Consider the following 144,179-nt stretch of genomic DNA (forward strand, 5'->3'; position numbering starts at 1 on the left):
TTCCATGTCAGAATCATGTGATAGACTCGTTACATCAAAATTTTCCATCCATACACCTCATTTACATCAAGATATTTTACACTGAAGATCCAAAGAAATTGGTCCGCCTGCCTAATATCGGGTAGGGCCCCAGCGAGCACGCAGAAGTGCCGCTACACGACGTGGCATGGACTCAACTAATATCTGAAGCAGTGCTGCAGGAAATTGACACCATGAATCCTGTAGGTTCAAATGGTTCAAATGGCTCTGAGCACTATGCGACTTAATTTCTGAGGTCATCAGTCGCCTAGAACTTAGAACTAATTAAACCTAACTAACCTAAGGACATCACACACATCCATGCCCGAGGTAGGATTCGAACCTGCGACCGTAGCGGTCACGCGGTTCCAGACTGAAGCGCCTTTAACCGCATGGCCACACCGGCCGGCAATCGTGTAGGACTATCCATAAATCTGTAAGAGTACGAGAGCATGGGGATCTCTTCTGAACAGCACGTTGCAAGGCATCGCAGATATGCTCAGTAGTGTTCATTTCTGGGGAGTTTGGTGGCCAGCGGAAGTGTTTAAATCCAGAAGAATATTTCTGGAGCCACTCTGTAGCAATTCTGCATGTGTGGGGTGTCGCACTGTCCTGCCGGAATGGCCCAAGTCCGTCGATTGCGCAATGGACACGAATGGATGCAGGTGATCAGACAGGATTCTTACGTACGTGTCATCTGTTATAGTCCTATCTAGACGCATCAGGGTCCCATACCACTCCAACCGCACGCGCTCTGCACCATTACAGAGCCTCCACCAGCTTGAACAATCCTCTGGTGACATGTAGGGTCCTTGGATTCATGAGGTTGTTTCCATACCCTTAAACTATGATCCGCTTTATACAATCTGTAACAAGACTCGTCCGACCAGGCAACATGTTTCCAGTCAACAACTGTCCAATGTCTGTGTTGAAGGGCCCAGGCGAGGCGTAAAGCTTTGTGCAGTTGTCAAGGGTTCGAAAGCTCATATCGATGATGTTTTCTTGAATGGTTCGCACATTGACACTTGATGGCCCAGCATTGAAACTTGCAGCAATTTCGGAAGGGTTGCACTTCTGTCACGTTGAACGATTCTCTTCAGTCGTCGCTGGTTCCATTCTTGCAGTATCTTCTTCCGGTCCCAGCGATGTCGAAGATTTGCTGTTTTACTGGATTCCTGATATTCTCGGTACACTCGTGAAATGATCGTACGGAAAAATCCCCACTTCATCGCAAGATGCCGTGTCTCATCGCTCGTGTTCCGACTGTAATACCACGTTCAAACTCACCTGACTCTTGAAAACCTGCCATTGTAGTAGCAGTAACCGATCTGACAACTGTGCCAAACACTTGTCTCATATAGGCGTTGCCAACCGCAAGCGCCGTATTCTGCCTGCTTACATATCTTTATATGTCAATACGCATGCCTATAACACTTTCATTTGCGCTTCAGTGTGTATGAGCTTCATCAATAATTTTATTGCAATCAAATATGAACATATTGTTTGCAACAGTGCGTCTAAATAACAGAGAATGACAGCAGCTGTGACGCTTTTTTAAACAAATTGTAAATGTTCTACGTCTGTAATGAGTTGTAATTTCACATTAATAGTTTTCAGCAAAGCATCATGTCTTAAACCAGGCAAAGTTGCTTAATGAGTAATATCTACATTGACTGACTGTTCACTCAGTTCTTGTTAGAATATTTTGTACATTATGAATGGAATCACCCAGTACGCTGAAATAATATTCTACAATTATTATTTATTCCTCAAACCGGTTTTCGACTGTTACCATCATCAGGTACCTTACGAAAACTTGTTTGTGAAATAAGTAGTGGATATTATAGAATATTACACCAGTGTAGTGTGTGTTTTCCCCGTAATGTGTTATACCTAGTTTGTGATGAACACGCCAGTTATTGAAGGAACCTACATATCGAAATTTAATGGCGCACCTCTTCTGTACATGTATTACTGCAATAGCTCTAGTAAACATTGTTCGTCGGAATCGCAGAAAAATGATCTTTATGTATTTTCCCACCTTTATCATCCTCTGTTTTAATTTTTTACATACGTTCATAGTTATAAAATAAGCATTTTAATTTGTTACATTGCAAAATACTGCTGTCACTGTAAATTAGGTCATTATTTAAGTTGCAACTGCCACATATAGGTCTTCAAAACGCCAACGAAATATCGATGTTATGTGTGTTTCACAGCACGTCCCTCGAAACGTTCGTTCCAGATGTAAGTAACCTCGGCACCTCGAAGTGCTCCTTTCTCTCTGAGCTCGTTTTCTAGCTGCAGAAGTTCCACACGACGTTGAAATCAGGTATTACAAATTAGACTTAAAAGTGGAGTGATGTTTACGTATAACGTATTAAAATCCATGCGATTCATTCAATACATGACTTTAGAAGTGAATTAATGACAGTAGTATAAAAAAAGTCGAGAAGTTAGTTGCCGCGAAGCGTGTGGGGTTGTGACAGGAATACTTATTATAAACCTGTTGTTGCTCCGTTGCTTATTTGTGATCACTCAAGGAACCCATGTAAGAAATAAAACTGAAAAATTTCAAAACTGCACAATTTGTGTCGAGTTCATCTGATCAGTGGAAAAACACTTCATATCTGCTCAACAATCGTCAATGGGACTTCCAAAAAGAGAGTTTGATAACAAGATGGAGAAAACAGTTTTTTATTGTGGAAAACTTTAGTCCAAATGATCAAAAATCTGTCATCACTCAAGTCGGTAAAAACATATAGCGCTCGTTCATTTTCATACCTCACCCTATGTACTGGCCAAGCAGCGTCGAATTAATTTTATAATAACAGGCTCATAAAGCACGCGGGCTTGCAATGACTTCAGGTACTTACTCCTTCCTACTAACCCATTCTAATCCCCCACTTTATTCATACAGGTCAGGGTAATGCGATACAGGTACATTTCGCGGTATTTCCTCCCAACCCTTACCCCAGTTGTGGAAATGAAAATAGCCGAAATTGTTGATGTTGTCTCATCACAACTATGGCTGTAAGAAATAATTCGTTGAAAGGGATTTAAGTTCAACAACCTTAAGTGTCCCGATGTAGCATCCGCTAGTGAAATAGGATTGAGCCAATGAATGCTATTACGAAATATGCCACACTCGGATGTACTTAACGCATCGTGTGAACTCAGGCGCTGTATACTAACCGGTACGAAGCAGATGATGATTGTTAGATTCCATTATCTGCCAAGATAACAGTTTGCAGACAGACGTGTAATGCTCAAGGAAGTTCGTAGAAGCAAGAACGTAGCACATGAACTGCCCTTCGCCTCTTTTATGTACGTTGGAAAAACGCGCTGCTTCACTTGAACGTGTGGATTCGGTGACATGATGAATGTGGGATACTCTCAACGTTTTCGTCACCTTGCTACTTCGGATCAACAGTATTGTCGGCACATCATGCTCTTGCTTACGCATTTAACACTCAATAACACAGATTTTAGTTTTCTTGACTTGACAGCTCTTGTGAAGAATGTACTTCAGTCTGCGATCTTCTGAGAGAGTGAGGTTGAATACGCTACCAATACAGACATCACACAATACACGCATTCCCTCCTGCTATTCTTGCTTCTTTTAACACCGTAAGAGTTTGTGGCGTAAATTCAAGCTGCCGATGACATTTCTGTTAACAAAGTGTTCCACGAAAGACATAACATGCTCATTTAACGTTGCTATGTGAAGTGAGGTACTCATAAGAATTTAACTCAGCATACACAGATATTTTTCTTATTCGAGGACTTCGCTCCGACTTGGAGACAAGTTATTAATCCTGTTACGACACTATGATTGTAGTCACCTTACCACTCTCCATTTATATTTATTGTATTGTGATATCTGATCTAGAGTATGTTAAATACGACTATTCTTCAAAATTATCCAGACTTACAAGATATGGGAAAAAAACATTTTACTGTACTATGGCGACGTTAAAGGATGAGAGTACTATTTATTAAAATGGTCAAATGAGGTGTATGTGTAGAACACAGAAAGAAGTGTACAGTGACAGTTATCAGTAAATATTTTCATTAGTTACTCATTTTTGTTTCTTGCAGTGTTAAGAGTCTTATTTTCAGTAAGCTCCCATGTAAGTTTTATCTTTTCCCGGATAATGGACCCCTGATCGGAAAAGCGTAAATCACAGATCAGTTCCATAATGAAACTCACCTCTTCTTTCTTGCATTTCAACTGGGAAATAATCACATTCTTTAGTGCCTTCTGGCATCTGACGTGAGCGCCATGGGCCCAGTTCCCACGAATCCCACTGTCTTAAGGAGTCGGTTTTGTAATCAAGAATAACGTTGCTTCCCCAACGCTTTCGATGTCTCTAGAGATCAGCCCAAGACCCGTGGACTCCTTGTGCACTTTGAATCGTGTGTAGGACACTGGGATGGCACGCTAGATTGCCAGCCCCTACACTCGAGAAAAGATCTGCACTAGACTTCTCGAAGTTGTTCACATAGACCATTTTTAGAACTGAATTCACACTAACCGAAAAGTTATTATTTTTGTAGGATACAAGGTAGAGTGCACATTGATGACAAAATGTGCTTCTGTGATGATGCTTTTTAAGATCTTATCACAAAGGAAATATTTATATTTAGAAGCAAAGGATTATCAGGAACGCAGTATGAGGACAATGTGAAATGTTCTCTTCAAGACACAAAATGGTAACAAAAATCAGTGACGTTTGGTTTTGTTATCTGCAAAGAAGTTACACAACAACGCAAGTGAAGTGTGACCATGATCTGTGGAATGGTCGTGATAATGTGATTTTTAAAGTAGCGCTGTTGTGTATGTTTCTTTGAGATGAGTAAAATGGAATGCTGTGCCAGTACAACTTCCTTTGTTTGATAACGTTTACCATTCATTTAAAGGAGCATGGTCTCCCGTTCAAAATCTATTGCTACACACTAACAGTCACCTATTACGTCCTTTATGGCAAACTGTCCATCCTATGTAACAATCAACAACAAACTCTATTGAATTTTCTATCCAACTCCGAGTGTAACCCAAGGATTTGTCCTGTCATCGGCCATTTATCTCCTGTACGCTATCGTAAACGTCACCTATTTTTTACTCCTTAAATCTTTTGTATCAGAATTTCAAATGATAAATCGAACGACTGATAAATTGGGATTTGGGCGCAGCCATTCTACTTCGGCAGTTTTTAGTTTAATTACTTGATAAACAAAACCAAAAAAAACTCAATGTGTAGGCAATATTTATAAGACAAGCCAGCACCAGCTTCCACTGCCGTTGTCTCTATCTCATCATTTACAACCTTTCTGTTCAGTTAACCAGTACACTAAAGCAACTCAGACTAATCCTCGATTACAAACTAAGCTGGAAATCGGACCTGCTGATCACTCAGCATACACTTCACAACAGAATAAAAGTTGTTATGCCCGAACATGGGGACTGCAGCCCTGCAACACACTTCAAACGTGCAAAACGTTTATCAAACCAAACCTTTAGCTACTGCCTCCAAACCCTCAAACGCCACTCACTCCATCTTGCCCTCCGTATCAGTCAACCCTCCCCCCCCCCCCCCTCCTTCCTTCCACACACACACACACACACACACACACACACACACACTCGGATCTTGTATGACCGAATTTCAACTCTCTCGTCTACCATACTGCACACTATATTTTCTGTTTGTTATTTTTCCACAAGCCTGACACCAGTCATACTATTACCTCGTCCCTGTCAACCACTGCACTATGCTATGCTTTACCGTTCTTAGCCCCCCAATCTCTCACCTACTAACTTGCTGTATCCTACCCTGTGGAAACCTTAACCGTCCTTCCCTATCTGACAAAGAAGTCAAGGCAGTGATCGACCCATCCTTCCACCTCAAAGAATATAGCGCTCAACATTTTCTATACTGTTTTTCCAAAAGCTTGGTTAGACGTCCTCCCCGAACCTCCTATCGCACATCGTCCCTTCAGCAACCCCCCTCACGTACTGCTCACTATCTGTAACGCAGTCAAGTGAAGTTTACTGTTCTGTATACATCTGTGAAAACTATTAACAATTTTCTGAATTGTAAAATTCAACAAAGCTTTACTTAAAATCTTTAATATACAGCTCAACCAACTGTTTCCGTGCTTTTAAGAGCGTGTAGATTTTTAAAATTTTTCTGGGCACTGTGTTTGTGTATCTTACAAATGCTCCCAGCATAAGAGTGGAAATGTATGATTGACCACTCTTACAATGACAGGCGAGTGATTGAAATAACAGCAAAGGGAAACAAGGCACTGAAAGCAGAGGCTGTTTGTACACGTATAGTAGCACATGTTACGAGGTCCGCGATCTAGGAGCTACGCACTACAACGAAATTTTTTGCAGAAGAATTAACTGTAACCAGATTTGAATTCAAAATATCAACACAGTTTAGGATTATGTACACCTGATTGTGTAGTATTTTTGGAGCACCGGAAGTAACAAATCGTTACAATAAAATTGTACTTCGAACTCTTGAAGAGTACATGGAACGTATTTAATTTTACTAAACCACACTTAACGTATTACAGTTGGTACAAGATCCTTATGTGTCTCACTATAGTCAGCTGTCGACAGTTACCATTTTGTTGACAAAGATTAATTGTTTTACATCGCTAACAGAAAACGCCTACAAATGTTTGGTGTACATACCTTCACACAAAACAGGTGCTATTGAGCTGATCGTTCGGACAACCAAAATACCGCCAAAGCTTGGAAGATATTCATTTGAAAGAAGTTTACTGTTAGTTTTGAGCACTTAGTGTTGCTTCAGCTATCCTGTTTCACATTCTTTCACTAATTACGAAATTAGAGAAAGTTTATCTTTACTATATGTATCGTTATCATGTTTGCGCTCATTTCCGTGAAGTTTTCATGCATGGTTTAATGTTCAACATATCCCTATATGCTAGTGTACTCTCTTCCATAAATATCTCACTTTTAGGTCTACAGCTTATCGCATTAACGACATTGTAGATCAGAATCAGTGTTAAAATATCGGTTGAACCACCCATTTAGTGCCTAAATACACTTAAATTTATGCGTTTTGAAGGTTGAGCCTTCATCAGAACTATAATACAAAAATCTCTAAAAGTGACGAACATAACATAAATAAAAAAATAAATTATGTGGTTCCTTTACTTGCAAGTGTGCCTTCTTAATGTATACACCAACACCATTGTCAACTGACATAATAGGGTAAAGTGGAATGCCGTATGTTCTGAGTAGGCGTCAAAATAACATCGATTTTGTGCACGGTCTGTACATCTCTATGAAACCCACACCCAGAAGACAAACGAAGAGGTGACTAGAATGAGCACTTCGTGATTGTAAATACATAAGCAAAGAGATACGAAATAAACAGTACTGACGCGTATACTTGCCCGGATGCTGAGAAATTCAAAGCCTGTCAGGAACAGAATGCTAATGGTGCAACAGTAATTAAAGTCACTGAACGGAGAAGGATGTTAAAAAAGAACTACAAAGTTTTTGAAGAAGTTGTCTGTGGCACCTGTAAGCTCTTTGTCTAATGTATTTCGGTTTTTCACGCTGTGTACAATAATCTCCAGTTGTTGTCTTACATTTATCTAGTACCTGCAAATCTGCGAGATCCTCATTATTTCTCAACTTAGGGCTGTCTTTTTCATGAATATGCATGCCTATGGCCGACTTTTCGAAATTATTAAGCTGAAAAGTGTTCCTGTGTTCCTTGCAGCTCAGTTTAAAGGATCTGCCGTCTGGCCAATGTACAATCGTGGACAAAACGAGCGAGACCCCCTCGCCTTTTCGTTATGCTGATCCGCACAGCTTTAAAGGCTGCTACATAGCATAACAGGCAAGGTGACGAAGTGCTACCAACATACTATGCACAGGTGTGAAATTGAAAAACTATCCGAACTTTGTCAGACTGTTTTCAATCATGTGTAAGACTACAAAAATGCTGATTAGTTCAAATGGTTCTGAGAACTATGGGACTTAACATCTGAGGTCATCTGTCCCCTAGAACTTAGAACTACTTAAACCTAACTAACCTAAGGACATCACACACATCCATGCCCAGGGAAGGATTCGAACCTGCGACCGTAACAGTCGCTCGGTTCCGGACTGAAGCGCCTAGAACCGCTCGGCCACGGTGGCCGGCAGTGCTGAGTAGTGTGTTAAGCACAGCACGTAAATATAAGATATATGTGAAAGAAGAAACGCTAATTAGTATGAACTGTATAAATAAAAATGAATTTCAGCTTTTCAAGATAACTTAATTGTTTTAGTAAGACAAAATACTCCAGATCGTTACGAATTAGCAAAATATTGTGCGCATTCGGCCGCGGAACCGTCTGTGTCAACGTTCAGAAAGTCATGCTGGATTACTGTAGCTGACCTAACATAAAAGTGTGCAAATTTATCAATGCGTGAAGATTCATAACGAAATTCAGTTAAAAATATTTCTGTGCCACTCTTTAAGTCAATTCGACTATTGACAGAAGCGGAAAAAGTAGGCAGTAACAAGTATGAAATTCTAGAAGAGCTTCATATTGACATCAACAGCTTGTACAGAATAAAGGTAACAATAAAACGTATTGGGGGCGCGAGAATTTCTTAAAATTGCTTTACTGATACTCTATCTTCCTCCATCGAGATCAGAACAGAAAACAAACCAGACCTCCCTTGCAGTAGCAAATACCTTTCACTACACTAGCAGACAAACCAGGCAAATAGCCCTCTATTATTACACCAGACATGCAGAAGCCAGCCATTTCGCAATGAAAATGGCAAAATGATTTGCAGTTTCTGTTGCATAGAGCTTTCTGCACTGAAAAACATGAATTTTCTACCTTTATGTCACCGCTCATGTGACAATCATTCGGAATGTTTATCGAAATAACAAAATACCGTTACTAGCGAGTAAATTTAGTAGGATAATTCTGCACCATCCCAGGAAATAAACGGTGACATAAGTGCCAAACGCGTTCTACAATGTTTCGAATTCTCCATTAGACTCGCCACAGCGAGAAAACGTTCATTAGCCTGTTTCTTAAGCTAGCTAGCAATGGGAATGCTCGCACTTCTAAAACGCATTGGCATTAATACTGGGATCTGAATTATCACGTATATAGGCAAATGGACTTTATTTGCATTCCTGTAAACGGGTTTTGGTTCGAAAGCGTAGCTACGATTAATATGCTGATGTATGGACTGTAACTAGAACATTTCGAATAAAGAGTAGTGGAATTATTTATGCGGCCCTCATCTTTAGTAACTGTCGTAGCTATTTTCTTTGTTAGCATTTCGTCACCTAAATCGATAAAAATGGAGCCCTACTAGTCTCACTTTCCGACCGTCTGTCTGTCTACCCAACACTTAAAATCCGTTTACCTCGAGTAGACGAAATAATCGGAAATGTATCGCACTTCCTGCGGTATACGGTCCCTTGGTGGTGTAAAAAGTGAGCTTCTATGTTAGGATCCAGTATGACTGGTCTTAACAATGACACAGAGTGTTTCGCTGCCGAATGCGCATAATATTTTGCTAATTCGTAACGATATGGGGTACTTTGTCTTACAAAAACAGTTATGTTATCTCGATAAGCTTACATTCGTTTTTATTAATACAGTTCATACTAATTAGCGTTTCATCTTTCATTTATAACTTATAATTACGTGTTGTGTTTAACACATCAATCAGCATTAGTATAATCTTACAGATGACTGAAAACAGTGGTTGGTTTGTGAGATTGAAGGGACCAGACTGCTACGGTCATCGGTCCGACTGAAAACAGTCTGACCAACTTCGGACACTTCTCAATTTCACGCCTGTGCGTAGTATGTTGGTAGCACTTCGTCGGCTTGCCTGTTATAGTGTGTAGCATACTTTAAAGCTGTGCGTATCAACATAAAGAAAAGGCGAGGCGTCTCGCTCGTTTTGTCCACGACTGTACATTTTATCAGCTTACACACACAGTACTTAGGTGCATTTTGTTTTACGGCAAAAGAACACAAAATGTATGCACATTGATTGTACTTCAGCAAATAAAATCACTCACTGAGAAGGTCACACCGTATCATCAACCTCGTGGGCCGCCTGAATAACTGATGATTGTATGCAGAGCGAACGAGGTAACATAAAAGCGACACGTAGACGGAAACCCCAGTGGAACAAAAATCTGGATGAATTCCTGTACTTTCTATTTTATCGCGTATATCCCGTCGTACGATGCCCACTGTTTACATACTTTGGCAAATTTAAATTGTTTTAACTTTGAGGCCAGTTCGTGTGCACTGTCTGTTATTCATGTAAGCCTTATTCTCTGTGTCTACGCATGCCCACTGTTTACATACTTTGGCAAATTTAATAACTTTGAGGCCGGTTTGTGTGCGCCATCTGTTATTCGTGTAAGCCTTATTCTCTGTGTCTACACATGCCAACTGTTGACATGCTTTGCCAAATTAAATTTAACTTTGAGGCTGGTTCGTGCGTGCTGTCTGTATTCGTGTAAGCCTTATTCTCTGTGTCTACACATGCCAACTGTTGACATGCTTTGCCAAATTAAATTTATTTTAACTTTGAGGCTGGTTCGTGCGTGCTGTCTGTATTCGTGTAAGCATTACTCTCTGTGTCTATGCATGCCCACTGTTTACATGCTTTGGCAAATTTAATTTATTTTAACTTTGAGGCCGGATCGTGTGTGCTGTCTGTTATTCGTGTAAGCATTACTCTCTGTGTCTACGCATCAAGTTTTTTCGCCTGAGAACAAATCAGCATGTACCTAAACGACCATGGGAAACCGTCTAAAATCAAAACTCCGACCAGCTGTTGTACGAGATCGGCGGTCATTAATCTGTCGCGGGGATTCGATCTGGATCAAGCTCATCCTCCTGTCTCGCAAGATAGAGCACTGCACTTTACCACATGTGAATAGACCTGCAGAATTCCTTTACTACTGTGAGGTGACAAAAGTCATGCGAAACCTCCTAAGATCGTGTTGGACCTCTTTTCCCAGTCGCAGTCTAGCAACTAGACGTGGGGTGGACTCAACGAGTCGTTGAAAGTCCTCTGCGGCAATATTGAGGCACACTGCTTCTATAGCCGGCAATACTTGTAAAAGTGTTGCTGGGGCAAGATTCTGTGCAAGAACTGAGCTCTCGATTATGTCCTGTAAATGTTCGGTGGGACTCATGTCGTGCGGCCTGAGTGGACAGATGATTCCCTCGAATTGTCCAGAATGTCCAACGTTGTCTAGGAACATGAAGTCCACGAATGGCTGCCAATGGTCTTCAAGTAGGCGATCATAACCATTTCCAGTCAATGATCGGTTTCCGTTCCATGTAAACACAGCCCACTCCATTATGGAGCTACTTGGGTCCGTGGCTTTGTGAGGTCTGCGCCGCACTCAAGCGCTACCATCAGCTCTTACCAACCGAAATCGGGAGTGATCTGACCAGGCCACGGTTTTCCAGTCGTCCAGGGTCCAACCGATATGATCACGAAGCCAGGAGAGGCGCTGCAGGTGATGTCGAGCTGTGAGCAAAGGCACTCGCCTCGGTCGTCTGCTGCCGTAGCCCATTAACGCCCAGATTTCGTCGCACTGACCTAACGGACATGTTCATCGTATACCCCACATCGATTTCTACGCTTATTTCAAGCACTGCTGCTTATTTGCCAGCACAGACAACTCCACCCAAACGTCGCTGCTCTCGGTCGTTAACTTAAGGCCCTCGTACACTGCGTAGTGCGTGGTAAGAGGTAATCCCTGAGATTTGGTATCCTCGCCACTGTCTTGACACTGTGGATCTCGGTATATTGAAGTCCCTAACGATTCCCGAAATGAAATGTCCCAATCATATAGCTCTAACTACCATTCCGCTTTCAAAGTCTGTCAATTCGCGTCGTGCGGCCATAACCACGTCGGGACCTTTTCACATGAATCACCTAGGTACAAATGGCAGCACGGCCGATGGACTGCTATTTTATACCTTATTTACGCTATGCTACCGCCATCTGTATACGTGCCTACTGCTGTTCCACGGCTTTCGTTACTCAATGAATAACCACTAAAGACTCTCAATCTGATCTGCTACCCACATACAACCCCCGTTGTCCTTACAATAACATATGTTACTGCTCACTCAACCTTTGCACAATTTTAGCCAAATCTAGCAATTCCTCACTGTGACCGTGTAGGTAAGGGGTGCTCACTCGAAGACAGAACAAGGAAAACTGGTAGGAAGGGAGTGAAAATCAAGCACAGAGATATTAATATCGATACTAATTTTGATTTTACGCTGACACGCTCCCTGTATATAAGCATAGGCCGATACCCGCACGTACCTCCGGAAATAGAACATATTCCCTGAATAAAATGGTCATAAAATCAAAATGAATGCTGTTGTTAATATTAAACGTCAGGCCTACTAATTCGAGGCTATTATTATCAATCTCACTACTGAGCCAACTGAAATATTGGAGCTGTTATCGACACGCCAACAGCAAATGGATTGCTGTGGAATGATTTTTAAGGGTAAGAATGCTACGTTAAACCTCAGTTTTCTGAATGTGCGGCTAGGGATAAAGAGTTCAAAGTATTGTCTTAAATTTATCACCAAATCTGAGTTGTCTGTTGAGTCAAAGACTGTTGTGGGTCACAGTAGTACCTGTGCCATTCTACTGTTAAACTGTCAACGTACTGACTATGCTATACACGAAATATGGAATCAAATTGACTGTGCTGAAGTGGCAGTTGTGATAGTGAAATATCTTTGGTGTTCTGCGACGTTATTTTTGGTGTTTTCTGTACATCCATGTGTTGGGGTCAGTCCAATGAAAACTAGGCAAATGAAAAAGAAGTAAGCAAACTTTCATCATTTCAAGAGCAATCGCCAAAACTGTCAATACATTTGTCCCATGCGAGGCAAGGCAGTTAGTGTCTTCATCGAAAAACGGTTGCTGTTGAGTATGGAGCCACTGTTGTACCCGAAGCAATTCGGTGGCCATGAATGACTCTCTTCAAGACTTCAAAATTAAGGAAATCACGCCGGGAGAGATCTGGACTATATGGATGATGTGTAACGACTTCCCAGTAAACCTTTTTCAGCGTAATCGAAACAAACTTGGCAACATGTTATTGAACAACAATTTATTTTGATAAATGATATTTATTCTTTCTTTAAAGTGCGGTATAGACCTCGAACTGAGCTCAATGGCTAGCCCGTAAGTAATAAAATCAGTGCCAATAAACGAGCAGCGTATGTTATGGTAAGTAAAATGGACTTTGTACCTTCCAGAGTGTGGTACAGATGTTGAGCATTAGTCGTCAAGAAGTGGGCTTAGTCTGTAAATTGTATCAGTACTGGTATTATGTAAACCATGAGATTTTATTAAAATCTTACAGAACAATAAAGTTGCGAATGTAGTGTCATGTGGGATTTTTACTGAAAATCGACAATATTTTTCTAAATAGTTTTATTCTGGTGCAAGATCGGAGTTTAGTTTCCAGTCAGAGATCGGCATTTATGCTTTATTATTATGATAATTAACCTGCATGTCTTGTGGTAAGTAATTTTATTTTGCAGCAGAGATCATAGTTCCGAGATATCGAACTTTTGTCTCTGTGTGGAAGCTTTTTCAATCATTGCTTTTGACCATGTTGTGTTATGGAGACATGTCGTGTCTTTACATCATGTATCTGGCCTATAATGAAAATCTCCTTGTGTGGAAAATATCTGCAAGTAAGTGAAAGTAATTAAAAAAGCTATTGCAATTAGGAAATAAAGTCCATTATATTTTTCCGTTGCGCAGTATGATGCGTACTTCTTCCCCACAAAAAGGTGCTTAATGAGGTGAAGTATCACTGAAAAATTTTTAAAAACGCCAAATAATGAAACTTAAATGTACCACGAATGACTTGGTCTCATATCCATATGCCAGTATCTTTACGTATTATGATAATTGTTACAAACACTTAAAAGCTTTTGTATCATCGTTGAAATAGATAAATGTCGCAGGTTTCCTCGAAATTTCGTTATTTAGGAGTGAAATCAACTGTCAACTGCCTGCTTAACATGATACCGTATGTATGGATACAATTGTATTGTGCTGTTGTAGAAAGTCACATATAGAGAAAGATAAAATTGTAGGTGAGGTATTACGGTATTTGAAATAAAAATATTTTGTATCGTGCAAAACAAGCAATGAAATTTACTAATGAATTAGGACAGACTTTCACAGAAACATTTTATGTGACGTATAACAAAGAGAGATGAAATTTAATGATTCGGCAGAGCTATAGGTGGTTATATGTTTTTGATAGACAGTGCAGATGTGGAAATACTGTAAACTACACCAGTTATGTATTTTTGATGCAGATGTGAGATGTTAGGTACAGTATTTGACCTAAATTTTCTTACATATTTTTGATAGATAGTACAAGTCACTTAGGTACCTTTCAACATGCTGCACAATTCAGATGTTTTAGATACTTTTGATAGCGACGCCATTTACGTTTCACGTGGAGCTTCCTTATTTTTGAATTGGAAATACTGCAGTAATGAATCTTTACGTATTTTGTTTGTGTGTATGTGTGTGTGTGTGGGTGTGTGTGTGTGAGAGAGAGAGAGAGAGAGAGATGAATTTGTTGTATGGCGCCAGTTTATGCAGTTCAGGGGAAGCTTTCATATTTTCTTTTGTCGTAGTGGAAAATGTGTAGTGTTGGGAATATGTTTTTTGAACATGGCGCCATATTATTCAATTCTGGTGATGCATACGTAATTTGTTTGAATAATACTTGTCAATCTGATTGCCCATTGTCATTGTTTAGTGATTGCTTGTTTCATCAGTATTTTTTGAATTTAGGGTCAATATGACATCATAGGAAAATGGATGTGGTTTGTGAAATCATGAACATGATGCCACTGAGATGGGATGCTTCTGTATGATGTCATATATATGACGGCCATGGGTTGTGACATAATGGCTAGGATACTGACCATCACACATGATCACAAATACGAGTGTAACAGAAGGAGCATTGCCCCTCTACTTACAAACATATTCATTTAAATATCTATTGAACCTGAAACCAGTACATCGGTGCCACAGTCATATTCAGGTTGTAATTTCGACGGCAATTGTGTCGGTCTTCACCAGTCCACTGCAGGATGTTTGAAATTGTTAAAGCGTAGTTATTAATCACAAATGACATGGTTATGTGACATTATTTACACGCCATAGCTATGTATCCCCCCCATGAACCATGGACCTTGCCGTTGGTGGGGAGGCTTGCGTGCCTCAGCGATACACATAGCCGTATCGTAGGTGCAACCACAACGGAGGGGTATCTGTTGAGAGGCCAGACAAACGTGTGGTTCCTGAAGAGGGGCAGCAGCCTTTTCAGTAGTCTGGATGATTGACTGATCTGGCCTTGTAACACTAACCAAAACGGCCTTGCTGTGCTGGTACTGCGAACGGCTGAAAGCAAGGGGAAACTACAGCCGTAATTTTTCCCGAGGGCATGCAGCTTTACTGTATGGTTAAATGATGATGGCGTCCTCTTGGGTAAAATATTCCGGGGGTAAAACAGTCCCCCATTCGGATCTCCGGGCGGGGACTACTCAGGAGGACGTCGTTATCAGGAGAAAGAAAACTGGCGCTCTACGGATCGTAGCGTGAAATGTCAGATCTCTTAATCGGGCAGGTAGCTTAGATAATTTAAAAAGGGAAATGGATAGGTTAAAGTTAGATGTAGTGGGAATTAGTGAAGTTCGGTGGCAGGAGGAACAAGACTTTTGGTCAGGCGAATACAGGGTTATAAATACAAAATCAAAACGAGGGAACGCAGGAGTAGGTTTAATAATAAATAAAAAAAATAGGAGTGCGGATAAGCTACTACAAACAGCATAGTAAACGCATTATTGTGGCCAAGATAGACACTAAGCCCACGCCTGCCACAGTAGTACAAGTGTATATGCCAACTAGCTCTGCAGATGACGAAAAAATTGAAGAAATGTATGATGAAATAAAAGAAATTATTCAGATAGTGAAGGGAGACGAAAATTTAATAGTCATGAGTGACTGGAATTCAGTAGTAGGAAAAGGAAGAGAAGGAAACGTAGTAGGTGAATATGGATTGGGGCTAAGAAATGAAAGAGGAAGCCATCTGGTAGAATTTTGCACAGAGCACAACTTAATGATAGCTAACACTTGGTTCAAGAATCGTAAAAGAAGGTTGTATACATGGAAGAAGCCTGGAGATACTGACAGGTTTTAGATAGATTATATAATGGTAAGACAGAGATTTAGGAACCAGGTTTTAAATTGTAAGACGTTTCCAGGGGCAGATGTGGACCCTGACGACAATCTATTGGTTATGAACTGTAGATTAAAACTGAAGAAACTGCAAAAAGGTGGGAATTTAAGGAGATGGGTCCTGGAAAAACTGAAAGAACCAGAGGTTGTACAGAGTTTCAAGGAGAGCATAAGGGAACAATTGACAGGAATGGGGGAAAGAAATACAGTAGAAGAAGAATGGGTAGCTTTGAGGGATGAAGTAGTGAAGGCAGCAGAGGATAAAGCAGGTAAAAAGACGAGGGCTAAAGGAGAAAATATAAAAATGCGGTAAATGATGCAGGCAAAAAGGAATACAAACGTCTCAAAAATGAGATCGACAGGAAATGCAAAATGGCTAAGCAAGGATGGCTAGAGGACAAATGTAAGGATGTAGAGGCTTGTCTCACCAGGGGTAAGATAGATACTGCCTACAGGAAAATTAAAGAGACCTTTGGAGAAAAGGGAGCCACTTGTATGAATATCAAGAGCTCAGATGGAAACCCAGTTCTAAGCAAAGAAGTGAAAGCAGAAAGGTGGAAGGAGTATATAGAGGGTCTATACAAGGGCGATGTACTTGAGAACAATATTATGGAAATGGAAGAGGATGTAGATGAAGATGAAATGGGAGATATGATACTGCGTGATGAGTTTGACAGAGCACTGAGAGACCTGATTCGAAACAAGGCCCCGGGAGTAGACAACATTCCATATAAACTACTGACAGCCTTGGGAGAGCCAGTCCTGACAAAACTCTACCATGTGGTGAGCAAGATATATGAGACAGGCAAAATACCCTCAGTCTTCAAGAAGAATATAATAATTCCAATCCCAAAGAAAGCAGGTGTTGATAGATGTGAAAATTACCGAACTATCAGTTTAATAAGTCACGGCTGCAAAATACTAACACGAATTCTTTACAGACGAATGGAAAAACTGGTAGCAGCCGACCTCGGGGAAGATCAGTTTGGATTCTGTAGAAATGTCGGAACACGTGAGACAATATTGACCCAACGACTTATCTTAGAAGCTAGACTAAGGAAAGGCAAACCTACGTTTCTAGCATTTGTAGACTTAGAGAAAGCTTTTGACAATGTTGACTGGAATGCTCTCTTTCAAATTTTGAAGTTGGCAGGGGTAAAATACAGAGAGCGAAAGGCTATTTACAACTTGTACAGAAACCAGATGGCAGTTATAAGAGTCGAGGGACATGAAAGGGAAGCAGTGGTTGGGAAGGGAGTGAGACAGGGTTGTAGCCTCTCCCCGATGTTATTCAATCTGTATATTGAGCAAGCAGTGAAGGAAACAAAAGAAAAATTCGGAGTAGGTATTAAAATCCATGGAGAAGAAATAAAAACTTTGAGGTTTGCCGATGACATTGTAATTCTGTCAGAGACAGCAAAGGACTTGGAAGAGTAGTTGAACGGAATGGATAGTGTCTTGAAAGGAGGATATAAGATGAACAGCAACAAAAGTAAAACGAGGATAATGGAATGTAGTCGAATTTAGTCGGGTAATGCTGAGGGAATTAGATTAGGAATTGAGACACTTAAAGTAGGAAAGGAGTTTTGCTATTTGGGGAGCAAAATAACTGATGATGTTCGAAGTAGAGACGATATAAAATGTAGACTGGCAATGGGAAGGAAAGCGTTTCTGAAGAAGAGAAATTTGTTTACATCGAGTATAGATTTAAATGTCAGGAAGTCGTTTCTGAAAGTATTTGTATGGAGTGTAACCATGTATGGAAATGAAACATGGACGATAAATAGTTTGGACAAGAAGAGAATAGAAGCTTTTGAAATGTGGTGCTACAGAAGAATGCTGAAGATTAGATGGGTAGATCACATAACTAATGAGGAGGTATTGAATAGGATTGGGGAGACGAGAAATTTGTGGCACAATTTGACTAGTAGAAGGGATCGGTTGGTAGGACATGTTCTGAGGCATCAAGGGATCACCAATTTAGTATTGGAGGGCAGCGTGGAGGGTAAAAATCGTAGAGGGAGACCAAGAGATGAATACACTAAGCAGATTCAGAAAGATGTAGGTTGCAGTAGTTACTGGGAGATGAAGTAGCTTGCACAGGATAGAGTATCATGGAGAGCTGCATCAGACCGGTCTCAGGACTGAAGACCACAACAACAACAACAACATCTATATATCCTACCTAACAAGTTTATTTTCGTGATTATGAATATCACTGAGAGTTATTTGAAATTTTATTTAGAGGGAGGACAGGGGTCAGTGCCACAATGCTACATCACTCAGTGGTCGCATGAAAAGCAAGAAGTATATTTTATCCCACAGTATAGCAACCTCACAACAAATCAAATGTGCAATAGAGAAACTAAGTTAAATTTTAGTGCACATTTTTCAATAATAGTATAATATACTACTACGTAATACGTTCAGAAACTGACTTGGGAGAATATTGTCAGAATAGTTCTGTGATTACCTTTACATGCATAGCCAGGGAGCTGCAATCCGTTTGCTTTCCTATATGTATCTATTAATGGGGAAATAATTAGAAGATGGGGAGAGAAAGCTGCTAATATAGGAAAGTTGGGCGAATTTTGCTAGATGACAAATATCTCACGAACTCTACAATAGCTGTTGGGATATTGGAAGCATGTCAACGCAGAATTGGTTAAGTGATTATGTGTTCGCATTCTGCCGTCAAAGATCGTCGCAAAAATCTTGAACAAAAAATTCGTCACGTGGAACGTTCATCTGAGAACATTCAAGAGCTAGGACATGGGACAATGAAAGAGGTTTGCTATCACAACGTTATAACAGCTCAACACAATGCAGTCTGAATTGAAGGTCAAAGGGTAACAGTTGTCATGACCCGTGAGACACAGTTTAACTTGCAAAGTGGGAGCTAGCATAGATGTATGTGACAGAATGTAAGAAAAGACCTTGGAACCATCAGCCAACACAGTTTTATTTGAAATAATGGAAGAAAAAATCGTTTAGAAGCATTCTGTTAATCAACAGATGATAGAGATTTTGCCCAGCCTCGACAGGACAATGACTGGAAAGAAATTAGCTGTGTTCTTTCAAACATACTATTCTGCCATTTGCCTTAACTGTCGTATGGGAAACATGGGAAAGAAATTATATATGTGACTGGAGGGGCATTTAGACGGAAGCTAGTTTTGACTTATGCTTAATAACCGAGCCACATCTACGTTTGGTAAAAATGGAAATGTCATTCACCTTCATTTGATCAACAGTTGTTCATATCTTTCCACTTCCAACAGTGATTGCCACTTCCAACTATGATCGTTTGATATCTATATACATCCTTATGTATCTTTTCTCCAACAAGATGACAATGTATGTCACCAATGAGTTAGTATGTCAAGAAATATCGTCAAATGTACAAAATTAAATTTGAAGTACCGAATTGAAGCCTGCATACCATGAATGGATTGGTCCATGGAGATGTGTTATCGTACGTAAGCTTCCTCTACATCTACATCTACATCCATACTCCGCAAGCCACCTGACGGTGTGTGGTGCAGGGTACCCTGAGTACCTCTATCGGTTCTCCCTTCTATTCCAGTCCCGTATTGTTCGTAGAAAGAAGGATTGTCGGTATGCTTCTGTGTGGGCTCTTATCTCTCTGATTTTATCCTCATGGTCTCTTCGCGAGATATACGTAGGAGGGAGCAATATACTGCTTGACTCTTCGGTGAAGGTATGTTCTCGAAACTTTAACAAAAGCCCGTACCGAGCTACTGAGCGTCTCTCCTGCAGAGTCTTCCACTGGAGTTTATCTATCATCTCCGTAACGTTTTCGCGGTTACTAAATGATCCTGTAACGAAGCGCGCTGCTCTCCGTTGGATCTTCCTCTATCCCTTCTATCAACCATATCTGGTACGGATCCCACACTGCTGAGCAGTATTCAAGCAGTGGGCGAACAAGCGTACTGTAACCTACTTCCTTTGTTTTCGGATTGCATTTCCTTAGGATTCTTCCAATGAATCTCAGTCTGGCATCTGCTTTACCGACGATCAACTTCATATGATCATTCCATTTTAAATCACTCCTAATGCGTACTCCCAGATAATTTATGGTATTAACTGCTTCCAGTTGCTGACCTGCTATTTTGTAGCTAAATGATAAGGGATCTATCTTTCTATGCACACGCAGCACATTACACTTGTCTACATTGAGATTGAACTGCCATTCCCTGCACCATGCGTCAATTCGTTGCAGATCCTCCTGCATTTCACTACAATTTTCCATTGTTACAACCTCTCGATACACCACAGCATCATCTGCAAAAAGCCTCAGTGAACTTCCGATGTTATCCACAAGGTCATTTATGTATATTGTGAATAGCAACGGTCCTATGACACTCCCCTGCGGCACACCTGAAATCACTCTTACTTCGGATGACTTCTCTCCATTGAGAATGACATGCTGCGTTCTGTTATCTAACTCATCAATCCAATCACACAATTGGTCTGGTAGTCCATATGCTCTTTGTTCATTAAACGACTGTGGGGAACTGTATCGAACGCCTTGCGGAAAGTCATTATACTCGAACATAATACGTGTTCCAAAATTCTACAACTGATCGACTTTAGAGACATAGGTCTATAGTTCTCCACATCTGTTCGACGTCCCTGCTTGAAAACGGGGATGACCTGTGCCCTTTTCCAATCCTTTGGAACGCTACGCTCTTCTAGAGAGCTACGGTACACCGCTACAAGAAGGGGGGCAAGTTCCTTCGCGTACTCTGTGTAAAATCTAAATGGTATCCCATCAGGTCCAGCGGCCTTTCCTCTTTTGAGCGATTTTAATTGTTTCTCTATCCCTCTGTGGTCTATTTCGATATCTATTAGTTTGTCATCTGTGCGACAATCTAGAGAAGGAACCACAGTGCAGTCTTCTTCTGTGAAACAGCTTTGGAAAAAGACATTTAGTATTTCGGCCTATAGTCTGTCATCCTCTTTTTCAGTACCATTTTGGTCACAGAGTGTCTGGACATTTTGTTTTGATCCACCTACCTCTTGACATAAGACCAAAATTTCTTAGGATTTTCTGCCAAGTCAGTACATAGAACTTTACTTTCGAATTCATTGAACGCCTCTCGCATAGCCCTCCTCACACTACATTTCGCTTCGCGTAATTTTTGTTCGTCTTCAAGGCTTTGACTATGTTTATGTTTGCTGTGAAGTTCCCCTTGCTTCCGCAGCAGTTTTCTAACTCTGTTGATGAACCACGGTGGCTCTTTTCCATCTCTTTCGATCTTGCTTGGCACATACTCATCTAACGCATATTGTACGTTGGTTTTGAACTTTGTCCACTGATCCTCAACACTATCTGTACTTGATACAAAACTTTTGTGTTGAGCCGTCAGGTACTCTGTAATCTGCTTTTTGTCACTTTTGCTAAACAGAAAAATCTTCCTACCTTTTTTAATATTTCTATTTACGGCTGAAATCATCGATGCCGTAACCGCTTTATGATCGCTGATTCCCTGTTCTGCGTTAACTGTTTCAAATAGTTTTGGTCTGTTTGTCACTAGAAGGTCTAATATGTTATCGCCACGAGTCGGTTCTCTGTTTAACTGCTCAAGGTAGTTTTCAGATAATGCACTCAAAAAAATTTCACTGGATTCTTTGACCCTGCCACCCGTTATGAACGTTTGAGTCTCCCAGTCTATATACGGCAAATTAAAATCTCCACCCAGAACTATAACGTGGTGGGGAAATCTACTCGAAATATTTTCCAAATAATCCTTCAGGCGCTCAGCCACAACAGCTGCTGAGCCAGGGGGCCTATAGAGACATCCAATTACCATGTCTGTGCCTGCTTTAACTGTGACCTTCAACCAAATTATTTCACATTTCGAATCTCCGTCAGTTTCCTCCTCACCAAATAATTATCATATTCTTATTAGGTTTGCAGCTTGCATTGTGACATCATGCAGATGTATGGGGCAATTTGTTATAACTTTGCTTTAACATGTCGATGTATGGGGCAATTTGTTCCTGTTTTTTGCAATGATATTATGATGTATGGTACATTTTTAATGATGATTATTTGTAACTAAAAATACTATTTGCGATCCAGTAGCTGCCATCCACTGTCAAGTTATGGTATACAAACTGTCAGCTTCTGGCGTTGCATCACAATTGTAAGATCCAATAGTTGACACTTCACCACACACACATACTGTCAGCTACTGGCGTTACTATACTGTTTCAAGACCCAATATTTGACACCAGCTGCACATACACATTTTCAGTTTCTGGCATTCACTATAGTATTAATGTCCAGTATCTGACATCAACTCCACATACACGCTGTCAGTTACTAGTATTTCAATTACAGCAGTATTAAAGCTGATCTCTAGTAAATTTGTGTGGGAATGATTCACATTTGTGTGGGATTTTTAGGAGTATTCCAGCGCCTGACGAACCCAGGGTTAACACAGCTGTTAACAATGTAAAGAAAGAGCGGGGTAAATTGTTTTTGACTGAAAAAGTCCAGCGCCTGACGAACACAGGGTTAACACAGCTGTTAACCATGTAAAGAAAGAGCGGGGTAAATTGTTTTTGACTGAAAAAGTCCAGCGCCTGACGAACCCAGGGTTAACACAGCTGTTAACCATGTAAAGAAAGAGCCGAGAAGGTTGTTTTTGACTGAAAAAGTCGCATACCTGCGCTATAACTGTTGCCGAACTTGAAAGATGTGAAAAGGTAAACAGTGGCCTGCACCTGAGTAGCAGGGGCAAGGACAAATTAGCTGAACACGTTGCAGAAAGTGTAAGGGGAAGCACAAGCACAAAAGGAAAAATTCTTGCAGTTACTGGGGACAGGGAGGCTCATTATATAGAGACAGTCTTGAAAGAAGGTAGAACAGAACAAGACCATAATACTGTATATGTAACAGTTTCCAAAAAAATAGTTTGTTTCACCAAAACTTTACAGGGTTTAAAAACAAGGCACAAGTGCTTTTTGTATCTCTGGAAGATTTGAAAAATCCACAAGTTACTGATATTCTGTGCCTCTATGAACACCATATAAACACAGGGATAGAAATGTTAAATGTAAGGGATTACGAACTAACATTGTTTTCGTGTAGGGAGTGACCATGGAAAAAGACGAGTTGTAACATAAATAATAGTTGTTCATAAACTAAAAATGTTGATAGAGGTACTCCTTCTGTAAATCAGAGTCTACAAGCATGCGCATGTGAGCTGTTACTGCAGAATACTTCTCTTAATGGTAATAGTCTTCACATCCTCTCCAAGTACACTTTCACCTGTTTATGAGAAGTACTTATTAGACAAGAAGAAACAGTTGATAGTTTTGCAGAGATTTCAGTGAACATTTTTTAAATCATAAAGCCAAGATAAACTGGAATCCTAATATGGTTATTAAATCTAGTTTCAGTGGTGAATTTTCCAAATTGTGTCTAGCAAGAGAGTAGAACCCTGATGATAACAGTTTCATAGACAGTGCTAAAATTGAAACAATTAATGTGTTTGATACACGGCAATTAATGCAGTTAACTGAGTATCTCATCACGACGCACAATAATGGAAATAAGCAATACACCTTACAGCACTGATGCAGGTAATGCAAGAAATTTAGATGTGGAAATATTCAGGATCCACTGTGCTTTGCAAAGTGTGGTACAGTTACGAATCATTAGTCATTGACAAGTGTAGCTTAACCAGTAAGTTTTATCAGTAGTGTCACTATGTAAGCCACGTATGATTTTTTAAATCTTATACAACAATGTGCTGAGTATGCCACTAAAAATGGCACTATGTGAGCCACTGAGGAATGTGTCTGGCTCAGACGAGGAACAACCATCGGTTTTTTTTGTTTTTTAACAGGAATTTTGTAGGGTAGAGTAAATTTTTAAGGTTGATAGAGGACGATATGTGTACCATGTATATCAGTAATCAAGGATGGGTGCCATGTAGAATTTAAAGACCTAGGTACCGAACCTGTCTGGAAAATTAAAACACGTGATGTGGGAATAATGTGACCTCCTAGAAAACGGTTAACAGATAATATGACCTTAATCCATGATAAAATACTAAAGAATTATAACAACAATAAGCTAACACCACAGTATTATTTAGCGTAGTCTTACTTTCTTTACGTCACGTGGCATTTCCTCAAAAAAAGCAAAGAGCTCAGATGCTACCCGGATGCGAGATGGTCGTTAGGTGTTGAGGTGTAGCTCCTTACATGGTGCCTGTTGAGGTTGAACGTAACAGCAGTGAACGAGGGTGCAGCATGAATCACGGGCAGGATAGGTGGCATCAGTGCTCGAGTATATGAGGTTTCTATGCGATCTGGTAGATGTCACTAGCTGACGGACACTGTTCGAGCTGCAGTCAAAATGCTGTCATTTTTATTTGCAGTTATGTTTTTTCAAGTTTCTAATTATTCATTAATTACTATTATAATTGTGCTTAGGCATGAGGGTGAATGAAGATGTCAGTGTGAAATAACATTTTACGTAAAGTTTTTCTACTATACATTGATGTAACTGGTCTGTCAGGAATGTTCGAAAATGACGTGTGTATTATTCATACCAGGAAATTTGTTACAAACTATTTCGTAAGTCTATGGTATTGGTGAAATGAGACTATGACGTTGGTAAAGTAGTTTTGTGAATAGGGAGTTAATTTTAATTTGTGGGTTTTACTGTTCTGATTCAGTGACAAATTTTGATTGGTTCTGTATACATGCTCAGATTTAGCGGGTTTAATGCTGCTTTCCAATTGGCTGTGATGTTTCTCTGTCAAACAGAAATTAGCATATTCGCACGTATTTTGGGAACTACAAACTGCTCTTGTGTAGAGAGATGAGTAGAGTCGGGGCTTCGATCTCATAGTGATCAGCCTCGTTGATAGATGCTCCGGTGAAAGCTATTGATATTGTGATAATTCGATACCAAAATGTCTAAGAAGTGCAGTAACATGTGTAAAAGAGTTCCATTTAATGTACGGTGTGAAATTCAGAACATGTGGAGACATTGTAAATAAGTAAATTCCTCATGTCGTCTTGCTTATTCGCGAACGTGTACTTTTTGTTACGTGAGACTGATTATAGCAACATCTGAGCGAGCTATTCTAAGAGAAACTATCCGTTTGTAAACTTTCTGTGAAGGATAACCAATAATTACCATAAACAGGGTGCGGTTTTGAATGATGTGGGCATGTGTACTTTTCAATCTTTGTACAGCTTAGAGTAAGGATTGGTAGTAACCGATGTATGCAAGCTTACGGTAATAGAGTGAAATCTTATGCACATAAATACTTTTATTTAACTAATCTTAACCTTCCACCATCAAATCAATTTTTAATGCGACTTGTGGTTACAAGACGCGCAGTTGTTTCTTTCCTGTAACTTTTTCCGGATAAGAAGTGCATTTCAGTAACTTTAGGGAGGCGTACCATTCCAGTCCCGAACAGAGCGCGGGAAAAACGAACACCTAAACCTTTCTGTTCGAGCTCTGATTTCTCTTATTTTATTTTGATGATCATTCTTACCTATGTAGGTTGGGCTCAACAAAATATTTTCGCATTCGGAAGAGAAAGTTGGTGACTGAAATTTCGTAAATAGATCTCGCCGCGACGAAAAACGTCTTTGCTTTAATGACTTCCATCCCAATTCGCGTATCATATCTGCCACACTCTCTCCCCTATTACGTGATAATACAAAACGAGCTGCCCTTTTTTGCACCCTTTCGATGTCCTCCGTCAATCCCACTTGGTAAGGATCCCACACCGCGCAGCAATATTCTAACAGAGGACGAACGAGTGTAGTGTAAGCTGTCTCTTTAGTCGACATGTTGCATCTTCTAAGTGTCCTGCCAATGAAACGCAACCTTTGGCTCGCCTTCCCCACAATATTATCTATGTGGTCTTTCCAACTGAAGTTGTTCGTAATTTTAACACCCAGGTATTTAGTTGAATTGACAGCCTTGAGAATTGTACTATCTATCGAGTAATCGAATTCCAACGGATTTCTTTTGGAACTCATGTGGATCACCTCACACTTTTCGTTATTTAGCGTCAACTGCCACCTGCCACACCATACAGCAATCTTTTCTAAATCGCTTTGCAACTGATACTGGTCTTCGGATGACCTTACTAGACGGTAAATTACAGCATCATCTACGAACAACCTAAGAGAACTGCTCAGATTGTCACCCAGGTCATTTATATAGACCAGGAACAGCAGAGGTCCGAGGACGCTTCCCTGGGGAACACCTGATATCACTTCAGTTTTACTCGATGATTTGCCGTCTATTACTACGAACTGCGACCTTCCTGACAGGAAATCGCGAATCCAGTCGCACAACTGAGACGATACCCCATAGGCCCGCAGCTTGATTAGAAGTCGCTTGTGAGGAACGGTGTCAAAAGCTTTCCGGAAATCTAGAAATACGGAATCAATTTGAGATCCCCTTGGCGCCGCAAATGGTGCATCGGTTGGGGATTATAGAAAGCTGTAAAGAAGAGACCCACGGACGAGAATAAATGTGAAAATGAACTATTTCGATCAGTGATCGAAAAACAGGCCAGAACAGTGTGTGACAAAGTGGGAAAGCAGGACATTTGAACGAGAAGTGTAATTCTACAGTGGGAATAAAAAGAAGGTCATCGTACATAAGACAGAAGAAGCAGATGGAATGACGGACGCAGCGGCAGCCGCTGTCTCAGCCTCTGCACTGACGGTGTTGGCGGTAGATGGGAACCATTGAACTGGTATACCTAGAGGCGGAGGACGGCCCTGCTGTTTTATTTAGCGTGCCGAGACTACAATCGACAAGTAGAGATAGTTTAAGTTTAGTCCCCTGTTGTTTTCTTGGGTAAAAAGACTTTTTAAAATAGAGGGGAACCATAATTCTGTAGTTGTCAAGGAAGATTATGTGATTTAGTTTTATGGAAGCGCCAATCAGACAAGCACTACCAGACAGAGAAATGTGGGTGAATTGGAAATAAATGATGTTTCAGTTCCAAATTTACAACACTTATGTACAGTCATGGACAAAACGAGCGAGACCTCTCGCCTTTTCGTTATGCTGATCCGCACAGCCTTAAAGTCTGCTACGCTGCATAGCAGGTAAGGCGATGAAGTGCTACCAACATACTATGCACAAGTGTGATATTGACAAACTGTCCGAACTTGGTCAGACTGTTTTCAATCATGTGTAAGACTACATTAATGCTGATTAGTGTGTTAAGCACAACACGTGAATATAAGAAATAAATGAAAGAAGAAACGCTAATTCGTATGAACTGTACCAAAAAAAATGAATTTCATCTTATCGAGATAACACAACTGTTTTACTAAGACAAAGCACCCCAGATCGTTACGAATTAGCAAAATATTATGCGCATTCGGCCGTGAAACAGTCTGTGTCAATGTTCAGACCAGTTATACTGGATTATCGTTTGCTGACCTACTATCAATGTGTGCAAATTTAGCAATGCTTGAAGATTCATAACTAAATTCAGTTGAAAGTCATTCAGTGCCACACTTAAGCCAATTCAGTTATTGACAGAAGCGGAAAAAGTAGGCAGTAACAAGTATGATATTTTACAACAGTTTCATATTGACATTCACAGGGCGCCGGTACAGAGTAAAGGTAGCAAGAAAACGTATTGAGGGCGCGAGGATTTCTTAAAGTTTTTAATGGTAGTCTATAAGCCTCCATCGAGATTAGAACCGAAAACAAACCAGAACTCCCTTGCAGTAGTAATCACATCTCACTACGCTAGCAGACAACACAGGCAAACAATCCTTCATTATTACCCCAGACGTGAATAAGCCGGCAATTCCCAATGAAAATGGCAAAATGATCTGCAGTTTCTGTGGCGTGGAGCTTTCTGGACTCAAAAACAAATTTTCTACCTTTATGTCACCGCTTATGTGACAATCATTCGGGATGTTTATCGAAATAACAAAATACTGTTATTAGCGATCAAATATAGTAGAATAATTTTGCATTACCCCAGGAAATAAACGACTACATAGCTGCCAAACGTATTCTACAATGTTTCGAATTCTCCATTAGACTCGCCACAGCGAGAAAACGTTCATTAGCCTAAGTGTTTCTTAAGCTAGCTAGCAATGGGAATGCTCGCACTTCTAAAACGCGGTAGCATTAATACTGGGATGTGAATTACCAAGTGTTTCTTCTTTCATTTATATCTTATATTTACGTGTTGCGTTTAACACACCAATCAGCATCAATATAGTCTGACACATGATTGAAAACAATCGGACAGAGTTCGGATGGTTTGCCAATTTCACGTCTGTGCATACTATGTTGGTAGCACTTCGTCGCCTTGCCTGTTATGCTGTATTGCCGACTTTCAAGCTGTGCAGATCAGTATAACGAAAACGCGAGGGGTCTCGCTCGTTTTGTCCTCGACTGTACAATTGTGGGAGAGAAACAGGGACAAAATTATCTAACAGATGTAACTATGGGAGAGGGTACCAGCCGTTTAATAATAGATTAGGTGATATTAGTGATTTTGATTTATTTCACACGAGCCAGGGTGACGCAAATGAACAGTAAACAAGAGATTTTGATTTCACAAAAAGTGAACCGAACAGGAAAATGTAAAGGAGATGTTAGCAGCACTAATGCTTAGCATCAATGAAGCAAATGAAAATTTGGCTAGGGATCTTAAGCAAGATATTAAAGAAGTAAAACAACAACAGTTGAGTAAATTTGAAGAACAGAATGATAATTTTAATAGGATAATTGATCAGCAGTCCAATACTATTAAAGCTTAAACAGAAATCTGGTACTATTAATGATTTAGCTGGTGAGCTTAAACACATCAGAGCTAAAATTGATACTAAGTTAAAAAACCAGGTTTATGGTCTAAAGGAAATGTAACATGAAAGAACTGAAGGATTAAGTTTCTCAAGTAGAAGAAAATTGCAAGAAAGCCTCAGACAGCATAAGAAAGGAATTAACAGATACTGTACAAAGAGTAGCTAATGAAAGCAAGCAAAGAATAGACCCGATCCGGCAAGATGTTCAGAAAGTAGAGCATAAAATAACTACAGTTCTAGGCGTATATGGAAGTGAGCATACTATTTTGAATAGTAAAATCAATGAGGAAAGTGAAAATCGTTTAAAAGCTGTAAAGGTGGAGGATGTAGAAACTAATATGAATCACTTAACTAATTATGTGAGAGTTGTAGCAAATGAATTGCATAATTGTAACAACAGACAAACTAAAGTAGAACATAATACAAAAGTGTGTACCAACAGTGTGGGTGGTAGTCTGATAACAGAGTTGGCTGGAGTAGCTTATATTACTAACAGACAGTTCTTACGTTTTGATTCTCCTGGAAATGTACACTCAAATGAATTTTGGAATGATTTTGAAAATGTTTATAAAGACTGTGGACCGATAGGCAAAATATCGTTTTTTATTTTATCATAATTTTTGGGGAAAACTGGGAACTAGAGTGTGAGTGCTACTGAACCATATGATACTTTGGAAAAGTTTAAAGATGCATTTTTCAAAGAATACTGGGATAAACATAAGCAGATGGCGCTGAAAAACAATTTCTGGGCTGGGTGAAAGGAGAGTGTGAAAAGATTTGCTTCAAAGTGGGTTGCAAATTTATTATATCTCAATAACAAATTAGAGCCAGAGCAGACTGTAATGGGTTTATGTGGGGAACTGCCCATGAACTGGCATAACAAAATAACTGCTGCTCCCATAGACGATATTAATTAATTTACTTATTATCAGGAAAGAGTAGAGACACTAATGCAGGAGGAGACTCAGGCTAATAGAAAATTTAGGCCTTCGAATAAAACAGAACCTCGACAGAATGTAAATGTAAACAAAGTGGGTGTGTCATGAGGTAATCGAAGGGGAAGAGGACTAAGGGTCTGGTGCCAGCCTATGGCAGACAGGCAAACTAACTCCGATCTAGGACGTGCTAACAGATGACGATCTCGAGTATATGACGATAGTGATGTCCAAAACAGACAGCAGAGCAGAGTGCCAGAGGAAGGGATCGCAGAATCACAGAGGATAGGAAACTAGATCCCGTCCGTGAAGATGCTAGCGTTTGCAGGTCGGGAAATGATACTTTAAAACCGCTAGCATCTCGTTTTGTGGTGTGAAATGAGGAAGTGACTGAACTGGGAAGTAACGATGAGGGCAGTACGAATGAGCAAATAACATCAAAATACTTGTATTTAATGGTGGCTTTGGTGACTTCCTGTTTAGGAACGGAAGGGGGAAACTCTACAGTATTGAGGATTTAATATGTGTGTGTACAGTTGATGATACAGGTTCAAATCAACAGGGAAACGTGTCCAATGTAACAGACGAGGAATCTTTTCAGGAAGAAGTGGAGAGCAGAGATAGTAGAAAATTGCAATATTTTAAAGACAGAAATGTTGTGCAGATAATTAATGAGATTTTTTGTAGTAAGGGCAGAAGAACATGCTGAGGATGGCTGTGGGGGTCAGTTAAATAATAGATTAGAGGAGGTTCAGGAAGAAAAAGGTGATGTATCAAGGTGTTTTGATTTGTGATTAGTGGACAGATCGACGGCTACTAAGAGGATAAACACTGAAAATAATCCTACAAATATATGTGTGATCTATAGGCATGGGGAAGTTTTTGAAGGAAGGGAAGTTGTACACGATTTGCTGGCTGAATCTGAAGTCAGCAATATTGACAAGAAGGCAGGAGGCAGGGATCTATGTGCTATTAGTCAAAGGTGGTTAGATGCTCTGCCAAACAAGGACTAATTAATAATAATGCGTGTCATGGTGATTAAAATATTTGTAGCCATAGGAAAGGTTAAGAAACCTGCTAAATATGAAGTGTTGCTGCCTCTTAAAACAAATGGTATACGGTTTTACCATAAGTCCTAATAATTCAACGATTAGATGTGGACATATTGATAGGGGTGGATTTCTTCAATAAATAGAAAGGGAATCTAGATTTCAATGAGGATTCTATGATGTTAGGAACACAGGGAAGAAATGAAATTATACCACTTTCTAAGAAAAAGAACCTCCCCATGAACCATGCACCTTGCCATTGGTGGGGAGGCTTGCGTGCCTCACCGATACAGATGGCCGTACTGTAGGTGCAACCACAATGGAGGGGTATCTGTTGAGAGGTCAGACAAACGTGTGGTTCCTGAAGAGGGGAAGCAGCCTTTTCAGTAGTTGCAGGGGAAACAGTCTGGATGATTGACTGATCTGGCCTTGTAACACTAACCAAAACGGCCTTGCTGTGCTGGTACTCCAAACGGCTGAAAGCAAGGGGAAACTACAGCCGTAATTTTTCCCGAGGGCATGCAACTTCACTGTATGGTTAAATGATGATGGTGTCCTCTTGGGTAAAAGATTCCGGAGGTAAAATAGTCCCCCATTCGGATCTCCGGGCTGGGACTACTCAAGAGAACGTCATTATCAGGAGAAAGAAAACTGGCGTTCTACAGATCGGAGTGTGGAATGTCAGATCCCTTATAGTGGGAATTAGTGAAGTTCGGTGGCAGGAGGAACAAGACTTTTGGTCAGGTGAATACAGGGCTATAAATACAAAATCAAAACGGGGGAATGCAGGAGTATGTTTAATAATAAAAAAAATAGGAGTGCGGGTAAGCTACTACAAACAGCACAGTGAACGCATTATTGTGGTCAAGATAGACACTAAGCCCACGCCTACTACAATAGTACAAGTTTATATGCCAACTAGCTCTGCAGATGATGAAGAAATTGATGAAATGTATGATGAGATAAAAGAAATTATTCAGGTAGTGAAGGGAGACGAAAATTTAATAGTCATAGGTGACTAGAATTCGAGAGTAGGAAAAGGGAGAGAAGGAAACATAGTAGGTGAATAGGGATTGGGGGTCAGAAATGAAACAGGAAGCTGTCTGGTAGAATATTGCACTGAGCATAACTTAATCATAGCTAACACTTAGTTCAAGAGTCATGAAAGAAGGTTGTATACATGGAAGAATCCCGGAGATACTAGAAGGTATCAGATAGATTATATAATTGTAAGACAGAGATTTAGGATCCAGGTTTTAAATTGTAAGACATTTCTCGGGACTCTGACCACAATCTATTAGTTATGAACTGTAGATTAAAACTGAAGAAACTGCAAAAAGTGGGAACTTAAGGAGATGGGACCTGGATAAACTGACTAAAGACAAGGATGTAGTCTTTCGTCCCTACTGTTCAATCTGTATATCGAAGAAGCAATGATGGAAATAAAAGAAAGGTTCAGAAATGGAATTAAAATTCTAGGTGAATTCGCTGATGGCATTACTATCCTGAATTAAAGTTGAGAAGAACTATATGTTCTGCTGTATGGAATGAACAATCCACTGAGTACAGAATATGGATTTAGAGTAAATCGAAGAAAGATGAAAGTAATGAGAAGTAGCAGAAATGAGGACGGCGAGAAACTTAACCTCAGGATTGATGCTCACGAAGTAGATGAAGTTAAGGAATTCTGCTTCCTAGGCAGCAAAATAAGCAATGACGGCTGGAGCAAAGAGGACATAAAAAGCAGACTAGCACTGGCAAAAAGGGCATTCCTGGCCAAGAGAAGTCTACTAATATCAAATACCGGCCTTAATTTGAGGGAGAAATTTCTGAGAATGTACGTCTTGAGTACAGCATTGTATGGTAGTGAAATATGGGCTGTGGGAAAACTGGAACAGAAGACAATCGAAGCATTTGAAATGTGGTGCTGTGGACGAATGTTGAAAATTAGGTGGACTGATAAGGTAAGGAATAAGGAGGTTCTCTACAGAATCGGAGAAGAAAGGAATATGTGAAAAACTCTGACAATAAGAAGGGACAGGATGATAGGACATCAGTTAAGAGATCAGGGAATGATTTCCATGGTACTGAAATTCACACCTTTTGGTGATATTGTAAATAACTAAATTTCGCATGGCGTCTTACTTTTTGTTACGTGAGACTGATACACAACATTTGAGCGAACTATTCTAAAAGAAACAATCCGTTTGTAAATTTTCTGTGAAGGATAACCATGTGAACCTTTCAATCTCGGTACAGCGTGGAGTAAGGCTTGGTAGTAATGGGTGTATGCAAGCTTATTCGATGGTAGGTTGTGGGTATGGCGATTGCGCGGTGAACTTCATCTGCCAGCGTGTGTAGTGAAAACAGTAAAATTCGGAAGCGGTGGTGTTATGGTGTGGTCGTGTTTTTCATCGAGGGGCTTGCACACCTTGTTGTTTTGCGTTGCACTATCACAGCACAGGCCTATATTGATGTTTTTAGCATCTTCTTTCTTCCCACTGTTGAAGAGCAATTCGGGGATGGCGATTACATCTTTCAACACGCTCGAGCATGTAACATCCACGTGATAAATTTTTGGCTACAGTGCGACGAGAGGAAATTATGCCTCTAACAGTTATAAACATTATTTATTCGACATATGAAAAAATAGTGAATTATTTATTTATATAATATTCTACGATGTAATTGGAAATATCGATGTGTATCATATAAAGACAATGATAATTGTAAAGTGCTTTTATGATCTGCGTTTGTCTTCTTTTGCTTTTACCTTTTGTTGGATGGCTTTTGTAGGTTCAGCACGCAAGACGCATATCAAACTGAGGTCTGTTAAGAAATTGTATTTGTTTGTTAATTATTACTTGAAAATAGAGCTCATTATTATTATAGTCATGAGTGAATAATTATTTGTAACTGTAATTCCACTCTCAGTAAGCAGCCATTGATGATAGCGATTTGTACCGCGTTTTTGTCTGTGTTTTCCTTAGAAACAAATCAAATGTTTGCTTGATGAGGTCTAAATACTGCACAATATGAAAGTATAGTTTATAGCGTCTAGTAAACATTTTAAATATTTACTTATTTGTTCTAACAATAGAAAGTCTCTATCAATTGTCTGCCGCCATCTTAACAATTATCACAGCGGGAAATTCAAATTACGCAACTCTGCAGACATAAATGCTGAACGTAATACAAATGTGTAAAAATAAATGTGCACCGGTGGTTCCGAACTCATTTTAATGAAAATAATTCGAATCAGATTGGTTCTTAAAAAACAGTGCTCATAGCACGAACGTTCTAACAAACGCACGAGTTGCGAAGAATATTGTTTCAGGTAACATATGTCAGTGTTGTGCGCGGCTGATATTCGGTGGTTTTAATGATCATTTTGCTGAAGATAACTGCTTCCATCTTAATCAATAGTTGTATAGAATCTATTGTATGAACTGTGATTTAGTCACACTTACACAACTTACAGACAACACTTTAACACGACGTTAACTTGGAGTTCTTTAGCAACTTGTCCAAATCTTTAGCCGGGAGAAAAATTATTTAGTAATTACTCAATGTAATAAAATAAGAGTATCATTTCCATTTACAAATTATTTAAATACCAAACCACTGAATAACACAGCGAACGCCACACTGGCGCCCAACGTGGGGCCACCAATGCACATTTATTCATTTTAATAATTAAATTAAGATCTATTTCGGGTACGGAGTGCCAAAACAAGCATCTTCCTACGGAACTGCCGGCGCGACAATAACTAGATATAAGCAGTGCAGTCCACAGCTCTCGATCAACTCAAGTACGGGCAAATGTTAATGTTCTGTAAGTACATAGCAGCACACTAACAACATTCGCTGCATGTGCAATTTGATATTGATATCAATACCTGCAGCTATAAGTAGTAATAATTGAATATTCTGGCTGCGAGAATAATATTTTTGAGTGTTATTTGTGTATATGTGTTAATTATAAGATCATTTTGTGTCAGCTTGTCAGTGATTTATATATTTGTTGTGCTATATTGGTGATAGAATGGTTAAACAAAAGAAAAATAAACCGAATGAGCATACTGATGCAGAGATGACATCAGAGTCTCAGGTAGAGCAATCTAGCCATATTTCTGTCGAATTATTAGAAAATTTAATTATGAATGATAATTTAGAACTGATGTCCCGAGTGATAGTAAAACTGAGGAGTTGGCAAAACAAACTGACACTCCTGCATTCAACCAGTTAAGAATTAATGACAATATTTCTTCTGGGCAAGGGGCAGAACTTAGCAATGCTCAAGCTATGTCCATACAAGATATGCTAACAGCATTTTTTGAAAAGTTTACTGTTAAAGAGCAGGAGCGTGAAAGACAACGTCAGCAGGAAAAGGAAAAACGTAGACAGGAAAAGCTTATAGAAAAACAGCGACAGGAGCTCAGGGACCAAGAAAAGGAAACGAAATTTATAGAAAATATAAACAATATTTTTCTGGAAAGATAAAGAAATTGTCCGTAGGATAAATGAAGTATTGGTCGATCGTGATAATGCTATTACTACCCATTTTAAGCAGGAGATCTATGCGGTAAAAACCACTATTGAACCGTTAACAAACATTCCAGTTCAGGTCAATAGTCTTCAAAGTGAAGTAGACATACTAGAGAACCAATTCAAAGCCTTGGCAACCGCTGTGGAAACAATGCAGGAGGACATTCCCTCGGAAATCTGAAAGCAAGTCCGAACAGAAGTAGCCAGGGTGCTGAGCTCTGAAAATCAAAATTTTGAAAATCTGACAGTATGCAGTAATGACAACACTGGTACTGACAGGCAGAAGATCGCAGATAATCTGACGGCGAATATTAATGCACCACAAGGAAGACCAAATTTTGGTAATCAACCGATATTACCAGAGCATTATGTGACACCAAGGAACAATAATAGTGGAGTAGAATGTACTTGTAATGAAGTAACCACACCATCTGCGAATGATAGCATTTCCATGCACTTAAATACTTTGATGCATGAAGAAAGCCTAATTAAGCATAGACAGTTTCAAATATTTAACGGAGAAAGCAAGAAAAACATACATCCAGTAATTTTCATTCGAAAGTTCAAAAGTGTTCTTCCAAAATCATGGTCGGAAGAACAGAAAATACAGTTTGTGATTTCACGTATTTCTGGTGATGCTTCGCTCTGGGTATTAAATGCAGCAGAAACTTGCAAGACTTTCCACGACTTTGAGAAGGCGTTCCTTGATCCATTCTGGTCAGCGTCTACTCAAGAGCGACTCCGTAAAATTGTTTACAATGCAGAAATGTACAATCCGAAGTCAGGTTCCTTAAGAAAGTACTTTGAAAAATATATTAACATGACCCGGTACTGGGATGAGCCAGTAACCACCAGGGACTTATTGCGAGTGTTAAAAGCTAGATTACCCATACATATTAGAGAAAAATTATTTAATGTTACAGACATCGATTTGAAAGAATTTCTGTCTGTAATTGATTCTCTGGATCTAGTGCACGAAGACGCCAGAAAAAATTCTGACGTGATCAGCAATAATAATAGTCCTAACAGAAAAAATTCATGGAACGGAAATAATGGAAATAGGGGCAAAGGTAGTCCAAAGAAAAGTAAAAGTAAAGCTTATAGTAACGGAAAATACAATAATAATAATAGTAGTAAGAATCCCTACAACCAAAATTTTGGTTATCCCAATAATAATAATAGTAATTATCAAAAGGCCGAAGAACACCAACAACCGATTGGTAATCAGAGGCCGTACCACAATGAAAACCCAAACAATAACAATAGCAACCGAACGAGACGAAATGAAAACAGGTGAGACAGACCATATAAAGACAAGCCTAAAAATATGCGGGGTGACAGTGAATATTGGCGACAGCCAGGGCCAAGTCATTGGCAGCCGCAGCAAAATTCTATCAATTCAGGTCAGCAAATAAATTATGTACAGGCTATACCTATACCAAGCAATCAATATCCACCGTGGTGGGATCCAAGCAGGCCTCCTCCGACTGAAAACTCACAAAATGTTAGAATAGTGGAGGTACCTTCGGAAACAAAACACAACACTCAGAAGCCAACAAACTAATTTCGGTCCCTGTAGGCCTTCGCCAGGTGACCGAGGCCAACAATGAAGGCAATAGGTCGACGGAACAAAAAATAAACATGATACGGTATCAGGATGGCAACAGGATCGAAGATGAGCTATATCAGGAACCTGCTGTCTCTGATAAGCCACAAAAGGAAAATATCGAAGCAAGTGTCACCGGAGCTGTAAATGGTGTAACAACTACTATTCCGCTTGACACAGGTGCGAATATATCAGTTATGAACACGCAGTTTTTCAAGAAGGTATCGGAGATAACGAGATTGCCGATTTTGCCGGTTGCAAATTGTAAGGTTATAGGGGCATTGGGAAAAAAGGCACAGAGTATAAAATACCAGACACAGGTGGAAGTTTCCTTGGGAAATGATCGCTTATTATGCACGTTCCTACTAATGGATAACTTGTCCATACCGGTGCTTCTGGGTCTTGAGTTCCTTCGGGAAAGGGAAGCTGTAATTGATCTCGCCCGTGGGACATGTGCACTTAAGTACCAACAGCGACCCATAACATTAATGCTGAATCGGGAGTTCGGTGCGAACCTTCCGCTGATGAGAAAAATGAATCTTTCTGTCAGCAAACAGAAGATGTTAGTGTTGGATCATAAGCACCCACAGATGTGTCACAAAAATCGAAATAACGATGCACCCAGCAACGTGAGTGACATCGTCACAACAATAGAAGAGAAAGTACAGGAGGCAACTTGCATTAATGCTTCAGAGGCTAGACAATTAACAGAATTATTATCCGGATACCTCGAAGTATTCACTGAACGCCCTGGAATCATAAAAGATTACCAGTATAATATGAAAGTATATCCGCACAAGACCTATTGCAGGGCATCTTACTCGGTCCCCTGGTCTAAGAAAATCGAAATGAAGATACAATGGACCAATCAGAAGTGCAAGTGCACCATTCCACAACTGTAAATTTAATGTTTATGGTAAAATAATTAGCAGTAATAATTTGATAATATTATGTATGTATTAGTTTATAAGCTTTTATGTCAAGTATTACACTGTAATATTCTTGAATTATTTGAACAAGGAGTAGAGAATCCCCATAATAAATGTATTTTTACTCTAAAAGGGATAAATAACTTGATAAACACTTGAGTGTTGTTATATTAAGTGTGAGGAATTTTACCGTCCTATAAGTAGGATAGAAACGGTTAAAAAGCTTGAGTAATATATTTGTTCGTGTGTAAGAATGGATACAACAAAAATATTTTCGTAAGATTGAGTCATGTAGTCCCACACACGTAGCGAGTGTTGGTGGTGTGTGAGCTGTGTGACTGAGAAAAAATAAATAAATAAGTAAGTAAAAAATAAAATAAACTGCTTTCACCACTAGTGAAGCGAAATCTGAATGTGTACTGATTTACGTTCACGGTTTCATTACAAAGTCATTTAAAATGCTCTTATGAGCAACATTCCTGTTAGATAAACCGAACATGGACCTCTGTCCCAAAAACATGGTAAATAACGATCCCAATAAAAAAAGAATAGAAATATATAAATATATGTATCTGTAATAAAAATGGAAATGTGCTGTTATCTGGACAGTTCAGTAATGATCTCATGGTCAAGATAATGTAGCAGATTCTGAAAGTTTTATATATCGTCTCATGTTTATGTGACAGTGTAAAATTTTAAATTTTGTTATTCAGTCATGGTAATATGAACTTATGTTCCAGTGTACCATACCTCATTACTTGAAAAGTGTCATTTGCATATAGATTGTCTGTTAAGTACTGTGGAAAACTACTGACAGCAATCAGAACAGTGAAACGTGTTTCACAGGAACTAGTGGACGCGTGAAGAACTGTGATTTACATTGTGAATAATGATGAACAGTGATAAAAACTGTGATCACCTAACCTTATCAACGCTCTTGGAGTGTCAAAGTTAGCAGCAACGCTATGAACGTTGAGTACTGTTGACTGTATTAACAATTAATTTGAACTGATGACCTTTAGTAGTTTGATATGAAGCGTCTCAGCGTGCCATATATAATGTGACACACTGTACAGCCAGCCGCGCGGCAAAACAATAATGCAATATTGGCTACGCAGCGCGTCGCGAAAATATTTACATTCCGCTTAAGTAAACGAAGCACACTACGGAGACTTGTATGGTTAACGGTGCAGTGTTCAAAATGCGCATATTGTGATAAACTTACATGTGAATCACTACATTGTGTTGAACAGTGTCAAAATGCAGAACATACTCCAAAAACAGTCTAATTCCATCCGTATGAATGCAAGTGAAATGGACACTAATAGACTTCTCCACAGGATGAGAATAGTAATTATCTTGTCACTGATACTTACATTTTGACATTTCATGTACCCGTCTTAAACTGAGGGACGTGGGAAAGGAGAAACAAGACCTGGTGCAGCGCGACTTCTAGCCAGCAGCAGATCCAAACCACGGTGCAGCCGACGGCAACCGACGACCACCGACTCGGCCGGGGGCGGTCCAGCAGCAGCCACTTCCTGTCTGCGGTCCAACGGCTCGACAAGAGGGCGGTCCTCGACGTCAGCGGCAAATTGTTATGGCGTTCGATAAATGAGTAACTTTGGAAACTTGGTGATACCCCACCATGAGAAAACATTCATTATCTCAGATGCTTACAACAGAGACATAAATTTGCATTTTCCAGCATATTTTATTACATTCATGTCAAGCCTGACTGTTAAAAGTAGGTGTCTGTATTTCCTTGAAGCCCCTTGGACGGTTTTATTCCCGGTTTTCCGAGTCCAGTGAACCCAAATGGGGGTTCAAAATGGTTCAAATGGCTCTTAGCACTATGGGACTTAACATCTTAGGTCATCAGTCCCCTAGAACTTAGAACTACTTAAACCTAACTAACCGAAGGACATCACACACATCCATGCCCGAGGCAGGATTCGAACCTGCGACAGTAGCAGTCCCGCGGTTCCGGACTGCAGCGCCAGAACCGCACGGCCACCGCGGCCGGCCCCAAATGGGGGGGGGGGGGGGGGGGATAGTTAATCTGGGAAGTATCCGCAGCAATTTCCGAGATAATACAGTCGCTGAAGTCATTTAAAGTACTCGATTCAACTATAATTTTATCATGTCTAAAACAACATTGAAATTAACATTTGCATCTTGAGAGTAACAAATCTACGTGGATTACGTGGACTGATAAAAAAATATACAATAGATAAACAAATTTTTTTTCTCAGCTCAAGGGGCATTGTAACATCCACGTGATAAATTTTTGGCTACAGTGCGACGAGAGGAAATTATGCCTCTAACAGTTATAAACATTATTTACTCGACATATGAAAAAATAGTGAATTATTTATTTATATAATATTCTACGATGTAATTGGACATATCGATGTGTATCATATAAAGACAATGATAATTGTAAAGTGCTTTTATGATCTGCGTTTGTCTTCTTTTGTTTTTACCTTTTGTTGGATAGCTTTTGTAGGTTCAGCACGCAAGACGCATATCAAACTGAGGTCTGTTAAGAAATTGTATTTATTTGTTAATTATTGCTTGAAAATAGAGCTCATTATTATTATAATCATGAGTGAATAATTATTTGTAACTGTAATTCCACTCTCAGTAATCATTATCAATGTTAATTGTTTCTTTCCGCTGCAAGGAGCGCAGCCATTGATGATAGCGATTTGTACCGCGTTTTTGTCTGTGTTTTCCTTAGAAACAAATCAAATGTTTGCTTGATGAGGTCTAAATACTGCACAATATGAAAGTATAGTTTATAGCGTCTAGTAAACATTTTAAATATTTACTTATTTGTTCTAACAATAGAAAGTCTCTATCAATTGTCTGCCGCCATCTTAACAATTATCACAGCGGGAAATTCAAATTACGCAACTCTGCAGACATAAATGCTGAACGTAATACAAATGTGTAAAAATAAATGTGCACCGGTGGTTCCGAACTCATTTTAATGAAAATAATTCGAATCAGATTGGTTCTTAAAAAACAGTGCTCATAGCACGAACGTTCTAACAAACGCACGAGTTGCGAAGAATATTGCTTCAGGTAACATATGTCAGTGTTGTGCGCGGCTGATATTCGGTGGTTTTAATGATCATTTTGCTGATGATAACTGCTTCCATCTTAATCAATAGTTGTATAGAATCTGTTGTATGAACTGTGATTTAGTCACACTTACACAACTTACAGACAACCCTTTAACACACCGTTAACTTGGAGTTCTTTAGCAACTTGATCAAATCTTTAGCCGGGAGAAAAATTATTTAAAATAAGAGTATCATTTCCATTTACAAATTAGTTAAATACCAAACCACTGAATAACACAGTGAACGCCACAAGCACCTATCCATAATGCACGGCCTGTGGCGGAGTAGTCACACGACAATAACATCCCTGTAATGGACTGGCCTGCGCAGAGTCCTGACCTGAATCCTATAGAATATCTTTGGGACGTTTTGGAACGCCGACTTCGTACCAGGCCTCACCGACCGACATTGGTAACTTTCCTCAGTGCAGCACTCCGTGAAGAATGGGCTGCCATTCCCCAAGAAACGTTCCAGCACCTGACTGAACGTATGCCCGCGATAGTGGAAGCTGTCATCTAGGCTAAGGGTGGGCCAACACCGAACTGAATTCCAGCACTACCGATGGAGGGCACCACGAACCCATAAGTCATTTTCAGCAAGGTGTCGGGATACTTTTGATCACATAGTGTATATGGAAGTTAAAGAAGTAGTGGTAATTTCTGCACACGATACAGATTTGGCTAGTATAGCGATTGTAGGTAGGATAGTATTAAAGAGGATTGTAAAAATAGTGTACACTAGAGTGGGACTGGTAGAGCGCCATAACTGGGTCAGTGGTATAGAAGAGCTCTTGAAGTCGGGTCACTGGTTAAATTTGTCAGACAAGAGATATCAATAAAGAAGTAATGACTAGTAGAAAGAGTATTAGGTCATGTAAGTTCGGATAGATTCCACACTCATAATGTCTTAAAAACGAGGCTAAGGCTAGGTTACTATGGACTTATTACTTTGGTAAATAAATTTTTCCTAACTGCTAAGATAGAATATACGGTACAAAAGGAGAGTGCGCAGGCCAGTGTCGCCAAGCCATAGGCCAGGCAGTGCATGTGAAATTCAATTCCCTTAGATCAGTTTTGCTCCTCATAGGTTATTGAAGCGTCTATTCTATATGATGGTCTTTACAGATAGACAGTAAATTACTTAACTGGAAGAGAAAGAGTAGATGTAAGTAAGATGGGACTTCATCAGGTCCTATTAAGCTACCCTTATACCTTCCTCTCCCACGAGAAGTAACTACATAGCTACTTATCGTACTGGATAGAAAGAACTGATGGAATAATAGTGCAAACGGAACCTAGAGTTCTGTGTTTGTGCATCGTAGGAGTATGGCTCAAATGGCTCTGAGCACTATGGGACTTAACATCTGTGGTCATCAGTCCCCTAGAACTTAGAACTACTTAAACCTAACTAACCTAAGGACATCACACACATCTGTGCCCGAGGCAGGATTCGAACCTGCGACCGTAGCGGTCACGCGGTTCCAAGCTGAAAGCCTAGAACCGCACGGCCACCCAGACCGGCTTGTAGGAGTAAGGCAGTGAACCTAGTGCAAATATCAAAAGGAAACAGCAGCACCAAAAGCTGAAGATTATTCAAGGGTGTTTACTTCAGACATATCTAGGAGAATGTGGATCGCAAAAATAATTTTAATACATTAGTGCTTCGTCTGAAGCCAGTTTCTCAAGCACGTTTCCCAGGAGGAAGGAGCATGCTATTTTTAGCAACATGTTTTGCATTGTTATAGAAAGTAATCATTACGGAGAGTGGTGAAATTCATTGATGAGAAGCTATTTGACATACATAATAATTTGTGAGATATAAAACAGAGAGAAGAAATTTATAAATGAGGCAGAATTTTGGATGCTTGTGTATTTTTGGTAAATAAAGTAGACGCATTACGTATTTTTGATGACGTGTCAGCACATGGGAGATGATACGTTCCCTATTCGCCATAAATATTTTTTCGTATTTTTTAAGATAATACAGGTCGTTTAGATAGTTTTGAACATAGCGCACAATTCAATCGATCAGATGTTTTTGCATATATGCACCTATATGACGCTCCACAAGTCACCGTATGGTGCATGGCGGAGGGTACCTTTCATCACTGCTAGTCATTTCCTTTTCTGTTACACACGTAAGTGGAGTGAGGAAAAAACGGCTATATTACGTGCGAGCCCCAAATCCTCTTATCTTAACTTAGCACTCGTTACCCTAAATATACGTCTCCTGCAGTAGAATCTTACTGCAGTTAGCTACAAATGACGGTTCTCTAAATTTTATCAACAGATTTTCGCGAAAAGAAGTCGTACTTCCTCTATGGATGTCCATTTGAGTTTACGAATCATTTCAGTAACACTAGCGTATTGATCGAATCTACCGATAACAAAACCAGAAGCATGCCTCTTGAACTGCTTTAACGTTTTCCTTTAATACGACATCGTGCGGACTCTTTATGGATGACCCGTACTTTTCTAATGCTTTTCCAATAATCTGAAGTCGACCATTTCCCTTCCCTACTACCGCCGTTGCATGATGGTTCCATTCATATCGCTTTGCAACGTTTAACCTACGTCACAGTGTCAAGCTGCACATAGTAATACTGTATTCGATGTGTACATGATTATTTTTCTCACTCATCTGCATTAAATTACATATTCCTACATTTAGAGCAAGCTGTCATTCAACACGTCAAATAGAAATTCTGTCAGACTCATCCTGTATCCTTTAACAGTCACGCAACGACGATACTTATCCGTAAAATACAGCGTCATCCGCAAGATCCTTTGCATTTATAGAGAACAAGAAGGGCCGCATCACACTTCCCTGGGGCACTCCTGACCATACCCTTGTCTCTGATGAACATTCCTCGTCGACGACAAGATACTGGGTTCCATTACTTAAGAAGTCAATGAGTGACTCACACATCTGGAAACCTATTCCATAGATTTGTACCTTCGTTAACAGGCTAGATTGGCGCTCTAAAAATATGGACTGTGACTGTTGCTTTTCGTTTATAGTTCGCAGTATGGCATCTGAGAAAAGGGCAAGCTGAGTTTTACACGAGCGATGCTTTCTAAAGCCGTACTGATTCGTACAAATACACTACTGGCCATTAAAATTGCTACACCACGAAGATGACGTGCTACAGACGCGACATTTAACCGACAGGAAGAAGATACTGTGATATGCAAATGATTAGCTTTTCAGAGCATTCACACAAGACTGGCGCCTGTGGCGACACTTACAACGTGCTGACATGAGGAAAATTTCCAACTGATTTCTCATACACAAATAGCAGTTGATCGGCGTTGCCTGGTGAAACGTTGTTGTGATGCCTCGTGTAAGCAGGAGAAATGCGTACCATTACGTTTCCGACTTTGATAAAGGTCGGATTGTAGCCTATCGCGATTGCGGTTTATCGTATCGCGACATTGCTGCTCGCGTTGGTCGAGATCCAATGACTGTTAGCAGAATATGGAATCGGTAGATTCAGGGGAGTAATACGGAACGCCGTGCTGGATCTAAACGGCCTCGTATTACTAGCAGTCGAGATGACAGGCATCTTATGCGCATGGCTGTAACGGATCGTGCAGCCACGTCTCGATCCCTGAGTCAACGGGGCCTTTTGCAAGACAACAACCATCTGCACGAACAGTTCGACGACGTTTGCAGCAGCATGGACTATCAGCTCGGAGACCGCGGCTGCGGTTACCCTTGACGCTGCATCACAGACAGGAGCCACTGCGATGGTGTACTCAACGACGAACCTGGGTGCACAAATGGCAAAACGTCATTTTTCGGATAAATCCAGATTCTGTTTACAGCATCATGATGGTCGCATCCGTGTATGGCGACATCATGGTGAACGCACATTGGAAGCGTCTCAGTCACCTCTTGTTCGCATTGACGGCACTTTGAACACGGGACGTTACATTTCGGAAGTGTTACGACCCGTGGCTCTACCCTTCGTGCGATCCCTTCGAAACCCTACATTTCAGCACGATAAGGCACGACCGCATGTTGCGGGTCCTGTATGGGCCTTTCTGGATACAGAAAATGTTCGACTGCTGCCCTGGCCAGCACATTCTCCAGATCTCTCACCAACTGAAAACGTCTGGTCAATGGTGGCCGAGCAACTGGCTCATCACAATACACCAGTCACTACTCTTAATGAACTGTGGTATCGTGTTGAAGCTGCATGGGCAGCTGTACCTGTACATGCCATCCAAATTCTGTTTGACTCAATGCCCAGGCGTATCAAGGCCGTTATTACCGCCAGATGTGGTTGTTCTGGCTACTGATTTCTCAGGATCCATGCACCCAAACTGCGTGAAAATGTAATCACATGTCTCTTCTAGTATAATATACTTGTCCAATGAAAACCCGTTTATCATCTGCATTTCTTCTTGGTGTAGCAATTTTAATGGCCAGTAGTGTAATCTTATTGGTCTCACTGAAATTTATTATATTCAAACTAAGTTTGCGTTCAAGAATTATGCAGCTAACCTACGTTAGGGATATTGGTCTGGAATTTTGCGGGTCCGTTCTTTCACACTTCTTATATACAGGAGTCACCTCCACTTTTTTCCCGTCGTGTGCGTCTTCGCACTGGACAAGAGATCCGTGATAAATGAAAGCTAAGTAAAGATGAATTCCATGAAGGACCCATTGAATGGAGATTGTTTTGAGAAATAGGTCTTTTTAAAATTTTCCTGGCGAATTAAATGTTCAAACAAATTTCCGGCATGCAGCCGATCTTTGTTTAATTCATCGAGAGATATTTCGACTGTCGAAATTTATTTGAACAGGATTTTGTAGCCAAAAGAGTACTGAATAATGTAGTGTATTGAATCCTGAATTAAATCATTCTTGTTTCAGAAGAAAGAAGTGTTGCATTTACTTATTAAACGCCCATCGTATGACGATGCGTATGAAACCGCGTGCTGTAATCGAATTATAATTCGAAGAACTCGTCCAGACATGAAGCACCTTCTCATTCAGCTCGACAATGCCACACCACCCACTATCACTGCGACATCTGCAACAATCCATCGCCTTGGGTTAATTGTCATCGATCGTTCTAAAATTGTTAGAATTGTTGAAGGTGTCAATGGCTCTGAGAATTCAATATGCAGCAATAAAAAATTTTGATCTTTTGCCTAATAATATAAAATGTCTGACAGGTAGCGAAGCAAGTTTTAAATTTAATTTAAAATCATTTCTCCTGGACGAAACGTTCTGTTCCATTGATATATTTCTGCTTAAACACCGATAGCCAGTAAAAAAAAATGTTTCAAGTGTAATTGCATGTGTAGGAATGAAATGCTAATACGTTCATTAATATTAACATGTATTCATATTCTGTAAACTGAATGGTTCCACATCATTTCGATAAAAGAATTTTTTAAATGATCTATGGAACATGTAACTAACTAACTAATTCTTCCATATAGTGCCGATTTGGCCCCTGTTTCCAAAAATTGAAGAACACTTTCGTCGACATCATTTTGATAGTGAGGAAGCGGTGCAAGCAGATGCGAGGTTGCGGTTCCGTCAACAAAGTCATGCATTCTCAACAAACTTCTCTCGTTGGGAGAAGTATTATTGTCGCCAGGGCGACTATGTTGAGAAATAAATGTGTAGACATGAAGAATAAAGATGCAGAAAGTTAATAACGTCTGTTTTATTTAGAAAGCTTTAAGAGATTTCACATTTAAAAAATCGGAGGCATTACTTTTCCGAAAGCTCTCGTAACTGATGTACATCCATTGTCAAAGTAGTCTGATGTGCAAAACTTAAGGATGAAAGTAACTTTCTGGTAATGTGTTGGTGCCAAACGGCATAGCCCGATGAAATCTGGACCATGCATAGAAACAATTCCTTCAATTATAGCACAGTAAGTAACAGAAAGAAATTCGCAATGAACGGAATGATATTTTTATTCAAAGGCAGTAATCACACTGAAGCTATCGCGTTCCAACATGATCCCCTTTTTTTTTTTGGTCATCAGTCTACTGACTGGTTTGATGTGGCCCGTCACTAATTCCTTTCCTGTGCTAACCTCTTCGTCTCAGAGTAGCACTTGCAACCTACGTCCTCAATTATTTGCTTGACGTATTCCAATCTCTGTCTTCCTCTACAGTTTTTGCCCTCTACAGCTCCCTCTAGTACCATGGAAGGCATTCCCTCATGTCTTAGCAGATGTCCTATCATCCTGTCCCTTCTCCTTATCAGTGTTTTCCACATATACCTTTCCTCTCCGGTCCTGCGTAGAACCTCCTCATTTCTTACCTTATCAGTCCACCTAATTTTCAACATTCGTCTATAGCACCACATCTCAAATGTTTCGACTCTCTTCTGTTCCGGTTTTCCCACAGTCCATGTTTGACTACCATACAATGCTGTACTCCAGATGTACATCCTCAGAAATTTCTTCCTCAAATTAAGGCCGGTATTTGATATTAGTAGACTTCTCTTGGCCAGAAATGCCTTTCTGCCATAGAGAGTCTGCTTTTGATGTCCTCCTTGCTCCGTCCGTCATTGGTTATTTTACTGCCTAGGTAGCAGAATTCCTTAACTTCATTGACTTCGTGACCATCAATCCTGATGTTAAGTTTCTCGCTGTTCTCATTTCTACTACTTCTCATTACTTTCGTCTTTCTCCGATTTACTCTCATGATCCCCTGGACACTATAAAAGGCCGGACATGGTTCGCTGTATTGTGTGTAGTCACCACGGATGGCAATGCATGCTTTGCGGTGTGCCGCCATGCAGGTCACAGAGTTGATTAGGAGTTGTCGTGGTAGTGCGCTTCATTCTCCTACCAGCGTGGTTGTCAACTGCTCGATGTTCGTAGGTGCATGTGGGTATGTTGCAGTATGCACCCGAAAGGCGATCGATGGGATTTAAGTCGGAGGAACTGGCAGGCCAGTCCATTCGCCGAATATCTTCTCGTTCGGGAAAAGCTCCTCCTCTTCCTGTACCTCCTCCTTCTTCTACGCAGTTCAGTGCTGTCACGCATTGTCATCCTTAATACTGAAGTCAGGGTTGAGTGCTCTCCTGAAAATACGCACTCCGATACGAATACAGTGTCCAGTAACGTTGACCGACGAGTGTACCGTGTTCCAAAATTTGAAGGTCAGTACGCCCATGTAAAATTATGACATACAACAACATAACAACTGTACCACCAAAACGATCATATTCGATACAGTTTCTGGGTGCATCACGTATCTTTATATGGCGAGAGGTAATGATGTAATGTCCAGGGACTGACATGATGTATTTCTTTCCGTTACCTCTGTGTACTATACTGTAACAGTTCTTTCTATGTGTAGTCTCATTTTCATTGAGCTATCCAAATGTTACGTTACTGCTTGGATTTTCATACTATCGTTTGATGCTAATAACTGCTTATCTGCTCTTTCCAGAGTAAATACTCTCTCTTCTTGAAGGACTTATTAACTTCAGTAACCATCGTCACTATGACATCATGATCACTAATCCCTGTCTACACTGACACCGTCTATAAGGTCAAATCTGTTTGTAGTTGTGAGGTTCAAAATATTTCCATTGTGCGTGTGTGTTCTCGAGCTATCTGCTCCAGACAGTTTTCCGAAAACATGTTCAGAACTACCTCACAAGATTGTCTGGCCATGCCACCTGCAATGAATCCATAAATGTCCCAGACTGTACTCGGTAGATGAAAGTGGCGTCCAGCGAACATGACGTAAGCGGGGTACTTCCGCACTACTGCGTTACTGAGCATAGATTTACTTTGAATTATTCTGCAAACGTTACGTCGGTTAGCCGATAAAAACATCCCACGATAACATGAGAGTTGACCTAGGCCGGTTACTCTTGTCCAGATAATTTCACAATCGGATTCAATATTGACTACGATAGACACAATATTAATGGTGACGGCAATGAACACTCCTTCTACTATGGCGTCTAATATGTCGTTTCAATATATGTTCTATGTCTCGTTCAATATTTGTGAACTTACTACTCTGTGTTTCATCTAGCTCTTGGTTTTGGAAATAATTTCAGCGCTACAACTTTTCCGGACGTTAATAAATTCAGAAAACTTGTTACGAATTTTTGGGCAACTTACTGTTAAAGGCCTAACAATTGTAGTGTCTTTACTTTGTACGTCATCTGTCTTCGCTCTGTGTGTATCGACTGGCGAGCCTTGATCAGGGGACCGCAAACTATGGCCTAACCTAAAAGCAAAGAAAGATGTGCATTCTACAGGTAACCTGCTTCCAAAGTAGTTGCTTCCTCTGTGTAACTCGTCCTGACATATCAGTCCTACAGTTTTCCAACCCATAACGCAGGTTCACACATTTACAGACGACAGCTGAGAAGGCCTCAAAATCGATGGAGCCTCTGACTGAAAATCTCCACTCGGTTCCACCTATAAAGAACACGATTCAATTCTGGACATAACATGGCAAATTTTGACCCTTGATTGCACCCCACGAACGTGGTTCCAATTGATTCAATTCTGGCGATAGATACACATTTTTGACACGGAAGTATTGCTAATTAAGTATTTTGACAAACAATGAAATACTATACTATTGACAACATCGTTTTTTGAACAACGCACCATTTCAGTTAATGTGAAAATCAAACAATTTTCTTTCAAAATAAAACTGGTCATTTGACTTGAACTTGGAAGACACACAGTGGTTGTGTGTGTCATCAATGTTACTTGAATTTCCTGGTAACGGTAAGTCATAGGAAAAGGCGTATGGCTTGTAAAATCTTTATTATGGTTCCATTGATAAGGGCTGTGCCTCTTCACATTATGACGACGACAATGCAGATAACAGTGCGTGGCTTGTGATCTCATGGCTAGGGCAGTGACCTAAACAAGTGACGTCACAAATGTAAACAAAGTACACCAGGGGGAACATGGCCCTTCTATTTTTGCATCACCTATTGAATTTCAAGCTAAGGTCTCAGAATTAAAATCTCGAAAATATAAACTCTCTCCAATCCGAAATTGTTAATAGCTGTGGCAGATTCGAAGATCAGAATGGCTCTACGCGCAAAAAAATCTAAGCCTTTTTATAGAGGGTAATTCGGTTTCTCATCAACTGCGACAAGCAATTCACTTTGTCATTCATCAATGCGATACGTAATTTTCGCCTTGTGTGCTATCTTGAAACTAAAGATACCAAAAAGTACTTGATGAGAGACTGATTAAAATGATACATCTTAATAAATTTGTCCATGAATATTTCGCCCACAGTCGCAATTAAGGTGAATGCTATTTACACATAATTTTAAGTAAATTTATTCTTATTGAACTGTGCCTTGAACCTCTGCAATATAAATTTAAGTGGGACGTCAGTCTCATAGGAAATTATCTGCTGTTTCTGCTGGTGTCGTATAAATTTATGTAGCTCCGATAGATTTTAAATTATGAGCGAATCTATGCAAAAATGATTTGAAAACAGCAATGAAATTCTGATAACTCAAAAACCTAAGTTTTGCTCATAGTGTGTGGTTATGTTGTCCAATACATGCTGCAGTGCTATTTGTGTATGTGTTTTGTACATTTAGACTGACCTTAACTAATTATTTAATTCAGACCCTTCTCAGGGACTAGTTATGTGCTTGAGTAATCATTTGAGTAGCTCATTCTGTTTGGTTCAACGAGTGCTTTCATTTTGTTGGTCGATCTTCTCAGTGGCTCAATTAGTGTAGATGTTCTTACAATTATTGTAAAAAGTCGTTACTGATTCATTTCCCACCTGTTAATTAATTAAGTATTTCACTTCCATAGGCAACCAGTACATCAACACAAGTGTCTCAGTGGCTTTTTAATTTGATTCATCGTGCTCTGCTGTACATTCACTGGTTTACACTTCACATATGTAGACATGTATTAACTTCTAACGACTCCTGCGAATCAGACGAGCGTCCGCACGCTCGAACTGAAACACATCACCTCGGAGCTCTATTCAGGCTGACGTGTCGCAAGGGCCACACTGAGATGATAATCCCCGGTTATTTAAGCTGACCGTGGCGTTTAGTGAGGAACTATGATTTTTATCTTTTGTGGGTAGTAATCTAACATCTTAGCCTCAGATGGCGATCAGCAAATTCTATTTGCCACTGTGCCTCTTCTAATATTACTGATGGTTCAAATGGCTCTGAGCACTATGGGACTTAACATCTGAGGCCATCAGTCCCCTAGAACGTAGAACTACTTAAACCTAACTAACCTAAGGACATCACACACATCCATGCCCGAGGCAGGATTCGAACCTGCGACCGTAGCGGTCTCGCAGTTCCAGACTGAAGCGCCTAGAACCGCTCGACCACTCCCGCCGGCTGATATTACTAGTACAATCTTTAACCAGGTTCTTTTGAAGGCCATCCTGGGATCATACACAGTACACAGGCATATCCGTATTTAGATTCGATCTAGATCACTGAATAATTACTGTTTTATACAGACAGATGGTGACTGTCATGGAGGCAAAGTTAGTGTTGCAGTTGGAGTTGCAATATTCCACTACCGTTATTTCTAGGAACTATATTCAAGTGTGTCCGCCGCTCGTGGTCTCACGGTAGCGTTCTCGCTTCCCGAGCACGGGGTCGGGGGTTCGATTCCCGGCGGGGTCAGGGATTTTTCCTGCCTCGAGATGACTGGGTGTCGTTGTGTCGTCTTCATCATCATCATTCATCCCCATTACGGTCGGAGGAAGGCAATGGCAAACCACCTCCAATAGGACCTTGCCTAGTAAGGTGGCGCGAGTCTCCCGCGTCGCTCCCCTACACTCTGTAAACAAGTATGGTACTCATCATCATCATCATCATCATATTCAAGTGTATATTTTGAAATAATTACGTGTCTTATTAATAACATCAGTGTCACTATCAATACTACCAAAATTTGTGTTGCTGACAACAGTGACATTGATGAATATTAAGACTAGTATCATATACGTAAGGCAGAGTTAATATATGAAAACAGCAACAGCCAAGAGATTTGAAGCAACTGTCACACACATATACATACATACTCTATCTCCCTCTCTCTCTCACAAACACACACACACACACACACACAACACAAACACACACAGAGAAATAGATAAATGCACTAGTAAATTAAATATGATGTGAGTATAATTCAGTCTCCAGTCTCTGTAAGGTATAACAGTGCAAATTCCATTGAAACTAAAACAATGTGAAACAAAATACGTTTGTTTTATACATAATATCATCCTTTAATGAATAAAAATAATTATCTTCCAGTCACCTGCACAGCAGGGATTATTATTTTTTATTGGAGTACCATGTACGAACAAGGTGTCCAAAGGTTAAGTTCATAAACTATCACAGAAACTTCTTTCTGACCTCTCTCTTCACATGTTCAATCTATAGAACGACTGTAGACACCTACAAAAGTAGCTTCACGCAGTCTTCTGCTTCAGATTAAGAGCCAAAAGTCTTTTGCAATAGGTGGCTGCCTTGAACAGCACGTAGACCACGATGGACGCCATTGCAACAACGAACCCAATCACGTCGAGCAGCAGCAGCTGCCACCAACTCAGGTCGAGGGCTGCACTGCGCATGTGCGGAGCACCCTTGTGACGTATCACGTACTCGATCCACCAGACGGCATTGTCCAGGGACCTCTCCTGGTGCTCACGGAATACTGCTGAGAAACGCTTCATGTTTTCTCGATAGCTGTCGTAAAAGAGGACAGATAACCATAGGCTACAAACAGCAAAAGAATAGTGTAAAAACCAGCTAAACGTAGTTAATGAAAAAGTAGATGAATATGAATAAAAACAAAAGTCATTGTCCACTACGAAAAACTTTCTACAGTCGACATGGAAAACACTGTTTTTAAATATAATAACAAAGAGGGGAAGTAAATTATCACCAAAGACAGTAACTTGTGCGAGGAAATAAAGTTCACCAACAGAAATTTTCCATTGTAAGTCTAAAGCAAAGACATATCTCGTGCAAGTTAATTAAGAAAACGGGTGTTTTTTTTTAATATTGTCTTGCCTAGGCTAAACGAATGAGATAAAATTAAGGCTCACCTTTTGTTGACATAGACATCAATAGGAGAAAGCAACAGTCAAACTAGAGAGGGGAATGACGTGGCTGTCTGTATGTTCCCTTGATAACATAAATGAAATTTAATATTTCTGTTCCTACCTGTCGTTTTCAAGAACTGTGTGAATGGCTTTCAGAATGGTATCAGTAGTGACATCTCTGAACAGCAGCTGGTAACCAATACCAGATTGTACCATCTTAGCCACATTCTGGTGCTGGTCCGCAAAAAAGGGAATTCCTATCAGGGGTACTGCAAAATAACTTGCTTCATTCATGCTCTGAAGTCCTCCCTGGGTAATGAACAGACGAATGTTTGGATGTGCTGGAAAAGCGAAAAGGGAGGTAAGACAAATAGCTTTTACAGTGCTGCACCTACAAAAATTGGTGCACTGAACAGAAGCTTACCCAAGACGTCCTGCTGGGGCAGCCACTTGGCTATCATGACGTTCTCCGGCTGTCCAGGCAGGCTGTCCACCTCCCACTTCCAAAGTACTCGCTGTGGTAACTGCGCAAAAGCTTCCAAGAATGCAATTCGTTTGTGCTCGGGCATTGTACTACCCTTCACATTAGTACCAAAGCTGAAGTAAATCACACCGTTTCTTGCACCATCAAGGAAATCCTGGATATCCTGCAAAATAATTAATCTCGTATTGTATACTCAGTCATTTAAAATAGGGGATGTGCCTTTCAAATCGCCTCACAAATAAGTAAACCGTTTTTGATTAGGTACAGTAAATTCTTTCCATCCTTGAATACAATAAATGCTCCATTTATCTTTTTTTGTAAAATAATAAAAACAAATTTTATAACAACAGCAAAATCAATCTCAAATAATTTTCATCGCAGTGTTTTATCCTATAAGTACCAAAGCCAGTAATCTCATCTACCTCTAAAATACTAGTTGCCACCAATGTGAGAGAGTATCTGCATAGTTAGGATGTCGTGGATATGAGCCTGTGATAAGGCGCTGATACGAATTAAATAAGTGTTCACTCATACACATGCTTCATAATAACTGAGGAAATTTAAATCACTCTGTAGATGAATAAGTTACATGTAAAAATTTTATTTTCTTACAACTGTCGAACACATGTTATTATATAGTGCCAATATTTTTGTTAAATCTAAGTACTTCTAAGTTATTGGAACCTCAGCCTCAACCCAAAAATTCTGCAATTTTTGCATCACAATACATTCGAAATGGTACTAGTAGATTTAACTTTAATCCCTTATGTAACACACACAAGTACACCTTTTTTTTAAAAAAAATTGAGAGTGACAGTTGTTGAGAAAACTTCACAAGGATGAAAATGTGGTAATTTAGACTTTCTCGTCGAATCTGGATAATGAAGTCTTCTTGGGTTATCAGCTGAGTCAAGGTGTCGTTCTGTGGCATCCCACTTGCCGTCTTCAGGTCTGATAACCTGAGAAGGCTTTATCATCAAGAGTGAAAACGTACTGTCAAGCTTCTCTCGCTAATTAAGACTGTCATAGAGCTGTCTACCAGCGATTTCAAAATGAATACCATGTATTAGTACCACATACATTAATAAACGTCAGCAAGAGCAATTAACTTGTAGGAACCCCAATTCAAAACTTTTCTCTCTCACACAGCGCCACAGTTTAAGAGATTAGGTTCCAGTCTACCTCCAAAAAAGTAATCCATAATTATAGTTCTCATAAATGTAGAGATCCCACAAACTTATAAAGCTCACGTTTATGTATCATAATTACGCTTTTCTCTGAAACTGCAATCTACATCAAAGAATTGGATGGTTGAGGTTTTGTCAAACTTAAAAATGTGTTAATATGTGAAGAACATTTCATGTGACTCGATAATCCTTTTTCTCTTCTAGGTAGCATCACACCGAATCTGAGAAAAGACGTCATTCCACAATGCTGTATTTTAAAAATCTACTTTATTGAACCCTCCTAGTTTTGGGTGTGATCCAGTTTCAAGTGCATCTAGTTTCACATCGAGACTAAAGTCGTTTTCTTCCATGGTTGTTCAATATAACTAACCACCACTGTGGCAATCTTAAGTGTTTAAAAAAGAGACATTACATATACAAGGGAAAGCATTACATTCAATACTGCACAAAAAAGTTGCTATGTGTACCTATTTATGTCTAAGAAACTAATTCTTTTTGCACATTCATATAGCTACCAAATATTATGGACTCCTGTAACTGATTAGTCAGCCAACAAGTGAATTAGCTATCATTTAACTCTGCAAAACTTCATTTGTATAGATAAAATTGTGACATTCAGCGTTACATGATTCACATATATCACAGAAATTTTAGTTATAGATCGTTTCTTACGTATAGTTTTGATTAGATATTTAGTAAGTTGCACTCTCTGTGCACTCCGAAAACCTAACAAGCTATATTTTGGAAGGTCTTCAAAGAGATATAAAAATATTGCAATGATTTCCAAAGGGTTTCAGGAACCAAACTCAGTCCTTTTTGAAGAAATAATGCTGCATTTATTTTTATCCACATGGAGGATTTATTCAAGAGAGTATTGCCTTTGTTGATATTCTTTAAAGAAGGAGTATTTTCAAGTTATTAACATTCACTGTAATATGCCTCATTCAGATACTTCTCTTCAGCACCCAGTAAGCATTTTATGTTTAATTTAAGTTGTTAAAACTGTGTGTTTATATTTTGAGATTTGGTAAATATTTTCAGTATTCATATCACATTGTCACTATTTGCTTTTAAAACTTTCTACAAGTACCACATGGTTTGAATCATATGAGTGGAATTATAAATTCAAAAATTGTTTATTTTTAAATCTTTACTTCTATGAGTTTTATTTTTGTAGCTTTGCTAGTCATAGTTGATATGTAAAGTATCCATACCTTAACGGTTGGAATATTTGTTGGATTTTTATGATAATTGGTTCTTCTTCTGTTGTAGTTACATGTCATTGTGCTTTCTTCCTTTCTGTATCTTCCAGTTTCCTGTATATATGACTGTATTTAAGATTGGCTTTTGGCTTTGGTCTTGTAGAGCACATGCATTGGTATAGCTGTTACTCAATAAGTTTTCTTTTCATTTACTGTTGTAAGCTATGTGCCTTTTAAATTTAATTGTTATGATATACTCTAAGTTTGCTCTCTACAATGACTAAGAACACTTAATTGACTGATCATCATAGTAAGAAATACGATTGTTATTGTCGACTGTAGTTATTGCATGTATAACAGATACATACTTCACCACCTGAACAATAGTCAAGAGCGAATTTGTAGCTCCAGGAAAATATAAATATCTAATTGTATTTGCATGGCTAATACTAAAGATTCCATAGCTCAGTATTTCATCAACTTTATGTAAGATATCAAATACAAACAAGTGATACACAAAACACACTCTAGCAGGGAAAAAATCTTGCAGATAGTGAGACAGTAGCTGCTAGAATAACAAAGGCAGTGTGAGTTTTGGATATCTGGAAGCAATCTCCACAAAATTTCTAAATGACAACTTTTTATTCATTGACTGTATGTGTTTAGTGTTATCCTACAACTGAAAATTCTACTTTCAGCCAGTGTCTGGTGGTTTAGCAACATCATCAACAAATATTAAGGACATACATACCCTATGGAACAGCTATTACCATTACACAATGCTTTCATGAAACAATGAGAACTGATAATTAACAAGGACTACTCAAATTCTGATAAATATTGTCAGCATTGTTGAAAGAAATAAGATGAGTGCGATGTTATATGGCTCTTTTCACTGCTGTTATACACACCACCTGTACAAATGATCAAAACACATCTCCTAAAAGTGGTAGAAAAATAAAGCATTCATTACTAAATTTACGAGTATGTAATTGATAGAAATGATTTTCGGGGACTTGGCTTCATGATGTCTATAAACATCCCAGTATTGTACAAAATACTGGTCAAAACAAGTGGAGGAACCTACGACATATTTACAGCAATGCCAAAGTCTGCACTTCAGGCGCTTGAAGGCACCATAATACAGACACTTTTCGTAGTATAAACGAATATAATCCTCTGCAAAGTTAAAAGGGAAGAGAAAATCATGGGACTGGACGCCTCATTGATTGTACTATTAGACGATACATGCATCCACACATTTGAAAAATAATTTAAATCGTAGACAGTCATGAAGAGATGTCTCGTAAATTGGTTTTATCACAGTTAACTAAATCTTCTATCCTGATGCAACTGTTGACCCAAAATCAATGAACCAAGAGTAATGGGAACTCTTGTCGACTTTAGCAACAACGTTTTCAGTCTTGTTACAAGAGATACAACAGTAGAAAACGGTACTTCTTGCAACAAGAAAATCAACATGTTTGATGGATTTTGTATTTTTAGCCTGAACTCAAAATATTCACGACCCTTCAATCGCGATATTATAATCAATATTCTTAGATTAGGCATTATTTTTTCATAGAGTGACCAAGGACAGCGTATTTATTCGTTTCTCCAAGAAATACTTTGGCGTGTGAAATGTTATGTACACAACATTATTGTTGATTTCATACTGCTCGTAACAAGTTCGCGTGCAATATATTATGGACTTACATCTACCAGAAAAAAACATTTTTCCTTTTCCTTATACCTACTTCCGATCTGTCAGAAATAACCTAATTAATTTTCTCGTCTACACTCTTCAAATATCTATGTAGTATGCATATGTTATTTCAACAATGGCGGATCTAAACAAACGATTTTGTTATTCTTCCCCTGTTATCTCATTCTGTTCTTTGCACCATCTTTCTTTACGGTAATTACAATTGTTTAGTTTTGAAGTATAGGTCCTTATATCACAATCTGCCATTCTATCTCTGAAATGAGCGCACTGGTGACATGAAATTTGCTTCCTCCCTACTGAAACCGTTTTTCAGTGAGATCCCGCAAAACACATATAATGTGAACAAACAGTGGTTCAGTTGTAGTACAACATGAACAATATTACATCACAATCTCAAAACAAGCTAATCAAATGATCTCGTTTTTCTTCCCACTGTTTCCCTTAAAACGTGTACGGTATGACTAAGAATAGTTTGAACTATAATGAGAATTTGCAGTTATTTGTGAGATATTGTGAAAACAGCAGCTACTAAAATCAATACAATTCTCAGGTCGCACTCTATTAAATCACCACTTGAGGGTAAATGTGCGTTGTTTTATTGGGGAAAAATTCTGGAATAACATCCCGTTTCATAGGGTCTTCTTCACAGATATGATTACCAAAATTTGTAGGCAAGGTTTCAAGTAGAGCTTATAACCCTACTACTACTATTGGAATTTAATATGCTTTTACCTAAATAACAGAAACGCTGTCTCTATGTTCCCACGAATAACCCTCATACTAAAATTTAGTTTAGTTTCTAAATAAAGTACACTGTGTGAGGATAGTCCTGTTTATAGGAAAAGCTAACCAATAGAGTTACCCTTTTTACAGGATTTGACCGTGTGTTGTGTCTAATGAATAAGTAAATCAGACTATTCACTTCTTTTCCTAAGATCTTACCCACCGGTTAGATAGAAACGCGGTATGAATAATATTACACTGAATCTGCGACAACTCAGTTCAAAGTTCATTTAGTGGTTTAAAACATGTACTGACGGCCGCCAGCCTATCCAGTCAATTAAACAATGAAGTATTGGAAAAGCAGAAGTATGAATTGTGCCCACTTTCTTGCTACTGTTTAATTTGGCTCTTCACATAAATATTACTCCTCTTAAACAATGCACGACTACACCCTTATACATTGCGCTTGCAAAAGAGAAAAAAGCCCTGTAGATAACTTCAAGGAAGCTAAAAAAAATTGACCAGGGGACCTTTAGAAAAGTACTTTCCATAATAAACAAACTTAAATAGTAAAATACTTAGATACTAAAGCGCACACTTTTTATACTGGATATTTAACTTCAAGAAATCCTCTTTCTTACTGGAATTTACTTTCAAAAGATATTACTCTTTGAAGTAATTTTGTATAGTTATTTAACAGATTCTAATAACTTGGCTTCACTTTGGTTGGATTTTACGTAAGCAAACTTTTACTATAACATTTTGCAATAGTTGAGAAAACTTTGTTATTATTTACACAAAAACAATTTAAATGGTAACTCTTTATATTAACTTGGCACTTCAAAAGTCTGTAAAACAGGATACTCGGATTAATCAAACACCAGGAAGAAACTCTATATAGGTGTATGGTTAGGATGAAATAACAGGATGAACCAGTTCCTTTAAAGTTCAAGAATTATTATTAAAACACGGTTTAAATTAATGGTTCACGTTGTACAAAAGTAAAAATACAAAAAAAAAATCTTATCTGGTGGCTGTAGGCTTGGGTGTGGCGAACAATTATGACGGCTACACTACCCATAGTATGGCCTGCAATTATCTTGCTGTATGGCTCCATTTCTCTTCTTGGCATTGTTCAGTTTTACATACAGTAGCTCAACAACCCGCAGCTATCCCGTAAGCCATTTGCAGTCTTCGTCCGAGGCATTTTTGTGCAAATTTGCAGGCAAAGTTTCTCCTGCTCCACAGAGGTGTTGCCTCAACCACTGCTGCTTACAGACTGATTGGCTTACTTTCCGCGCTTGCTCTAGGTAGCACGCCAATTTGCCCTTGCCACCTTTTCGACTTTCCAGAACCACTTCCATTTCAAATGCAAGCATACTGGCTTTTACATAACGCCTATTTCTTACACTGTTCCTAGGGGTGACCAGTTCTTAAATTGTCAAATTTACTCAACATTAACAATTTATACACATAAATATTTTTAAATGCGAAATGTCATTAGAAAATTATTTACAGTAATAAACAATTTACATAGTATTTTACATACATTACTCACATACAATGCGAAGAACTTCAAACTTCAGTGTAGCACACTTTACTTTACATCTACAGAAAATATAGTACCAATATGCGAAAATTTTAAAGCAAAAAAATTATAAAAATTTAAATTAATCATAAACAAGTAATGTTATAGGCTGTGTTGTTTGTTACGAGTGTCTTAAGCCAGAACGGGGTCGCTAAAGAGACTCTGAACCAACTGCAGCATCTGTGATATCTGGAAATGACTCATCCGGTGGTACTGCGAAACCAGATTAAGGAAATATTCAAAGAAAATAGTGATGTCTTCCACGTCAGTACCATATGAAGGACATAAAGATATTAGGGAAAGATCTTTGGGATACTCATAGTTGGTGGCTATTCAGAAATACGATTGGTGACTGAAAAGGAGTGATGAGGTGAGGAATTTTGCCAGTACACTGTGTACTGCATGGTGAGTTTCCTTCCCAAGACACCATTTGGGAGATCAGAGCGTATCTATACGCCACAGCTAGCAAGAATGATTTGTACTGGAAAGAATAGTCAATTGCATGAGTGTTGAGTAGCGCTTCAATTTAGACCGCAGTATCCCCAGTGTCATACAACCAGTTGTTGCTGTTGTTGTCTTCAGTCCTGAGACTGGTTTGATGCTGCTCTCCATGCTACTCTATCCTGTATAAGCTACTTCATCTCCCAGTAATTATTGCAACCTACATCCTTCTGAATCTGCTTAGTGTACTCATCTCATGGTCTCCCTCTACGATTTTTACCCTCCACACTGCACTCGAATGCTAAATTTGTGATCCCTTGATGCCTCAGAACACGTCCTACCAACCAATCCCTTCTTCTAGTCAAGTTGTGCCACAAACTCCTCTTCACCCCAATTACCTCCTCATTAGTTACGTGATCTACCCATCTAATCTTCAACATTCTTCTGTAGCACCACTTTTCGAAAGCTTCTATTCTCTTTTTGTCCAAACTATTTATCGTCCATGTTTCACTTCCATACATGGCTACATTCCATACAAATACTTTCAGAAACGACTTCCTGACACTTAAATCTATACTCGATGTTAACAAATTTCTCTTCTTCAAAAACGCTTTCCTTGCCATTGCCAGTCTACATTTTATATCTTCTCTACTTCGACCATCATCAGTTATTTTGCTCCCCAAATAGCAAAACTCCTTTACTACTTTACGTGTTTCATTTCCTGATCTAATTCCCTCAGCATCACCCTACTTAATTCGACTGCATTCCATTATCCTCGTTTTGCTTTTGTTGATGTTCATCTTATATCCCCCTTTCAAGACACTCTCCATTCCGTTTAACTGCTCTTCCAAGTCCTGTGCTGTCTCTGACAAAATTACAATGTCATCGGCGAACCTCAACGTTTTTATTTCTTCTCCATGGATTTTAATACCTACACCGAATTTTTCTTTCGTTTCCTTTACTGTTTGCTTAATATACAGATTGAACAACATCGGGGACAGGTTACAACCCTCTCTCACTCCCTTCCCAACCGCTGCTTCCCTTTCATGCCCCTCGACTCTTATAACTGCCATCTGGTTTCGGTACAAATTGTAAATAGACTTTCGCTCCCTGTATTTTACCCCTGCCACCTTTAGAATTTGAAAGAGAGTATTCCAGTCAACACTGTCAAAAGCTTTCTCTAAGTCCACAAATGCTAGAAATGTAGGTTTGCCTTTCCTTAATCTATTCTCTAAGATAAGTCGTAGGGTCATTATTGCCTCACGTGCTCCAACATTCTGCGGAATCGAAACTGATCTTCGTCGAGGTCGGCTTCTACCAGTTTTTCCATTCGTCTGTAAAGAATTCGCGTTAGTATTTTGCAGCAGTGACTTATTAAACTGATAGTTCGGTAATTTTCACATCTGCCAACACCTGCTTTCTTTGGGATTGGAATTATTATATTCTTCTTGAAGTCTGAGGGTACTTCGCCTGTCACATATATCTTGCTCACCAGATGGTAGAGTTTTGTCAGGACTGGCTCTCCCAAGGCCGTCAGTAGTTCCAACGGAATGTTGTCTACTCCCGGGGCCTTGTTCCGACTCAGGTCTTTCAGTGCTCTGTCAAACTCTTCACGCAGTATCGTATCTCCATTTCATCTTCATCTACATCCTATTCCATTTCCATCATATTGTCTTCAAGTACATCACCCTTGTATAGACCCTCTATATACTCCTTCCACCCTTCTGCTTTGCCTTCTTTGCATACAACTGGGTTTCCATCAATGGTCTTGATATTCATGCAAGTGGTTCTCCTTTCTCCAAAGATCTCTTTAATTTTCCTGTAGGCAGTATCTATCTTACCCCTGGTGAGACAAGCCTCTACATCCTTACATGTGTCCTCCAGCCATCCCTGCTTAGCCACTTAGCCATTTTGCACTTCCGGTCTATCTCATTTTTGAGACGTTTGCATTCCCTTTTGCCTACTTCATTTACTGCATTTTTATTTTTTCTCCTTACATCAATTAAATTCAATATTTCTTCTGTTATCCAAGGATTTCTACTAGCTCTCGTCTTTTTGCCTACTAGATTCACTGCTGCCTTCACTACTTCATCCCTCAGAGCTACCCATTCTTCTTCTACTGTATTTCTTTCCCTCATTCCTGTCAATTGTTCCCTTATGCTCTCCCTCAAACTCTGTACAACCTCTGGCTTAGTCAATTTATCTAGGTCCCATCTATTTAAATTCCCACCTTTTTGCAGTTTCTTCAGTTTTAATCTACAGGTCATAACCAATAGATTGTGGTCAGAGTCCACATCTGCCCCTGGAAATGTCTTACAATTTAAAACCTGGTTCCTAAATCTCTGTCTTACCATTATATAATCTATCTCATACCTTCTAGTATCTCCAGGATCCTTCCATGTGTACAACCTTCTTTTATGATTCTTGAACTAAGTGTTAGCTATGATTAAGTTATGCTCTATGCAAAATTCTACTAGACGGCTTCCTCTTTCTTTTCTCGCCCCCAATCCATATTCACCCACTATATTTCCTTCTCTCCCTTTTCCTACACTCGAATTCCAGTCACCCATGACTATTAAATTTTCGTCTCCCTTCACTACCGGAATAATTTCTTTTATCTCATCATACATTTCATCAATTTCTTCATTATCTGCAGAGCTAGTTGGCATATAAACTTGTACTACTGTAGTAGGCGTGGGCTTAGTGTCTATCTTGACCACAATAATGCGTTCACTATGCTGTTAGTAGTAGCTTACTCGCACTCCTATTTTTTTTTATTAATTATTAAACCTACTCCTGCACTACCCCTATTTGATTTTGTATTTATAACCCTATATTCACCTGACCAGAAGTCTTGTTCCTCCTGCCAACGAACTTCACTAATTCCCACTATATCGAACTTTAACTTTTCCATTTCCCTTTTTAAATTTTCTAACCTACCTGCCCGATTAAGGGATCTGACATCCCACGCTACGATCCGTAGAATGCCAGTTTTCTTTCTCTTGATAACAACGTCCTCTTGAGTAGTCCCCGCCCGGAGATCCGAATGGGGGTCTATTTTACCTCCAGAATATTTTACCCAAGAGGACGCCATCATCATCATTTAACCATACAGTAAAGCTGGATGCCCTCGGGAAAAATTACGGCCTTCTTTCAGCCGTTCGCAGTACCAGCTTAGCAAGGCCGTTTTGGTTAGTGTTGCAAGGCCGGATCAGTCAATCATCCAGACTGTTGCCCCTGCAACTACAGATAAGGCTGCTGACCCTCTTCAGGAACCACACGTTTGTCTGGCCTCTCAACAGATACCCCTCCGTTGTGGTTGCACCTACCGTACGGCCATCTGTATTGCTGAGGCACGCAAGCCTCCCCACCAACGGCAAGGTCCATGGTTCATGGGGTAGGCATACAACCAGTGATTTATTGGTTTTCTTCAGCTCTTCTGTTCATTGTGTTGGAAAGAAAAATATTGACACGTCACTGTGTTTGTTTTGACCAACTAAACCGGTAGTAAAGGAGTAGCAGAAGTACTGAACTAGGTTTCCAAATGTTCCTTTACAAAGGAAATACTACAAATATTGACACAGCACAATTAGCGCATCATTAGAAAAATAAGTGCTGTAGATATTAATGGCGATGACGCTGAGAAACAAAAGAGATCATTTAACTGAACAGGTCCCCCAAAGTCCAATGGATTCCCTGCCAGAGTCTATACAGGATCTGCAGTTGACTTAGACCCTTTTTTTGACCATAATAAACCGTAGATCTCTCTGAATCTGTGCCCATTATTTGCTCACACCTGCCTACAAGAAGAATAGCAGAAATGATTCACAAAATTGCCATGTAATGTCATTGACATCCAGCACTTGTAGGATCTTAGAACAACTTATGAGCCCAAATGTAATGAGATATCTCGAACAGAATCACCTCTTCCAACTCCAACCAGCATGAATTTGGAACGACCCAGTCATACGAAACCAAACTAACCTTCTTCACACAGGACGTCCCGAAACCCGTGGGTCAAGGCAAAAACGTAGACTCAATTTGTCTAGTCTTCCGTCAAAGCATTTGATTCAGTGAAATACGGACGATTATTAACTAAGTCCAATTATACGAGGTTTTTGATTGGGTTAATGATTTCTTTGGTATCGACATATGTAGATCTAATTCAACATATACCTCAGGGACATGTATTACTATGCTTGCTGTTAATGCTGTACGTTAATGACATGATCGACAATATTGATAGCATTCCCAGACTTCTTGCAGATGATGCTGTTACGTATAATGACCCACTATCTGAGAATAAGTTGCACAGTTATTGAGTAACAGATTAATAATGTTTCAAAGTAGTGCAAAGATAGGAAACGAAACTTGCTTCAGATATTCAGAAGCGTAAAACTGTGTACATCACAAAATGCTAGCACGTTATAGTCCATGAGTACTATGGCAGAAAAATCTGCATGTAACAATTTGTGGGGATATGAAATGGAAAGATATTGTAAGCCTAGTCGTAGACAAGCTGGTGTCTAACTTCGGTTCATTAGTACCATACATCTACATCTACATCCATACTCCGCAAGCCACCTGACGGTGTGTGGCGGAGGGTACCTTGAGTACCTCTATCGGTTCTCCCTTCTATTCCATTCTCGTATTGCTCGTGGAAAGAAGGATTGTCGGTATGCCTCTGTGTGGGCTCTAATCTCTCTGATTTTATCCTCATGGTCTCTTCGCGAGATATACGTAGGAGGGAGCAATATATTGCTTGACTCTTCGGTGAAGGTATGTTCTCGAAACTTTGACAAAAGCCCGTACCGAGCTACTGAGCGTCTCTCCTGCAGAGTCTTCCACTGGAGTTTATCTATCATCTCCGTAACGCTTTCGCGATTACTAAATGATCCTGTAACGAAGCGCGCTGCTCTCCGTTGGATCTTCTCTATATCTTCTATCAACCCTATCTGGTACGGATCCCACACTGCTGAGCAGTATTCAAACAGTGGGCGAACAAGCGTACTGTAACCTACTTCCTTTGTTTTCGGATTGCATTTCCTTAGGATTCTTCCGATGAATCTCAGTCTGGCATCTGCTTTACCGACGATCAACTTTATATGATCATTCCATTTTAAATCACTCCTAATGCGTACTCCCAGATAATTTATGGTATTAACTGCTTCCAGTTGCTGACCTGCTATTTTGTAGCTAAATGATAAGGGATCTATCTTTCTGTGTATTCGCAGCACATTACACTTGTCTACATTGAGATTGAATTGCCATTCCCTGCACCATGCGTCAATTCGCTGCAGATCCTCCTGCATTTCAGTACAATTTTCCATTGTTACAACCTCTCGATACACCACAGCATCACCCGCAAAAAGCCTCAGTGAACTTCCGATGTCATCCACAAGGTCATTTATGTATATTGTGAATAGCAACGGTCCTATGACACTCCCCTGCGGCACACCTGAAATCACTCTTACTTCGGATGACTTCTCTCCATTGAGAATGACATGCTGCGTCCTGTTATCTAGGAACTCCTCAATCCAATCACACAATTGGTCTGGTAGTCCATATGCTCTTACTTTGTTCATTAAACGACTGTGGGGAACTGTATCGAACGCCTTGCGGAAGTCAAGAAACACGGCATCTACCTGTGAACCCGTATCTATGGCCCTCCGAGTCTCGTGGACGAATAGCGCGAGCTGGGTTTCACATGACCGTCTTTTTCGAAACCCATGCTGATTCCTACAGAGTAGATTTCTTGTCTCCAGAAAAGTCATTATACTCGAACACAATACGTGTTCCAAAATTCTGTAACTGATCGGCGTTAGAGATATAGGTCTATAGTTCTGCACATCTGCTCGACGTCCCTTCTTGAAAACGGGGATGACCTGTGCCCTTTTCCAATCCTTTGGAACGCTACGCTCTTCTAGAGACCTACGGTACACCGCTGCAAGAAGGGGGGCAAGTTCCTTCGCGTACTCTGTGTAAAATTGAACTGGTATCCCATCAGGTCCAGAGGCCTTTCCTCTTTTGAGCGATTTTAATTGTTTCTCTATCCCTATACTGTGTAAATGCATTCACTCTACAGAGGAGATCGCTTAAAAAATACAAGGCGCGCTGAAAAATTCGTTGAATGGTCCCAAAGGCTAACATCAGCGTCAGTTATAATGAGAGAAGTGTCAACAGGCGCTTCCTATGGCGAAAACTGCCGAAGTGAAGCAATGGTGCACCCTGCCACTAAATTAACGGAGTCAATATGAAAACTTGTGTCACTGCAAAATGGAGCAACCCGTTGGCATGAAATTTTGCTTCAACTTAGTGAACACTGTGACGTAGACTCATGGGATGTCAGTGCAAGTGTACGAATTTGAAGCAGTAACTAGGAAGTGTGTATTGCGTGATTTAAACTCTTTAGAGTCGGAAAGAGAGGCTTCATGGATGAGCCACTTTTGGGTCGACTGTCAACAAGAACAGTGCCATACAACGTCGAGAGAGTGAAACGGATGCTTACGGAGGGTCGGCGACTGAGAATGACAACAGAAGAGTCGAAGATAAGCAGAGACGGTGTAAGAGGTATTGTTCAGAAATATTAAAAAAGGCGGAAGATCGGTGCCCGGTTTGTACCGCACACGCTGACAGACGAGAAGGAGCAAACACGGATGGAAACGTCTGGACATGTCATCGACATGTATGGCCAGCATCATCACTTTTTGAAAACCATCATTACAGGATATGAGACCTGGTGCTACCAACACGATCCAGAGGCCCACCGACCGTCAGTGGTATGATGTTTATCATCTTTCGCGAACCAAAAAAAAGTCGGCTGGCAAAACCCAAGCTTCCGTCGATGATGATCGCCTTTTCCTACAGGAAGGGCTTCATCTCTCAGGAATTACTACCCGAGGACCAAATTGTCAACATGGAAGTTTATGACTGAGTTTTGAAACGGCTGCTGCAACGCATCCAGCGGATTCGGCCACAACTGTACCTGAGTAGACGGTGGAATTTCGTCGGCGATAACGCCCGTCCGCACATCGCTATCTATGTGCTCAACTTTGTCGCTCTGCGCAAGGTGATTGTTTTGCAACAGCCTCCTTGTCTTTCAGATTTGGCGCCGAGAGACTTCTTTTTGTTTCACTTTAATTTGACGCTGGTAGGCACAGACTTCGAAGACGTTGCGGACATCCAACAACGCGTGGCCGCAGCGATTTGAGCGATTCCACAACAAGCGTTTGCCAACGCCTTAACAAATGATATCAGAGGTGTGTTGTAGCTAATGGTGATTACCTGAAAGAACAAAACGCCGAAGAAGCCTCAAAAGGCCCAGCAGTATCGACCGACTGCAGCGTCATTTTCAGCCTAACAGGTGTCAATGGGTGCGGTTATGGAGGGCATGTGGTCAGCTCTCCACTCTCCCGTTCGTTCTCAATTTTTGTGACAGAAGCCGCTTGTGACGGTACGTCACATAAGTATTGACATTTTTAGCGGTTGTAAATCGTAGTTTACGTATTTTATGAATATAATTAGTGTAAAACATATAGTTAATGTTCTTGAAACAACTGATATGCACCGATAGCAGCTTTATTCAATGTCTATGAAAATAAAAAAGGATCGAAAGAGACGCGATTGTACGGCCGAGGAGGAAGGACGTATTTTGTGGGAGACACACTGTTTTGTTTCGCTATACGGAAGGCAGCCATTGAGCGGCTACACATATTTTATGTAAGTTATTCATATTCATTGCCAAAACAAACTTGTTATTATTATTACAACATGAATTTTTTTGTAATAGTTGTAACCTCAAATGCTCGCAGTGGCTATTTTTAATAAGCATTTTTTCAGTAATTTGCGCTGCGAGAAGCTCATCTTCCTATGCAGCCTCTGGGCGGCCATTACGCGCCGAACTATTAATTTATTTATCAAAGTGTTAACAGTAAATGTAAATGCGAGAGATTTCGTTGTACGAACCTTTTAAAATTGCAACAGATAATTAATTTACGTTAAAGTTCATGCTTTTAAATTATACAGATTGACGTCACAAGTGGCGATCAACAACGTGGGGGCCCAAACTTTATGTACCAATATTAAACACAGAAATGACTGAGATATGTTTATCCGTCTAGAAAACTATATTCAAAAGAAAATTTTTTATGTATATAATTATATGTATGTGAAATTAATACCATATATGTAATCTATTTCTATGTACCAAAAATACAAAACTTGTACGAGATCCAACCAGTGAAGATAAATGGACATGAAGCTGATTACATGCGTACCATTGTCTCGACTGAGATAAAGACAACACCAAGCAACAATAACTAATAAAGGTAAGGGTGTATATGCATGCGCTTCTGGGCTGGAAACTAAAGGAAGAAATGATCCGGGGGCCATGCACTGTGTTTATCTTCTTGAGTTAAAATTTGTCAAAAGTGTTTACGCAATTTGTTTTAACGTCAGTGGATAGTGAAACAGATTCATTTACTACTACTGAACAAAAATCAGTGTTAGAATTCTGAGACAGTGATTAGTGTTCTGGATTTGAGGTCACACAATCAGCTGTCTGAATCAAATAAATGCTAGTGAATTTGATTGCCAAAGTAATATTTTTGCAGAAGTAAAATTTTTCACAGTGCAACGGAAATGTAACGAGTACGAAAGTGTAACTGTTAGTTTCAGTAGTAATAGTAGCAGGTAGCTTCTTTGCTTTACTTGATTTCAGTGTTTTGTATGTGCTTTGTGTAGTTAGCATATTTTGTGTCTGTGTCATTTTTGGGGGAAAATAGATTCTGTGTGTACTCGTGTCTTACCAGTCAGGATTAATACTAGTCTAAATGGTTAAGACACGTAAGGACAAACGGCTAGAGGGGAAAGATCTGTCAGGCTATGACACAGACGAAAATATATAAGAGTGTCCAGCGAGGAACACACCCACAATGACGGGTTCTCAACTTCCAAAACCGGAAGCTGAGCAACCTGAAACGGACAAAATATTAGGATCTGATCAGGATCAAGCTCAACTGAGCAAAGAAATACACTCGACTACTGGCACAGGGAAGGAGGATGCTACTGCATCGACAGCAAATGTACCAACGACCGATTTTCTAACGGTGCTGATGGCACAATTAGACATGAGAGACAAGCAATGGGAGCAGGCATTAATTAAGCAAGTTAAGGACATTTTAGTGGAAGAGCGTCTCGAACGTGAGGAAAAAGAAAGACAGGAACGCCTTGGACGCGAACGCGGGGAACAGGAGCGTGATGCTCAGTTCCTGGCAAAAATGAATGAAATGTTTGAACAACGTGACAGGGCGTTGGTGTCATATTTGTCGCAGGAGATCGATGCAGTAAAACAGCAAGTGGCTGACTTTGTAGACCAAAACAAAGACATTCCGCAAAAGGTAATGCAAATAGACGAGCGCGTAGATCAATTAGACAAGGCGCATAACGTCTTAGAAATTGAAGTGAAATATATACAGGAAGCAGTCGAACATATGTCAAACAATATAGATCAAAAGATCGATGACTATGTCACAGGCGGCAGCTCGCTTAGAGCGGACCGAGCAGTCATCGAGCCCGCGCCATTCAACAACAACAACAACACACAGTACGGAAATGTGCCGATAAATGTATGCCGAGTGAAAAAAGCTGACTGCGAGAAAGTGCAACCGTAACGCCAGTCAATTGTTCAGGCGTTGTCGTCGCGAACGGAGAGGTAGCGCTACCAACTGTAGCGCAAGTAAAGCACGAAGAATCACTATTAAAACACAGGCAGTTCCAGACGTTTAATGATGAGAAAAAGAATGTACATCCGGTAATACTTATAAAAAGTTTCCGGAATGTACTCCCAGCATCATGGACTGAGCACCAAAAGGTTCAGTTTGTGATCTCTTTCATCACAGGCGACGCGAGTTCAGGGGAGTACAAACAACGGACAAGCGAACGGTAAAGGAAAAAACCAATCCAATAATAGCCATCGTAAGAACGGGTATTCAAAGAGTGACGCATATTCGCAATGGGAAAACTCTAAGAAAGGAAACACTATGAATAGCGTGCCCACTGTGGATGGTCACTGGCACAGCACTGGATACAATACGTACCAGCATGGCCACTCAAACCCGTATTCGCCTAAAAGAGGTGGAGAAAACTACAATCGAAAGAGACGAGGCGAAGGGGGAGGAAATTCCAACTTCGGCAATAAAAATATGAGAACTAACAATGAGCAATGGCAACGGGCAGGGCCAGCAAACTGGCAGGCACATCAAAACATGCCGTCAGGTCATGTGCCTGTTAATCACATCAATGTCATCCCGATGCCACCGCCTCCACCTCAGCCTCCGAACAATCAGTCACACGTGTACGCACCGCAGTGCACCTCACCAATTGTGACTGATAATGTTCGAATAACCGATGTGTCTGATCACGTGTCGGCAGGGTGCGACAGGCCGTCAAACTCTGGCCGACCTCTGTAGGCCCTTCCCAGACGGTCGGCAAGATGAAAGAGGGGGGCAGACAGAATGTGGGGGTGAATATGCTCCGCTACAATGACGGATGCGACATGAAAGATGAACTAACAGTTGATCCGCGACCTGCGGACCAACAAGAAATGGAACATGTGCAGGCTGCCTTTGTGGCAAAGATAAATGGGGTCGAAGTAATAATAATATTGGATACAGGGGCGAGTGCTTCTTGTATTGATGAGTAGTTATTCAAGTGCGTGGATCGTGTGAAAAAGTTACCGAGCCTGCCAGTAGAAAATTGTAGGATAGTAGGTGCCCTACGGGGCAGGGTGCAGCTAATAAAGAATCAGGTGCAGACAGAGATTGCCCTGGAAAACGAAGCCATACTGTGCTCAATCCTGGTGGTCAAAAATCTCACAGTGCCTTGCATACTGGGCCTTGACGCTCTTAGGGAATTGAAGGCAAAACTTGACCTCTCCCGAGCCAGATGCACCTTAACTTATCTAAACCGAAAAATTGATCTGGCATTAATGAGGACTCCGGACGCGTATGTGAACTACCGCCGGAATGTCCGGGTAACTTTACAGGATACTGACGCATTGAATCACAACAACTGTGTTGTAAATCAAGGCAGCAGCGAACCGGAACCCGGTTGGGAACGGCAAAATGCTATTATTAAGCAGCGTATTGAATCAAAAGTAGCCGAATCTTCGTACCTGAGCCTGTCACAGCAATCTGATTTGAGTCAAGTGCTGAACCAATTTGTACAGGTGTTTTCAGAAAAACCGGGGATAATAAAAGAGTATGAGTTCGACATGCAAGGAAAACCTCATCAAACTTTCTGCCGTGCCTCCTATTCAATACCGTGGTCGAAAAGACAAACCGTGGGGAGAGAAATTCAGAGAATGCTGCGGTGGCAAATATAGAACCGTCAACATCACCATATAGTAGCCCTCTGTTAGCGGTTACAAAAACAGACGGCAGCGTTCGGCTGGTGCTGGACGCACGGGATATTAATAATTTAATAATAACTGTTCGGACCCGGCCGGAAAATATAGAGGAACAAATTCAGAAATTTCAAGGTGTTAAGTACTTAACAAGCCTGGATTTAAAAAGTTCGTACTGGCAGGTGCCGTTAACGCCAAATTCAAGAAAATATACCGCGTTTATATTCGCCGGTAGAAACTATCAATTTTGAGTTTACCGTTTGGGCTGAATATAAGTGCGTGCGTGTTCATTGCAGCTCTGGACACCATGTTAGGACCTGACCTTCTTGAAAGGGTAACGGTGTATGTCGATGATATTCTCATCGCCACAGAAACCTGGTCTGAGCACATCGAGATTTTGTACCGTGTGCTGGCAAGGTTTGCAGCCGTCGGGGTTACTGCCAACCTCGAAAAGTCAAAATTTGGCAGGCAAGAAATAAAGTTCTTAGGACATATTATTTCTCCGGTGGGGATTCTACCTAACCCAAAGAAGCTGAAAGCGATAGAGGAGATGCCGTACCCCAAGACGAAAAAGCAATTGAAGGCGTTCCTTGGAGTGGCCTCCTTTTTTAGGCGGTTTTTACCGGCGCAGTTGCTAAACAGTGAGGACTTACTAGGTCTGCTTAGAAAGAATCGGCCATGGAATTTTACGGAAGAATGCAAGAGAGCCTACGACCAAATTAAAGCGGCATTAGTGAATGCAGGAATCCTACACCATCCTGACATGTCACGAGATTTCTATCTAGCAACAGACACATCTTTTTGCGGGCTGGGATGTTGTTTATTCCAAGTAGACAACAACGGCCAGCAAACAGAAGTAAAGATAATAGGATTTGCCAGCCGAGTGTTAAATTCATATGAACGGTCCTATTCTGCAACTGAATTAGAGGCGCTTGCAGTAATCTGGGCCTTGAAGAAATTTCACTGCTATGTATATGGCAAAAGAGTCATAATCTTTTGCGACCACCAGGCTCTCAGCTATGTGCTTACGTGCCGTTTGTTGCACAAGCGACTCACGGGGTGGATTTTAGCTCTACAGGATTAAGATTTTCAAATCAGGCATGTGAAAGGGTCGGACAATGTTGTGGCAGACGCGTTGTCTATATTACCCCGAGCATTACCAGAATTTGCAGGGCTTGTAGAACAATCTACAGAATTCAAAATCTTGGTACTGGGAGATTCCATCCGGCGGAATAAATATGTGCATATGTGTCGAGAGATCGCACACATGCAGCGTGACGATCCGTTGTGGTGTAAAATAATGAATTCTCTAAGCAATGATCCGTATGGGAAACTTGCCAAATTATATATGACACAAAATTATATTTTGTACCACCGAAGGGCTGAAACATCTGAAAACTGGAATGAGATTTTCACTCTGCAGCGGAGTGTGCGCAGATATGAAACTTCCTGGCAGATTAAAAAGTTTTAATCTGCCAGGAAGTTTCATATCAGCGCACACTCCGCTGCAGAGTGAAAATCTCATTCTGGAAACATCCCCCAGGCTGTGGCTAAGCCATGTCTCCGCAATATCCTTTCTTTCAGGAGTGCTAGTTCTGCAAGGTTCACAGGAGAGCTTCTGTAAAGTTTGGAAGGTAGGAGACGAGGTACTGGCAGAAGTGAAACTGTGAGACCGTGCGTGAGTCGTGCTTCGGTAGCTCAGATGGTAGAGCACTTGCCCACGAAAGGCAAAGGTCCCGAGTTCGAGTCTCGGTCGGGCACACAGTTTTAATCTGCCAGGAAGTTTCATCTGAAAACTGGTGTGTGTGTATACCAACACAGTCAGTAGAGAAGAGCTACACCCAATAGTGCCGACAGCACCAGCACCCTTGCCGATAGCAAGAGGCGGGTTGAAGTATGTGGTAGCAGCATTGGACATTTTTTCAAAACATTTGAAGTTGCATCCTACAAAAATGTCTACCACAAAAGCAATAGTCAGGAAAATGGTATCAGATTACATACCGAACGTCGGAAAGCCGATGACTTTATTAACTGACAATGCTACTTATTTTAAAAGTCACGACTGGAAAGTGTTTATTTTGGAACACAACATCAAGCATGTTTGTGTGTCATTGTATAACCCGAGCGCGAACCCTGTCAAACGTTGCTTCCGCGAATTCAACAGGTTTGTCCGCACATATGCGGCAAATCATCAAACGAAGTGGATTGAGTTAGCACCTCAACTCGAGAAAATACATAATAATATACCCCATGAATCCACTGGGTGCACACCAAATGAACTCATGACACAGGATTCACCCGACGAGGAGTGGTTAAAGCTTTTGCGACGAATTCCACGACTTGTAAACAGAGAGCAGAAGCTACAGCAAGCCCTGTTCGCAATGCAACACAATGCAGCCATTAGGAAGAAGAAGTAAGATCGCACATTGAATAAACTCTACACGTACAACAGAGGAGACTTGGTGATGCTCAGGAGTCATCCCAAGTCCTCGAGTATCAAAAAAGTCAACAGAAAGCGGCAACTCTTGTATACAGGACCACATAGGATTTTAGAGATACCACATGACGGGTGTTACCTGTTGGCACACCCGGACACAGGAAAGATAAGAGGGTTGTTCCCGCACAAGGACTTAAAACCGTTTATATCCAGGGATACTTAAGGATTTAAGTCTAAAATGTGTAGTGTGTAAAAGTAGATGTAAGTTGTATGCCTAGTTAGTAAGATTTATTTAATGTTTATTTGATTTTATACCTGTGCTTGTTAGATATAGAGTAGTTGCTAAGTGTATGTATGAGTGAGTTGTGACAGAAGGAGAATACTGCACTTAAACAAGTGCCGTGACAGAAATGAGATTAGCAAATGAATCTGCGTAAGGACGCTCTGCACAGGATAAACCTTGAAAATGGAGAAAGCATTGTGCATGGTCGTCGGACGCGCAAATTAACAGCGAGAATTCTCGAAAAAAAAAAAAAATTCAAACAGAATAATATCGCTTAACTTCCACACTGATTCCAGCTTGAAGGTGCTTGCAGGTACACCCGCTCGCAAGCAAGGCAGCTGAAAACGCAACAATGACAACAGTTTCTCAATCAGTGTTGAATGAATAAATAATAGACATGTCGTAAAACCTACTGAACTCACGGGTCCGGTATGACCAACTGGTCAACACTTTAAATAACAGGTGACAACTAGGTCAATCACTGAACACTAAGTGATAAATGAACCTAGAAGGAACTCTAATTGTACCATATCTATGTATATACATAATATTAACATATAAAATGGAATGCAAATTTATTATGTAATTCTAGTAAAATGCTATAAACCATGTTCCAATTTAAAAGTGACTATCCGAACGCTCAAATAGTGAAAAAACGGATGAACTGAACTACGAATTGGATCGACATAAAAGTGTGAACAGTTAACTGTGCAATAACACAACATGTGTGACTGGGTTTAACAGTGGATGACTGTTCTGAAAGTATAGTGAACAAAGGAATAAAAATTAATAGCTCAAATGGTGTGCCTTTCCCAGAAAACAATTTAGATGCGAAACATGATAGACATTCACAATGTGGGTAAATGTTTCGGCAAAGAAGTGAGACTTTTGATAAACGGAGCCCTAGCAGTGGACTGAGAAAATACGCTATAGGTAGCGCACAGCGAACTGTGGTTTCCGGACCGGCAGAAGCGCGCTAGAAGCGACGCAGGCCAAGTGATATGAAGCGAAAAGTGTCACCGCGACGTACTCAACCGAACACTCACCATAGTGACATAGTGACTGCGATCAAGTGACCACTTAGCTTAAAACTACAGTTATGTTAAATCAGTGTAAAATATGTAAGTTAGTACCAGAACTTATTTAAAGGCCTGGAACTCGTTCGTTCGTACATTCTTACAATGCATTACGTAAACAGTGAACACGAGTGACTGTGGAGTGTTTAATGAATTTTCTTCCAACACTTATAGCAGGTATATTTACTTTATTATGCTGATGAACTGATACTCGGTGAAATCGGCGGTTGTCCTGTCCACGCAGCGGGCGCGGCGCCACGCCCACCGACCGGCAGCTGTTCGCGCCTACGTCACCGCTTGGGCCAACGAACCGGCGCCGGCTGCTACAAGCGGTCACATACGCTATCGTCTACGCCGGAAGCGACACCTCGCCAGACCAACAACAAACCGCCGTCGGCAACGTTTATTTCGATCAGATCCAAAAATGTTGTAGTCGACGATTAACTGATATACCACGTAAAATGGTAACAGTCAAAAACACAAAGCCTAAAACAACTATCTGTACAAAAAAAAGACTGTTGGACGTTATGTAATTTCATGTTTTAGTGATGATTTTTTGTAATGTAAATGTATACGTATATATTTGTCTGTTAATTTGTGTGCATGTGCTATACATTCAATGTAAATCAAAATTAACCGTAATAACAACAATCCGAAGGCTCCGGGCGGGGTTTTTTTGGCCCGTTTTTTTCCTTTACGCCTGTAACCCGAATGGGGGAGCGTAAGTCAAAGTGCCTCGGGTCTGTAAGATACCGGATTGTTCCTATTCATAATAAAACAGAATGACAGATGGGACTGATAGACGTACTCAACTGTAATTGTGACAACCATAATTGTGTAATGAACAGAGTATTGAACAGTGAATTGAAATAGGTGGGCCAAACATAAACTTTTGGCCGTCCACAAAACTGAACTAAATATAAAACCGTAGTGAGTCTGTACATAAACAGTGGACTTTATTACGTACACCCTCACTAGGGGGTCCATGTGACGGTACGTCACATAAATATTGACATTTTTAGCGGTTGTAAAAATGGTTCAAATGGCTCTGAGCACTATGGGACTTAACAGCTATGGTCATCAGTCCCCTAGAACTTAGAACTACTTAAACCTAACTAACCTAAGGACATCACACAACACCCAGTCATCATGGGGCAGGGAAAATCCCTGACCCCGCCGGGAATCGAACCCGGGAACCCGGGCGCGGGAAGCGAGATCACTACCGCACGACCACGAGCTGCGGACTAGCGGTTGTAAATCGTAGTTTACGTATTTTATGAATATAATTAGTGTAAAACATATAGTTAGTGTTCTTGAAACAACTGATATGCACCGATAGCACCTTTATTTAATGTCTATGAAAATAAAAAAGGATCGAAAGAGACGCGATTGTACGGCCGAGGGGGAAGGACGTATTTTGCGGGAGACACTGGTTTGTTTCGCTATACGGAAGGCAGCCATTGAGCGGCTACACATATTTTATGTAAGTTATTCATATTCATTGCCAAAACAAATTTGTTATTATTATTACAAAGTGAATTTTTTGTAATAGTTGCAACCTCAAATGCTCGCAGTGGCTAACTATTTTTAATAAGCATTTTTTCAGTAATTTGCGCTGCGAGAAGCTCATCTTCCTATGCAGCCTCTGGTCGGCCATTACGCGCCCAAGTATTAATTTATTTTTCAGTGTTAACAGTAACTGTAAATGCGAGAGATTTCGTTATAAGAACCTTTTTAAACTGCAATCGATAATTAAATTACGTTAAAGTTCATGTTTTCAAACTATACAGATTCCATGAGTTCAGTAAGTTTCATCTTGGCCGCTCCACGGCAACAATCGAAATTCTCTCAGGCCTTGCTTTGCAATCAATAAATAGAAATTAACAAAATTATATTCAGTTCAGTTAACGGCAACTATATTTTAGTCATCACGTTCAAAATCTAAAGCTGTTACATGAATAACTGAGGCCCTTGAAGAACCCGTTTGATATTTACTTATGCATGTAAGTAAAAGTGGCTCTGAGCACTATGGGACTTAACATCTATGGTCATCAGTCCCCTAGAACTTAGAACTACTTAAACCCAACTAACCTAAGGACATCACACACATCCATGCCCGAGGCAGGATTCGAACCTGCGGCCGTAGCAGTCGCGCTGTTCCGGACTGAGCGCCTAGAACCGTTAGACCACCACGGCCGGCAGATTTCAACTAATCTCTAACAGTCTTAAGAGGCAGTGTTCAGGACTCTAGGAGAATACACTACTGGCCATTACAATTGCTACACCTCGAAGATGACGTGCTACAGTCGCGAAATTTAAGTGACAGGAAATACACTCCTGGAAATTGAAATAAGAACACCGTGAATTCATTGTCCCAGGAAGGGGAAACTTTATTGACACATTCCTGGGATCAGATACATCACATGATCACACTGACAGAACCACATTCACATAGACACAGGCAACAGAGCATGCACAATGTCGGCACTAGTACAGTGTATATCCACCTTTCATAGCAATGCAGGCTGCTATTCTCCCATGGAGACGATCGTAGAGATGCTGGATGTAGTCCTGTGGAACGGCTTGCCATGCCATTTCCACCTGGCGCCTCAGTTGGACCAGCGTTCGTACTGGACGTGCAGACCGCGTGAGACGACGCTTCATCCAGTCCCAAACATGCTCAATGGGGGACAGATCCGGAGATCTTGCTGGCCAGGGTAGTTGACTTACACCTTCTAGAGCACGTTGGGTGGCACGGGATACATGCGGACGTGCATTGTCGTGTTGGAACAGCAAGTTCCCTTGCCGGTCTAGGAATGGTAGAACGATGGGTTTGATGACGGTTTGGATGTACCGTGCACTATTCAGTGTCCCCTCGACGATCACCAGTGGTGTACGGCCAGTGTAGGAGATCGCTCCCCACACCATGATGCCGGGTGTTGGCCCTGTGTGCCACGGTCGTATGCAGTCCTGATTGTGGCGCTCACCTGCACGGCGCCAAACACGCATACGACCATCATTGGCACCAAGGCAGAAGCGACTCTCATCGCTGAAGACGACACGTCTCCATTCGTCCCTCCATTCACGCCTGTCGCGACACCACTGGAGGCGGGCTGCACGATGTTGGGGCATGAGCGGAAGACGGCCTAACGGTGTGCGGGACCGTAGCCCAGCTTCATGGAGACGGTTGCGAATGGTCCTCGCCGATACCCCAGGAGCAACAGTGTCCCTAATTTGCTGGGAAGTGGCGGTGCGGTCCCCTACGGCACTGCGTAGGATCCTACGGTCTTGGCGTGCATCCGTGCGTCGCTGCGGTCCGGTCCCAGATCGACGGGCACGTGCACCTTCCGCCGACCACTGGCGACAACATTGATGTACTGTGGAGACCTCACGCCCCACGTGTTGAGCAATTCGGCGGTACGTCCACCCGGCCTCCCGCATGCCCACTATACGCCCTCGCTCAAAGTCCGTCAACTGCACATACGGTTCACGTCCACGCTGTCGCGGCATGCTACCAGTGTTAAAGACTGCGATGGAGCTCCGTATGCCACGGCAAACTGACTGACACTGACGGCGGAGGTGCACAAATGCTGCGCAGCTAGCGCCATTCGACGGCCAACACCGCGGTTCCTGGTGTGTCCGCTGTGCCGAGCGTGTGATCATTGCTTGTACAGCCCTCTCGCAGTGTCCGGAGCAAGTATGGTGGGTCTGACACACCGGTGTCAATGTGTTCTTTTTTCCATTTCCAGGAGTGTAGATGCTGTGATATGCAAATGATTAGCTTTTCAAAGCATTCACACAAGGTTGGCACCGGTGGCGACACCTACAACGTGCTGACATGAGGAAAGTTACCAACCGATTTCCCATACACAAACAGCAGTTGACCGGTGTTGCCTGCCGAAACGTTGTTGTGATGCCTCGTGTAAAGAGGTGAAATTCGTAACCATCATGTTTCCGACTTTGATAAACGTCGGATTGTAGCCTATCGCGATTGCGATTTATCGTATCACGACATTGCTGCTCGCGTTGCGAGATCCAATTACTGTTGGCAGAATATGGAATCGGTGGGTTCAGGAGGGTAATACGGAGCGCCGTGCTAGATCCCAACGTCCTCGTATCACTAGCAGTCAAGATGACAGGCATCTTATACGCAGGGCTGTAATGGATCGTGCAGCCACGTCTCGATCCCTGAGTCAACAGATGGGGACGTTTGCAAGACAACAACCATCTGCACGAACAGTTCGACGACGTTTGCAGCAGCATGGACTATCAGCTCGGAGACCATGGCTGCGGTTACCTTTGACGCTGCATCACAGACAGGAGCGCCACCGATGGTGTATTCAACGACGAACCTGGGTGCACGAATGCCAAAACGTCATTTTTTCGGACGAATCCAGGTTCTGTTTACAGCATCATGATGGTCGCATCCGTGTTTGGCGACATCGCGGTGAACGCACATTGGAAGCGTGTATTCGTCATCGCCACACTAACGTATCACCCGGCGTGATGGTATGGGGTGCCATTGGTTACACGTCTCAGTCACCTCTTGCTCGCATTGACGACACTTTGAACAGTGGACGTTACATTTCAGATGTGTTACAATCCGTGGCTCTACCCTACATTCGATCCCTAATAAACCCTACATTTCAGCAGGATAATGCACGACCGCAAGTTGCAGGTCCTGTACGGGCCTTTCTGGACACAGAAAATGTTCGACTGCTGCCCTGGCCAGCACATTTTCCAGATCTCTCACCAATTGAAAATGTCTGGTCAATGGTGGCCGAGCAACTGGCTCGTCACAATACGCCAGTCACTACTCTTGATGAACTGTGATATGGTGTTGAAGCTGCATGTGCAGCTGTACCTGTACACGCCATCCAAGCTCTGTTTGACTCAATGCCCAGGCGTATCAAGGCCGTTATTACAACCAGAGGTGGTTGTTCTGGGTACTGAATTCTCAGGATCTATGCACCCAAATAGCGTGAAAATGTAATGACATGTCAGTTCTAGTATAATATATTTGTCCAATGGATACCTGTTTATCATCTGCATTTCTTCTTGGTGAAGCAATTTTAATGGCCAGTAGTGTACTACAGCCGCACGTTTATCGCTCCCATAGGGACAGTGAAGACAATATTATACGATCTGTATCACGTACAGAGGCATTTACGTAGTGAATTTCCCGCGCTCCACATCACAATATGTGGCACATAGGGGAGTGCTATCCACAAATGGTTCAAATGGCTGTGAGCACTATGGGACTTAACATCTGTGGTCATCAGTCCCCTAGAACTTAGAACTACTTAAACCTAACTAACCTAAGGACATCACACAACACCCAGTCATCACGAGGCAGAGAAAATGCCTGACCCCGCCGGGAATCGAAACCGGGAACCCGGGCGCAGGAAGCGAGAACGCTACCGCACGACCACGAGCTGCGGACTGCCATCCACCACACGGAGTTTGTGTAGGAGCATAAGCTATCACTTTTGGGCTATAGACTACATATCTCCTTCTTTTCATGTGATACTTTCATTTAGATACGTATTATTGTCTTTTACTTCTTATTGTGATGTATTTTAGCATTTCATGGCGGTATATAAGAGAATTCAAAGCCCAACGCTATTCATAGCAATGCTTAATCCATATTTAACTATGAATGTTGTCGTTGTGCGTAGACGAAAACTGCAGAGGATTCTGCAGCCTTTTATTAAATAGTCACACCGGTTTTAGTCAGATCACCGAAGGAGAGTAACGTCTGGCGTGGATAGTAATTGTATGGTTAGCCGTATGGGTAAAGTACGTGCTGTTGGCTATTTTCCCTTTGCTTTTACGGCGAAGGTGAAATGGGATGGTGGCGTAAAATTCCTGACCACCAGACCTCAGTTCGATGTCCTGGATTATATTCTAAACCTTTTGATGTGTCGACAGTAGTGCCGACACAGTGTGATTTGAGGGGACCGCAATGCACGCTATAAACACACGAAGGATGGCGTGAGGTCTGAAACAGGATACTAAATGAATGCTATAAAGAAAAGTACGTAGCTTCTGGAATACTTAACTTTAATCCATCCTTGTTGTACATCGCTCTTGACGATACAAGTGAGACTCTTTAGGTACAAGCTATGTAAGGCTAATGGCGCCTTGCTAGGTCGTAGCCATAGACTTAGCTGAAGACTATTCTAACTATCTGCTCGGCAAAGGAGCGAGGCTTCGTCAGTGTAGTCGCTAGCAAAGTCGTCCGTACAACTGGGGCGAGTGCTATTCCGTATCTCGAGACCTGCCTTGAGGTGGCGCTCGGTCTGCGATCACACAGTGGCGACACGCGGGTCCGACATGTACTAATGGACCGCGGCCGAATTAAAACTACCACCTAGCAAGTGTGGTGTCTGGCGGTGACACCACATTCCTCCCCCGCAAATCGGCGGACGGTCGTGTTATAAGGCTTCCGCCCGCCGTGGGAGGACCCCATGTTGACGTATGCGACGAGGTGGGGAGCCTAACAACAGGCGAGGCTGTGCCACCCTCACCCGGCCATTCGATCCGAGGGGAGCTAGGAAACGCCTGAAAACCTACTCCAGGGTGCACGTCAACATGCGGTGTATGCGCCCGTAAAGAGACAGGAGGGGCCGAAGGGTCGACCTCCATTGCGTCGGGGTACCCGACGCGCGAAGACGCCATGTGGTCCGGAGCGGGCAAGAGTTCCGTGGCAGAGGACAGCTGGTCACGGGAAGCGATCGGCGGCGCGTGACCCAGGGAGGCGCTTGGCGGTTGCAGCGAAGCGTCCACTGCGGGCGGCGCCGGCGGGAGACCAAGCGGCGGCGGCGGCGGCGGCGGCGGCGACGCGTCGCCATGGGGCAAAATGGAAGGCAGCGTCGGTAACACCTGGGGATGAGGCGAGCCAGTAGATGGGTCCCCAGGGCGCTGGCCGGACCGCACCGTCGCTGAAAGCAGACGGGGAGCGGCTGAACCCGTGCGACGACAGAGGCGCAGCTGATTGAGATGCCGACGCACCTCACCAGAGGCCCCCAAAACCAAATACATCGCGCGGCCGAGGCAGCGAAGAATGCGCCCTGCGAGCCAACGCCGTGAACCGCGAAAGTTGCGATAGAACACAACGTCGCCTGGAGCAAAAGCAGGAGTCTGCCGCTGCACAGGAACCTGATGCGGCGGATGCAGCAAAGACATCAAGGTTCGATGAGGACGACTGTGGAGCAACTCAGCCGGCGAGCGACCATCTCGGGGCTGAGAGCGATACGAAGACAAAAAGAGCAACAACGCATCCTCCCGAGAATGCGACTCTTTCAACTTCAACATCTGTGACTTGAAAGTCCGGACCAGTCGTTCAGCGGCACCGTTTGACTGAGGCGAAAACGGCGCGGACGTCAGGTGTTGAATACCATTGGCCTTGCAGAATGACTGAAATTCTGCGGACATGAATTGTGGGCCATTGTCGGAAACAATAATCTGTGGAAGACCTTCAATGCAAAAAATTCCAGACAACGCTTGGATGGTGGCAGATGACGTCGTGGAAGACATCCGGACAACAAAAGGAAAATTACTAAAAGAATCGACCACAACCAACCATCGAGCATTCCAGAATGGACCAGCAAAATCGATGTGCAAGCGTTGCCAAGGGGAAGTGGCTTTCGGCCATGCAAAGAATTTCCGCGGCGGTGCGGATTGTTGTTCGGCACACGCCAGGCAAGAAGAGCACATATTCGTAATCGCAGCATCGATTCCGAACCAAGTACAGTGCTGACGAGCAAGTTGTTTCGTTCGCACTATACCCCAATGTCCTTGGTGGAGAAGCCGTAAGACAGAGGACTGTAACGAACGTGGGACCACGACTCTGGACTGATCATTATGAGAACGCAACAACAAAACACCACGTCGTACAAAAAGTCTCTCCTTATGAGCAAAAAATCGGCGAACCAACGGATCCTCGATCCGTGACTTTGACAAGGGCCATGGCGTAGCAACAAAACGCAAAACGGTAGCAAGGACAGGGTCAGCAGCTGTGGCTGTAGCTACACGACCAAAACCAATCGGAAACAAGTCGACCACGTCATCGGTTTCCGAATCAATGAACATGCAAGCAATTTCGGAAGAATCGAATGCTCTATCCTCAGCAACAGGCAAACGGGACAACGCATCAGCGTTTCTGTGCTTAGCAGTGGACCGATACAAGATATCGTAGCGGTACTGCAAGAGGAAAATAGATCAGCGAATAAATTTCTGCGCTGTACGTGGAGGTACAGGCTTGTTCGGATGAAAAAGCGATGTCAAAGGTTTGTGGTCTGTGATGATGGTAAAGTGACGACCATACAAGAAATCATGAAGCTTTGTAACACCAAAGACGAGAGCCAAAGCTTCTTTCTCTATCTGCGAGTAATTTCTTTGCGTAGACGAGAGCAATTTGGACGCAAAGGCAATAGGGCGATCATGCGATCCATCTTTGTGCGCAAGCACAGCACCGATCCCGAAATCCGATGCATCTACCATCAACAAAAGGGGTTTCTGGGGATCGAATGGCGTAAGGCAAGTATTAGAAAGCAACGCCGATTTCAACTGGCGAAAGGCGCGTTCGCATTCCGTCGTCCAGACGAACGGAACGCCTTTACGGCGTAAGCGATAAAGCGGAGCTGAAATGGAAGAGGCATGCGGGATAAAGTTATGATAATAGTTAATTTTTCCCAACACACTCTGCAGCTGCTTCAAATTCTGCAGCGAAGGCAAGCCGTGTATGGCACGGAGGTGCTCTGGACTGGGATGTATTCCTTGTGCATTTATGACATGTCCCAGATACGGTAAGTCACGAGCAAAAAAAACGCATTTGTCCTTCTGCAAGCGAAGACCATTGTGTCGCAATACCTGAAATAACGTTCTTAGATTTGCGAAATGTTCTTCTGCTGTCTTTCTGGAGATCACAATATCGTCCAGATAGTTCGCAGCAGTGGGGACCGACGCACAAACAGTTTGTAAATATTGCTGAAACAATGCAGGGGCGGATGCACACCCGAATGGCAGTCTTTTGAATCGGTACAAACCAAGATGCGTGTTAACCACCAAGACACGCTGGGATTCCTCGTCCACTGGTATTTGCAAGTACGCATCTGCTAGGTCCAACTTTGAAAAATATTGACCCGGGCACAGTTTATCAAAAAGATCTTCCGAGCGGGGTAAAGGATAAGTTCCAATCACTAATTGAGGATTCACTGTTGCCTTGAAGTCCACACAAAGTCTCAATTTTCCAGAAGGTTTCGGCAAAATTACTAAGGGTGAGGCCCAGAGAGAAGCTTGCACAAGTTCAATTACACCTTGTGATTCTAAATCGTGTAATGTTCTTGCGACCTCATCACGCAATGCGTGAGGAACATTGCGCGCTCTGAAAAATTTCGGTTGCGCGTTGACTTTCAGTTCCAAATGTGCTTCATAGTTCTGAGCGCAACCTAAGCCCGGTGCAAAAATGTCTGCAAATTCTTCACACAGACGAGAAACACTGTCTGAAGGCACAGTCTGATTCACTGATAGGACCTGATGTACTACAGACATGTTAAACAACTGAAATAAATCTAAACCAAACAAGTTCACTGCAGTAGAAGAACGAAGAACGTAAAATGACACAAGTTTTGTTTGTCCCTTGTATGTTGCAAGAAGAGTGCACTGTCCTAACACAGGGATATGCTGTCCTGAATAACTAGTGAGCTGAACATTTGCGGCACGCAATGGAGGTTTGCCCAGTTGTTTGTACGTGTCGTAATTGATCAATGAAACTGCAGCTCCGGTATCGAGATGGAATGGTATGACCGTGCCATTAAAGTCCAAATCTACAAAAAGTTTATTGTCCTGCTGACGACAAGAGCGACTGTCTCGTGCAATTTGAACTGATACTGGTACAGCATCACTTGCTAATGGACGTGATTTCCAGCGACGTCGACGCACACATTTTGTGGGACGAACACAGTCACTGTGAGAGAAAGTGGCACTGGACGGACTGGAATTAACTACATGAATGTCCACGGGCGAAGTTCCACGAGCCTGAGTGTCCTTAGTTCGATTTCGGCGTGAAGCAAAGGGCCTGGAATGATTAAGAGCGTCTGATCTGAGCTTTTTCTGGCAAACACTTTGAACATGTCCTTTCTTATTACAGTAAAAACAAATAGCTTGGCGTGACGGGCAATTGTCACGCGAATGTCTAGTTGCACACCGCGGGCATGATTTCACTGCATTTGTATGCTTGCGCGGCACACGTGGAGAGCTAGGCGGTAGCTGCGCGGACGAGCGCGAGGGCTGTTTATCGTTCCGTGCAGCGCGCCCGGCGGCCCGGTTAATGTGACACACGGCTGGCGAAGTTGCAAATGATTCCTCTGCAAAGTCAAGTGTGTCTTGTCTATCTAATATGTCTATCACTTGTTGAAGGGAGGGATTAACTAGTTTCAAAATCTGTTCCCGTATACGAACATCAGAAACGTTCTGTGCAATTGCATCATGGACCATAGTATCTGAATAAGGGAGTCCACATTCACACTCAAAAGCACAATCCCTTGTAAGGCCTTGCAAAGTTGCAACTCACTCCCGATTAGTTTGACCGGCCGTACGTTTTGTACGAAAGAATGTATACCGTTTTGCAACTACATTAACTGTTTCCTTGAAATAGGCCTCTAAAGCAGACAAAATTTCTTCGTAGTACAGAGTTGCTACGTCGCGTCGGGGAAATAATTTCACTATCACACGGTACGTTTGCACCCCTACACACGACAATAAGTGAGGCTGCCGCTCGTTACCTTGAATTCTGTAGGCGGCGAGATGAAATCCAAATTGGCGTGACCACTCCGTCCATGTTTCCTTAGCTGGGTCAAATGGCCGGAACGGGGGTGCAACAGCATGTTGTGGCTGCGGTAGCAGTGAAGCGGCGGCCGGCGCATCGTTTTGCATTGCACGTTGACCCTGGACGAGCTGTCCAAGGGCATCCAATAACGCCTGCGTCTGCCCGATTCTGCAAGCGATAAAATTCGGACAGTACATCTGGAGAAGCCATGACACAAGTAAATGTAAGCAAGTAGAAAGAACAAGACCCTTTTTTGACTCGTCGCCATATGATGTGTCGACAGAAGTGCCGACACAGTGTGATTTGAGGGGACGGCAATGCACGCTATAAACACTCGAAGGATGGCGTGAGGTCTGAAACAGGATACGTAATGAATGCTATAAAGAAAAGTACGTAGCTTCTGGAATACTTAACTTTAATCCATCCTTGTTGTACATCGCTCTTGACGATACAAGTGAGACTCTTTAGGTACAAGCTATGTAAGGCTAATGGCGCCTTGCTAGGTCGTAGCCATGGACTTAGCTGAAGGCTATTCTAACTATCTGCTAGGCAAAGGAGCGAGGCTTCGTCAGTGTAGTCGCTAGCAAAGTCGTCCGTACAACTGGGGCGAGTGCTATTCCGTATCTCGAGACCTGCCTTGTGGTGGCGCTCGGTCTGCGATCACACAGTGGCGTCACGCGGGTCCGACATGTACTAATGGACCGCGGCCTATTTAAAACTACCACCTAGCAAGTGTGGTGTCTGGCGGTGACACCACACCTTTCCGCAGCGTCTCGTGTAGTGTAGGCATCTGATACTGTCGATGGTGAGCCGTCCGGCGAAAGGTGGCGCTAAGCTCTGCGCCCCCTTGGTGCTATTCGAAAGGAGTAGGCTGTGTGTCGGTACTGGATTTCACTTCTCCCATCTCTCATCACCATTCACTACAGTCATGACCCCACGATTCACACACACACAATTCTCATACTTCGCGAAGGCATGGCGCCATCGTGGGCAAACTGCAGAAAAACCTAGACAGCTGAACCTGCCCTTCCCGAATCTCCCAACCAACAGCGCCTAAGTAGTGTATTCGCTCACTGCTCGTTGAAAGAGATGAAATTTCAGGAGGTAGAATGAAAACCTGGGGATACTGAGGCAGGTACAAACACACAGAATAAGTGGTGCGCTGCAATACAGGAGTTTTTTGTACTTACAGATTCGCTTCTTGCGTCGTTTTTCTAAATATTTGGTTTCATCGTTCTGACTCAGTAACTCGGAAAAATTTGTTACCTTTTCTCCCTACAAAAGCAACACTTCATTTAGCTAACAAAATCAGGTTCTAGACTTCTGTAATCCAATACGTGGATGAAAATAAGAGTAGATGACTATCTTCTTAATCATAACAGCAGTCGTTCCCCGCTTACAGATGGATTTCTGCCCAGTCATTGCTTCGGAAAGAAAGTCACCGGGTAAAACTGAGACAGAAACTAGCAGGACTGCCAGCATTTGAACTCAAAATAAACTGTCGCCCCCATCATCCCCCCCCCCCCCGCCCAATCATGAATCATGTTACATTCCTTAACACCTTTCGGGACAATACGACAGAAGGTATGTGACTGGCCAATGCAAAACTTCAGGGGAGTCTATGAAAGACGACATACAGATCCGACCCAGGTTTCTGATGTTTTTCATTGGTTTAGAAGCCCCCAAAATGTTCTTAATCGTTTTTCAATTGGGTGATGTAGGAAACCTGTCAAAAATTTCCTTCAAAATTAGACTCCTGCTCAGCTCCGCAGAAGAGCTGAATTTCGCATAGAAAGTCTGAATTATCATGTAAAAGCGACTTTGCTGTAGAAAATATTCTAATGTTGCAGTTCCTATCTGACAATTTCTTAAAACTAGAGTATCCATGACGACGTTTACTTCTTGCCTTCTCTTACAATACCACCGTTGATTATACACATGTGTGCTAGTAGCTCTTCTGGAATCTGTCTGGCACTCTTCTCAAACTTGTCAGTCTCTACAAACATGCAGACATCGGTGGCTATTAATTCTCGTTGTCATTTTCTTCTGACAGAAATCATTTGTATGTACGCATTTACATGCGCAACCTAACGTCGCACGTAGTGTATTCAGTGACATGTATGGCAATTTTTGACCAATCCGCATATGATATATTTATTAGGTATTTCAGTGCACAGTCAGACGGTATTGGAAATGCGTCGTGTCCACAGTTGTGTGTAATGGATCAAGAAATGTTCAGTTACTCATTAAGAGTGGAGGATATTCTTACAAGGAAGAGTTTTACACTAATAATTTAAAAATGAAATTATTCTTCTGGGCTAACACACAGTAAATGTTACTACTTACCCGAGGAAGTGGCTTCCGTTGTTTCTCTAGATGTAGTCCCGTCACCTCAATGATATTAGGCAACAGTGGCCGTGGGTAATTCACGCTGAAGTGGTTGTTGACAATAAGAAGGCTGAAGTTTCTGTCAATTTCTTTCACAGGGGGGTGATCAGGGCCAAAATATTTCCTAATCAGTTCATTTTGCGATGGCATTGTTACGTAGTTCCATATGTAAAATATTCGAGCCATAAAATAGGCATTATATAGTCTTTCCCAGAAAGACATGTGGTCTGTGTAGCCAACCAGCAGATCGGGACAGTATGCTGGGTTGTTGGGATTTCCATAAGAAGCGAGAACTGGAGTAGGAGCGGCCAGAGACACGTAGCCAATTGTTGGTGGGGATCCCAACTGGTGAATCAAGCCATAATAGCAATAATATACTAACTGCTCCAGAATAACTACGTCGAAAGACGGCTGGGACCTGCAAACAAAAGTAAGACATCAAAACATCTTAGTATTAAGCATTTTAGAATGTAAAACATATCGCTCAATTCAAACATAATTACCGGAGAAAATCCTTCATCTGTTGGGATTCTAACTGGATCTCACACGTCGCCTTTCCTGAAGGAGACCATCTTTCTATGAATCCAACTGGACTTCGGTCTGACATCGAAGTAAAGTCAAATGTTTTTCTCCAATAGTCGTATGTCATCGATACATCAATTTCTGTAAAATTCTGGATGTTTTTCTGTAGGAAAAAATGTATTTCAGTAGATACGTCCCACAAATATATTACATGTTCAATAACGAACTACACAATGGTGTCCAACTTCTAAGTGTCGGCGTGAAAAAGGAAAACTGAATGAGAAGAATCTGAAACTCATTCTATAACTACATTACGCAGTCAGCTGAGTAGCTGTAAGTATGTATAACACTTGACACGATATTCTGTTCTTTTCTTTACTGCATGAGCTTGTTTGTCAGTGGACGTGAGCTTAAGAATTACCTGTAACAGACTTCGAATAGGTACGTTATTTAAAGATAACGCATTGCAGAGGATCAGGAACACTTTTTCCCGCCATATGTACATCGTCTGTACACTGGTTTACTGGCTACAGTGCACACGTGCATAAAAGTACGCCAGACAACGACCATCGTCACAGCTGAGCTTGCTAACGTATGTCAGTAAGGTGTTTCTCCACTCTGAGGTGTGTGGCTCGAGACCGGGCGTTGGAATTAATTTTCATCTCTTGTATTTACCTGACAAATGAACTGCGGCTCATGTGTAGTGCCCTTGAACACAAGACTTTGCGCCAATAACCTGGACTAAATACTGGAAGTCCCCATAACGGTATATGGAGTGAAGGAATGACAAAGTGTTGACTGAAATCCGTCCGATAGATGGGAATGTTAAGCTGGGTGGTCCCCTTGGTGCCTGTTTGAGAAGAGGCTACGTGCTGTCACAGGTTTCACTCTCCCTCTTCTCACATTTTCATACAATACAAATACGGCATTATACACTACTGGCCATTAAAATTGCTACACCACGAAGGTGACGTGCTACAGACGCGAAATTTAACCGACAGGAAGAAGATGCTGTAATGCTGTATATGCAAATGATTAGCTTTTCAGAGCATTCACACAAGGTTGGCGCCGGTGGCGACACCTACGACGTGCTGAAATGAGGAAGGTTTCCAACCGATTTCCCATACACAAACAGCAGTTCACCGGCGTTGCCTGGTGAAACGTTGTTGTGATGCCTCGTGTAAGGAGGTGAAATGCGTAATCATCACGTATCCGACTTTGATAAACGTCGGATTGTAGCCTATCGCGAATGCGGTTTATCGTATCGCGACATTGCTGCTCGCGTTCGTCGAGATCCAATGACTGTTGGCAGAATATGGAATCGGTGGGTTCAGGAGGGTAATACGGAACGCCATGCTGGATCCCAACGGCCTCGTGTCACTAGCAGCTGAGATGACAGGCATCTTATCCGCTTGGGTGTAACGGATCGTGTAGCCACGTCTCGATCACTGAGTGAACAGATGGGGACGTTTGCAAGACAACAACCAACTGCACGAACAGTTCGACGACATTTGCAGCAGCATGGACTATCAGCTCAGAGACCATGGCTGCGCCGGCCGGTGTGGCCGAGCGGTTCTAGGCGCTTCAGCCCAGAACCGCGCTGCTGCTGCGGTCGCAGGTTCGAATCCTGCCCCGGGCATGGATGTGTGTGATGTCCTTAGGTTAGTTAGGTTTAAGGTGTTCTAAGTTCTAGGGGACTGATGACCTCAGATTTAAGTCACATAGTGCTCACAGCCATTTGAACCATTTGAAACATGGCTGCGGTTACCCCTGACGCTGCAACACAGACAGGAGCGCCTGCGATGTTGTGCTCATCGACGAACCTGGGTGCACGAATGGCAAAACGTCATTTTTTCGGACGAATCGAGGTTCTGTTTACAGCATCATGATGGCCTCATCCGTGTTTGGTGGCATCGCGGTGAACGCACATTGGAAGCGTGTATTCGTCATCGCCATACTGGCGTATCACCCGGCGTGATGGTATGTGGTGCCATTGGTTATACGTCTCAGTAACCTCTTGTTCGCATTGAAGGCACTTTGAACAGTGGACGTTACATTTCAGATGTGTTACGACCCGTGGCTCTACCCTTCATTAGATCTCTGCAAAACCTTACATTTCAGCAGGATAATGCACTACCGCAATTTGCTTGTCCTGTACGGGCCTTTCTGGACACAGAAAATGTTCGACTGCTGCCCTGGCCAGCACATCCTCCAGATCTCTCACCAATTAAAAAGGTCTGGTCAATGGTGGCCGAGCAACTGGCTCGTCAGAACACGCCAGTCACTATATTTGATGAACTGTGATATGGTGTTGAAGCTGCATGGGCAGCTGTACCTGTACACGCCATCCAAGCTCTGTTTGACTCAATGCCCAGGCGTATCAAGGCCGTTATTACGGCCAGAGGTGGTTGTTCTGGCTACTGATTTCGCAGGATCTATGCACCCAAATAGCGTGAAAATGTAATGACATGTCAGTTCTAGTATAATATATTTGTCCAATGAATACCCGTTTATCATCCGCGTTTCTTCTTGGTGTACCAATTTTAATGGCCAGTACACATACCCATTACAATCACCTACACTTAACAGATCCATTTAAGACACAACTCTCATATTGTCACGAACTGCGAAGAAAGGGATCATACAACGAGGTGCCAAAAGACCTCCTAATATCGTGTCGGACATTCTTTATCCTTGGGGAAGCGCAGCAACTCGACGTGATATGCACTCTACAAGCCGTTGGTAGTCCCCTGCATAAATGATAAGCCTTGCTGCTTCTATGCAGGATTTTGTGGGCGTTCTGACCTCTCGACTGTGTCCCATAAATGTCCAATGGGATTCACGTCGGGCGAGATGGGTGGCCAAATCAAATCGCTGTAATTGTCCAGAATGTTCTTGAAACCAGTTGCGAACAATTATGGCCCAGAGACATGGCAATTTTAATTCATACAAATTCCAATGTTGTTTAGCAACATAACGTCCACAAATGGCTGAAAATAGTCTGTAAGTAGCCGAAGATAACCGTTTCCAGTGAATGATCAGTTCCATTCCATGTAAACATAGCCCGCACCATTATGCAGCCGGCCACCACTAGCTTGCACAGTCCCTTATTGACAACTATGATCCATGGCCTCGTGGGGTCTGGGCTACAATTGAACCATACCATCATCTCTTATCAAATGAATTCGTGACTCGTCTAACCAGGCCACAGTTTTCCAGTCTCTAGAGCCCAGCTGGTATGGTCACGATTCCAGCTGTTAACTGAGGCACTCGTCTCGGTCGTTTGCTGCCATAGCCCATTAAAGAAAATTTCGCCTCATTGTCCTAACGGATATGTTCGTCGTGCGTCCTACATTGATTTCTGCGATTCTTTCACCCAGTGTTGCTTGTCTGTTAGCACTGACATCTCTAAGCAAAACCCGCTGCTCTCGGTCGTTAAGTGAAGGTCGTAGGCCACTGCGTTGTCCATCGTGAGAGATAATAGCTGAAATTTGGTACTCTCGGCACACTCTTGTGGCTGTGAACCTCGGGATATTGAATTCGCTGACGATTTCCGAAATTGAATGTCCCATGCGTCTGACTCTAAGAACTATTCCGCGTTCGAAGTCGATTAATTTCCGCCGTGCGGCCGCAATCACTTGGGAAACCTTTTCACATTAATTACCTGAGTACTAACGACAGCTCCGCCAATGCACTGCCCGTTTCTGCCTTGTGTAGGCGATACTATCGCCGTCTGTATGTGTTGTAGTGCGCTGATGAAGCAAATCCTTCTCTATTAAGCTGCTGAATTTACACATAGGACTCTCCCAAGCCAACAGTAGCACTGAACTCTCTTTTGCGACGCTTCTGACATGCACAGTAAGCAGTTTAGTGATTACTGATGTGTCGTATTGGGATGGTCACACTTTTGTTTGTCATCGAGTGAATGTTTCTTCTTCTGTCGACTACAGAGATGGCTCAAATGGCTCTGAGCACTACGGGACTTAACTTCTGAGGTCATCAGTTCAAATGGTTCAAATGGCTCTGAGTACTATGAGACGCAACATCTTAGGTCATAAGTACCCTAGAACTTAGAACTACTTAAACCTAACTAACCTAAGGACATCACACACATCCATGCCCGACGCTGGATTCGAACCTGCGACCGTAGCGGTCGTGCGGTTCCAGACTGAAGCGCCTAGAACCGCTCGGCCTCCCCGGCCGGCGACTACAGAGATGACGTACTGCAACCACGTGACCGAGAGATGTGGCTGAGGCTCGGAATGAAAGCGGTTCGAACCCCATCTAGCTATCTAAATTTAGAATTTCCGGGGTTTCCCTAAATCGCCACGGAAATAAACCACATTAATTCTCTCGAAAAGATAGCGGCCGATTTCATTTACCTTTTTTACTAAGCACCGCTTTTAGATCGTGCAAAAGAAGCCACCTGTCGTTAAAACTTCATTATTTAAGCGTTTCGGGTGGGGAACATCATCTGAGTGTCTACCAAACACATCACAGTTGACATGAACGCACAACATAAATATGGAAATTTGTGGTAAGTTCCTATGGCACCAAACTGTTTAGGTCATCGGTCCCTAGCCTTACACACTACTTAATCTAACTGAAACTAACATTCGCTACGGACAACACACACACCAGTGCCCGAGGGAGGACTCGAACCTCCGACGAGGGGAGCCGCGAGAACCGTGGCAAGGTGCCGGCAGACCGCGGGGATACCGCGCGAACCGCACAACTTAAAGTTGGCCTATTAAGAATAGATGTAATTAAATCCACTGACAAACAATTTCACACAGTAAAGAAAAGAACTTAATACATAATACCATGTAAAGTGTTACTTATCGCACAACTGACTCCGTACTGCAGTTATAGAACCCAACTATCATAACATGTCACCTGGTGGCATGGTTGTACTGACGTTAGAATGCATCATCAAAAGTCAGCGGACAATTACTAAAACATTTAATGAAAATTTAGAGCCACAGAAACGTGCAAACAGAAGAACATCGCAAAGGAAGGAATATGTAGAGTTTAACATCCCATCGACTATGAAGCCATATAGGGGCAGACCATGAGCTCGGGGTAGGGAGGGATGGAGAACGAAATCGGCCGTGCCCTATACAAAGGATCTATCCCGGCATTTGGCTGGAGAAAGACAGGGAAAACATGGAAAATCTATATCTCGATGAATGGGCTGGGATTTGAATCGTCGCTTCCAAAAATGGGAGTCCGACCTTGTAACCACTGTGGCACCTCACTTTGTAACATCATAAATACGCGCATCAAAAAATGTTTTGCATCACCCCAGATCCCAGAACTACTGAAGATAGACGTTGACTGTGGATACTGTTTCGCAGTCAGTCCCTTTGACTGTTCAGAGATGTCACTAAACCCGCCCAAAGATGTGAACAACCATGCACGAGCAGCGCCTATTTGACGGACGGGATCCGACAGCCGATCAGTTCGTCATTCCACCAGGAAGGAGGTACACAGCTTTAATTGTCTGTAGTTCAACCATGCCTAGACGGGCAATACCGCGGATCCGTCGCGTCCGCATTGTTACTTTGTGACAGGAAGGGCTCTCAACAAGAGAAGTGTCCAGGCGTCTCGGAGTGAACCAAAGCGATGTTGTTCGGACATGGAGGAGATACAGAGAGATAGGAACTGTCGATGATATGCCTCGCTCACGCCGCCCAAGGGCTACTACTGCAGTGGATGACCGTTACCTATGGATTATGGCTCGAAGGAACCCTGACAGCAACGCCACCATGTTGAATAATGCTTTTCGTGCAGCCACAGGACTTCGTGTTACGATTCAAACTGTGCCCAATAATCTGCAAGATGCGCAACTTCACTCCCGACGTCCATGGCGAGGTCCATGTTTGCAACCACGACACCATGCAGCGCGGTACAGATGGGCCCGACAACATGCCGAATGTGCCCCTCAGTGGCATCACGCTCTCTTCACCGTTGAGTGTCGCATATGCCTTGAACCAGACAATCGTCAGAGACGTGTTTGGAAGCAACCTCAGCAGGCCGAACGCCTTAGACACACTGTGCAGCGAGTGCAGAAAGGTGGAGATTCCCTGCTGTTTTGGGGTGGCATTATGTGGGGCCGACGTCTGCCGCTGGTCGTCATGGTAGGCGACGTCATGGCTGTACGATACGTGATTGCCATCCTCCGACCGATAGCGCAACCATGTCGGCAGCATACTGGCGAGGCATTCGTCTTCATGGACGACAGTTCGCGCTCCCATCATGCACATCTTGTGAATGACTTCCTTCAGGATAACGACATCGCTCGATTAGAGTGGCCAGCATGTTCTCCAGACATGAACCCTTACGAACATGCCTGGGATAGATTGAAAAATACTGTTTATGGACGACGTTCCCCACCAACCACCCTGAGGGATCTACGCCCTATCGCCGTTGAGGAGTGGGACAATCTGGACCAACAGTGCCTTGATTAACTTGTGGATAGTATGCCACAACGAATACAGGTATGCATCAGTGCAAAATGACGTGCTACTGGGTATTAGAGATACCGGTGTGTACAGCAATCTGGAGCACCACCTCTGAAGGTCTCGCTATATGGTGGTACAACATGTAATGTGTGATGTTCATGAGCAATAAAAACGGGGGAAATGATGTTTATGTTGATCTCTATTCAAATGGTTCAAATGGCTCTGAGCACTATGGGACTTAACATCTGTGGTCATCAGTCCCCCAGAACTTAAAACTACTTAAATCTAACTAACCTAAGGACATCACACACATCCATGCCCGAGGCAGGATTCGAACTTGCGACCGTAGCGGTCACGCGGATCTCTATTCCAATTCTCTGTAAAGGTTCCGGAACTCTTGGAACTGACGTGATGCAAAACTTTTTTTGATGTGTGTACATGTGGTATGAGCAAGGGATGATGGAAAGAGGAGGAAGAGAGGACAGCGTGAAACAATCCTGGCTCATGCAGTCCGCACATTTGCTCCACCTGTAACCACCTTGTATTCAGTGGGACGTTAAACATATTTTTTTTTCTTTCTTCTATGTATCACATCAGTGATGGGATAAACACATTATTATGAGTATTAGTGGTTTCCAGAAACTTGATATTTATTCAATTCGGTCTACGTATGCAGTGAGACACGGCGAAATCATTAAAATGGTTCACATTAATGTAACATTGGTTTCTAAATTTTAACGAGATTTGTTTTAAGTTCTAAACAATGTATTCATAGTTCCTTCATCAAATAGACCGCATTTACATACAGAATCGTTTCTACATATTTCCATGGCGATAAACGTAAATTGACAAAAATATTGTTGGATGCTTTCTCTCCAGATGTTCTCTCAGGTTACTGTCAGTCATTTTGGGACATAATGTTTGATTACAAATATCGTACCATGCAAATTCGTAACTTTCGTCTGTTACAGTAACATATCTTCACAAATAACTTGACTTATGCCTGCCAATTATTTTTAGCAACCGGAAACGAACACAGACAAAACTGAATCTAGGATTACTATGCTTTACTTTATGTAATTCTAGCGGAGAAACGCGGTGATGCCCAGGTACTTATTTATAGCTATGCGACCACGCCCGTACTGCCCAACGTCTGGCCTTGTACTTAATATTTATGACGTCATATCTTCTGAACTATGTGTTCTCCAGTGATATAAATATTTTGGCATATCGCCACCATAAGTGATTACCGACCGAAAAATGTGTTGCGAATGGAGTTACTAGTAAAGAAGTAATTAATTTAAACATCATACATGATGCGGCAGTTTTTCAAATTCAAATGGTTCGAATGACTCTGAGCACTATGGGACTTAACTTCTAAGGTCATCAGTCCCCTACAACTTAGAACTAATTAAACCTAACTAACCTAAGGACATCACACACATCCATGCCCGAGGCAGGATTCGAACCTGCGACCGTAGCGATCGCGCGGTTTCAGACTGTAGCGCCTAGAAACGCTTGGCCACCCCGGCCGGCGCAGTTTTTCACCCAACCCTTTTCTTCTACTTACCTACATGCATCTGTATGATTACTCTCCAACTAACAACTAAGTGCCAGGCAGAGGGTTCATCAAATCATCTTTAAGCTACCGCTCCACTCTAGCTTTCCGTGCGAGCTCAGATTTCTCTTGTTTTATTATGATGATCATTTCCAATATGTAGGCGGGTGCTAGCAAAATATTTTCTCACTGTGAGGAGAAAGTTGGTGATTGAAATTTCATGAGAAGGTCCTGCCGCAGCGAAAAACGCCTTTGTTTTTATGACTGACCTCCCAGTTCGTTTATCAGATCAATGTTAATCTCCTGAACTATATGTTGTACAGTGACAGTAAGGTATACCTGTACCAAGTTTGGCTGAAATCGGTCCTGTGGTTTTGGAGGAGGTGTGGAACATACACACAATGTTAATACCTGCTCACAAGAGCACAGAATACACTCGGAGCTACGAATGTTTCGCCCCTTCCGCGAAAAGAAAGCTGCACTTCTGACGACTTGTTTTTTTCATTCTTCACTAGCACAGTCAGTGAGATGGGGCAATGATTACAACAATGGTCCGCTTTTGGGAGGACGACGGTTCAAAATTCGCGTCAGGCTATGCACAATATGTTTTCCGCGATTTCCCTCATCTGCCACGGGAAAATGCTGGGATGGTTCCTTTGTAAAGAGCACGGTCGATTTCCTTCACCATTCTTGAAACATTTCCAGCTTCTGCTTCGTCTCTAATGACCTCAACGTCGACGGGACGCTAAACCTTAATCTTATTTCCTTCACTCCTTTTCCAGAATCGCTGTTATATATTTCCCCGTCTCGTTGAGCTTAGTCGACCTTTTATTTTTCACCTGCCTCTCGATAAGTCATTTCCATTCAACATGTAGTGCAAAAGCCTTTTGATCGTTCATTAACTACTCTCTTCATAGCTTCAACGTACCAAGAAGATACTGCGCTTCGTAACTGCGTTTATCTTCGACACCGCCTCGAGATATATAAAATACCCGTTTTCTGGGTTAAACATTTACATACCAGTTACACAGCAAATATTGTTTCCTTGAGAATATAAGTTACTCAGTGCACATCTTTAAACAACACATCGAGTGATCCATCCAATCAGCCACTTCTCACGCTGTCCACACCTATCCCTTAAACTGTGAGCTGCTAACGAAGACAGAAGTTCCATCCGCGAGTAACACTGCCCGTGTGGAGCTATTACGGAGTAGCGGCTGCCACTTGGAACGGCTTCAGGGGAAACACAAAACTGTTCGTGTGCTTCCTAGGAATGTGGCCATTGTGCTGATCACACGAGACGTCTCAGTTTAAACAGCTCCGAGACGGAATTCTGAGTCTGTCTACTGTCGTGGCAAGGCGTGAATGGTAAGAGTATTGGTTTGTTGTACATTAATGAAATTTGTAACTGACACCAGCACTAAATTATTGGGGCGGGAGGATTCAATAGATACAGTGCATATCACTAGGGGGTCTAAACATGAGATCCCCTTGAAAGAAGTTGAAAAAATTAGGACCTAAAACCGCTTTATGGAGCATTCTCAATGCCTCAGAACAGATATTTCAATGGTGCTTAAAACTTCTAAAGCGTGTCATTTTAAGACTGCATTACCGACTCTAAAAAAGTTATATAGTATTAATATTTAAATTTGTCGACAGTGTGTGGACTATTACTATACATTATGTGCTAAACAATCGTTTTTCAAACTAAATTCCTTTTGGTGAGTAATACAAGCGCATTTGATTCACTGGAACGTTAGTAAATCCTGAAAACTGTAAATTCTTACTGCACAAGAGCTTTCAGTATGTGTAATCAGTTACGTTTGGATCAACGGTATCATTTTTTGTCAACTAAGACTCAAAAAACTTAAATCGCTTTTCAAATAATATTATGGAGGACTCGCGTCTGCGATCCCCCGCCCCCGCTTCCGGACGGTTATGCTCATGGCTAGAGGAAAAGTAGTTTAGTTTCATGGCCATTGCCAGAAGAAATGTATTTTAGCTTCATAGCTACACAAGACGAGGATTGTGGTGAAAATTCGCTTCTCTGTTTGTGAATGTAATATACCCATAGCGAATCGTGTTATTGCTTCATAGTTACAATTCAGTAGCGGTATTATTTTAACAGCTATGTTAAATATCGCCCACCCTTGAGCCAAATGAGAGACTTTTCAAAGTTCCCTCGCAGTCTCTGTCTCTAGAAGACAGTGCCTGTCTGCCCTAGCGGACGAATATGTGGTGAAGATGCGTATGCCACGTAGACAGATCACACATGATCCCACATATGATTTGCAGAGAGCCGAGTAGCGATGAATAGGTTGAGAAGAACCGCAGATGACCTGCGACCAAGGACGCATGCAGAGCTGTGCAGGAACTTTGTGGACATCCATCATTGCTCTTTCAACAGCCTCAAAGAGTATCATGTGTGCTTATTTCACACCTTGTGCCTAAGTTAGATTCACTAGAACGAAATTAAAATCATTTTTCTTTCTATTGCTGTATTTGTGAACTGGTTGATAACTCTCAAACTGCAGTGAATTGTGGGCAATAAATTTCTTCAGGAAATATACGTACTGTAAAGCTATGGCCTATATTCTCAGTTGCCTTACGATTAATGTAATTATTTTCCTTTGTGCAATGAGTGCTTAATGATGGGTTATTACAGAAAAGGTCACTTGTGGACTTACGCTAAACACACTGGCGGAAAACCATCGCATCACTAAGAAGAAGTTGTGCGACATAAACGAAAGTTGACAGGCAAGTTGTCGCACCTATTTCTTTTCGAAATTCGCGTCTGTCGCGTAAGAGTGGCGCTATTAGGCCCACTACGAGGATGCAAGTCACGTATTTTTCAAATTCACGCTGTTAAGGTCATCAGCGTTAGTCACCTTTCAGACTGGACGTGGTGAGTTGATGCTACTCAAGAATGGCTTTAACGCGGCAAAGACACCATTCTCACCGCATCACTGACTTTGAGAGGGGCCGTATAACAGGGCTACGAGAAGCTGGATGTTCCTTCTGCAATACTGCGGAAAGACTTGACAGGAATGTAACCACTGTATATAGTTGTTGGCAGTGGTGGTCGCAAGAAGACCGGGCTCTGAAGGGCCACGCGGCACTACCGAGAGGAGTGGCAGTGATGGTTGTTGTAGGATAGAAAGAGCCCAGTTGAGGGCCTGCTGCCAATCTGTCTGAGTGCTAGACACACTGGACCGACACCTGGAGTTATAATCTGTGGTTGAAATTTCGTTTGAGCACTCACGGTTATCCTACGCACCCTGACTGCAAATCTGTGATGCAGAATCCACTCGAGCACATGGCATGACGTCGTCCGCAAACAACTTTAACTGTCCCTGTACTGACCTACCATGTGCAACAGCGCAATAGGCTGCTGTCACTGTCTGCACACGCGCATCTCTCGCACGCTCTGTCCTTAGTACTTCGCTATGACGTTACGATTGAATGAGCGAAAGGAGTAGGGGGGGGGGGGGGGGGTGAAACTCATATGGGGACTTCCGGTAACACGATCTTGGTTCGCTGCCAGGCCACTTGGAACGCTGCAAGTTTATCAAGCAAACATCTCGTCTTCTTATTGGGCGATTTAAATCCTTCCATATTTGTTTTGATTTCGTTCAGGACAAATGGAAATGGAAATGAGCGTTTGGCGTCATTGGCCGGGAGGCCCCTTGCGGGGCAGGTCCCGCCGCCGAGGTGCAGGTCTCACTACATTCGGCGCCACATTGGGCGACCTGCGCGTCGGATGGGGATGAAATGATGATGAAGACAACACAACACCTAGTCCCTGAGAGGAGAAAATTCCCCAACCGGAAATCGAACCCGGACCCTTAGGACGGCAATCCGTCACGCTGACCACTCAGCTATCGGGGCAGACCGTTCAGGACAGAAGTTGATATCATCGCACTGTGTTGCTGACAGAGTACAACTTCATGTGTTTATTGCACTCCATGAATTGCACTGTTTATATTTTACTCGTTTTGTGCTTGATCTTGCTCGCTTCTGTAATATGGGGCGGAGAAAATAATTCCTTATTTGTTTTCGTTTCATATAAAACAGAAGCTGGTTTCGTTGTACAATTTTCTGTGGCCATTTATTCCTCCTGTAAACCCGTCTGTGAACTGATCGATTTAAATGCGTCGAAATTACGTTGTTCGTATTCTTTTTTATTTTAGTTCGAATCCATTTATCGTACCTTCCCGCATTTAATGGAGAACTCCATGTTCGCAGCTATTGACAGAATTGCTATTCAACTTTATTACAGCTTTTCAGGAACCGCTTCGAATGATGTTCCTCCTTCCCATTTAGTATACATTTTTGAATTAGTGTCTGAGTACGTAGCTCATGTACCAGTTACTATTATGCAGCAAAAACATTCTACTCGATGGGCATAATTGCACATGGGATTGTGTGAATATACTTCCACAGTACTGAATGCTCCGGCATTTAGTAAACTCTAGTTATAAAGATTTCACTAGTAGATCCATTGATGAAATTATGAGAATGTGTATAATTTGCTTTTAAATTTCCATCAGGGTGGGAAGATGATTATAGCATATTGATTTCTGCTGAGATATATTGCTTGTAGTACATGTTAATAACTTTTGAATACATGTGCGTAACTACTGTTACATTTTTAGCATTTACAAACAAGGGTGTTTGGGCCACTAAGAGAAAATAACGCCTCTTAAGCACATGTCTAAACCTAAAACTCATCTGACGTGACAGAAGCTGGTTTCATCGTATTGTGTTCACGATTATTACTTCTTCTTCATGTTGTACTCATTGAATTGCTTTGTGAATATCTTGCTAGCAATCTGCTTAATTTTTGCGTAGACTCATAATATTGTGTGGTGTAAATGAATCCACGATTGCCTGTTTGTTTTCTGTATCACATAAATACAAGCTGAACTGATCGCATAAGTATAAACTGCAATATTTGGTTTTAAAAATAAATTATTTTAGATACAAAAGGCAACCACGACGTCTTTTATAAAATTTTACATGATTGTGAAACCCAGCTATGAGAAGTTGATCTTGGTTTTTGATTGAGATTTCTGGAATATATCGATAGATGCACGTAAATAGACAAACAAATTATTACAATGTCAAAAAAATTATTTATTCAAGAGAAAGCGCTTCACAAACTGAGCAAATCAATAATGCGTTGGTCCACCTCTGGCCCTTATTCAAGCGGTTATTCGGCTAGGCATTGGTTGACAGAGTTGTTGGATGTCATCCTGAGGGATACCGCGCCAAATTCTGTCGAACTGGTGCATTGTTGTTGTTGTGGTCTTCCGTCTTCTGCCTGGTTTGAGGCAGCTCTTCATGCTACTATGTCCTGTGCAAGCGTCTTCATCTCCGAGCAACTGCTTCAATCTACATCCTTTTGAACCTGCTTCTCTATTCATCTCTTGGTCTGCTTCTACGAGTTTTGCCCTCCATACTCCCCTCCAGTGCTAAAATGGTAATTCTTTGATGCCACAGAATGTATCCTACCAACCTATCCCTTCTTCAAGTCAAGTTGTGCCACAAGTTCCTCTTCTCTCCAATACTATTCAGTACCTCCTCATTAATTACATGATCTACCCAACTAATCTTCAGCATCCTTCTGCAGCACGCCATTTCAAAAGCTACTGCTCTCTTCTAGTCTACGCTATTTATCGTCCATGTTTCACTTCCATACATGACTACACTCCATACAAATACTTACAGAAAAGACTTCCCGACACCTAAATCTATACTCGATGTTAACAAATTTCTCTTCTTCAGGAACGCTTTCCTTGCCATAGCCAGCCTACATTTTATATCCTCTCTACTTCGACCATCATCAGTTATTTTGCTGCCCAAATAGCAAAACTCATCCACTGCTTTAAGTGTCTTATTTCCTTATCTCATTCCCTCAGAATCACCTGATTTAATTCGACTACATTCCATTATCCTCGTTTTGCTTTTGTTGATTTTCATCTTATATCCTACTTCCAAGACACTGTCCATACCGTTCAACTGCTCTTCCAGGTCCTTTGCTGTCTCTGACAGAATTACGATGTCGTCGGGAAACCTCAAAGTTTTAATTTATTCTGCCGGCCGATGTGGCCCAGCGGTTCTAGGTGCTTCAGTCTGGAACCGCGCGACCGTTACGGTCGCAGATTCGAATCCTGCCTCGGGAATGGATGTGTGTGATGTCCTTAGGTTAGTTAGGTTTAAGTTGTTCTAAGTTCTAGGGGATTGATGACCTCAGATATTAAGTCCCATAGTTCTCAGAGCCATTTGAACCATTTTAATTTCTTCTCCATGGACTTTTACTCCTACTCCACATTTTTCTGTTGTTTCCATTACTGTTTGCTCAATATACAGATTGAATAACACATAGAACACAGAAAATGTTGTGGGGAAGGCTAACCAAACGGCACTTAGGATCTGTAACAGATCTACTAAGGAGACCGCCTACACTACCCTTGTCCGTCCTCTTTTGGAATACGGCTACGCGGTGCGAAATCCTTATCAGGTAGGATTAGATTAGATTGGATTAGATTTACTTTCATTCCAAATGATCCATAGTGAGGAGGTCATCCGGGATGTAGAACACGTCAGCAAAACAACAATACATGACAAATATTTACAACTAAAACAAATAAGCTAATGTACCATTCCACAGCTCCCAAGTGGAATGATCGTCATTTTTTAATGAACACTATATGAAAGAGTCATTTTACAAATACTAATGCACTGAATTTAAAATAAAAAAGCTCAAACAAGGACAGCTTTGTATTATCGCGAAATAGGGGAGAGAGTGTGACTGAAATGATACAGTATTTGGGATGGACATCATCAGTTTTTCGTTGTGGAGAGATCTTCTCACGAAATTCCGATCACCAACTTTTTCATCCGAATGCGAAAATATTTTTTTGATGCCGACCTACATAGGGAGAAACGATCATCATGATAAAACAAGGTAAATCAGAGCTCGTACACAAAGATATAGATGTTCGTTCTTCCCGCACGCTATACGAGATTGGAATAATAGAGAATTACGAAGATGGTTCGATGAACCTTCTGCCAGGCACTTAAATGTGATTTTCTGAGTGTCCATGTATATGCAGATGAGCATCTGGGACAGGCTACAACCCTATCTCACTCCCTTCTCAACCACTACTTCCCTTTCATGCCCTTGACTCTTTATAACTGCCATCTGGTTTCTGTACAAATTGTAAAGAGCATTTCGCTCTCTATATTTTATTCCTGCCACCTTCAGAATTTGTAAGATAGTTTGCCAGTCGACATCGTCAAAAGCTTTCTCTAAGTCTACAAATTCTATCTTCTAAGATAAGTCGTAGGGTCAATATTCCCTCGCGTGTTCCAGCATTTCAAAGGAATCCAAACTGATCACCCCCAAGGTCGGCTTCTACCAGTTTTTCCATTCGTCTGTGAGGAATTTGTGTTACTATTTTGCAACCGTAACTTACTAAACTGATAGTTCGGTAATTTTTACATCTGTCAACACCTGCTTTCTTTGGGATTGGAATTACTATATTCTTCTTGAAGTCTGAAGATTTTTCGTCTGTCTCACACATCTTGCTCACCAGATGGTAGAGTTCTGTTATGGCTGGCTCTCCCCAGGCTATCAGTAGTTCTAATGGAATGTTGTCTATTCCTGGGGCCTTGTGTCAACTTAGGTCTTTCAGTGCTCTGACGAATTTTTCACGCAGTATCAATCTCTCCCATCTCATCTTCAGCTACATCCTCTTCCATATTGCCCTGAACTACATCGGCCTCGTATAGACCCTCTACATACTCCTTCCACCTGTCCGCTTTCCATTCTTTTCCATCTGAGCTCTTGATATTCTTACAAGTGGTTCTCTTTTCTCCATAGGTCTCTCTAATTTTCCTGTAGGCAGTATCTATCTTACTCCTAGTGATATATGCCTCCACATCTTTACATTTGTTCTCTAGCCGTTCTTGCTTAGCCATTTTGCAGTTCCTGTCGGTATCATTTTTGAGACGTTTGTATCGTCTTCATTTACTGCATTTTTATATTTTATCCTTTCATCAATTAAATTCAATACCTCTTCTGTTACTCAAGGATTTCTACTAGCCCTCGTCTTTTTATTCACTTGATCCTCTCCTGCCTTCATTATTTCATCTCTCAAAGCTGCCCATTTTTCTTCTACTGTATTTCTTTCCCCTGTTCTTGTGAATTATACCCTAATGCCCTGTCTGAAACTCTCTACCCCCTGGTTCTTTCAGTTTATCCAGGTCCCATCTCCTTAAATTCACAAATTTTTGCAGTTTCTTAAGTTTTAATCTACAGTTCGTAACCAATAAATTGTGGTCAGAGGCGAATGTCTTACAATTTAAAACCCGGTTCCTGAAATTCTGTCATACAATTATATAATCTATCTGCAACCGTCCAGTGTCTCCAAGCCTCTTGCACAAATACAACCTTCTTCCATGATTCTTAAACCAAGTGATTAAGTTATGTTCTGGGCAAAATTCTACCTGGTAGCTTCCTCTTTCATTCCTAACCCCAGTCTATGTGCACCTACTACTTTTCCTTCTCTTCCTATTCCTGTTATCGAATTCCAGTCCCCATGACCATCGAATTTTCGTCTCCCTTATCTGAATAATATCTTTTATCGCTTCATACATTTCTTCAATCTCTTCATCATCTGCGGAGACGTGGTACACGTGGACTTCGTGTCTGTGTTGGCTACAATAATGCGTTCACTATGCTGTTCGTAGTAGCTTATCAGTGCTACTATTTTTTTTTATTCATGATTAAACTTACTCCTGCATTACCCTTGTTTGATTTTGCATTTATAATCCTGTATTCACCTGACCAGAAGTCATGTTCCTCCTGCCATCGAACATCACTAATTCCCAGTATATCTAACATTAATCTATCCATTTCCGTTTTTAAATTTTCTAACCTACCTGGCCGATTAAGCGATCTGACATTCCACGCTCCGATCAGTAGAACGCCAGTTTTCTTTCTCCTTTGCCCGGAGATCCGATTGGGGACTATTTTAACTATGGAATATTTCCCAAGAGGAGGCCATCATCATTTAATCACATTAGATCATTAAAATCCCGAGCTGTTTGGAGAGTCCTGCCGATAATGCTCCAAATGTTCTCAATTTGTGGGAGGTCCAGCGACCTTGCTGGCCTAGATAGAGTTTGGTAACCACGAAGACAAACAGTAGAAACTCTCGCCATGTGTGGGCGGCCATTATCTTTCTGAAATGTTAGGCGAAGATGGCTTGCCATGATGGGCAAAAAAACGGGATGTAGAATATGTCGACGTACCGCCGTGCTAAAGGATGCCGCAGATAAGAACTGAAGGGGTCGTGCTATGAAATAAATGGCACGCCACACAATCACTGCTGGCTGTCGGGCCATATGGTGGACCGAGTGAGATGGCGCAGTGGTTAGCACACTGGACTCGCATTTGGGAGGACGACGGTTCAAACCCGCGTCTGGCCATCCTGATTTAGGTTTTCTATGATTTCCCTAAATCGCAAAATCCGGGATGGTTCCTTTGAAATGGCACGGCCGACTTCCTTCCCCATCCTTACCTAATCCGAAGGGACCAAAGACCTCTATGCCTGGTCCCCTCCCCCGAATCAACCGCCGGCCTGGGTGGCCGAGCTATTCTAGGCGCTACAGTCTGGTACCGGGTGACCGCTACGGTCGCAGGTTCGAATCCTGCCTCGGGCATGGATGTGTGTGATGTCCTTAGGTTAGTTATGTTCAAGTAGTTCTAAGTTCTAGGGGACTGATGACCTCAGAAGTTAAGTCCTATAGTGCTTAGAGCCATTTGAACCATTTTGAACCGAATCAACCACCACCACCATCTGACAGGTGACAGACAGGTTGGCGTTCGACTGCTGTCCAAGGCATCTACAAACACGACTTCGCTGGTCATCAGGGAGCAGTCCGAAACAGGTTCATCACTGGAGACATTTCTACTGCAGCCAAGGAGATTCCAGGCCGAGATTTGTTTGGAGGCGCCCCGGATAGCGGTGGGATACCAACCTAACATTCGCCCGCCATAAGGCCCGACAACCAGGAGTGTCGGTTGAGGGTGCATTTCCTTTCACGGCAACACTTCTTTGACTGACATCCGCTTACAGCACAGCGGTGGCCAACATCCAACAACTCCATCAATCAACGCCAAGCCGAATAACTGCGTGGACCACCGCGTTGTTGACGTGTACCATTTGTGGAGCACTTTCTCTTTAATAAACAATGGATTTTTTCTGAAATTCGAATCACTTGTTTGTCTGTACATATACGTCATATCTATAGATTTCCGTCCCACTCGGATAATTCCTTTATGTTGAATCGTTTCTTCTTTTTTGTCTTTAAAAAATTATCAACTAAATCGCGAATTTCGAATTAGAAATACGCATTTTCGTGATTTGTTTTCTCGTATTCAGAGTTCGCTGCGAGGACTCTAGGAGCGCTGCTGTCGTTCTTTACTTCCGTGTCGTACCATGGGCCTCGCACTTCTTATATTTTGTTGTCCTTCAGGGAGGAAAACACATGTTTAGTGAGCGGCTGAATGTAACACGAAATGATGCTCGTGATAACACCAGTTCTGCCAGCTGATTAAAACAAAATGGTAGACCATTACCATAAAACAAGAACACTATTGGGCCCATGATGAAACCCCGAGAAACGCCCTTCGTGATTTTCCCCCATGAACATGATGTGGCGTCCCTACACTCAAACATCCTAGCGTACTTTTCCGTTAACAGTTTGTTAAAACAGATCTAAATAAAGATTGTTCTGAAACAAAGTAAACAATAAAAACGTTGTTGCTCTTAACAGAATATTATGACTGATACAACCAAATAACTTTGAATAGTCACAAAAAATAACAAATGCTTGCATTTTATTTTGTACTCAATAAAATTATAAATAGCTGCCTCATTAGAATAGCCCTTTTAAAAACATACTGTGATTGACTCATCACATTACATATTACACGGCCGCAGAGTTTGAGTTTCTTATTGAGATTTTTTTTATTCTATATGAATTTTTACTACTGAGGATAGTGGTATTTTCCTTATTTTAAATGGTGATATTTTTGTATCAGATTTACTTAGTACCACTTCCTCAATGACTGTTCGCTTACCCCTCTTAACTTCTTGCAAATTTTTAAACTTTTCGTGGTATGTTCCACTTTTTTGTCACTAATCACATTATTTTTTTCTTTGAGATTTTCTGGAATGTTCATGTGAATGAAATTTGAACGACTCTGGGTCACGTTCTGATGCTCCATTGCCGGCCGAAGTGGCCGCGCGGTTCTGGCGCTGCAGTCTGGAACCGCGAGACCGCTGCGGTCGCAGGTTCGAATCCTGCCTCGGGCATGGATGTGTGTGATGTCCTTAGGTTAGTTAGGTTTAACTAGTTCTAAGTTCTAGGGGACTAATGACCGCAGCAGTTGAGTCCCATAGTGCTCAGAGCCATTTGAACCATTTTGATGCTCCATTAACCACAGAACAGCAAAGTTCTGGCACTGAGCGCCACGGGTTTTGAATCCGCGCCAGACGGCATGGACCTCGATTACCACTAGAGGTCTCTACAGCCGTCGCGCAATAAGCCGTGGCTGCGCGCGCTCTCCTGGCTCGCTACAACGTGAGGGCCCCACGGTGGAGCACGTGGTCCCAGCAGCCAATAGCGAGGTACCGTACCCTGTATATAAGCGCCTGCCTCTCGCTCAGCTAGCTTTTTGCTGCATGGTGTAACCAGTGGCACCTGAAACTCAATCCTTCCAAGACCCAGGCCATCATCGTAGGTCGTACCACTCTCTCCTTCCAGCTCCTGGATTTCTCCCTTACTGTCTGCACCCGTCCTGTCCGCCTTACCCCCACCCTCACCTACCTTGGCCTCACCATTGACCGTCACGTCACCTGGATCCCTCATCTCCGCTCCATCCAATCCAAAGCCCACAACTGCCTCCGACTCCTGAAACTCCTCTCTGGCCAGACATGGGGGTTGCACCCCTCTACCATCCTCCACACCTACAAATCCTTAATCCGTCCCATCCCATGTTACGCCAGTCCTGCCTGGATATCTGCCCCCCTCCCCAAATTCTATAAGTCCCTCCAGATCCTTGAGCGTCATGCACTCTGCCTCGCCTTCCGTATACGCTTCCCGCCCCCCACGCGGATCCTCTATGATCTCATTCCTTTCCCCCATCTGCTCCTATTCCTTGAACATACCCGCATCCTCTACACCTCCCACCGTCTTGAACCCCCTCACCCCCTGGTTGCTCCTCTCCTCTCCAATCCCCGCCCCCTGCCACGTCTTCACCGTTGTGTCCCCCCTACCCTCCATCTCTACACCCTACATCTCCTTTCCCAAGGTGGCTTCCATCAACTTCCCCTCCCGGATGATGCCCTCTCTCCCTCCATTTATCCTTCCTATCAACTCTGATCCTCACTCTCCCTCCTTTCCTCTGTCCTTTTCCTGGGTTCCCTTTCCCCCCTCCTTCCATCCTCTTTCTTCCCCACCTCCCCTCTCTCTGCCCCCTTCTCTCCCCCGAGACCTTTTACATTTCCCTCCTCTGCCTCCTCTCATTCCCTCTCGCGTCTGCCCTTCTCCCCCTTTATTAGTCCTCTCCCTCCTTGGTTCCCCCCCCCTTTTCGTTTTTTCCTCTCCTACCTCCTTGTTTTTCCCCCTTCTCCAAGTCCCCCCCACCAATCTGCCTTTGGATCGGGAGTGCCGTATTTGTGCCGCCATTTTCGTGCAGTGTTTTACAGTGTGTTTTTCCAGTGAGTGTTCCGTGTTGTGTCTTTTGGGAAGTGTAGCGAACAGCCATCATACTGTCGCTGGGTGTGATTTTTTATCTCTTGCGAACAGAAACCAGACTGTCGCCATGGTTTTTTTTAATTGTGTGTCTACTTTGTTCCTTGTCTGATTCCTGTGTATTTTATCAACATTGCCTACCCCTTTTGCTTTCTGTTTTAACTTTCCGCATTTTTACGCCATTTTACACTTTAAATCACCGTTTTATCGCCTGTTTTTCCTTGTTTCTTTCTTCTTCCTTTTTTTTTTAAAAAAAAGTCTGTAGGCTATAGAGCAGCGTAGTAAGCTGCTGCCAGCCCGCCCCCTTTGGGGGGAACTGAATATCAATAAAGAAAAAAAAAATGATCAGCTAGCAGGCGATCATTGTAGGCAGAACCACCTCTTCCTTCCGTCTCCACGGCTTCTATATCACCATTTATGGCCGTCCTTATCATCCTCACCCCTACTCTCAAATACCTTGGCGTCACCCTTGACTGTCACCTCTCCTGGACCTCCATCTCCGGACGATCCAAGCCAAGGCATGTTCCCGCCTCCATCTCCTCAAGCTCGTTTCTGCACATGGGATCTGGACCCCTCCACCATCCTCCATACCTATAAATCCCTCATCTGCCCTATCCTCTGCTACACAGGTCCTGCATGGATCTCCGCCCCTCTTACCTTTTACAAAGCCCTTCAAATCCTAGAACGCCATGTGCTCTGCCTCGCCTATTGCATCCGTCTCCCCTCCCGCACACAGATCCTGTATGACCTTATTCCGTTCCTGCACCTCCTCCTTTTCCTTGAACAGATACGGATCCTCTACACCTGCCATAAACTTGATCCCCCTCACCCTCTTGTCTCTCCCATCCTCTCCCACCCCTGTCTGCTGCCGCGCCTCTATTCCTACGTCCCACCTGATCTCCATGTCTCCACTCTCCATACCCTCGTCCAAGGTGGCTTCCACCAACTCCCCCTCCCTGATGATGCCCTCATCCCCTCCATCTACCCCTCCTACCAACTTTTATACTCCCACACCCTGTGTTTTTTTGTTAGGACACCCTCTCTCCCTTCTCTCCCTCCTCCCTTCCTCCCCCCCTCCTCCCCTTGGGCTTCCCCTACCCCCTACCTTCTTTCCTCCATCTCCTCTACCACTGGCATCTACACCCTCCCCTCTCCCTCCTCCCCCAACTTTTACCCTTTTTGGCAGGTCCCCGGACTCGTACACGTCAAGTGAACATTCACACCCCAGAGATCATCACCGTCGGTTCTTTGCGTGTGCCGTCGTGTTAGTGCTTTAGTGTTTCACCGCTCACGCTCCATCGTTCACGTGTGTTATTTCAGTCAAGTTTCTTATTTTACTACACCTGCGAACGGCTCCGTGTTTTGTACTCATGTGTCTACTGTTTTTTGTACTTCATTATGTTTTGTTTTTCTATGTCTTCCTTGTTGCTATTTGTACTAGCTGTAGCCGAAGAGCAGCGTAAGATTGCCGCTGTCGGCCCACCTTTGTATAAGGTGTTAAAGTAAAAATAAAGAAAAAAGAGCTCAGCTAGGCAGTCCGATATTCGTGGAGTCTATCGACATCGCTTCAACAGACAGAGTGTTTGGAGTACTTCGTTTCCGTTACTAGTGGACGTTGTGCATTCGTGTCGCTTGTCACCCCGTTGCTTATTGTCGTCGTAAGGTCTCCCTTGGTCGTCCGTCGTTGTTCGTGTCCATCCTTTCCCGTTCGTTTGTTGTTCTCGGGCCGCTCCCGTTTGGTTCCGCCGCGCTTCGTTCTCGGCAACCCCGCTACCGTTCCGGTAGTGGTTACAACAAAAGTGTTTATTTAAATTTAGCGTTTCCGAAAATTCATTATATTTCGTCAGTATTTCAGAGTTATTAAAGGAGTGTTTAAGACATAACTCTACAGCTTGTCTTGCATTTAAGGACAGTTATTGCTTCGTAGATAAACCTACACTGTTTGTTAAAAAGAGTGAAGCACCGGAATAAATGGTTGGAGGTCAATCTAACTTCATACGTGTGCCGCACTCGGCGGGTATGGAAATTATTAGAGTTGCAATTCTACCTGTAAGGTAAGAGCAGTGGATCGTGTTACTAGTGTTTAGTGTTGTTACCAGGTACAATAGGTATGTAAGGGGCGTGGGCAGTGTCAGATGTTGAGTGAACTCTGTGAAGGACACGAAGATGCCGCTTACTCGTGTCAGACATCGTTATCAGCAACAGTGTTTCAAAGCAATCTTACTGTGGGTCTCCATTGGACTGGCTGATCGTATCGTGCTGTGTCCAGGTTCATGTGGCACCTGGACTCGACCGTGGCCCGATGTTGGACTGCATGGAACGGACGGCAGGCATACTCGTCGAAAAGCTTTCGGTCGAGCAATTCTGACCACCAGAAGGGACGATCGCCGTATTGTGCACTAAACACATCGTAAATCCTTCTGCCTTCAAAAATAAATAAATAAATAAATAAACTTCCTGCAACATTTAATGCCATCGCACATAATTGGACGGAGACAAGCAGGAGCCAGACTAGGGAGCAGCCGTCCGACGCGTAGTCTGCCGTTAACATCGCAACACAGACGGCTGCTTTTGGAGGAGTGCATTGATAGGGAAGCGAGGACTGGTTATGAATGGCGTCGCACTGCGTTCAGCGATGAATCGCGGTTCGTCACTACCCAGTCTGAGCATCGTCAGTAAGTGCGACGGCGAGTCGGTGATAAGCCCCATTCCTCCAATGTTTTGGAGAGGCCCAGCAGTGTTGCCGGCCGCTGTGGCAGAGCGATTCTAGGCGCTTCAGTCCGGAACCGCGCTGCTACTACGGTCGCAGGTTCGAATCCTGCCTCGGGCATGGATGTGTGCGATGTCCTTAGCTTAGTTCGGTTTAAGTATAGGGGACTAATGACCTCAGATGTTAACCCCCATATTGCTTAGAGCTATTTGAACCATTTTGAACCCAACAGTGTTAATCCTGACGTCGTAGTGTGGGCAGACATCAGGAATAACTTCTGGTCATGGCTGGTAGTGACTGAAAGAACTCTGACGGCACAGTGGTACGTCATGGACATCCTGCGGCCTCGTGTGTGAGATTCTTTAAAAGTGTAATTCTCTTCCACACATGACATGTGTCTCTACGAGCTGGCTGCGCGATATGAGATACTCTGTTGGCCAGCAAGATGCTGAGTTCCCCCCGATGGATTAGGATATCGACGAGCAGTTACAACAGCTGTGGGTCGGCTTGCCGCAGGAGAGGATACAACGTCTTCCCGACACCCTGCGCAACCGAAACAATGCACACATCCAGGCCATACTGATAAGTGGACTCATACCGACAGGTTCCTTATAAATCTGACTCGACTTAATCTCTGAACTACCTCGAGATGACTGGGTGCTTATGTTGTACTCATTTCATTATCATTCGTGAATGTGGCGCGTTTGGACTGAACGAAGGTTGGGACTTTGTACGGGCGCTGATAACCGCGCAGTTGAGCGCCCCAAAACCCAAACATCATCATCATCATCATCATCATCTCTGAACCAACTTACAGAACCAATTCAGTTTAATGCAAGCACCTTGCAGTTGACAAAAGCAGCCGTTATGTTTCGATAACAGACTGTGATACGACCTGATTTTCATAATGTACAGTTGATTCCAGAGCCTCAGTTCGATCCTCAGTTTGGTACAAGGAGGAGATGGAAAGAGGATCGGCGTCCAGTCGGTATCGTTAGAACTGGTAAAGAATTACAGAAAAAATGGAGAGCTGCAAGCTATACCTGTGAGCCCACAATATTAGCGTCCAGGAAGCAGCGATAGGTCGACAACTTTCCGTGGACCCCTGACCATAAACTCTTTTTGGATTATTCAGTGGCAGTAAGGGATATCAGAACATTGCGGATTAAGGACAACTGCTCATGGAATGAATGTTATCTTCTTAGTGTATACTGTCACAGACAAAAAAATTCCACATGCACTTCCAACTCTCGACGTCTATTTAGAGATTTATTTTTTTCCACCTGCTCTTCCGACTCTCGACATCTGTAGAGGTTTTTATCTATGTACTATAATTTAAACGGTTTCACAATCGTTCTTTTGATATTTAAGAATATTTTTCTACCTCCACTAGAAAGTGAAGAAACCTACATTCCATATTGAAGAACCCGTAAGCCACGCCAACGACTTTGACTCTAAAAATTATTTTCTGTCGAAGGTGCACTTACTCTTATCGGGTCCGTTGTCATGACTGTGACCTGATGGCCTCTCTTGGCGAGCTCGAGAGCTATCAGTCTGAAAGGCAGCTGGTGGCTGATGGAGGCCGTCGGGATGATGCCCAGGATCCTGGCTGAGTGGGCCACTCGAGCCGCCAGCATCACTACTAGTATCAGCGTCACGGAGCCATTCATTGTGAAAATGGCACAGTCTCACCTGCAGGCAGGGTTAACGACAACGTAAAAGAAACCTGAGTACAAATTTGTGGCATTCTGAAGAGATGACATAAAAAAACGTTTTGAAATTACAATGAAATCCAGACCATTTGCTGCTTACAGGCATTGATAAATATCAACGGGGACATCTGAAAATGTGTGCGCAGACCTGGACTCGAACCCAGGATCACCTGATTATATGGCAGACAGTGTATCCGACTGAGCCACCGAGGACACAGAGGACGTAGTGACTGCAGGGACTGATCTCTGGCAAACTCCCCGTGGGATCCACATATCCAACTTACTGTCCACACATTACATTTGTTGTGCCCCTGCCCACTATACTCATTACTCGCGGCAGTAAATCTACCGATTTCGGTTAGAGTTTGAGCAATGCGAGTGCTTACGCATTGAAGAAGATCATTGTCCGGTAAGCCTTATCTATATGAACATGCTATCTGTTCTTTCGGACATGTCTTCATATAGATAAGACTTACCGGCCAATGATCTTCTTCAGTGTTGCTCAAACTCTTATGGGAATCAGTAGACTGGCTGCGGTTAGTAATGAGTGTAGTGGGCAAGGGCACTATAAATGTAGTGTGGGGACAGTAAACTGGAAACGTGGAATTCACGGGGAGCGTGCCAGAGATCAGTCCCTGCAGTCGCTCAATACTTTGTGTCCTCGGTGGCTCAGTCAGCCGGCACGGTAACTCAGCTTGTCGGTCAAAGGCTTAGTTGCCCTCCGTAATTAAAAAAAAACAAACACTGAGTGAATAGATCAACGATGAACCTGAGCAAGTTTCATGGTACATCCGACCCAAACAAACACAGCGGCCAATGACGAACAAAATGAGATCAGAAAAAAAGTCGCATAGAACATGTAAGCAGGTGATCCTGGGTTCGAAGCCTGGTCGGGGCACACATTTTCAATTGTCACTGTTGATATTTATCAAGGCCTATAAGCAGCTAATGGTCTGGATTTCATTGTAATTTCGTTCTTCGAGAGCTACAAGATCACCAATGGTATCTGCTCTTTCGGACATATCCGAAAGAACACATACCATCTTCATACACTCATATGTCATATAAAAACGTTAGGTTGAACTTTATATTGTATTTTACGAAAATTGATACTTTAAAGTTTATGTTCCTTTTTCTCAGAATCTACGAGTTATTTAATTTCGTACACTTTTTCTGTGAACACAATAATTGTCGTCTCAAGAGCAAATTCTAAAATTCTGAGTGTGAACTGAGATAACTGGCAAGGTGCTTAGAATTTTACCTGAATTTTATATTACCCTTAAGAATTAAATTTAAAAAATTATTAAAATTCTCCTGTTCCGTACATTCAAAAGAGTCTCACGAGAGCAGCTTACTATATGCAAAGGGATTAAACAGGGAAAGTTGTATAGAAATCTAGAAGTCTCTCGAACAGTTTCTGAAAAAAAGATGATTATATTATTTACTGCTATTTCTTGAAAAAGTTCCTATCTTAAATACTTAAGAATTAAATTAATACTATATTAAAAAGTATTATACAGCCTGCTTTGGCCCGCAACGTTCACTGTGTGTTAACGTACCGCTGCAATGCCTCGTCGACGTTACTATCGTCGGCAACTTCGGTGGTATGTTCCTGTGTATGGTTCATTGAAAGAAATAAAAATTGACCTTACTGGGAAATTTAGTACTGTTATATACATATATAAATATATATAAAAATAATAATCCAAGGAACTTAACAGTAATGTGTTACTTTCATGTAAAGCACGTGCAAAATCTCGTCATGTATTCAAAACTATGGATTTGGCGCTTCTTTTAAATAGTGTCTGTTTTCCATGTACGTGTCCCCCCTCCCTACTTAAGGGAGTAGTGAAAAACGGTCAAATTACTGATTTCACTTGTTCATTAAATGTTGAGTCTTCTGGTCAGAGATATAAAATGTGCTGGCTTCATTCACCTATCGTCTCTCAATTCCAAGTTACAAAGTTTCATTATGGACTGCTTCTGCAGCACAATAGCGCACAGGCGTTTAATGTTCTTACTAAAGGAGAACTCTCTACACAATGTTATCCCACTCAGACACTTAATGAACGCGGATAGTCAAAATACGTAACACCGTTTAAATATTTTGATAAAGAAACTAGTAATGATGAAGGAGTGTTGTACTCACTGGAAAAACTGTTCTGTGTTTTTAGTTGAGGATCAGTAATTTGTAAATTAATTACAGTTTCCTGCCTTGCGCTTTGTCTGAGGTTGATTGTAATAATTTTTGCCACTTCAAAAGATATAAGTTCTCGTCAGTATCCATTAAATAGGAGGAAAACAATGTATTTATTGAACACAGTTGATATTAATATCGAACCTTGTGGAGCTTCACTAATGATTTCCTCAACCGGAAAATCTTTCCTGCCTTATTACTTGAATTATCCACTTGTTAAACTATTAATTCTTTGAATGCTTTGTTTTTACAGTAAAATCTGCTATGGCGATTTTACGGAAGCTGAGAAAAGCCTGGAGGCGTCTGTGCTCTTTATTGGGATCCCTACGCTGGCCACCTTTGTGAAGAACTCTGGGTGTTTATTATACACGTCTTAGCGAATACAGGTCATGTTTCCTATTTCCGCCTCATAGTCAAAACATAATAAAAATTAATAGACGAAAACCCGAAGAAAAATGCATAATTTTAGGTTTATACTGGTGTGTTGCACGATGTTTTCTTTCACCTTAATTGAAGTTGATGGTATGGCTAAAATAATTCCATTGGGTCACTCAAAAACAAAGAATACATAGTGAAAAATATGTGAGCACCCACAGGTATGTGTCCTTGATGAGTGATAAATACCCAGAGAAATAGAAGAAAAATTCTATTAGCAATACTGAAGACTTTTCCAGAACACCGTACCACCATAAACGTCATAGGAAATAATTTCAGAGACATGTTAGGTAGGTATAACTGTACAACTGTAGTATCACGTTCTCTAAAAGTGATGTATTGTAATTTCGCTAAAAGATGTTCCTTAGCCTTTCCTCTTTTGTTAAGATACGATTTTTACAAGAGAACGAGTACTGAGCGGTGAAGTTGTAACCCTGTAATACGCCTTACGCTGTATTAAACTTCAAAGAAATTGAATTTTTATCAGTCTTCTTCACTTACTCTTATCTGCTACTTGAGCGTGTTTTCCTCTTCAGATATCATCATCAGCAGCAGCAGCAGCCAATTCAATCATTAAATGATGTGGCCTCCTCAAGTCTTGGATTCAGATGGGCTTTCAGCAGTCCTCTCCAAGTGGATCGGTCTTGGACTGTTCTCTGCCACGTGCTACCAGCGATCTTCTTGATATCTTTGACCCATCTGTCCGGTGGTCTTCCTCTAGGCCTCCGATGCTCTCTCGGACTCCACTCAAGTACTAGCTTCGTCCATCTGCTATTTTTTCCTCTGGCGACGTGACCAGCCCACTGCCATTTCAAGGAGCCTGCTGTCTCTAAGATGTCCTTAACCTTCGTCACAGGCCGGATGTCACATGCCCTTTTCCAATTCCTTCTTGTACAGCCCAGCATTGATCTTTCCATGGCTCCTTTTGTAAATGAGTTCAGTGTCCATGACGCAACCACACGTCACCATAGGAAGAATGCATTAATCACATACTGTTTTCTTTAGATTTACTAGCATTTTTGATCTGAATGCTGTTGAATTACGCCGGCCGCGTTGGCCGAGTGGTTCTAGGCGCTTCAGTTCGGAACCGCGCTGCTGCTACGGTCGCAGGTTCGAATCCTGCCTCGGGCATGGATGTGTGTGATGTCCTTAGGTTAGTTAGGTTTAAGTAGTTCTAAGTCTAGGGGACTGATGACCTCAGATGTTAAGTCCCGCAGTGCTTAGAGCCTTTTTTTTTATTATTTCTCCCAAACGCTTGCCAGTAAGGCACTATCATGAGCAAATCTCAAGCTGGTAAGCCTTCTTCCATCAATTCTAAATCCCTTACCTTCCCAGCTCAGCTCTGACATAGCATTTCCAGTACAGCCTAGGTTTTGAGGAGATAGGATCGCCTTGCTTGACACCCCTCATGATGCGGAATTCTTGAGTTGATTCGCTGATATTAACATAAGCTGAAGAAGTCTTGCAGACATTGCTGAGCACTTCAGTGTACGCTGCTCCCATTCCTTGCTCACTCAAAGCTTGGAGGACAGCTATATGGCTAACGTAGTCAAAGGCCTTTTCAAAGTCAACAAAGGCAATGCAGAGAGGCAGCTGGTATTCATTTTTCTGCTTATCACTTCACTAACGGGCAGAATGTGGTCAATAGTGCTAAATTTGCTTTGGAATCCTGCTCGTTCTATAGGTTGGGCTGAGTCTAGAGGGGGACTAATTCGATTTAACAGAATCATTGTGAAAAATTCGTACGAAATTGAGAGCAAGCTGATAGGAGGATAGTTTTTGATATTGTGAGTACTTCCTTTCTTGTGTATCAATATAATCTTTGCCTTGTTCCACGATAGTGGGATTGAAACATAGAGCCGCAGGAAGTAAATACTTTTGCCAAGTGATTTATTGTTTCCTCTCCTGCCAGTCTCAGGATGTCAACACTGAGCTCATCATCATCCGGCACTGTTCCCTTCTTCATGCTGTCTAGAGCACACTTGACTTCCGATGAGAGTATATCTGGAACAATAGGTAAATCAATTAATTTAGATACACTCAAATTTTGCCTTGGTTTGCTATACAAATTGCTATAAAAGTCTCTGATGAACTTCAAAACCTCCTCCTTTTCAGTGATTCGACTATCATTTCCACCAAGTGCGATAATCTGCTTTTTACCGATTGTGAGTTTGCGTTTGGGTGACTTCAAACTTGTCTTGTTCTCTGCGTTTGTTTGTAAGGTGTCTTCACTGAATTTCTATATGTCAGTTTTCATTTCTCTTCGCACTACCTTACATAGTTCGGAATTCGCTGCCATGTCACGATCGGTTTGGATTTTCATTTCTCTCCTCTGTTGTAAAAGGTTTTCAGTCTTGACACTAAACTTCTTTGGTTGTTTATTCTTTTGGCATAGCCCACCAACTTCTTCTGTACTTGAAACAATCATTTCCGCCAAAACTCCATCTTTAGTTGTGGAATTTGCTTTAGAGGACTTCTTGGAATTTCGACGAATGTTCTTCCAGGTTTTTGAAGGTTGATTATGCCTCTCTTCCCTTTCATCTCTTACACTGAGCTCGGTCTTTGCTCTCACCAGACGGTGATCACTGCCAGTGTTGAACTGATTTAGCACTGTCACGTCTTTTACAATTCGCGGAATGTTTGACAGAATAAAGTCTACCTCATTTTTGACATTGAAATTTGGGCTACTCCAAGTCCATTTTCGGTCAGGGTGTTTCTTAAAGAATATATTCATAATGGACATATTGGTGTACTCAGCGAACTGGACTAATCTCTCACCTCTATCCTTTCGGTCATCAATCCCATAGTTACCCACCACTGTGTCATACTGTTTCTTGGTGCCAACTTCTGCATTAACATAGCCAATAACCGTTTGGAAGTGACAATCGCTAACTTTTTTACAGGTACTATCCAGGATTTCATAAAAATATTCAATTTCTTCGTCAGGGTGGCTTGAAATGGGAGCATACACCTGAACAATCTGTATTTTATACCTATCCGACACTTTAAGGACCATTCGAACAATCCTGCTGGAAGTTTCTTCTAAGAAAGATTCTCTGTCAGAGATATTCTTGTTAATTAAGAACCCAACGCCATTGAGTTTCCTTCCGTGTCGCCACAAAAGTAGAACAAGTTGCCAGAGTGCAAACAGAGACAGTCTTCCCCTTTTCGGCGTACTTCGCTTAAACCAACAATAGTCCAGTTGATTTCTGTAAGCTCTTTCTCGATCTCTTTTAGTCGGTCGTTCCCTATCAGACAGCGACAGTTATATGTACAGACTTGAAAAATCTGCTTCTTCTTCTCATCACATCTTGGTTCCAAGGTGGGTGTAAACCGAATGTGTACGCAACGGAGAATAATACACGCTAAAACGAAGATCTGGCCCAGTCTTACTACCCCCTGAAGCAGATCTTAGGATCTCTTAATTCTATAAATTAGAATCTAAACATAAATGAATGATGAAGGCAACTAAACCTACTAAATGATAAACGTTGCTCCTGCTTATATATTTATTGTAGTTTTAAAAAAACTTTCTAATGTAAAGTTTACATTCCCTAAGTAAAATTACTAATCAATCCAACTCTGCTCCTTATTATGACTGCACGGTCTAATATCAATAACGCGAAATGACTGACATCATCTACGTACCAAACACTAGAAGACTCTACTTTCAAAGATGATCTACGATGGTGTGGAACCTCAGTGGAAATAAACTAACGTGATCACAGCTGTTTAACTTTTATAGCCCTAATAAGCCGAAGCAGTTTGCGATATCACCGTATGTACTGCGTCCGGTGCGTCGAAGTGATGGTTCTCGTACTCGACTGCGACGATGGAATTACTCCAGCCACAGATAAACTCCTTCAAACATTAGGACGGCAGAAGGCGGTCCTCTGACTAATATACTCTAATGCTGTCTTCTCCTCTCTGTGTTCTACAGACGAGAAACGCGAACTCCCAGCCACAAGGACGGAGTTCAGGCAGGTAACGTCTCAACGTAAGTATAGGCAGAAGAAGTGCTCTCAATTACTGAACGCTGCGTACTCAACGACGACAATCAACCTGGAGGTGAAGTCCAGAACCGTATAGGTTCGCAACAGTGCCTAGCTGTTCAAACTATAAACTCTCCTGAGAGCAAGGACAGCAAATCCGCCTGTATCAACAAAGCTGATATCGAGCGACCGTCACACACGGGCACTCACAACGGAAGACCTCGTCTCTCCAGCGCTGGCTTCCCAGCAAGGCTCGGCTCCCAACCATCGTAATTCTGAAAACGAATAATATTCCCGTAACCACGGAATATTCTCCCTCTCTGCAGATTCTTCCGAACGCCGACCAACAATATTTTAGTCTTTTGTCGTACAGCGCGGAAAGTTTGCGAGGAAAAACCTATACTCGTACAGTGGTACGCTGCTGAGCAAAAATCCTTGGAAATAACCCAGCCTGCTTGGTTTCTGAGGTGCCGCTTCTTCTTTCCTCTCACCTTCGTCCAAGAGTTTCAGCGTTCGCAAGTATTATCCGGTTATCCTTCCGACGCCTACTACAATAGCGGCCAGCCGTCACCCTATTGTGCTGCAGAGCTCAGGTGCCACGATGTCCATCTAGTGATTTCCTGTGCTTAACAGGAAAGTCAAAACAACAAGCAACGGTGGTAACATTAAGAGTGCAACGGGAATTCCACTGTTAAATGCAGAGGAGAGAGCAGATAGGTGGAAAGAATACATTGAAAGCCTCTATGAGGGTGAAGATTTGTCTGATGTGATAGAAGAAGAAACAGGTGTCGATTTAGCAGAGATAGGGGATCCAGTATTAGAATCGGAATTTAAAAGAGGTTTGGAGGACTTACGGTCAAATAAGGCGGAAGGGATAGATAACATTCCATCAGAATTTCTAAAATCACTGGGGGAAGTGGCAACAAAACGACTGTTCACGTTGGTGTGTAGAATATATGAGTCTGGCGATATACCACCTGACTTTCGGAAAAGCATCATCCACACAATTCCGAAGACGGCAAGAGCTGACAAGTGAGAGAATTATCGCACAATCAGCTTAACAGCTCATGCATCGAAGCTGCTTACAAGAATAATATACAGAAGAATGGAAAAGAAAATTGAGAATGCGCTAGGTGACGATCAGTTTGGCTTTAGGAAAAGTAAAGGGACGAGAGAGGCAATTCTGACGTTACGGCTAATAATGGAAGCAAGGCTAAAGAAAAATCAAGACACTTTCATAGGATTTTTCGATTTGGAAAAAGCGTTCGACAATATAAAATGGTGCAAGCTGTTCGAGATTCTGAAAAAAGTAGGGGTAAGCTATAGGAAGAGACGGGTCATACAGAATATGTACAACAACCGAGAGGGAATAATAAGAGTGGACGATCAAGAAAGAAGTGCTCGTATTAAGAAGGGTGTAAGACAAGGCTATAGCCTTTCGCCCCTACTCAATGATGGAAATAAAAGAAAGGTTCAGGAGTGGAATTAAAATACAAGGTGAAAGGATATCAATGATACGATTCACTGATGACATTGCTATCCTGAGTGAAAGTGAAGAAGAATTAAATGATCTGCTGAACGGAATGAACAGTCTAATGAGTACACAGTATGGTTTGAGAGTGAATCGGAGAAAGACGAGGGTAATGAGAAGTAGTAGAAATGAGAACAGCGAGAAACTTAACATCAGGATTGATGGTCACGAAGTCAATGAAGTTAAGGAATTCTGCTACCTAGGCAGTAAAATAACCAATGACGGACGGAGCAAGGAGGACATCAAAAGCAGACTCGCTGTGGCAAAAAAGGCATTTCTGGCCAAGAGAAGTCTACTACTATCAAATACCGGCCTTAATTTGAGGAAGAAATTTCTGAGGATGTACATCTGGAGTACAGCATTGTATGGTAGTGAAACATGGACTGTGGGAAAACCGGAACAGAAGAGAATCGAAGCATTTGAGATGTGGTGCTATAGACGAATGTTGAAAATTAGGTGGAGTGATAAGGTAAGGAATGAGGAGGTTCTACGCAGAATCGCAGAGGAAAGGAATATGTGGAAAACACTGATAAGGAGAAGGGACAGGATGATAGGACATCTGCTAAGACATGAGGGAATGACTTCCATGGTACTAGAGGGAGCTGTAGAGGGCAAAAACTGTAGAGGAAGACAGAGATTGGAATACGTCAAGCAAATAATTGAGGACGTAGGTTGCAAGTGCTACTCTGAGATGAAGAGGTTAGCACAGGAAAGGAATTCGTGGCGGGCCACATCAATCCAGTCAGTAGACTGATAAAAAAAAAAAATAAGCAGGACCAACACCTGTGCGGGCCTTCCGCCCAGAGGTTGAGTTCTGCCTGCCGTTTCATCTCCACTGGCGTTCCAACCTCTACTAGTATAGGCAATCATTCATTACGCCGTTTTTATAATAAAGAAACCCCGTCACCTTTCATGCAATAAGCGTTAACAATTATTTATAGTGCGTACGTGACATTGTCAGTCTCCTTTAAATATTCATATATATGATGTACTACCTATCAAATAATACCTAATGTGGTTATAGATCACGGCAAAGTATGTGGATGAGTGCTTGTAAGGTACGAAATTATAGCCACCTTACATGGTGTTTGGGACATCGAAGTTGCTCCCACCCGGAGATCCGATTATGGGGCTATTACTCCGGAAAATTTAACATTAATGTCACACATCACAACTCAAATACATCAGAAAACATAATGAACCATACGCGCTGCCGTCTGAGTTTTTGTTTATGACCATCAGTTTAACCTAACAGTGTATTTTCTTCATCTGTGACATATGTTACTTCACTTCGTTTTATTACAATCCATATCGATTTAGGCCTGTTACCTGAATTGTTAATCAGAAGAACTGCGGCCAAGACATTGCTTTCAACGACATACCAATAGTTATAGTATAAAAGTCCGAGTAGAGATTGACATTTCCAGGAACGAATATAGATTCATTATAGAGGAGGGCTGTGTGCTTCACGCTTTGTGGCTTCCCGGAGGGGAGGTGAATACGCAGCCACGGTGCACTAGGAATACAGTGGCCATGAAGCCATCTCCGTGGACAGTAATATTTTTGATAAACATTCCCCCTCCCTTACTCCGCACGTTTCGCTTCTACATAACGACGATGACCAACCAGTAACTGAAGGAAGAATTTTAACCAGTAACTCCTCTTCTTCCGCATAAGCGTGGGGATACTCCTTTTCTATCGAATGACAATGGCCCATCAATGGTAGCCACAATAATTTTACCCATTTCTTCTATATAAGCGCGGGAATACTCTCTTCTAGAAGAAAAAGCGACACTAGCCTTTGACGTGTTCAGCTCTACATGAACTGCTATCCTGAAGAAGACCCCAGCAGCAGAGAGGTCGAAACATCGATCGTGTAGAAGAAATATGTCATGACCTAACAACCTACAATATTTTACCTTCAATTGTTAATTTGTCTCATAATATGCAGACGCTTAGGCTTTTGTAATAAATGTCCTTTACAAACTGCCGAACAAAAAACGGTAAAGGGGGGAGGGGGGAGGGAGGGAGGAGGGAACGAAATTAAACCTCACAGCTTTAGAAGGTATGCGTTGTTATTTCAATGGTTACAGTATCGACTGAAATTTACGAAGAACTTGGCAGTAAGATCCCACTTGTCAGGATGTTTTTGCACTTCCTCTGGCCTGGATGAGTGCACTCATTAGCTTGGGAAGAGTGTCATAAAGCCATTGTATCCTTTCCTGTGGCAAATAGTTCATAAATGTGTAACTGGTGCTTGATATCCTTGATATTGGCATGTCCCACATATGTTCTGTCAGGTACAAACCTTAGGATCTTTCACAGGAGTACGTCAATATCCGGCACACAATTCATAGAGACACGTGCCATGCGTGGAGGAGCATTGTCCTGCTGAAAAATAGTATTGCGATAGTGTCAGGTGAGAGGTAACATATGAGAATGCAGGATGTCCTTGACATTCCGTTATGCAGTCAGAGAGCCTTCAATGGCTATTAGCTGTGTCCTAAAGTCGTAGCTGATGACACCATGCACCAGGAGTCACACAGCTGTGTCTCTATAGAACACTGTTAAGTTTGAGACTTCTTCCCAGGATGCCGCTATACTTTCCAACGATGGTCATCTGGTAGTGCAGAATCGCGATTCATCACCAACACAGTGCAACGCCATTCATCGGCAGTCCATGCTTCCCGGTCATAGCACCTCTCCATAGGTAGTCTACTCGAGCGACGGTGATTCCGAAGTCCGACTGCAGCTGGTTTTCGTCCAAAGGTGTCTCAGAATGTTGCAACGGGTCCATTACGTGTTGTATAATGGCAGGCGCAGAAGTAAAGAGATTACTGTGTGCTTGGTGCACAATACAGTCATGCTCCCTTGTGGTGGTCAGGCGTGACTGATGAGAACCTCGATGACGAGTACACCTTCTCTCAGGTTCCCAGGCTGTCTAACATCAGGTCACTATCACATCCGAATGCCCCACAAATCTGTACATTGCACGATTCGACCAGGTGGTGAAATGGAGACCAACAGTGAGGCCACTTTCTAACTCTGTCAGGCGCTGATAATGTTGACTAACATGAGTACGCAGCTTGTCAGTGTCCTTCACACGATCATTCAACTTCTCTCGCTGATCACACCTGTTATATGAGGTGTGACAAAAAGTAATGAGACTGATGCGAAAAAAAAAATGTGTAACGCTTTAGTCAGTTTAGTGTTGTCTCCTTCAAAGTAGTTCCCTTCTGATTGCACACACTTTTTCCAGCCCTTCTGCCATTGATGGTAACATTTCTGGAATTCATGATCTGCAATATCCTCCAAGACCCTCGTCACAGCTTTTTGGACATCTTGTGTTGTTTGAAAATGGTGTCCCTTGGCCGCCTTTTGAGTCTTGGAAATAGAATAAAGTCGCAGGGAGCGATATCTGGTGAATAAGGTGGCTATGGTATCTGTTTTGAGGTTAAAAATTGCCGTACTGACAGAGCAGTATGGGATGGCGCATTACGGTGATGCAGAATCCAATTTTGCATAAATCTTTCTCATAACAAGATCTTCAGTTATTATCAGACGAGCCGTTTCTCGACTGATGTTCAGTTCTTCTCCAATAATTTTCACGGATAACCTTTGATCAAATCTAGGTTGATGGTCATCCACTGCGGTCTTCATTTTCAACATTCGTTCTGCCTCCGCTAAACACTTTATAGCAACGAAAAACTTGAGTTCTTGACATAACTTCCTCTCCAAAATCCTTCTGAAGCTTACCGTAAGTTATCGTCGCGTTTTTACCCAATTTAGCGCAAAAAGAAATGGCATACCGTTGCGCAATATTAAGCGGTTCCATTTCCGTGACGAGAGACGCAAACACGTGTTAACTTATTACAGCACAACTGACGACTGAGCAGTTGCATCGATGTGCCGCTTGAACTAGAAGCAGCTTATAGACCAAGGTCAAAGATATTGTGCCTACGCAAGCCTGCAGGGCTGCCACATCTTGCAAAGAAAATCAGTCTCATTACTTTAATGTCAGACCTCGTACATCATACGAGGCATTTTAATGGCGCTAAACACGCACAACACTAATGCACTGTGATGGCCATCCTGCCTCTCAAAGATGCTGCAAGGAACCCAATTTACGTATATGCGAATGGTGTGTATGTATTACATTGTTGTCCGACCACGTCTTCTGGATGCTCCACATTTTTTTCAGACAGTATACATTGGATTAAGATTTGTATGCGCTGTATATTATTATGGATATTGTATCAAATTCAACTTCTCATTTATAAGATCAGTTAATCTCTTAAGTGACCTTTGGTTTTTTCATGCTTGTTGAACATCATTTCCCATCACATTGTTAGCTAAGTTAGATTCAAAATACAAGATATGCCTCCCATCAAATATGCTACATTTCACAGTGGCCGTCCTTATACCGTACACTCCACTCTACCTCTCGTAATTATTTCAAAGCTATTGTCTCAACGTATCGTTAACTACCTTCACACACTTTTATGACAGTTTCTTTGTACTACGTTGTTCTATGTTTTTAGTGTTTTGTTAATATAATCACAAGCTTTTTTTGTAGAACTATGTGTGTGTTGTGATGTAACATCTCTGTTTTACATCTCTAAAACAGTATCTGCATAACTACTGGGTGCAGAATTGTGGCACAAGAAAGAGATTATCCATTATGACGACGTTTACTTTTAAAATTAGGAGAGCATATGTTCCAAGAAGGGTCGGGCAACATATTACTTTCCATCACGTACGTCTCGCGAAATAATCACGACGAGAAAATTTGACACATTACAGACCATAAGTAAGTCTACCGACATTCTTTCTTCCAACGCAAGATGGCGAATGAGCGTGGTTTAGAGGTGTAGGAGGCGATACTAGCGGTGACAGAAGTAGGTTGATTTGTTGAGTAAAGATGTAGCTCCTCCTCGCCTTGACGTGACTGAGATGTCGGTGTGTTTCAATGATCCACTGATCAATGCTGGCTGGAGTAATGCTTCTTCTAGGAACAACCATGCCACACTGGTCAGCTGGTGATATTGCTGACAAAGAGAAGGCCCGATGGGAGTCTTCTTCTTGGGAATAAGTGGGCGGCAACCACACGAGCCTTAGCTAAGTCTGACATTACTTCCACTTACTTGTGTCAGGTTTCGTCCGTTTTTCTTTCCTATAAGCCTCCCTTGGCCTGCTCTTGTTTTTTCGGTCTCAACGGTTTTAGGATTCGAGACCTCAGGCGGCTTTGGTTGGTTCAAATGGCTCTGAGCACTATGGGACTCAACTTTTGAGGTCATTAGTCCCCTAGAACTTAGAACTAGTTAAACCTAACTAACCTAAGGACATCACACACATCCATGCCCGAGGCAGGATTCGAACCCGCGACCATAGCGGTCTCGCGGTTCCAGACTGCAGCGCCTAGAACCGCACGGCCACTCCGGCCGGCAAAAATAAAAACATAAGAACAAAATAAACAACACATAAAATATAATAAGTGTTGTACCGCTTCCTTTATCCTTTTCTTTTTTAATGAAATGTTCAGAGGCATATTTAATTTTTGTTCATGGGCGGAGCCTCAAGTGGTTGCACATGACCCTCCTAGTTAGCTTTAGGGTGAAAGTGGCGGTGGCACTAGCTTTGTTTTTGATTTTAGGTTAGATAGGTTTTTTAGGATAGTATGGGTGTCCGAAATACGTAGGCGACTGATGACCTCAGAAGTTAAGTCGCATAGTGCTCAGAGCCATTTCTTTTATTTGTAATTCTTTCTTTTCTTTTCTTTCCTTTTTTTTCCTAGGGGGTGTCCACAGCAGCCAGACGGTGGGATGTCCTTGTCGTCTTCTCGTTCAGCGAGGTTGAAACACCCTATAATTACCGTTGATGTATCTCATCAGTCCATCATGTGTAATATCTCAGTCTCTTCTCACACCCGGTACACCCCTATGGTCTGGAGGGCGCATTAACAACGACCGCAAGTAATTCGCAAGCAGCGTACCATTCCATGCTTTGCGCCGTAAAATCGTGTAATTACGCATTAAATAAGCCAGAAATCTAACAAACCTGCAACGCAATTAAAAAAGTATGACAATGCCACATACTCTCAGCCCACACCATGGCGTTGTGACGACTAGCAGGGAAGTAAGTGACGTCGGGATGGATCAGTTCGGTGGGCTCTACGGACTGAGGCGTCCGTCGCAGCAACAACGCCAACATGGGCCGTGAGAGGAGCCAGCAGTCGGTAGCCGTACCACAAATTAAGCGGTTCATTTCAGTGTCGACATCGGTGCATCTGGGGTAGAGAGGATCCTCGGCAAGACGTATCATGTGTAAACGTTGTCGGGTGGGGAATTTTTCAGTCGTTATCACATACCACAGTGCCCTGACCGTGGTGGGAAGGAAAGGCGAGTGTATGTTACTTCACACCCGCCTCCAGCCAACTACCGGATGTCGGCGCTCAACCACACTAGCAGGCAGCGTCCGTTGACAGGAGCGGTAGAAGTCCTTGGTTCTAGGATCCCGCGTGGTCGGCAAGACATCCAGCAGGTAACTCATGGCGACCAGATAGGTGCGAATGTGACACAGGGCTGGCGTGATATGTCCAACAGAAATCGGCGGACGGAGGGATTGAGCCACCACCTCCTGAATCAGTTTACCAGGGATAGTGTCCTTGTCCGAAGTACGTAAGCGACTGCATCGTCCGCAGGAAGAGAGCGCGCGCTCTGTTGTGCACGTTTATCATTCCAATGCCGCCTGCATGTGTGGGCAGCGTTAGCGTCTCGTAACGGTTCGTGTACACCCTACCCTCCCTGACGAAATGACCGAAGGCCGCCTGGAACTTGGCAGCTACCGTAGCGACCATCGGGAGAACGTGTGTGTAATGATTAAGTTTCGGACCGAAGTAGACGTTGACAAAATATACTCGCACCATCAAGTCAAGTGTTCGAAAGTTATGGAGCGGAGCACATTAAGTAGTCTGCGGTACGTATTTGCTGCTGTACGCTGCACGTTCCCACGGAAGGACACTCCCAATCACTTCATCGCCGGGACTTTGGTAATGGCCACTGGCGTATTCATAAGCAGTCCTCAGCCCACATCCATGTAGTGCGACTTTCGCGGGTTGATACGGCTCCCGGCCACGTCTCCGTATTACTGAAGCCACTCAATCGCCGTACATATATCTTCTGCCGACCTCGCCAAGACTACTACAGCGTTGGCATAGGCACAACATTTAAAATGCACATCGCGGAGGCGAATGCCCTCCAAACGCTGTCGTAGACCTTGAAGTGCAGGCTCGAGGGCAAGAGAAGGGCCGACAGGGGACATCCTTGTCGCACTGGGAGCGCAACATCTTCTCTGAGACAGCCTGCAAGAAATGGTGCTCAACTCGGTCAAGTGCGTGGTCTAGGTCAACTGCCATGTGGGCACCCTCTAAGCGGCATGCCGACATGAGCGCCACCACATCTCTATATTACTGCCACCTCCCAGTAATGTTTAGTCGGCATGAATAGCATCTTTGACAATAGCGAAGAGGCGAGATCGAAGCATGCGTGCGAACAGCTTGTAATTGTAATCCGAATTCAATAACGTCAACCCCCCCCCATTTGGGTTTGGCCCTCCAAAAATTCGAGTGGACGCCGAAGCCCGGATCCAGGAGTTCGCAGCACAGGCGCCGCCAAACTTCCCCAGTCAGGTCAGAAAACGTGCTATAAAATTCAAACGGAAGACCATCAGGTCCAGGTGATTTTTTTCTCGCGCCCGCGATGGGGCCATGCGCATTTCTTCCCACGTGACGGCCTCCAAAAATGTGGCATGGCCTTGCGCCCTGCCCGATGGTGGCAGGTCGTGCAGGACGTCCTCAAGGTCACTGTCACGCCGTTGATCTGCTAGATAGAGAGTGCGGTAATAATCTGTGAGGGCGCAGGATATGCCGCTGTGTGTCTCCGCGCGTTGCCCGTCCACAGAAATAACTGCTGCGATGAGTCGTCTCTTATGGTGTCTGCGTTCTCTGACAATGTGATAAAGAGAGGCACGTTCCTCTGGGATGGAATCTGGCAGTCCCGATCGAACCCGCGTACCGTCCAATATGTCAGCCATGATCTGCAGAAGCCATCCATGCCTGTGTCCGGTGGACGGCCATTTGACGCTCTGGAGAATGTTGTTGCAATGCTAGTTCCCGCAAGACCGTGTAGTAAAAGTCAGAGGTGGATCGGAGCCAAAGCGCCCTGTCTCGTCCGTATACCATGAGCGTGCGTCGAACAGCTGGTTTGGCGCAGTATGTTCACCATCGTGTCGTGGAATCATACGTATGGCACCGTCGCTCACATTTGTGCCCGGTATCAGTGACGGCTTCACTGCAAGCCTCTTCCCGGAGAATGTTAACGTTAAGAGTCCAAGGTCCTCTAATGCAGCTCGTCTGTTGTCGTGGCAGAGTCACGGCGCACATGAAGGCCTGACGGTCGGTGAATGCAGTGAGCCACAGCTCAGCACCGACAGCTGCTGTCCGAAGACCTCGGGAGACATGAATCCTGGCCAACCTACTGGCCGAGTGGCTGGTGACGTGTCTATATCAGCGTCGGTCACCGTGGATTAGCGTCCATGTATCATGCAAAGCGAGATCTCTGACCATAGCATAAAGGGCTGGACATGGGACGTGGTGAGGTATCTGACTCTCAGGGCGTAAGGCACTGTTAAACTCCCCACCCACACCAAGGTGCTCTGTAGCGCCTAGAAGCAATGGAGCTACCTCAGTGGAGTAATAGAGTGTTCGATCACAATGCTTCGCAGTACCAGAAGGGGCATACAGATTCAAAAGGCGGACTGCGCCGATGGTGAGCGCAATGCCCCTCGCTGATGGCAAAAACTGAATATCCGTTGGTACGATGCCATCGCGTAGTAGTATGGCCGTACCACCACCACCACCGTCGGAAGTTGGGTTGACGTAAGACGCGTACCCATAAACATCCAGGCGCACATCAAGCCGTACCTCCTGAAGAAACAAGATATCAATGTACGCCGCCCGAATCATGTCCTTTAACAACTGAGTTTTGGTAGTGGTACTAACACCGTTGACATTGACTGTACCTATCCGGTACACCTGGGTCATTTGATAGTACGATGACGTATCCTGAAGTCGTTTAAGCCAATATCAGCCACGTCGTCCGTCCGACCGTCCCTGTCACCCGCACCGTATCTATTATTGATCGACTGAGACAAGATGTCCGTCCTATGATCCGCCGGCCGCGGGCATCTGGTTGCCGTTCGAGTCTGATATCATTCTTTCCATCATCTCGGACGCCCAGTCACCAAGCTGGAGGTGTGGTACGTTAGGCGACGCATGACGTTCTTCCGATGTCTAACCCCAAAATCGCCAGGAGGCTCGTCAGTGAGCTGAACATCAACTTGGCTTTGTCCTTGGGCGGACATTGCCAGCAGCCAATCAGGAACCGTTGGCGTGAGGTCCACAGCCCGGGCCGCAGAGGGATTTTTCTCATCCTCCTGCAACCTGTCACTATGTCGCGAATCATTTTCTGACGACAGTCTCCTCTTCTTTCGTCTCTTGGACGACTTCTGCTTGCGAGAACACCGCGTTCTGTTGATCACGACGAACAGTAGGCACCTCCCCCATCTCCATGCCCGAGCTCGAATCGATTTGCTGATGCTCTCCTTCCTCACAGGGCTGGGGTGCAGACGTGGTCGCTGCTGTCGAGCACAGCGACAGTTCAGATGGAGGCTGCGTCGTCGTGGGCTCGGAAACCGGGCCCGCGGAAGTCGACAACTGGAACGCAACAACGTCCGCGTCCTCGCTGCCTCATCGTATGTAATAGGCTGCGTTTTCGGTTGCTATGTAGGCGTCGTGTTTGCAAGTCGTATCTGGACTAGGCGTCGCTGCAGGCATTCAGAGCGTACAGGCCCTTCCTGCCCGCACCCTGAACAAGTCCGCGGCTGACCGTCATAAATGACGATCGCGCGACAGCCACCAAAGGTCACGTACGATGGGATGTGTTTACGCAGTTCGATTCGCACCTGACGCACTCCATTTAGTGCAGGATACGTCTCGAACGTATGCCATTTTCCTTTCACGTGACTTAGTACTTCCCCGTAAGGCCGCAGTGCGTTCACGACAAGCGTGGCTGGAACTTCAAACGGCAGCTCGAAGATTCGTATATTTAGAACGCCGAGTCCTGCATGGTCGATAGTCACTACACCCACATGGCCGTCCGAGGGGTGGAAAAGATATTTATCGATGGAACGGCGAAGAAGTCGTTCGTACACTGCTTCATCGACAAGTTTCAGGTAAACTGTGCTGGAGGCGATCGAAAGATGTTCCTGTGGATCGACGTGCATTACTTCACGTACGAGACGCTCTACTTCGTATGCCTTAGGTCGTGCGTACTGGGCATCGAACGTTACATTAATCATGGCCTTTCTGTAAGAAAGCGAAATCGTCGTTCGAGATGATTTGTTTACACTGCAATACCACTACCACTACCCGCGCGAGTAAATAACGGCGCGCTTGCGGAGCGCCGCACAGAGCCTCGCTCACGTCCGCTTCACAACACGGCTGATAGCCGACTGGCTGTCCGACTGAGCCAAAAAGGACACAGACGATAGTGCAACTGCAGGGTCTTATCTCTGGCACATTCCCCGTGAGACCCACACTTTCCAACTTTCTGTCCACACACTACATTTGTAGTGCGCCGGCCCACCATACTCATTACTCGCGGCAGTCAATCTACCGATTCCGGTAAGAGTTGGGGCAATGTGAGAGCATACGCACTGAAGAAGATCATTGGCCAGTAAGCCTTATCTGTATGAAGATGGTATCTGTACAGATACCATTGGCGATCTTGCAGCTCTCGAAGAATGAAATTATAATAAAATCGAGACCATTTGCCGCTTACAGACGTTGATAAATATCAACGGGAACAGTTGAAAAATGTGTGCGCCGACCGGACTCGAACCCGGAATCACTTGCTTACATGGCATACGCTCTATCCGACTTTTATTTATTTATTTCTTTTTATCTCCTTTTGATCGTCATTGGCCGCTATATTTGTTCGGGGCGGATGTACCATAAAGCTTCCTCAAGTTCATCGTTGATCCATTCACTCACTTCTTTTATTAGAGAGGGCAATTAACCCTCTAACCCTCTGACCGTCACGCTGAGCTACCGTACCGACTGCCTGAGCCATCGAAGACACAGAGGATAGAGCGACTGCAGGGAATGATCTCTGGCACACTACCCGTGAGTTCCACGTTTCCAATTTACTGTCCACACACTAGATTTGTAGTACCCCTGTCCACTATACTCATTACACGTGTCAGTCAGTCTACCGACTCCTGTAAGAGTTCGGGCAATGTGAGTGCTTTCGTACTGAAGAAGATCATTGGTCGGTAAGCCTGATCTATAAGAACACAAGTGCGCAAGAGCTTTTCGTTCACAAACGCAATGACTCAACAACGCTGTCTAGCAAAAACGTCCTGATGGGCGATACGAAAACGCCCTCACATTGTCAAGGAGGCCATTCATTATCTTGTCTGGGAAGTGCTGCCGCATTCTTCATATTCTCCCGGCTTGGCACCTTCGGATTCCAATCTGTTACAAACCTTTCTAATGCATTTCGACGCCTTTCGCTCAATAATGATGTGTATCTGAATGCTAGGCTGCACAGTTTCTTCGAGTGGAAATCAGTTGATTCATATTGTCACTCACTGAACAACTTGTTGAAAGTTGGAAAGATGTTTTTTGTCCATTCCTGTTTGCCTTTGTAAAAACCTAAACGTAAAATTAAAAAAATCGCCACGACTTATGGGCTAACCCAATACACCCAATTAAACTGGTACAAGATAAGATGTAATGAGATGAATTAATACAAGCAGATACATCTACTAACACTGGTGAGCCAAAATAATATGACCACCTACTGAAAAGCGTCTCGGTCCACCTCTGGTGCGCAATTCAGCAGTGATTCTGCCTACCATTGATTCGATAAATACTTGATGGGTTTCTAAAGGTTTGTGGCACCAGATACCTAAGCACAGGTTACACACTCCCAGTAATTTACGGGCACTTGCCTTGTGGATCAGGAGCTAGCGCCCGATAGCGTCCCAGTTGCGTTTCATCGGATTCAGCTAAACCGAATTTGATGGCAACACATCAGCATGAGTAGACTATCATGCTCCTCAAACCATTGCAGCACCGGTCTTATGGCATGGACGGTCATCATGTTGGAAGATGCCATCGCTCTTGGGGAAGACGTCAGGCATAAGGGGCTACACGTGGTCCCTAATAATGTTCATATAGTCTATATCTGTCACTGTGCCTTCATTACTACCGCAAGTCCCGTAGAAGACCATAACACAACACAGCTTCCACCAGCGAGTGTCCGTGGTGCGCTGCATCTTTCGAGCAACCGCTCACCTGGATGATGGCGTATCTGGACCCTACCATCGACCTGGTTTTAACAATAAACGGTATTCATCTGGCCAGGCACACGATTCCATTGATCAGTGGTCCAATCTGGATGATCCCGCGCCCACTGTAAACATAAGTGACGATGTAGTTGGGTCAACATGGAAACACGTAGGGGTCGTCTGCTAAGAAACACCATGCTCAAAAACGTGCGCTGAACGTGTGTCTGCGCCAGGACTACACTCTGTCGTCAGATTTGCCACATCTTGCCACCTGTCCTGCTTTAGAGAGCGAGCAAACCACCAATCCCTATGTTCTGTGATGAAGTATGGATGTCCAACTTCTCGTCGACTACTCGTGGTTTCAGCATTCTGGAATCGCTTTCCATAAGTCCTCACGACGGTAGCACACAAACAGCCGACCAACATCGTCGTTTCCAAGATCCTCGCCCCCAGAGACTGGGCCACAATAAAATGACATTTTTGAAAGTCGCTTAAGTCGGCGGATTTTCGTATTTGCGCCATTTACCATAGCCGGGATGATTCCCCAATCGTTTCTGCTCCACTCATATGCTTCTCTTGCCGCGTCACGTGCCCTCAGCGCAACCAAGCAGTATACAACCTCACTGTGGACACTGGTCATAATGTTTTCGCTCATCAGTTTATTTTTTCATACATGTAATACTGAAAGCTGGCGAACCGGCAGTACCTAAAAGCGGTTGAGATGTCCATTTTTCTCCATAATTGGATATCCTAAATACTCCAGCTAGTTATTTGCTGCCAGTCTTGGGTCTACGATGTCTTTCCAGATACCCACGAATTTTCTTTTTGGGAAGTCGTGCAAGATGTGTTCCAATGTTTGTTCCAACGTTCCGCAGTCGATAGTGGTCATCATTCCCCAATTCAATAGGATTGCTGCGGTCACGCAGTAGCCAATTCTGATACGGTTGAGGTAACTTGTAACGCCGGAAATGCATATCCTCCTATTTCCATCTATTGTACTATAAAGTTTTTCCTTATTTCTTACCTGAAGATATGACATTTCTGTGTCTTTATATATTGTAATTGTTTTGCTATTTGTATATATATATGCATTTATGTCGATGTATAATTGGTTTGTTTTGTAAATATTATTTGTATTTTTTCGCTGGGCCTTGCCTAGGGAAAACTATGCTATCGAACGATTACATCGATAGGGCGTGTGGAGAACCAAAGTGTTTAGGATCTTTGGTAGTGTTAACTCTGCCGCGTGGAGCCCAGGCAGAGCAGAGTCTGGCTGGAGTAGGGCGGTGGAGCAGGTGTGTTGTGTGACGCTCTTGTGAGTTGCCGCACTTTCGGGGTTTGGCAGCATGTAATTTCGCTTGACTTGCTATAATAGTTTCTGACACGGTGTGGCGGACGGGAAGCATTAGCTGGGCAAATCAAAAGCCCATTTCGCCTGGTGACTGTGTTGGGAAGAAGGCACGCCAACATCCAGCTTCTGCTACAGCAATGGCCGACAATGAGTGACTGTCGCCACCTCCTCGATCGACGACTTCAAACCTTCAATCAACCAACAAGGAAGACTGAAAGCACGTAAAGTTTTAGAACTGTATGGCAGACCTCAGCTTTTCAAACTGTTCCATTTGCCTCACAAAAATACAGCAACTTAGCATGAACCTTCGTTGCTCATTGCCTCAATTGCATTACCAAGCAGGGTCCCTTCCTTTTCCAGAATGAACCCGAGTGTCGTTGAAATTCAGACGCAAGCATTAAAGTAATATCATTCTATTTGACTGCTTTAATTTCAAAGTTCAGTTAAAGTATTCATAGCTGGCTACCATAACCAAACAGAATTATATTTGCATTCCGCAAGCACAAATTAAGAGCGCGAGTTTTGTTACCATATTTTAGCTTACCTGTGACTGCAACTCAGCTTGGTACGTACTAAGTTTTACTATTGTTTACTGTTCAAAATCATTTAATTCAAGTTCAAAGTTAAGTCTCTTATTTCTAAATTGCGCAGATTCAAGTTGCTTTTGAGATGATTGTTGAGGTAGCCCAAGACTAACCTTACTTTATTTAATTTCTTAGTGCTTCAGAACCAAAGTTCACTATTAATTTCAGTCACTAAATTAACTTTCAATTCTCCGGTTTTATTTTGCTAAATTAAGTCAGAGTGTAGCGAAATTTATTACTTCTGACAAACATTCAGTTTTCACACAACACGTGCCAACCTTCATTTGCCACGCTTTTAGTGCTAATTATATGTGCAATAACCTTTTTTTCAGTTACTATAGTAGTTGTCCATAGGACTGGCGACCATAATTTTTCCCAAATCTCAAATATCTAATTAACGCCAGTTAATTGCTAGCGTAACGACTGCACATTTACCTTCTTTATTAACTTTACCCCTTTTCAAAATTAATTTCCACCAGTTTCATTTGCATTTTTCCTTTCATTTAGATGTAACCCTTCCTCCCTCTTTACCAACTGATTAACTTCGGCGACGATTGCTTTTCCCAGATTTCCATTAGGTACACGCGGTTTAATTTTTCACTGTCATTAAGGTCGATAAGTGAGGGGGAGGTTACAAACTCAATATTTGTTTTGCTTGGTTCGCTTTGGGGAGTTGTGTAGTCGGATCTGTTTCACCCAAATTTTTATTGCCATGGAAGGATCCGCATTAATTTCTCGATTCTTTTTGTTAGATTATACATTTCTGGAGCGAGTCGGCAGTTGTTTATCCGGATTGGTTCTATCGATTTGAGTCACGTTCGTGATAAGTTGTTGAATGTTTCATGAACTGTTGTCTGTGGGTCTTTTGAGCTCCATCAGTTCATGTGTTACTGCTTGTTGTCGTCGGAGATTTGGAGTGGCAACATTGGCGAATACTGACAACCACGATATTGGTGTGGATTTAAGAGTCCCTGTCAGGATCCTCATCGTGTCATTTAGACAGGTATCTATTTTCTTGACATGGCTACTTCTCCTCCAAACAAGACAACTGTATTCGGCGACAGGATACACAAGTACTTGTGCTGTAGTTCTTAAGGAATTTGCATTAGATCCGCCTATCACCAGCCTGTTTCCTTAATATATTATTTCTTATTTTAGCATCTGTGCTGTTAGTTCTCGGTGTTTCCCTAATGTCAGGCTCTGTCAAGAGTATCACCTTAATGTTTGGGGTGTCATACATGTCGTAATTTTTTGTTGTGAAACATTACTCTCAGTTCATGTTTGCCATTCTTCTGGTTACGTGGAATGACATGACTTCTGTTATATTAGGCTTCGGAAAGAGTCTCCACTTCTTGTAATACTGGTCGTTCTTTCCTTGACTGTTAGTAAGTGTTTGTTCACCTTCATCAAATGTGTTGCTTTGAGCTGCTACAGCTAGGTCGTCGGCGCAGCTAAACTTTGAAGGATCAGTAGTGACTATGTACCTAGTGTACAAGCTAAATAAAAGTGGCACCAGAGCCTAGGCCTATGGGCGACCACTCTTTATGGTATAGGATTTACTTGTGTTTCGATGACCATTCTATATGGTATGGGATTTACTTGTGTTTCTGCAGCCTTCATTTTAAAAGAGAGGTTTTTAAGCATGTTTTCGATTAGTGTTGTGATCTTTGAGCTTGGAACGGTTTGATAGGGCTTATATATTAATATACCCAGCAGCACGGTTACATATGTTACTGTGAGGTCATTAAAGGAAACTGGGGTTTTGTATTTCAGTTAGAAGCCCGTTTCTATAAAAGATGCTACGGCGAGAATTTGCTCGCTGTAGCTTCGATTCTCACGAAATCCTCCAATAACCTCGTCACTTACCGAAGATGTAAGGTGTCGCATGGCTACAGCATGGATACAGAAGTTAAGCTTAGTAAATTCGGCCACTTATATGAAACAATTAACAAAAACCCTTAAAAATAAAACTAGGAAATATATTCAAATCAAACACTACAAAACTGTTGCAGATCCCACACTACACTACGTACGCGAGACATAACGGACTAACAAAAAGCAAGAAAGCCGTAATCAGGCACAAGAAATAAAGTCCCTAAAAAGAGTTAAAAGTTGCACAGTAGAAGGGAGACTAAAGAATCAAGGTATAAGAGAATAATTAAAACATTTTCTTCTATATGATACAATTCTAGATCACAGAAGAAAATGGAACGAACACCTAGAAAGAATGGAGAGTACGAGACACCACTTATAGGCTAGTGAAAGTGTCAAGGAAGAAGAGACAGACGAAGACCCCGGCAAGAATGGGTACCGTAACAGACAACTTTGCCTCATACCGGGAGAGGAAAAGAAGAAGAAGGTGTAGCCGAAGGACTCTATGTTTTTGTTCAGTTACAAAAGAGAATCTGTTCGAAATAGGAGAACAAGGATTCTGCTTTCCAAAATCATCATGGAATGGAAAACTACATTGCGTCTCAAGTCTGCAGGTGGTAGCAGAGAGAAATAAGAATATGTATTAACTGTGGCCTCTGATATGCACGAAATTTATACGAAAAATATAACTGCTTGTCAACACGAGCAGGAGCAGTTTGGGAAAATAATTAGAAGACAGTCGAAGATAGTCTCAGGAATAGTTCGGTCTGTAAACATTACTACACATGAGGTATTTTGCAAGGTGTCAGTCATATATACCACGGTCCCAAAAAAGATAGCAACTCTCCCCTGGGAAAATAATTAGAAGACAGTCGAAGATAGTCTCAGGAATACTTCGGTCTGTAAACATTACTACGCATGAGGTATTTTGCAAGGTGTCAGTCATATATCCCACGGTCCCAAAAAAGATAGCAACTCTCCCATATGTCCGTTATCTCATTCTGTTATATAAATATGTGTTGCAGTAGGAATCATATGACATCACACAGTATTTATTTATCTCACTGAAGCATTTTTACATGGAAAGGATTATCTCATAATGGTAATGAGCTGGAACATATTTATTTATTATTTTATGTAGGACGTTCAAACTCTCCCCCACCATGAACTATACGCATCAAAAACTAACACAGAATATTATCATTTTCTATGAGTGTCTCTGATACATTATCCTGAGGCTACTTATACTTACAAGGGCAAGTAAATACAGTAAATGATAAAAATACGAATAACAATAACAATGATAATAGAAGGCAAAAAGAAGCCGTATTTAATATCATCAGAAGCACAAAGTGTAATGACAGGGGAAGATTGAAATGACCGTAACTATTCAGAAAGAGCTGACTATTTATTAATGAGACAATCAATTTCGGTCAGCTGTTACTATATTCAGACCTGAGTGAATCCAGTACATTACATAATTCGTGTCATTGTATGTATAGATGCTACAGTCACATTAATGAGCCATACAAGCTGCGTCATGATATGGCTGATTAATGTGACTGTACCATCTATACATACAATGACACAAATAACGTCATGTACTGGATTCACTCGTTATCTGAAGATGGTGATAGATGACCGGTATTCATTTCCTGGTTAATATCATTTCTGTGATAGATGACGATTTACAACAAAATAAGCATTTCCTGGCTCGCTGTGAAACATTATTACATACATGTTGCAACTCATGAAAAGAGCTGACTGTTTTAATAGAAGACTGTAGACAAGGGGGAGGGAAAGATGAAGGGGGAGGGGAAGAGGAAGTTGAGACTAGTGATCTAAAGGCAAGTGTATGAGTTCCTTGAGATTTCGCAGAAGACCCTTCTGGGTTCTTGTTACAGAAAAGGAGTTTGAGAAGATGGGTCTATTATACGACTGAACAGAGAAGATTTTAATTTGTTGGGAGCCACTACTACTTCTATGATATTTAGGTAGATGTGTGAGAGGTGAGTGTGAACGAGAGGGAGTGCAATGGCTGAGCAGGCGGTTCTGCAGCAAGAGGGTACGGTAATCATTAATTCTGTATTCACGTAGCCATGATAATTGTTTCTTACCCAAGAGTGATATGATCGAAAAAACAATAGGCATTAATGTATCGCGCACACGCGTTCGTCGACAGTTCCATCCGGTGTGAGGTCCTTCAGGTAAGTCCTTGAGTAATACATTACTAGCCATTAAAATTACTACACCAAGAAGAAATGCAGATGATAAACGGGTATTCATTGGACAAATATATTACGCTAGAACTGACATGTGATTACATTATCACGCAATTCGGGTGCATAGATCCAGAGAAATCAGTACCTCTTGCCGTAATAAAGGCCTTGATACGCCTGGGCATTGAGTCAAACAGACCTTGGATGGCATGTACAGGTACAGCTGCCCATGCAGTTTCAACACGATACCACAGTTCATCAAGAGTAGTTGAAATGGATCAAATGGCTCTGAGCACTATGGGACTTATCATCTGAGGTCATCAGTCCCTTAGAACGTAGAACTAGTTAAACCTAACTAACCTAAGGACATCACACACATCCATGCCCAAGGCAGGATTCGAACCTGCGACGGTAGCAGCAGCACCGTTCCGGACTGAAGCGCCTCGAACCGCGTGAACAAGAGTAGTGACTGGCGTATTGCGACGAGCCAGTTGCTCGGCCACCATTGACCAGACGGTTTCAATTGGTGAGAAATCTGGAGAATGTGCTGGCCAGGGCAGAAGTCGAACATTTTCTGTATCCAGAAAGGCCCATACAGGACCTGCAACATGCGGTCGTGCATTATCCTGCTGAAATGTAGGGTTTGGCACGGATCGAATGAAGGGTAGAGCCACGGGTCGTAACACATCTGAAATCTAACGTCCACAGCTCAAAGTGATGTCAATGTGATCAAGAGGTGACCGAGAGATGTAACCAACGGCACTCCATACCATCACGCCGGGTGATACGCCACTATGGCGATGACGAATACACACTTCCAATGTGCGTTCACGCCAAATACGGATGCGACCATCATGATGCTGTAAACAGAACCTGGATTCATCCGAAAAAATGACGTTTTCTACTTCGTGCACCCAGGTTCGTCGCTGAGTACACCAACACAGGCGCTCCTGTCTGCGATGCAGCGTCAAGAGTAACCGCAGCCATGGTCTCCGAGCTGATAGTCCGTGCTGCTGCAAACGTTCTCGAACTATTCGTGCAGATGGTTGTTGTCTTGCTAACGTCCCCATCTGTTGACTCAGGGATAGGGACATGGCTGCACGATCCGTTACAGCCATGCGATTATGATGCCTGTCATCTCGACTGCTACTGATATGAGGCCGTTGGGATCCAGCACGGCGTTCCGTATTACCCTCCTGAACCCAACGATTCCATATTCTGCTAACAGTCATAGGATCTCGACCAACGCGAGCAGCAATGTCGCGATACGATAAACTGCAATCGCGATGGGCTACAATCCGACCTTTATCAAAGTCGGAAACGTGATGGTACGAATTTCTCCTCCTTACACGAGGCATCAACGCCGGTCAACTGTTGATTGTGTATGAGAAATCGGTTGGAACTTTCCTCATGTTATCACGTTGTCGGTGTCGCCACGGGCACCAACCTTGTGTGAATGCTATGAAAAGCTAATCATTTGCATATCACAGCATCTTCTTCCTGTCGGTTAAATTTCGCGTATGTAGCACGTCGTTTTCGTGGTGTAGCAATTTTAATGGCCAGTAGTGTATTATAGTCGGCCTGCGTGACCGAGCGGTTCTAATCCCTTCGGTCTGGAACTGCGCGACCGCTACGGTCGCAAGTTCGAATCCTGCCTCGGGCATGGATGTGTGTGATGTCCTTAGGTTAGTTAGGTTTAAGTAGTTCTACGTTTTAGGGGACTGATGACCTCGGATGTTAAGTCCTATAGTGCTCAGGGCCATTTGAACCATTTGAATAATATAACTTTCAAACACGTTCGTGTGATTAAGCTCATGGTAAGCATAGAGCATGTAAGCAGAGGCCTGAATAAAAGTTCACCTGCTCGCGAGTACTGCAGGCCAGCAACGCAACAACGCAACCAAAATGTGTGCTGACGCTGGCGAAGACTTCAGCAACGGATCTCGACAGTGCAATCGGCTGGCATCTGAAAGCAGACGCGCCTGTTCTGGCATTAAGTCGCTGCGCCCGACCTCGGCACTCCAGCCGACACCACCTAGACTACAGGCCTGCGCACACACTTGTGACGTCACATACTGATGGCCGGGTCTGTATCGGAACGCTCTGCAGCTATACGAACTTTACGAGTTTTAGAACTGAGACCGCATAAGGATTCTCCTGCTTTCCTCTTCTACATGGCCTTGTAATGAAAGTATGGAAATTTATATCATTGCGTAAAGTAACTGAACAAAACTGCCCTATGTTATTTCAAGATGTAGAATTATTTTGACGATTTGCCTTAAATACGCGTTTCTAGGCTTGAATACAAACTGTAATTTTAAATTCTGTCTTTTACCTCAGGAGCTACGTTTGTTGCAGTAAAAAATCGGCAATATGCAACAACAAGCAGACGTTTTCGGTTTTAAATAAAGCAACTGGAGTTCCTTCAGAATTTAAGAATTTGTTTCCCCGGTTATTTTCGTAAATTTTCCTATCCACTTCAAAATTTGCTGACCTCACACGAAACTCAAAT

General features: G+C 42.5%; 1 protein-coding gene across 1 annotated transcript; it reads right to left on the reverse strand.

Moving 5' to 3' along the window:
* Window positions 1-52,872: 52,872 nt before the first annotated feature.
* On the reverse strand, window positions 52,873-115,033 carry LOC124606390 (UDP-glycosyltransferase UGT5-like). Its single transcript, XM_047138370.1, has 6 exons — window positions 114,851-115,033; window positions 89,782-89,963; window positions 89,237-89,696; window positions 53,933-54,155; window positions 53,630-53,849; window positions 52,873-53,149 (listed from the first exon to the last, which is right to left on the reverse strand). The coding sequence occupies exons 1-6, from the start codon at window positions 115,031-115,033 to the stop codon at window positions 52,873-52,875; spliced, it is 1,545 nt and encodes a 514-aa protein (XP_046994326.1).
* Between the last annotated feature and the right edge of the window lie 29,146 nt (window positions 115,034-144,179).

This window comes from Schistocerca americana, chromosome 3 (genome assembly GCF_021461395.2).
Source record: "Schistocerca americana isolate TAMUIC-IGC-003095 chromosome 3, iqSchAmer2.1, whole genome shotgun sequence".
NCBI classification, from domain to species: domain Eukaryota; kingdom Metazoa; phylum Arthropoda; class Insecta; order Orthoptera; family Acrididae; genus Schistocerca; species Schistocerca americana.

Coding starts and splice junctions, on each gene's coding strand:
- LOC124606390 (XM_047138370.1), bottom strand. CDS start 115,033: ATGAATGGCTCCGTGACGCTGATACTAGTAGTGATGCTGGCGGCTCGA. Junction 89,697..89,781: donor CAGATGAAGGATTTTCTCCG/GTAATTATGTTT, acceptor TTTTGTTTGCAG/GTCCCAGCCGTCTTTCGACG. Junction 53,850..53,932: donor GCCCCAGCAGGACGTCTTGG/GTAAGCTTCTGT, acceptor TCGCTTTTCCAG/CACATCCAAACATTCGTCTG.